The sequence below is a fragment of the Rattus rattus genome, chromosome 17, assembly GCF_011064425.1.
Source record: "Rattus rattus isolate New Zealand chromosome 17, Rrattus_CSIRO_v1, whole genome shotgun sequence".
NCBI lineage: Eukaryota > Metazoa > Chordata > Mammalia > Rodentia > Muridae > Rattus > Rattus rattus.
This window is the reverse complement of record NC_046170.1, coordinates 39,726,388-39,867,879: the sequence shown is the minus strand read 5'-3', so window position 1 is coordinate 39,867,879 and position 141,492 is coordinate 39,726,388. Positions and strand designations below refer to the sequence as shown.

The following is a 141,492-nucleotide window of genomic DNA, read 5'->3' as shown; positions in this document are numbered from 1 at the left end:
TCATTCCAGGGAGCACCTACCACGGTTCCAAAATTCCAGGAGTTTCTGGAATATGACCTGTCCCCACCAAGTGTCTCCCCTTGGCCCTTGCAAGGCCCTTCTGCTTCCCAGCTAAGCCCTCAGACAGCCAGCACACAGGAAGAAAGGGAAACTCAGGGGCTAAGGGGAGGGGGCGGGGTGGGGAGCCAGCCTGGGGACAAGGCAGAGGCTGTGCCTATGTCGCTCACTCCTGACAACCCAGGAGCCTGGCCCTCTGCACAGCTCCCACTTGTCTCTGCACTGCACCCAGCCTGGCTGCTGGCCTCACGGCTCTCAGCGCTGCGGGAAACGGCCTTTTGGACCTTCTGTGCCTGTCCCTCCCCAGGGATGCCGCAGGCTGTGCCTGCCACCGGATCCCAGCATCTGGAACAGTGCCTGCCTCAAAGCAGGCTCTCTATAAATATTTGTGGGATAAATGGGAAGAACAGGAGCGCAGAGGAAGGGCAGAGGGCAGAGGGCTCCGTTCCGGCATCCTTGGACCCTGGGAGCTGAGTGACCCCTCCTTCCCGACATGGCCGTAGTGGAGTCTGAGACATGCCTGCCACCACCCGACTGCAGCACAGGCCTGGCCTGGTCTTATCACCTCAGAGGGCTGCAGACAATATCCCTTTCCCTTCCCATGCCTTCATTCAAGCTGCCCTTCAGTACAGAAACCAAGATCTTCCTCTCTGCAATGACTATCAGATCTGGTACTTTCTGTCTGCTCATCCCAGGGCTGCAGGGTTCTTCCGGTCTCTGCACTTTTCTTGTTATTTTACCCGGTTCGGATGAGACTCAGGCAAATGGCTGGAGCTGAGCCCAAGGGCTCGAGGAGGCCCTGAACTCCAGACTGGAACCCTCAGCCACCTGCTGGCTGTGAGGAAGTCAGAAGCCTAGGGGTTTACCTGGGTCTCAGTGTGGGAGTAAGAAGGTCCACAGGACAAGGTGAGGGCCAAGGACAGGGCAGAAGATGGTTGAATGCTCAGCTAAGCCCCATGGGTGGACACAGGAGTAGGGGGGAGGGCCGGCAGACAGTGCTGGCCTGGGACCCAAGCTTCTTTTGATTACCGAGGTCAAATTGGCACAAGGTAGGCTCTCTGTAGAGAAAACTCCACGCCCCCAGGGAGCATCAACCACCCACACAGCGTTGTAGCAAACCTCCAGCATGCATCTGGCCTGGGGCTGTAGCCTTAACCGCTGAAAACTGCCCTGTGCCTTCTGCCCAGACGGAGGGACATCAGGAGCGGCTTCAACACAGGGAGCTTGGCTGGGGACATTCAAATGTCCCCTGATTCATTTAATTATCAGAATGTCCCTACAAACCATGTGGCCTGTATTCCTACTTCTCAGCCAAGAGAACTGAGCCCAGCCAGGATAAGAACTTGTTGGCAGACAGCTCGGCTGCTAAGACAGCGGCAGGCAGGGACCAGGCCTGTCTTGCCCCAGAGCCAAGCTCTTCTCTCGCACTTCAGGCCTTGTGAAGCTGTCCCTTCCAAGACCCAGCAACAGCTTCATCGGCTGCCGCACACCTGTGGCTGAGGAACGGCTTGGTGTCCCATGCCAGAAGCAGGTGATTCTTTGCTGAGTGAAAAAAACTAGATGGATGCTGTCAAAGCTTTAAAGATACCTCCAGTCCAAACTGGGGAGGAAGGATAAGGGCAGTGTGTGAGGCAGGGGGATTGTAAGCCAGGAAAAGAGCACCCAGGCATCACATCAGAGGCTGCTTTATAAGTTAGCTTTCGTGTGCCCAGACATCACCTACGTGTGTGTGTGCGCGCACACACACACACACACACACACACACACACACACACACACACACGTTGCAGGACCTAGACACTTGAAACACAAACAACCATTCCTGAGCGGGTCCCACCTATCCACCTTTGTGTCTGTCTGCAAGGCCCTGGCCTGTCACTACCACATAGGCCTCTCTGTCCAGAACAGGATAGGACAGTCTGGGAGGAATTAGGATCCCAGCCCAAGGGCAGAACAGTGAGTGCCACCAGATACCTCCCTGCCACCCCCTTCCCCAAGGGCCACCTGGCCAGCTCCTACAAAGCCGGGTTCCAATGTCCCAGGGTCCAGACTGTCCCAGGGAGACAGCTGCATCCTGAGAACAGGCCCCAGGCCTCTGCCCAGCTCCACGCAGCTGACTCCCAAAGAAGAGACTCTATCCACGGCGAAGGTTGTCTAGGCCACTGTCCCGAGTCCCATGCGCCTGTGTCCCACGCCTACACGTCTGAAATCTGTTGCCATCTGCTTCATAAAACCATCAGGAAGACTCAGACGAAAGGCACTTGGGTGAGAATCTTGGGAAGGAGAAGGCGGCCAGGAGCTAGCGAGAGGAACTCGCGACCGGGACCTCCGGGTGACCTGCGTGGCAGCACTAATTACCAATGTTATCAGGCGGTCGACAGCCTTGCCCTGAACTTCCTCCATTTGATAGATGGGTAGCAAACACGCCCAGCTCCAGCCCTGTGCCTGCTGATTCCAACAGCAGCTATTCAACCACTCCTGCCCCCAGATCCTCTAACCTCCTGCCCCATGCCTCCAAGGTCAGTCAAACTAGCAAACCAAAGAGAACGCCTCCTGCTGGGGACACGCCACGCTGAACCAGTGATACCACCAAGGAACAGACGACTTCTCTCTTTTGACAGCACAGATGCTCCAGATGAAAGCCACTGCTTACCTTTGTTACTCCTGCTGCTGGGGAGCTCCAGCCCATGGGTCCGGGGCTGGTAAGCCCTTGGCCTGCACAAACTAGGGTCCCGCATTCCACGCAGGCACCAATGATCAGCTGCCGGCCATCATCCACCAACAGGCTCTGGCTGGCTCTCAGGGTATACAGGAACAAGGGTAGTCTGGCCACTCGCACGGACTTCAGCCCCAGACACCGTTTCTTCTCTTGCTGACAGAAGAAGCACACGAACGTGTCCACTTGGTACTGCCTTGACCAGGCGCTGACAGGCTGGTGAGAGGATCTGGCTTCGTGCTGTAGCCACTGACCCAGCAGGTCATGATAGCAGAGCACACAGGTTGCCACCAGGCCTGTGGAGTCTGCAGGCCTGGCCCGTGGGGCGGGTGGATAGACGGTGAGGAAAGGAAAGAAGGGTTCCTTCTCGCCCAGGTGGCTGGCGGGGTTCATGCTGAGCTGGAACTCCTTGCCCGGCCCCAGCTCAGCCCCGCAGATGTAGCAGACGGCAGGCGGACCTCCCTGCGCAGAAGTGGGCAGTTCGCTCAGGGTAGGGTCCGAGGCGGAGAAGGCTTGGTGGTACCTGCCCAAGAAGCCTTGCACCGAGTTAATGAGCTCACGGTTGTGCGATGCTCGGTACAGGGCCCAGACGTCCTCCAGGACGCTGAAGCACTTGGGGCAGCTGCGAACCTCGCAGCGCTTGTTGGGGGGCCGAGCATTAGGTGGGCAGGGCAGGAGGCTAAGGAAGGGGAAGTGCATGGAGCCCCCAGAGTTGCCGTTGACAAGGCGGGAGGGCACAGCCCGGGCATCCCGCGTACAGTCCTCCCCGCAGAGGTAGCAGGCTTCCCTCAGTAGCCCTGCGGTGGGGGCGGGCCCCTCTTCTCTAGGGAGTCTCCGGGCCTTGGAGGCCATGCCGGGGGCGTGGCTGTTCAGGGGCACCACGTAGAGCCGCTGCAGGACAGGCACGTTGGCCAGCTCGAAGCTCTGCCACTGGTGCGTGAGGGACGAGAAGCAGCAGGGACACACGAGGGTGCTGCCCGCCTCGGTGATGGGCTGGGCACCGGGCGGGGGGCTGTGCAGCCACAAGAAGGGGAAGAAGGGCGCCTGGGCGGGAGTCTCCTGCTTCTGCACGTGGATCTGCTGCTGCGAGGCCGGTGACAGCGCCGAGCCACAGACGTAGCAACAGCGGGCCTGGCTGTCCGCAGGCGTCCGGGGAGGCCGCTCCAGACCTTCGTCCCCGAGGCTCCCCGCGACGTCGCTGTCTTCAGGGGTGTTGCTGCGCTCTGGGGGCGCCGCGGGACGGCTGGAGGCGGCGCCGTCCGTGCCGTCGGATGCAGCGGGGCCGGGCCAGGGCTCCTGGATGCCCCTTAGCACGCTGGCCCGCGGTTCGGGAGCCCAGTGCGCCCCTGACCCCGTGCGCCGGCGCCGGGCTCCAGACTTGGTGGAGTCGTGCGCATCCTCGGGCTCGGGCTCGGGCTCGGGTTCCGGCTCGGGCTCTGGCTCGGGCAGCGCGTCGGCGTCCGACAGCTCCGACAGCTCCGAGTCGCGCGCGTCCTCGGTGTTCCACTCGCGGGCCCCGCGCCGGCCGCCCGCGCTCGCGTCGCACTGGTGCGGCCTCTTGAGCCAGTACACGCGCTTGTCCACGGGCGTGCGCGCGCGCTCGAAGGCGGCCCACTGCTCGGCCAGGAAGCAGCGGCACACGGCGCACACCAGCACGCAGCCATCGGCCGCGCTCAGCCCGCGCGCGCCGGGCGCCGGCTCCTGCTGCTGCAGGAACGGGAAGAAGGGCTGCGCGGGGCCTGCCGGCCTCACCGGCAGCTTCAGCTCCTTGCCGCGAGCGATGCCGCCGCCGCAGATGAAGCACGACAGGGCCGCGCCCGCCGCTGCCATGAGCCGCTACTTACGGGAGAGCGGCGCCGCCCGGCCGCTCATGGCCCGGCCGCCGCGCCCGCCTCCGCGCGCCCCGCGGCTGCCGCTGCTCTGGCCGCGCGCCCCGAGGCCCCGCGCCCAACTCGCAAAGTTTGGCGCGCGGTGGCGCGCACGCGGCCCGGGGCGCACCAGAGGGTCTCCCGGCGGTGCCCAGGGGTTGCTGAGTCCCTGGCGGGTGGCGGCGCGGGCCCAGGCGGCGCCGGAGAGCGCGCCCGGAACGCGGCGGTGGCGGCAGTGGCGGCGGTGGCGACGGGCCCCGGGCGGCTGCGGCGGCCACGCATGTGAGCTCCGGCGCCGGCCCGAGCGTCGGGTCATTTAATTGGGGAGGAGGGAGGCGGGGCGGCGCGGGGCGGAGGGCGCGGGAGGGAGGCGGAGGCGGGGAAGTCCTCCCTCGCACCGCCCTGCTGCCCGCCTCTTCCCCGGCTCCTCCTCCCCTGACTCCGACTCCTCCTTCTCCTAATCCTCCTCTCCCTCCTCTCCTCCCCTACCTCCTCCTCCTCCTTCTCCTCCTCCTCCTCTTCTTACCTTCCCTCCGCCCCCTCCTCCCCTGACTCATCCTCTCCTCCCGCTCCTTCCTCCTCCTCCCCTGACCTCTTGTCTCCCCCAACTCCCCCCTCCACCCCTCCTCCTCCCTCCTTACCCTTTCCCACCCCCTGTGTCCCAAACTATGGCACAATAGGCCTCAGCTCCTCTGTCTCTTCTGTGTCCAGCAGGAGCCCGCGGTGATTCATTGCGCCAATTAGGGGCTCTGCAGCCCGTAGCTCGGGCTGTGTGAAGGGTCTCCTTTGGGACCCACGAAACCCATCAGCCGCTGCCGCTGATCTTTAAGGAAAGGTCAAGCAGGACGCGCTAGTGCCAGGTGAGGACGATGGGTGCCTAGGGAGGCTTGGGAAGGATACCCACCCCCCCACCCCCAAGATCTGGGGAGATCCTGGCCCTTCAGCAGCCCGGGGTTGGAGTCACCTTTCTAAGCCCAGTGCCCTAGTTTTGAAGACAGAGGGAAAAGGAGTTGTCTCCTGCATCACCCTGGAGACAGTCCTCCCAGCCTATCCCTCCCTCTGACTAGACAGGGCCCACCAGATCACCCTAGGGGTAGAAGTAAGAAGGGTACTGTGTGTTCTGGGACTAAGAACTCAACCTCTCTGTGCCCTTTTCCTTCTTGTTAAAGTGTTCCTGCGGGAGACCAGATATCCAGGACTTAACGTATTGTATACAGATACATTTGTAGTTATTTAACACAGAGACAAACCTTCTGCACCCCAAGTTCAGAGCGGTTACATGCTTCCTAGTTACTTCCCCCAAGGAGCAACTGTGGGATGTCCCTCATTTTATGACTCAAAAGAAGAGGCCAGGCAGGATTCAGACCCAGGCAGCAGGGTTCTGCTAGGAGTATGTGGCCTCCCCCAGGCAGACATCTGGCCCCTGTCACCCAGAAGCTGCTAGAGACAGTCCTTGGCGCCTCCCAGGCACACAGTCACACACATGTACGCCACACATGTGTACACACACACACACACACACACACACACACACACACACACACACACACACACACACGGTGCCCCTTGGCTCAGGCTGGGCTGCCGAGCAATTCTAAACCTCTCCCAAGTCTCCCATCTGTAAAAGGACCCTCGGAGCTTCAGAACTGTGACCATCTACTTTCCAGTAGCTTCCAGCTGTCTACCCTGCCAGCCGGAGGTGGTGCCTGAACCCCAAAGGCAGGAGCCCCCCTCCCCCACTTGGTGAGCTGACATGTAAACAAAGCTCCTTTCCCCTTCGAATGAGCAGCAGAAAGGACCCCTTGGGAGTCCCTGACATTCCAGGGCTCCAGAATCAACTGGGGTGGGGTGTCGACATGACAGAGGATGGGACACTGTCCCTTCCCGGCCCAGAAAAATGCTGGCTCAGCAACCTGTCTCACAGACCGGGGCGGGGAGGCATCCCCTGGCTGCCAGCCGAGTTCATACCTTGTTAGAGGAGAGGCTGACGAAAGGGGCTCCCTCATGAAAGGACCTTGTCTGTTCTTACCCAGGAAGGGCCTGGGTATGTCACCCCTTAGGAAGAAGCCTGAGGAAGCTGTGCCTAAATTTTAAGCTTGCCCAGGTCTCCCGTGGGCGAAGGCCCCTGAGCCTGGCCCAGCTGCCCATCATCAGAGCCCTCAAGGCTCATCTTTAGCATCTTAGCTGGGGCTGCTGTTTTCCCTCCACATCTGTTCATCATCCATTTTCTTTCTTATTTCCTTTGCCATCTTCTGCCTCCTGCATGCACCCTTTCATCTCTTGAGAGCCAAGATCCATCCACCCTGCACACAGCATAGCTAAGACTGGCTTCATACCTAAGTCCAAAGCCCTAAACCCCATTCTGCCAGCCATGTGTACCTCAGGCAGAGGCAGACCTCTTAACTCTACAAACCTCAGTCTCCTGTTCTGTGCAATGGGCACAAGCTTCCTCCATGGTGGTTCAAGTGAGAGCAAGAGAGATGCCTGGCACAGAAGGCTGACATGATGGGAGACTATGTGTTCATGTTAGCATGTGCATGTGTGTTAATACATGTGCTGTGTCCATACACATATGTGTATATTCTTGTTTTCGTGAACAAGTACAGGCATACATGTCTGTTTTACATATGTTTGTGTGTACTCGTGCAGGGTCCTATACACGTGCATATGTATTCGCATACACAAGTCCAGACATACATGTCTGGACTGTGCATGCATGTGTGTTTATGTGTGTTGATGCCTGGTGTTATACAGACATGTATTTGTATTTACATGCAAGCATGTGTATACTGTGCAGGCCCGTGAGTGTATGTGCATGGGTACACATATTTATGTGTATGCTTCTGTGTGTGAAGGGGGTGGGGGAGTGGGTTCAGTTTCTCTCAGTGGCTGAATGACTCAGGAAATCCCCTGGCACAGATCAGAGGAGGAAGAAGACAGGTGACACTGCTGAGTCATATGGGGGTGGGTGACATGGTGGCAGAGCCACAGCACAGCCAGACACACCAGACTGACATCACAGCAACACTGACTAGCTAGCTATGCGACTTGAGGGGCGGGGGAGGGCGGGGGAGGGCAGGAGGGGGGGTACTCCTGAGCTCTCTCAGCCTCTGTCTCAGGAAAGCAGAGCTAACAAAAGGACACATTCTTTAGGGCTGAGAGAAGCAGAACCTAGGCTATTCTGACAGGGTAGGCTCTCCAGAGACTGAGGCAAGAAGAGCTCAAGTTCAAGGCTAGCCTGGGCTACACAGTGAGACCCTGTCTAAAAGGAAAAGAGCTCAGGGATCCAGACCCAAAACAAAAAAACAAAAACAAAAACAAAAATCCCTACAGGCTGGGTAAGTGCTGAATGCAGTTCCGGTCCTTCAGAGAGCCAATGCCTGCTCCCTACAAAGCACATAGGCTGTGGCATTGTGCCCCAGCTTCCATGAGGGGACTGAGGTTCAGAATGAGGAGAAATCAGCCCATAGGAGCAGGGTGAGTGAGGGAACCCACCCCCAGGCTCCTTAGTAAGCTGGGGGGAGGTTCATGCTAAGTCCAGTGGGAAGTAGAGACTGCCTGAGTCTCATCTGTCATTGTGTGTTCCCGAGTAAGGACCTTAGGAAACTGAAAGTCTCACAGCCTCTGGTCTGGACACAGGGCCAACTGTGTGGTACCAGATGTCCAACACACCAAGGCTCCTTAGTTTCTACTTCATGTTCCCAAGCTGTTCCAGCACCAAGCACGGCTGTTCAGACGTACAAAGCTCCAACTGGACAGAGCCATCCACCTGTGCCGGTCAAGAGTCATAGCATCTGGACTCAGGGTACCCAGCAGAGCCATCCCCTGACTGCAGCTGTGGAAGGGTCATGTTCCTTCCGTGCCTGTCGCTCTCCAAAGCCTGGATAACCTTGCGTCTCCCAGCACCCCTGGCTCAGAGCAGAGAAAGCACAGCCTACAGGTTCTGTGGAGACATACCGCAGAGGTACAGAGAATCTAGACATAGCCCACATTTGCAGCTGCCTGTGGGAACCTCTCCCAACCTCCCACTGGCTGTCTCCAGGTCCCAGCACCACACAGAACTGTGTCTGTTTCGGCTGCTTCTCCCAAGGGGCTGAGCCCCAGCTGGCCTGCCTTGCACTGTCCTAGTTTTACAGGGCCCAATCAATGTTGGGACCAGGGGCGCGGGACTCCAAACCTCATGGTGCCTTCTGTTCTAGAATCATCAGGCCATCTGGCAGGATGGCACTTCCTGTGATCCTAACATCCTGGAGATGGAGAGTTCAAGACCAGCCTGGGCTGCAGAATGAATAAATAAATTAAATAAATAAATAAATAAATAAATAAATAAATAAATACCCAGCATGGCCAGGTGAGAGCAAAAGACAAGCATGGAATTTTCAAAGAATAAAGATATTCAAAACAAAACAGTCCGCAGGCATCACCCTCCCCCTCTGCGTCTTTGGCTGTTCTATCCTTCATTCTTCCCTAGAGCCTGAAGTCAAACTGAAACTCCTCCAAGGGCCCCAGCTACCCCCCCTCCAGTTTTGACATCTTCCTCCCTGGGCCTTTTGCACTTCCTTCCTGCGTGTGCACCCCTGCACCATCCATCCCAGAACCCAGTTACCTTCTGTCCATCTGCAGCTACAGAAGCATCCAGCCCCCCTTCCCACCCGGTGTCTGCCCTCCAGCTAGCTGGGGGCTCAAAGGGAAGACAATCTTTGGCTGCCCTTCTTTTTCTCGAACTTCCCTCTCCCCTCTGCTCCCTTCTTCCTCTCCCCTACTCCTCTCCCCCTCCTTTTGTCCCTTTTCCTTCCATCTGAATAGAACAAGCACTTTACGAATTTCCACTAAAAGAGCTTCAAACATAGGAGGACACTGGCAAAAAAAATATGCATCCTCCTCAGAGGGAAACAATGTTACTATGAACAATTAAAAGCAAAACAAACAAACCAACAGGAGCCAATCCCTGGGTGGCTGGCCTGGGGCTTCTGAGCCAGTCACACCCATTAGCATTTGACAGCTATGCTCCCAGGCTGTGGAAGTGTTGCCTTAGAACTGTCCCCAGAAGGAGGGACTTGTTCAGAGGCATAATACTGGTACAAGGATGAGACTGGCAAAAACTTTGATGCATTTTAAAGATTATATATATATGTGTGTATATACATATGTATATATGCATGTACATGTGTGTATATAAGTATATATGTGTATACATATTATAAACATATAATCATATATTATCTGTGTACATATATGTGTACATGTATGTGTATATGTATATATAATATACACGTATAATATATATATGTGTATCATGTATATGTGTGTACATATACATGTATAGATATTATATATGCATATATAATCATATGTGTGTATATGTGTACATATATGTATACATATTATATACATGCGTATATATATACATATGTATATTGTATATGTGTATGTGTATACATATACATGTATACATATTATACATACATATATAGTCATATATATGTTCATACACACATATATACACAATGTGTAGGTATGTGCGCAGGGTAAGAGAGAACATTCTAATTTGTCTTCTATTGCTATGATACATAACCCTAACCAAAGCGACTGTGGAGGAAAGGTTTATTTAGTTTACCGGGTCCTGATGGCAGTCCGTCATTGAGGGAAGTCAGGGCTGGAACTCAAGCAGGAGCAGGGGAGGCGCCATGGAGGTCCGATGCCTCCCACATTGGTCTGGACCCCTTTACATCAATAAACCATCAAGAAAATGCCCCCCACAGACTTGTACACAGGCCAATCTGATGGAGGCCGTTACTCAGCTGAGGTTCTCTCTGCCACAAAACAATGGTTTGTGTTGAGTTGACAAAACTAAGCCAGCATAGAGAATACAGGTATCTGACACATCATGGTTGTGGAGGTCAGAGACAATCTGTGGGACTCGGTCTTCTCTCTCCTCCATGAGGAGGCTCCAGGGCTTAAACTCACCATGCTGTGCTTGGACTGATTCTTCTAACCCGCTAAACAGGCAGCTTCCACAAATGCAGTCTCAGTCAGCAACCACTACTCTTTGAGACATACAACCTCAGAGCAAGGAGGTGGCAGGTGACAGCTCACTGTCCCTCTCTGGGACAGAGACAGGATAGGCAGGAGCATTCTGTAAGTTGCAAAGCCCCTTCTGTGAAAATTCCTGCTTGTGCTCACAGTGTAGGGTCGGGGCGTGAGATGCAGGAGACAATGGTCCATGGCCCATCCTGGCTATCCTGCCCGGGAACTCGAGGATGCTACAGTTAACTTCAGAGCCTTGTGAAAACCCTCTGATAAGAGAGCACAGAGCTGACCTGTGTGGGGCTAACAGGACGGAGTCTCCACATAAATCTTGTGTGTGCTCAAAAACTCCCTCACCACTGGCATCTCCAAGGTTCTGGTTTGTAGCAGAAAACCCTTGATGTGGTTGGTTCCCAAGCGTCCAAGCCCCAGGGGTTCTGGAAAGGGCAGAGCATGAGGGGTCGGGGGAGGGGAGCAAAGTTAGAAGAGGAGCATGACCTCCAACCACCGAACATACCTGGCCCGCAGTCAGTGGATGTGTAGTATGAGCTTTAATCCTCCAGGTGACAAAGACAGTAATAATTACCAAGTGTACACTAAGTGCTGGATGCTTAGGTGCTGGGAGCTATGTTCACTTTTAAGATGTGAGCCCTACTGCTAGTTTTACAGATGGGCCTCTGAGGCTCTGAACAGTGGTCCCATGTCCCCAAGGTCACAAAGCTGGGAGCTGTCAGGGTCGATTTTGAACCCAGAGTAGCTGGTCTGAGTGCATTGCTCTAACAACCCCACCCCACATCCCCTGCCCATATGTACAACTCCTGAAGGCCTGCCGGTCCGAATCATTCCCTGGAAAAGCATTCCTGTCTCTCTTGGTGTCCTGCCCCGGAAGCTGGTGGTCCTGCTCATTATCCCACTGCTGGTGGCTATGCCTTCAACTAGGTCTCCAAGCCTTTAGACCCAGAGTTTCTCAGTGGCCTTTCCCAGGCTCTGTCCACAGCCTTGGAGTCCCTCAGAGTAGTCAGAATCTGCCCCGGTCCCAGCCCCAGCTATCTTCCTGGCATTCCCTCTGGAGTGGCGGGGCTATCCTCGACTTGTTCACAGTGGGCTTAAAGCACGTCTAACGCTAAACTGGAGAATGGCATCTCGTCTTCTCCTGAGAGGATGTCCCACTGTCACCCCAGCTGTCCTCACTCTCTCAGACTGCTGGAGTGAGCTGCCACGCCTAGCTAGGTTTTGTGCTTTTGAAAACCTCTTCCTAAAGCACCAAGAAAAGCGTGTGACCATGTGGGTACACCTCCCTTCATTTTCACAGACCAAATTGGGGTTTGACCAGCTTGCTCTGCCTCCTGGGGCACCTCACCCTCCCCACCCCCTCAGCAGGCATCCCATATCCAATTCAAACCTATCTACAGAGATGACATTCCCAGACTACACAGTCCACCGTGCAGGTGACAGTTCTGTGGCTGAGTGGTCACCGAGCCACATAGCTAGCTCTATGGTCAACTTCAAACATCCATCACCCCGCAGAAGAAACCTCTACCCAAAGCACCATCACCGGTCATCCCTCCAGCTGCCCTCCCCCCACCTCTCTGAGTACCTTTTACCTTTACAGATGGTTGCGAGCCACCATGTGGTTGCTGGGAATTGAACTCAGGACCTCTGGAAGAGCAGTCGGGTGCTCTTAACCACTGAGCCATCTCTCCAGCTCCACTCTGGGTCTTTCTTATGGCTCCATGTTATGCCTGACTTTTCCCGCGTGGGGTTTTCCATGTGTATGCGTTCATGTGTATCACTAGGGATGCAACCCAGTGCTCTGTGTGTGCGGAGTGGAATGCCCTACCAGTGAGCCACTCTCCAGCCCTGCCTGTCCCTGCTGCTGCCAAAGCAGTACCGTATCTTCTGTATTGCTGTGCAGGCCACAGAGGGACAGCTGTGAAGGTTGATCTTGACTGGATCTGGAATCAACTAAGAGACATGCCCCTGGGCAGCTCTGTTAAGGCATTCCCAGCAAGGGTGAACTTCTGGATAAAACTGAGAAGTGGCAGCTCCTTCCTGTAACAGCACAGAGGCCTTAAGAAAAGGCACCGGCACCATTGCTGGCTTGCAATGTTACTGGCTTGCAACAGGGTTGGCTTACAATGTTGCTGCTTGCAATGCTGTTGGCTTGCAGTGTTGCTGCTTGCAATGTTACTGGCTTGCAACGCAGTTGGCTTACAAGGTTGCTGCTTGCAATGTTGTTGGCTTACAATGTTGCTGCTTGCAATGCTGCTGCTTGCAATGCCCCTGCTTGCAATGTTGCTGCTTGCAATGCTGTTGGCTTGCTTGCCCCTGTTCCTTGCTAGGCTGTGCCTCTGACCCCATTGCTGCTGTCACTGCCATCACACTGTCACCATCCTTCCCTGACATCAACTCTGACTTCATCAGCCTCCAGCATGGACTGAAGATCAGGGACATCCCATAATCCTCCAGGCCTTCGGCTCCCATACCTCTTGGCTTCTCAGCCTCTCCAGCAGGTAGCCATCACAACCCCCCCCCCGTGCCCCAGTCCTTCCTGTGAATCTCCTTTTATAATGAGCACCACATCGGTTCTGTTCCATCATAGAACCTCCAGCACAGTGGCTGGCTGAACTTGACCCTTGGCAGGTTGAGGAGTTTCCATCTGAGGCAAAAGCTGCTGGTGTTTTCCTGCATATCCAGTCCACGTCTTCTGTTGACAGCGCGTGATACGCTTGTGGAATGGACAGCCGTGAATGGAAGGGACTCTAAGCCCAGGGAGGTATGTACACTAGACAAGGTGCCTCAAATCCTACCTGTGGTCATTATCAGTCCTGCAGTTCACCAACTCCCCACTCAGCCCTTCCTGATGCCTCCCTCAATGTCTGACAGCCAGGCTGGCCCTGCAGGCCATCTTGCTGCAAGGCAGGCACGCCTAGCCCACCTGAGCAGCCTGATGCTGCCCGTGTGAGTTCAGAGGTCGAGACTTGGTATTTGTTGGGCTGTGCAAGCACAAGTGTGTCCCCACATGGCTCTGAACATGCGTTCCTTTCACAGGTCAGCAATCCTCAGAAACGGTTCCCGCTGAAGGAGAAACACATTTAAAAGTGCGGCCTGCCTACACCCCAGCCCAGTGGTTCTCAGCCTTTCTTATGCTGCGACCCTCTAATATAAGTTCCTCATGTTGTGGTGACCCCCAACCATGCAATTGTTTTGTTTTGCTTTACAACTGTTAATTCTGCAATTAATTATGAACTGTATTGAAAATATCTGATTTACAGGATATACGAGATAAGAAACCCCCAAGGGATCTCGACGCACAGGTTGAGAACCATTGTTCTAGCGCCATTTAGCTCCTTCCTGCCTTCTGCAGGGTCCCACAGGCAGGAACGGGAGCTTACAGTCCTTGCTCCCACCTGCTCTTCAGGCTGGGTTAGCGACTCCCCCCAACCCCCAGGTCCAGGATCACAGAGTTAGCAGGGTGGTTCTTTGACTAAGGTCCCTTTGTCATCGTGACCTGGTGCCTCTGCTGTCCCTCGGCTCTGTGTGAGTCACCCTATCCCTCTCTATATCCGAACGCACGTGTATGATTTCCGGTTACAGGGAGGGAGGTTGACACAGAGAGGGCAAACATCTTGCCCGAGATCACAGGGCTTGTTACTGATGGCCAAGCTTGAGTGGACAACAGCAACAGAGTGGGCATAGGAGAGTCAAGGCCAGCACAGACCTTGTCCAAGGTCACACAAGGTCAAAACTATGATGTAGCTTTCTTTTTTTTTTTTTTTTTCTTTCCGGAGCTGGGGACGGAACCCAGGGCCTTGCGCTTCCTAGGCAAGCGCTCTACCACTGAGCTAAATCCCCAACCCCGTAGCTTTCCTAAATCCCAGCCATAGCTCTTGCCCCTTGGGAAGGGCTGACACCACCAATGTGCTCTTGTTTCTTTCCTTGGGTGAGCAAGATGGCTCCAGTGGTGAAGGAGCTTGCTGCGCAGCCTAACGACCTGTGTTCAATCCCTGGAACTCATAGGGTAGAGGGAGAGAATAGATTCCTGAAGGTTGTCTTCTGATTTCTTCAGGAGTGCTGTCCTAGTTTGGGTTTTACTGACCAAGACAACTACTATGAAGGCAGGCATTTAATTGGCTTATGGGTTCAGAGGTTCGGTCAATTATTATCATGGTGAGAAGTATGGCAGCATCCAGGCAGACATGGGGCAGCACAAAAGGAGCTGAGAGTTCTACTTCTTGTTCTGAAGGTATCCCGGAAAAGACTGGAATCCTCAGGCAGCCAGGAGGAAGCTCTCTTCCTCGATGGGTGGAGCCTGAGCATAGGAGGAGAACGCCAAAGCCCGCCCCTACAGTGACGTACTTCCTCCAACAAGGCCACACCCCCTAAAAGTACCACTCCCTGTGGGCCAAACATATTCAAACCACCACAAGTGCTGTGGCATATGCATGCAATCGTGTGTACTCGAATATGTGTGCACGTGCGCGCGCACACGTGAACACACACACACACAAACAAAATGTAATATGGTTGAAAAAGAAAAAGCAAGCATATTTCTGCGAGATGGAGGCTAGCTTATTTAAAAAAGAAAAGGCAAAAAAGAATTTTTCTTTGACATAACACCTTCCTGGGGACCTGGGGGTTTAGTTCAAGCAAGGTCAACCATGGCCCCCTGAGAGAAGCAGAGAAAGCAGGTTGCATCCCAGAGCACCCCCCAGCCCCCACAGCTCTAGCTGGGTACCCAGATGTACCCTCCCCTCTGAAAAGCCATTAATATTGATTAGACTGAAAAGGGGAGCTGAGGGCTAAAAGAAGTGGCTATGGACCGTATAGTGGCCCCTGCAATGGGGCTGGGGGCAGGAGGGGCCTGGGCCGGGAGAAGGTGGTCAGGGCCCTGACCACAGGGGCACAGCGGGTCATTTGGCAAACAGTCACCACAGTAGTTGGACCCTCTCTATACTACTGTGTCTTCATTCTGCTGCTAGTGTTTGTGGGGTGGAAACAGATTGAAAGAACCCGTGCCTAGGGTATAGAGGTTGGGCAGGGCAGCAAGCACCTGCCCGCTTTCTCCTCCCCTGGGCCGGATGCCTGCTCACCCATCAGGCGAGCATACTCTTTTCAAGGCACAGCTCTGGTGCTGGGCTCTGTCTTGCTCCACATGCGTTCTTAGACTTCATCAGGCATCACCGTTTTGCCTACTGCCCCCTCCTCCAGGAGAGGGGGAGACTCAGGTTCCTTTCACCCTGTCTAAGAGGCACCATGCATATCACACCTCTGTCTTTGCACCTCCCTCACTGTGCCTAAGTCATCCCTCACTCCCCCTCTGCAGTAAACTCTATTTCCCAGACTCCCTGGTTGCCTCTGACTCCGCCCCTTCCCCCCAACCACCCTTGGGACAGTCAATGGTATGGACTGAGGGACACCCTGGTCTATTGCTTGAATTATCCCCTCACCACTGCCTGCTCCATGGGCAAAGTCCCTGTCCTGGCTTCTCCAGCTCCCACCAGCAACTCTGTCACTGGGCTTGTGTCACTGGGCTCATCTTGCTTCTTCAGCCGAGCCACCCGCTTCCTGGCCTCTTCTCTTTTGAACGCCCCAACTTTCAGCATCCCTACAGAAGGGTCATAAAGCACCCTGCTCTCGCATATCCTTTCCTGTTAGGTGCTCTTGTAGACCTTTGGTTTCTGGGGAGTGTCCCCACCTCCCAGGAGCCTCCTGGCTGAGGCCTGGCTGGGCTGTTTGTGATTAAGGTCTCAAGAGTGTGGTTACTTGATTCACATCTGTCTCCTCCAAACTGACAAATTCCACGGAGTGAGCGGCCAGCATCTGTTTTTGCTCAACACTGTCCGTCTAGCACACAGGAGAGAGCCTGCTGCTGGGTTTGGAGTGAGCAGGGCTAGCATGTATGCAAATAAGAAAACTTACATGCAAATGAGGAATGGGAGGAGCTTATAGCCCAGCTCCTGCACACGGAAACTTCCCTCCTCTCACCAGCTCGCTGAAGGGGCTGCTTAGAAAAACTTGAGAGTTTCCAGGAGCCGTTGGGATCCAGAAGGAGGGAGGGCATGGATGGACCAGTGGATGAGTGGGAGCGAGGATGGATGGATTGGCAGGTGGGTAGGTGGGTGGGCAGACAAGTGGGTGGAGAAATGGAAGAAAATACCTAACACTTGAAAAAGGTGTGGCGGTAGCGGTAGCGGATTACGGTGGCCCGCGCCTGTGATCCCAGCATTAGAAAGTGGAGGCCAAAGAAACAGCTATGTAGCAAATTTAAGGCCAACCTGGGCTACCGGAAACCCTATCTTAAAAAAATATAAATCGGGGCTGGGGATTTAGCTCAGTGGTAGAGCGCTTACCTAGGAAGCGCAAGGCCCTGGGTTCGGTCCCCAGCTCCGAAAAAAAGAACCAAAAAAAAAAAAAAAAATATATATATATATATATATATATCACAAATGGAAAAGTCTAGTAGGAAAGATAGGCAGGCTAAGACAAAAGCTAAATGCTCTCTGGAGTAGAGGCTCCTGAGAATGCCTGCTGTGTGCTGTGGAGTGTGCCAGAAGGTGTGGCTTCAGGTCTGAGCGGAGCTCACTGTGTTGACCAAGATTAATGATTTGGTTGGGAGCCATTCTGAGACCACCACAGAGAAGCTGACAGCCCTGAACCTGCCGAGGGGCACAAGCTGCTCTTGAGGCAGTCAGGGCCAGCTAGGACATTGTCCTCGGTCTTCTTTACCCTGATTCCTGGCTGGGTAGAGGGTCTAGAGCTTTACAGGCCCCAGAACGGGTCTGAGTCAGTCCAACATGAACGAAGGAGGCGCGTGCTGAGGAGGCCAGCGCTGAGTAGCCAGGGCCTTGGAGATGCGTCTGAAAGAATTGTGGGGTCTGGGGAAATGACTCAGTCCATAAAAAGCTTGGCAAGCAAGCCCAGCAGTTCAGATCCAAAGGGCCCACATAAAAAGCTGGCAGATGTAGTGGCCACTTGTAATCCCAGGGTTTAGGAGGTTGAGACCAGACCCGGGGACAAGATGGCTGACTGAACTAGTGGGGCAGCAGGCTCTGAGTTCAGTTTGAGAGCCTGTTTCCCTGAACCAAGTGGGGACTGAGCCAGAAAGACACCTCACTTCAATCTCTGGCCTCCAAATAAAGAAGCACACAGACCCCCCACGTATTTGCGCACCCCAACACGTGCAAACAGACAGCCGAACACAAGCGCTGAATTTAGTGATCCCAGTGAGCTTCTGGGGCTGAGGGAAGAGGACCATTGTGAACTGGAGGTCAGCATAAGGCAAGAAGAGGAGGAGCCACACCCAGCCTTCAGTGTCGCTTCTCCACAGAGGCTCTGAGAGCCTCAGCTTCCCCATGGTCTCTTGCAGATGGCACCGGCTTACAAAGAGAATCCAGCAGGCAAGCCCTGCCTGTGGCCAGCCAAGCAGGGAGCCTCGGAGTAGCTATAATTGTGTCAGAGTGGCGTAGAGTTCAGATTTGTGGATTTGAGCACCACAGGGAAAAAACAAAAACAAAAACAAAACAAACAAAAAAACCACTACCTGAGGCCAACCCTTACTGCTGTAGCTGAGATGTGAATCTCAGTGCTGAGTGGGAGAAAACGGACATTATAAATAGCCTTGTGTCAGCTTAGGGCAGATTTTTGTGGCCAAAAAGTTACACACACACACACACACACACACACACACACACACACACACACACACACGGACAGAGCCCTGCATAAAGATGTCCTCCAAAAGATGCCTGAGGAGAAAAAATGTATCCAACTTCTGACAGGAAGGCAGTTAACATTTCCCCCACACACACACACACACACACACACACACACACACACACACACACACACACACACACACACACACACACACACACACACACACACACACACACACACCACTGTGCAGTAAAAGGTTTAAAAATTCTATGAATCCACAAAATCTTGGAGCTGGCCTCAGGCCCATTCCCTGGAGACCAGCTGGGTGTGCTTTTCTACATATGGGGCGGTTTTCTTCTGTTGGTTTTTATGAGACAAGAAAATCTCACCATGCAGCCCGGGCTGGATTTGAACTCCCAACCACTCCCCTGCCTCATATCCAGAGTGCTGGGATTATAGGCACATGCCATCATGTACAGTTCATTCCTGAATGATCAAATACTTCAGCCTGAACAAGGGGTACGTGTGGCCCCTCTGGCAGTTTTGTTTTAAAAGAATAGTTTAGGCAGGTGTGGTGGTACACGTTTTTAATCCCAATATCTGGGAGACAGAGGCAGATGAATCTCTGTGAGTTTGAGGCCAGAGTGCTCTATATAGTGAGTTCCAGGACAGTCAGGGCTACGTAGACAGACCCTGTCTCAAAAACACCAAACAACAATAGAGAAATACATAAATAAAGGATTATAGTTTAATAACCCTTAAACCAGATGAGACACCCCACACCAGTAACCCCAGTGCCTAGGGGTTGAGGTAGGAGGCTCTGGTGCTTTAGACCAGGGTGAGCTACACATTTCAACCTTATTTTGAAACAAACCAAACCTTGGAATCCCAAAACCTCTAGGAGGGGACCTCTGTGTGGGCAACAGAGCAGCAGGTATGAGAGGCTCAGGGGCTGCTCCCATCCTCAGGTGACAAAGCCTCCATTTTCTGAATCTCCTCCTCTCTGTCACCCCAGGGGCTTGGGGCAAAGAGAATGGCCAGGCTTGCTGGGCAGCCAGAAAGACAGGCGGGGGGACACGGGGGGACTGCAGGCGGTAGTGGTGCCACAGCACGGTTGCTGGTTCTCAGCCACCCCTGCAACAGGTGGCCTGCCATCTGCTTGGGCTCCCGGCCCAAGCCACGTGTCCAACCCTCTTGAGTTTAGCCTTGGCTGAGGGCTCGGCCTGAGTTCATAGAGACAGAAAAAGAACTTGGTTTGAGCTGTGGGGCCAGAGGACAGAGTGCAGGTCACTTGCCCCAGGGAGGGAAGCTAAAAATGACCAGGGACCTTGGAAAGTCCCTATGTTTGGCCCTGACCTTCCTCTCTCCCTCTCTGTCTCTCACACTCTATGTGTCTCTCTGTCTCTGTCTCTGTTTCTGTGTGCCTCTCTCTCTGACTCTGTCTCTGTCTCTCACACTGTCTCTCTGTCTCTCACACTGTTTCTCTCTGTGTCTCTCATACTCTGTCATTGTGTCTCTCTGCCTCTGTTTCTTCCTCTGTGTCTCTGTCTGTCTTTCAGCTCAGGCTAGCATGACTTTCCTATGTATTTAAGGATGACCTTGAACTTCTGTTTCTCCTGCCTTTCACCTTCCTAATGCTGGGATTAGAGATGTGCACTGCAACTGCCACTCCTGGCTAATTCAGAGCTGGGGCTCAAACCCAGGGCCTTGTGTACACTATACAAGCACTTTACTGAGTTACATCCTCAGCCCCTGACTGCTCTCTCTTTTTCCTCACTGGGACCCTGTAGTTTGACTGGATAGGCTATACACAGACGCGCCCATCTTTTACACAGTACTGGACAGAGCGCTGAGAGGTGAAGGAACCTGCCTGGGGCCACACAGTTTAGCCACTCATTGACTTTCAGGGTCCTGCCAGGGGCCAGAGTAAACCCTGGGGCCTCTAAATCAGAGAGCTGTGTAACTGCTCAGCCCTGCCACCAACCTGGGAGGTGTTTTTCCCCAAGATTTCTGGTGTGTGAGGGGGGAGTAGTGGCAGTGAACCCCCAAAAACCTGCTTCAGAGAAAGAGACCACTGTACCCAACGCTTCTTTGTGTTCAAATTCAGCGCACTCATTTCTGCTTTTGCCTTAGTGACCCTTACTGTCAGCGTTACTAGCCTGCATGACTGAGTCGCTTACAGCATACCCAGGACAAGCCTAGGCTAGGACCTGGTCAGTAGGATCTGCAGTTGGCCACCCACTCCCTAAGGGACAGGCTAGAGCCTGTCCCCTGAGGCAGGGCACAGCTGTCACCCTTGCCAACAGCCAGGACCCTGGCATGTGGCACCTAGTGGCAGGATGAAGCTGGGGAGACTTCACACACACACACACACACACACACACACACACACACACACACACACTCGAGGCAGAGAGGCCCTGGAAGCCAGGGGATCCAGAGTGACAGCTGGACCCCTTGGACCAGCTTCCAACCCTCCTGTGCCCTCTCTTCTAGCTACCATGTCCTTTTCCCATCCCCTGTGGACGTTCACAGGAGCACTCAGGATGAGAGTCGCTCGCCCGTGGTTGGATGCACAGCGGCTCGTGTGTACGTGTTTTCTGATGACCACTTGCAAGAACATTTTGCGAACCAACTGAAAACTGTGAGGGTGTCGTTGTTTTGTTTTGTTTTTTGTTTTGTCCAAGACAGAGTTTCTCTGTATAACAGAGCCCTGGTTGTCCTGGACTCACTTATGTAGACCACGCTAGCCTTAAACATACAGAGATCCACCTGCCTCTGCCTTCCAAGTGCTGGAATTAAAAGTATGTGTCCCCACAGCCAGCAGGTTCTCCATTTTCTTTTCTTTCTTTCTTTTTCTTTTCTTTTTTTTTAAAAAAGATTTATTTATTTATTATATATGAGTACACTGCAGCTGTCTTCAGACACACCAGAAGAAGGCATCAGATCCCATTACAGATGGTTGTGAGCCACCATGTGGTTGCTGGGAATTGAACTCAGGACCTCTGGAAGAGCAGTCAGTGCTCTCAACCGCTGAGCCAACTCTCCAGCCCAGGTTCTCCATTTTCTAAGGAGCAGAGGTCACTAGGAGGGTCCACCTTCCTGGGATGATGACTTGGGTATTACTGTGACTCCTATAGGAGTTGATGCTCTGGCTTCTACATGGCAGTGATAACCTTGAACTCTGAAGCATGGGGAGCTAGGCCATAGCCCTATGGCTGACCCTGAAACCTTACTTGGACCCACTGGGACATAAGGGGTTTTGGCAAATACAGCGATTCTGAGCTGGTGGCTTGCTAGGCCAGTGTGGTCCTGGGGTTGAATCTTCCTGAGCCCGCCCAGTAAGCTCTACCCTTAAGCTGCTGGGGGTTCCTTATCTCCAAACAGAGGTCAAGAATTGCAGCAGGGAGAAGGTCAGAAAATCCCAGGCAGCCTTGGAGCCCAAGAGGAGGGTGTGGGTTCCTACAGTCCTCCAGGTTCCTGAGAAGTAACTGGTGAAAGAGAAAAGATGCTGAGATCCACCCAGACAGTCCGTTTGGACATCCAGCTCTGCCTGGCAAATGTTCAGAACTCAGTGTCCCTACCCTAGGAAGAGCCTGCCCCTCCCAGGCCTCGGAGCTGACAGTCTCCTGCCACCCGAGGCGCCAGAGCGCCTGAGAAAAGCTTGGGGTGGGGGTAGGGGGAGGCGCCTTCTGGAGCAAGGCCCAAGAGGGGGGCCTTACTTTCTCAAACTGGTCAGGAGCCCAGAGGCAGGAGGAGTCTCTCAGGCTGTGTGCAGACCAGCAAAGACAGACACACACCCTGCAGCACACCCAGGGGCCAGGGTGACTCATCCAGGGGGGACACACGCAGACCCGAGGGGACAGGGATTCTCAGTGACAGAATGGAGAGATGACGAAAGACAGAGCAGAGAAACTCAGACATAGTACAGTACCATCTGTATGCAGTCACAGTGGGCCCACCGGCTCCCATACACCTGCACTCAGGCCAGTACCAGCCTGTTTGTCACATCCTACCTGGGCAGCCCCAGAGGATTTGAAATGACTGTGACACCCAGAGACACACTTTGGTCAGAGTCCTTTGTGTCCTCTATACCTCTGGATCTTCCTTCCCTGTACCACTCCCTGGCCACAGCAGGACCGACTGCACCAGACTTCTCTCTCTCTAGAAAGCCCTTCACACCCAGAGTATCGGTAGCCGGGTCTGGCTTCTGTCACTCTGTCATTTCTGAAACTCTCCCAAGTTGCTGTGTCCTGTCTTTCTTTTTCGTGCTTGACAAGTGGTATTCCGATCTGGGGCGACCCTGGTCTGTTGAAGGACGGGTGGGAGGCACCCGGGAATCCCAAGTGTGGGACTGTTGTAACAAGTCTACTGGGGTCATTCATGCCCTGGGGCCTGTTCTTGCTTCTACAGGGTGAATATTAATACATAAAAGTGGAGTTACTGTGTTGAGAGTCAGGAGAGACCTTAACTAATACCTGTGCTCTGTACACCGGAGATAAAAGAACCCAGAATGAAACTCAGCGGTGACGTCCTTACCTAGCATGTGAGAAGCCCTGGCTTCCACCCAGAACTGCAGGAACTGGGTGTGGTGGCCCAGGTCTGTAATCCTAGCACTCAGGAGGTGAAGTCAGGAGGATCAGACATTAAGGTCACTCTTAGCTACCTGGGGAGTTCCAGGACAGCCTGGCCCTATTTAGAACAGTACTACGCGGATATAAAATGGGGGGAGAAAACCTGGGCAGAGTGGGACATGCCTTTGTGAGTTCGAAGCCAGCTTGCTCTACAGAGGGAGTTCCAGGACAGCCAGGGATGCAGTGTGACCCTGCCTTGGAAAAACCAAAGCAAACCCAAACAAAAAGGGTGCACAATCGCAATGCCCATTAACACTTGTCTAACAAGACACACTGGGAACAGTCAGCCATGGAAAGGAACAAGGTCTCGAGGCAGGATGCCAGGGGGCCCTGCTCTGTCTGATCCTATTTAAATAAAATGTCCAGGAGAGGTGGTAAGTCTACAGACAGGGAAGACCCACTGCTGATGAGGACAGACTTCTCTTAGGGGGCTGAAAGTACCAGTCTGTAGCCGCCCAGCCCTGTGAATTTACTAACAGCCTTGGGAGCGCATGCTTACGGTGGTGCCAGTAAGGGGACTTCATTTATTACTGACTTTATTATTTACTGTATGTTTCTGAATCAGGGTCTCAAGTAGCCCAGGCTAGCCTCAAACTCCCAATGTAACTGAGGGCGACCCTGACTTCTGACCTGCTTTCCCCACACCTGGCTAGAAGTGGCCAGTTTCATATTAAGTTTGCTATAAATATTAAAGGTAGGGATGGGGCTGGCAAGGCGGCTCAGCAGATAAATGTGCTTACCACCAAACTTGATAGCCTGGGCTCAGTTCCCCCAGGACTCACGTGGTCAGAGAGAATTGAAGAAGCAAGCTGTCCTCTGACCTCCACATGAATATCCCTTTCCAAATAAATAAATGCATTTCTTAAAGATTTATGTATTTATTATATATAAGTACATTCTCACTGTCTTCAGACACACCAGAAGAGGGCATCTGATCCCATTACAGATGGTTGTGAGCCACCATGTGGTTGCTGGGATTTGAACTCAGGACCTCTGGAAGAGCAGTCAGTACTCTTAACCACTGAGCCATCTCTCCAGTCCTACACATTTTTTTTTTTTTTTTTTTTTTGAGTCAGGGTTTTACAGTATAGTCTTGGCTGACCCGGAATCCGCTCTTTAGACCAGGCTGGCCTCAAACTCAAGAGATCTGCCTGCCTCCGCCTCTTGAGTACTGGGAATAAAGGTGCGCACCACTGTGCCTGGCATAAATTTAACTTTTTAAAAAGGGACAGTACGGGGCTGGAGAGATGACTCAGCAGTTTAGAGCTCTTCCAGAGGTCCTGAGTTCAAATCCAGCACCCACATGGTGGCTCCCAACCATCTGCCATGGGATCTGATGCCCTCTTCTGAATACAGCTACGGTGGACTCAGAACATAAAAGAATAAATAAATTAAAAAGGAAAGAAAATAACCTTTAAATAAAATTACTATAGAACACAAACTGAGGATAGCCCAGAGTGCAGAGGCCTCTTGATGGGAATGCTGGCAGTTGGCAGTGAGGCAGATGGCAGGAAGCTGGGTATGGAGTCCCTGGGGAGAAAGTCTTAGGTTTGGGGAGTCAAGTGTGTTCCCCACTTTCCCTTGACCCCCTGACCTCCTGGCAATGTAGCCTCTCAGCAGATGTCGGTTAATCAGGCGCAATTAACTTTATGATTATGGTTTCCTGAGTCCCCGTGAAAAATCCTGCCAGCAAAACATACTGTGGTGTGCGGGCGGCAACGCTGGCCTTCCTGCCTTTATCTTCACGACATCTTCCAAACAGTCCCATCCGATGGGACTCTCTGACAATTCCTTACCATTAATCTAGCCGTGTTTACAGAGCAGGAAGCCAGTAGGGGCTCAGGGGCCCGCCCAGGGTCAGCCAAGAGGCCAGGTGAGTGGGCTCCAGTGTCCTTAGGTGAAGACCCACCCACAGGCTGGCTACAGAGCCAGGGCCCCAGTGCCAAACCCCGGTTAGGTCTGGGGAGTGTGGGACCGTGGCCGGCTGGGGCTGTGTGAGCATGCCATGTCCCCTGTGAGCAGAAGGAAGGCCCGTGTGGATCTAGGCTGCTGGCTGCAGAACTTGTGGCCCAGTGCCTTCCCTGACCCGGGACTCTCATCCTCCCGCAGTGACTTAGCTGTGACATAAACACCTGACAAAAGCAGCTTCTGGGATGAAGGGCTGATGGTAGGAAGTTCTGGCAACCTGGCCGGCGGGAGAGTGTGCCCCCACATTCAGGGTGCATCTTCTCTCTTCAGGCCATCCTGTCTGGAAATGCCCCCCTGACACATACACCCAGAGGTGTATCTCTATGTCAATGCCGAATTTGGTCAGGTTGACAAGAATCATCCCAGGGTTGAATGTGCCCTGATTCTTTTTTTTTTTTTTTTAATTTATTTATTGATGTATGTGAATACAATGTGGCTCTCTTCAGACACACCAGAAGAGGGCATCAGATCCCATTACAGATGGTTGTGAGCCACACTGTGGTTGCTGGGAATTGAACTCAGGACCTCTGGAAGAGCAGTCAGTGCTCTTAACCACTGAGCCATCTCTCCAGCCCCTGTCCTGATTCTTAAAACTCTCCCTTCCCACATGCCCAGCCCCCTCTTGTCTGCATCTCAGCCTTGCTGATCCCAACCCCCCTGGGCCACTTGGCCACTTCCTATCTACACTGGGGAACGGGTTTCTCAGGACCACCAAACCCATCTCTAAATCCACTATTCCCCAAATAGGAAGGTGGGAACGTCAGATCCAGATCCTGCAGGCACTCACGCTATGAAGGCAGGCACTACGCCCAAGGATGCCACTAGGTCAGAAGCTGGGAACAGTAAGGCGCCGGTTGCTTCCCAGAATTCCAGCGGGATCCAGCCCAACACCAGAATGTGACCCTGTATCAGCCCATGTTTAACTTCTCCCTCCTCTTGTCTCTTCTCTCTTCCCCCCTCTTCCCCATTCATTTCTTCTTCCTCCTCTTCCTTCTCCTGCTTGTGCTGGGCATCAAACCTAAGCCCCATGCAAACCAGGCGAGTGCCTTACCACCAACCCATGCGTCTGTTTTGCACACCAGACTTCTGCTCCCCACACCTGATAAGAATAAACGTGGGACGCTTGAAGCGTCTCACTTTTCTCTGTTGCCGTCTTCCGAGACAGGGTCTCTCCTTAGGCAGTCCAGGGACTGGCCTGGAACTCACTGTGCAGCCCAGGCTGGCCTCGAACTCACGACAGTCCTCTTCCTTCAGCTTCCTGACTCAACAGGTATAAGCCGCCACATCTAGCACAGACTCGATTGTTACCATGACACCGGAGAAATTCATTTGATGCCTTTCCTGGACTGTCCTACTGCTGTACAGAGTCCCAGCTATCCCAACCCCCAGGCTGGCTTAGCATAGCACTACCCAGCCCCAGCACTGAGTCCTGAAGGAGGCCTTGACCGCCCACAGCCCAGTGAGTCAGCCTCTGGGTAGTCACCATTACTGCAGAGCCTCACCACGCTTGCATGCTTCGCCTCCAGTCTGACTGCAGTTTCCTCAAAGGCAGGAAGCCTCATTCAGGCGTCTGTGTTGCACCCAGCCCCTGGCATGGAGGAGGAGCCCAAGGCTGGCTAAAGCACCGGGCAGTACAGCTCACCCCAGCTTGTCCTCTCTCCCATCCCTGCAGAGCTCTGTCCCAGCCATGCCCTCAGCCCTGTGCTTCATCATAGCCTGACATAGCCACCTGATGTTGGTAGCTATGTCTCTTCTCTGAGAGGCACTCTGATCCCCCACCAGAGTCCCACCTTATACCCAGAAGCCATGCCATCTTGTGGCTCAACGTTCTTCCCCAGAATCTTTGCGAGTACAGCTCTCCCATGCTACTTCCCAGGAATGGCTACCAGTTGGGCAGGCAAAGACTGCTGTGCAAAGGCACTCTGGCATCTAGCTCTGTCCCACCTGGGCAGCTGAGGGAACTTGTCTAGCCATGTCCCCTCCCTTGGCCTTTCACCTTTCCACTGCAGAACCTGCCTCAAAGAACAGTAAGTCCAATTAAGACATCCTATCCGTGGCCTGCTACAGGCTTACCCAATAGATGTTCATCTCAGGTCCCTTGGTCATCTCACAGCCACCAAAGTGTGCCCTGGATCCACAGGCCTGGAGGAAGGTAGCCATGTTTTACCAGCTTCTCCTCAGACAGTAGCAGGCTGGACTCAAAATACCCTGTCTACCTTCACCAAGGTGGGGCTAGCTCTGTACCAATGGCTTTTGGGAGGTACAGCCACCTGTTAGCCGGGTAACCGATCTGTAGGACCTCTCCTCTGTTCAGGGTCATGTCACTGTCTCAGACCGGCTTGTGCTGCTTGGGTCCAACAGCAGGGGATGAGGACCATGAACATCTCACAAGTGACAGAGACCTTAAACCCATCAGCCATTGTCACAGTGTTCCCAGGGCTGTGTCATGGGCCCCAGGATGGCAGGGCTGTGGTGCATGTGGAGAAAATGTGTTCCCAGTGCTGGACACACAGAAGAACCCAAAGGCCCTCTGTACCCTTAGAACGGACCTCAGGCCTGACTCCTGCCCCTGGCCAAGTCCCCGCCCCCACCCCTGGGGCCCTCTGAGGCTTTCCCATGGAATCTCTGGGTGGGTTTGGATTCTGGCCACAAAGAGCATGTATCGGAAGCTCGGTGACAGGAAATTCTGTGTGGCCTTGGCTGGCTTTCCAAGCTGTGGCCTTCAGCCGGCTGTGCTCTGGGTATTGCAGCCATTGAAGCCTTCAATGAGATGGGAGCGGGAAGGGCTTTGGTCCCCAGGGCTGGCAGTGACTCTTTCTCCCTCCTTGGCTGGCTGCCCCTAACACCCTGCGCAGAGCCCATTTAGCTACAGGCTCTGGGTGGACACGGCATCGTCAAATCCTGTTTGGGGCTGTGAATGTCCAGGCTTCAGGTAACGGCTGAGAGGGCAAGATTTGGCCATCCCGGGAGAGGTGGGGCGGGGAGTAGAGGAACCCGTTTACAGCTCTCTCCTCTTGTACACATCCTTAGTACAAGGGGGTGGTGGCCCAGAGCCATGGGGAGGGTATAAAAGGATCCTCAGGCGAAGGGTCCCAGCTGGATCGGGTTGTGGCTGTGCTCATGGTTTCTGTGGTGGCTCCACGTGCAGAGAGGAACGTGGCAGAGGAGACAGCTACCCATTTCAGAGAGGAAAAGCCAGCTAGCACCTGCTACCACACAGCACTCTGAGAGGAGCCTGAGTCAGGAACACACTTTGAGGTGGCCGAGTGCCAGATCATGGGGGACAGACTGGAGGAAGTGGCTCCCAAGGGTCCTCTGACTCCTTCCCTAAAATACAGAGAGTATCCTGTCCTGAGCACCCCTCTCCCAGGCCTTAGTTGCTGAACTAATAGCTTCCTCACCTCTGACCCCTGCCCTGGCCTTGACCCAAAGGCTTGAGGCTCTCTGGGGGTAGGTTCAACAATGATCCATCCAGCCTCTAGACTGCAGCCGGAAATCCTGAGACCATTACTTCTGGCTATGCAGGGGTCCCCAGGCACAGGACTAACCCAGAAGACCCCCAACCCCTGACCCAGTTCTATGGCCTTGACCATCCAAGATCTGTCAAGGAGGACAGTGGGTCAGGACAACCAGCTGTCCACATGCAGAAGGATGAAGTTGGGTCACACGCTTAGCTGCTGTGAATGCTTGCATGTGCTTGTATGGGCGCTAAGCGAGGGCAGGGTAGGGATCTGCATGAGAAGGTGTGCTTAGAACCCACCAGGAGGGCATTGTGGTCATGGGAAAGGTGACGAGAGTAAGTAACTGAGCTTCCGTCAAGGTTTAAAAAGGATGGGCACCTAAAGAATCCTCCACCAAGGAAGAAGAGGCACCAGAGAGATGACTTGATGGTTAAGAGCGCTTGCCGCTTTTGCAGAGGCCTGGGTTCAGTTCCCAGCACTCACAAGGCAGCTCCCAGCCAGCCATCTGCATAACTCCCGTTTCAGGGCATCTGATACACTCTTCTGGTCTCCAAGGACACCAGGCATGGAAGACGTGCATACATCCATGCATGTAAAACACACACGCATGCACACACACATGCACACACATGCACGCACATGCACACATGTGCACATACATGCACATGCATGTGCACACACATGCACACATACACATACATACACATACACACATGTGTACACATACATGTGCGCACGCATACATACATGTGTACACACATGCACACATACATACATGTGTACACACATGCACACACATACACATACATGCATGTGCACACACATGCACACACACATGTACACACACATGTGTGCGCGCGCACACACACACACACACAATAAACCCCAATAGAGAGAGAGCAAGAGAGAGCGAGACAGCTGGCAACTGTGGTGGCACAGGCTTGTCATCTCAGCTGCGCAGGAGACAGAGGCAGGAGGATTTACAAGTTCAACACCTGCATGGGCTACAGCGTGAGAACCTGCCTTTAAAGATGTGAAAAGAGAGGGGCTATAGAGATTGCTCTGTGGTTAGGAGCACTGACTGTTCTCCCAGAGGTTCTGAGTTCAATTCCCAGCACCCACGTGGTGACTCACAATTGTCTGTAATCCACCCAGCTCTGAGTGATCTGACGCCCTCACACAGACATACATACTGGCAACACACCAATGCATGTAAAATAAATAAACTGTTTAAAAGGGGGGTGGGAAGTGAAAGAGAGCATCGGATACATCTGTAAGGAGGTCCTGAATTTCATCCCATAAGCGAGGGAGGTGTTGAGTCAATAGACAGACTACAGAATGAAGAAATCTAGAGTGCACATTTACAGCTTCATAGCAAACCCGATTAAACCCGATTAAAAAGACAAGCAAAATAATTAAATACTTTTTAAGGTAACTGACCAGAAAGGACATTGGTCACTAGGGTAAAGACAGCAACTGAAGTGAAAGGGATTGTGAGGGATGAGTCTAGGGGTTCCTCACAAGGTTGACACGACGGCTAGAACCGGTCGTTTCTCTACTGAGTGTGGGAAGCGCACACACACACACACACACACACACACACACACACACAAATCCACAGCAGCATCAGTCACACTGTCAGAAGTGGAAACAACCAAGAAGCCACCAACAGTCCGTGAACGAATATTATGGGATCTCTCTGTGCTTGGGAATATTACTCAGCCATCAAAAGGAGTGAGGGGTCTGGGGCAGGGGCTATTATAGGGAGAACCCCAGGGCTATGTGAGAGAAGCCATTCGCAGGTGGCACCATTCAAAGGACCCATCTGTAGGAATTGTTTAGAGTCTAAATGTCCATGGTCCAGGAGTAAGTGAAGCTAGGGGCAGGGAGGTGGAGGGAGAGGGAGACAGCTTGGGGTTCACAGTGTGGGACTATGAACACACTTTAGGATTCAATAGTGACCAGGCTGCCAGCTTCCACAGCTACACTGGGAAGTGCTTAACTGTATACTTAGAGGCATGGAGGTGGGGTATACAGATTAAATCTCACAGCCTAGACTTAAGCTTCTGAGAGATACTGTGTTCCAGCTGGCTCAGTCCCCTGCTGACCAAGTCCCTCTCTGTCCATATACCTCCCTATAGACTGAGCTCTCTACACCCCCAATCCAAACATGCACTTTGGAACACCCCATCTCTGCTGGCAGGCGAGTTCACTAGAGTGACAGAGAGGCAGGCCAGACCCTTCTATGAGGACACACTGTGAGCAGACAACACTCAGCTGTCACCCACCAGAGCCAGTTCACCCAAGGTCAAAACAGTATCCAGGAAGCCTGGGCTCCAGTACTTGCCAAGACAGGCTCATAGAAGCCACCCATCTTGGTATAGCCAAGGATGACCCCGAGGGATAACCTAGCTACCTCCAGGACTGTTGGAGCGGGGTGTCACCCAAGGCGGCATTGCTGCTCTTTCAAGGGCACTCCCCTGACAAGTGGACACGTGTCACTTACATCTCAGTGTCTTCCACGTATAGACAGGACCCACCCACTCCAAGTGCTGGGAACCCCACAACGGTAGAAGACCTCAGGGGTTCCAGGTCCAGCAGGGAGGCCTCTGCAGCCCTGAGGGTGCAGGTTGGGATTCCCGTTCTCAAATGAGGGCTGTTCATGTGTCACTGTCCCTCCAAGGACCATGCCTGGTACTGCTCCATCTCACTTGTGTTTGTCTTCCCTGGCCATCCTGGGACCAGGCCGGCATGACTGAGGGTCAAGGAAATGCAAGTACCCCTCCTCCCATGCTGTGACCCCTAAACCCTTTCCAGCACTTCTCTCTCAGACAGATTTGCCCTTAGGGGGCAGTTAACAAGACTAGGAGGTGATCTATCTGTTTTCATGCTCCTGGGGAGGGAGGATGGTGATGGTGGTGTTACAGGCAAGGCCAGGGACCCGGCTCTGGGGGACCACATATACTCATAGCCTGAAGAATCTATCATGGTGGCCACAATGCTTAGCCCCAAAGCTGGCTTCACCTCAAAGGCATGTCAGGACAGTGGGGACCTTGCCAAGCAGAGAGAGGCAGAAAGAGGTGACACTGTACATGAAGGAGTCTACATAACTAGTTAACCCTTCATAGGCTGGACTTAATGGGAACATGGATCCAAGCAAACCCTTTTTTGGTTTTTTGGGTTTTTTTGTTTTGTTTTTTAAATTATTTATCAAATATAAGTACACTATAGTTGTGTTCAGATACACACTCACCAGAAGAGGGCATCTGATTTCATTACAGATGGTCGCGAGCCACCATGTGGTTGCTGGGATTTGAACTCAGGACCTCTGGAAGAGCAGTCAGCGCACTTAACCACTGAGCCATCTCTCCAGCCCTCAAACCCTGTTCTATCCAGAGCGGAAAGAGTACACAGCTTTGTGCCTTGCCCAGGTGTAGCCAACCAGGGGCCGTGAGCCCACGAGCCACCTAGGTAGTTATGAATGCCACCCAACACAGAAGGAAACTTACTTAAAGCCACCAGGCACTGTTTTTACCCTTCAGAGATTAACTTAGAGGCATTTGTGTGCAGGTGCAGCTGACCAGCACAGAGAGGCCAGAAGATGGGACATGCCTGGTACGGCCTGCTTCCTCTGACAAGCCTGAGGTCCTGAGGTCAGCAGACTCAAATCACAGCAGTGGGTGACAACAGGAGTCTCTTCCCATTCGGCCTGTGTCTCTCCTACTTTATTCTCCACACACCGTCCTGTCTGCTTTGTTTTGGGAGGTGCTGAGGATTGAACTCAGGGCTACCACGGTAGACAGCACCCTACTGACTGAGCCACACTCCCAGCCCTGACACTGCTTTGTCAGTGAACAGGCTAAGCCATCAGTGGCCTCGGTGCTGGATCCCCCCACCCCCATGCCCAAGACGTGACTGCGACTGTTTTAAACCTGTTAGAAAGCCAGGATCTAGCCTGCAACTTTGGCACCCGAGGGACTGAGCTGGGAGGATGGAGGGTTCAAGGCCAACCCGGGCTATGTAGTGACACTCTTTCCAGAAGACACAGGAAAAAGATGACTTCAAGGTATGTCATCTGTGTCATAGTGCTGTGTGTTCCAGGTTTGACTCCACCTCCTCATTGCTACAACCCCCAATGTTGGCAGAAAGTGAGGGAAAAGTGCTTGCCCAGAAAGCCTGATGACCCAAGTTTGATTTCGAGACTCTATGTAAAGGTGAAACAAGACAACAGATGACTGCCCAGAGTTATCCATTGACCTCCAGATGCATGCTGTAACACACACACACACACACACACACACACACACACACTGCAAATTAAAATGCTTCTAAAACGTAAGGTTCTATTCTTGGGATTGTCCTTCTGAAGGCTGAGGTAGGACAGGTGCCTTATGCAAGGCAGGACCTGGGTCACCCTGAACATCAAGAGACAGCTCAGCTCCATAATCAATGCTCCCTCTGCTCACCTAGGGCTCCATCTCTGAGCCCTGCCCTATGTCCTCAGGCCATCTACCTGTCTCCATGTGATCACAAGGCCCTGACCAGAACCCAGGTTCTCTTCAGGACTAGTGTGGAAATGGGTCCTTGAAACCACCTCTTCGACCAATGCTGTGTTGATGATCTGGGGATGGAGGGCAGCCAATGGGCTCCTATGATATTCCAGCCTGTCACTGACAACCCCACTAAACCTTCCTAGAAGTCAAGTAGAGGGCTGAAGAAACTGAGGCCCAGAGTCCCACAGCTCTCCTGAGGTCATGTGGTCAGAAAGGAGCTTGGCTGGCTGGTAGCATGAAGCTAGGCTAACACTTGATCCAGGGATGCCCACTGACTTCACAGGGCCTGGTTTTATCTCTGCTGCTGTGAGAAAATATCCTGAGCACAGCACGGAGGTGGAAAGGGTTAATTATGCTACACTTCTGGACACAGCACATCCAGGAGAAAAATCAAGGCAGGAATTTAAGCAGCTAGGCACATCACAACCTCAGGCAAGAGCAGAGAAAAGTGATGACCCCCATGCTGTCTGCTTGCTGGCTTCATCTCAGCCAGCTTTCTTTACTCAGATACAGTTCAGGGCCCAGCCTAGGGAATGGCACCACCCACAGTGGATTGTGTCAATTACCAGTCTAGACAGTCTTCCGATGGACATGCTCACAGGCAAACCTGATGCAGATAACTCTTCAAGGGATTCTAAATTTGGTAAGTTGACAGTTAAAGCCACTGGCACAGAGCCAGTCAGGACAGAGCCTCCTTCCAGACTGTCCCCTACCTTTCTTGGCACCAGCAGCCAGAGCTCACACCTTCCAAACTTCAGAGACCCCAAAATTCACCACTTCTCTGACTCCAGGCACACCACAGCCCTGCCGTGCATTTCCTCACCTGAGCCAAGGGAACACAGTCTCTGAGGTCCCTGAGGGTGTTACCTCTCTGCACATGGCCCTGAAGGGAGTACCCTCTCTCCCCTCTTTCTCATCTCTCCTCCCAGAATCCCATCCACAGCATCATCCCTTCCTGCCTCAATGACCACAGTCCTTCTTTGCCCTGCCTGTCCTTGTGTCTTCTCCATGTGACAAAGAAGCCACTTTTAGCATGCTCCTGCTTCAGCCCACAGAGTGCCTCCCCCATTGCCATGCCCAGATGCCATTCCCCCAGGTCCTTTGGGCCCCCTCACTGAGGCCAGAAGGGTTTCTTTTTAGATCCAGGAGTCCACCAAGCTTCTCTGTGCCCTGGGGCCTTTGCACATGCCCTTGTTGCCTGGTTCTGCTCCTTACAGAACCGAGTGGATGGAGGAGTTCGGAACCACAGGCAGATGAGTAAACAGAGGTCTCCAGTTCCAGATCTCTGTTTGGAGAGCAAGAGGATCTGAGGAAGAAGCTGAAGGGGCTGCTATAACCCACAGCCCGAGGCTGAGGAAACCCCTTCCATCCCATAGCACTCTGGTAGCAAACACCCATGATCCCTATCCCAAAGCTGGATGCCTGCCACCGAGCTGGTCTTGTCCTTAAAAGGCCAGTGAGAGTGTGTGACATGGTGTGGGGTTGCCGGGGGTGAGGGGTGGGGGATGAGTTGGGTTGGTCACAGCTACTCCCCAGCCCTTGTCCTCCGAAGTAGACACAGGGGTCTGTGGCGAGCCCTGTAATATATTCAGGCCCTCACCTCTAAGCGGATCCTAGGAATGGGCTCCTGGAGTTGGAGAAAGTCAGGAGAATGAGGGAGAGGAAGAGAAAGAAGAGAAAAGCGGCGGGAAAGGAGAGAGATGAGGCCAGAGAAGAAAGAGTATGAGAGAAAAGCAGAGACCCGGAGGGCTAAGAAAAGCATAGAAAGGAGGGGGCAGTGCCCTTGCCACGGGTGTCCCCAGGCACCCCAGGCCTGCTGGGGACCTGGCAGCAGCCCCAGCTGGAGCCCTGCCCCGTAGCCTCGCCTCTCTCCTGGACAAGGCTGGTTACACAACAGTGGTGGCGGGCGTCCAGCGGGCTGTCACGTGGGTGCCGGGGTGGGGGCTGCTCCCCGGCGTGGCTGGGACTCGTCTCCAGCCTGGAGGCCAGAGCGTTCCCAGATGCGCTGGCGGCTGTAAAAGGCGCTGGTTCCTGTCAGCAGCAGGGCTCCGGGAGGGGACCCCCAGCAGCAGGCTGGCCAGATGGCTGCAACATGCGCTCCAGTGACAGGGCCAGGGTACACAGGGTGTCTCTGCGCCCTCTCCTGGACACAGTGCAGGACCCCTTGGCCTGGCCTCTCTCCAACCCTGCAAGGCTATGCGTTGAACTTGGGGAGTCAGAAGCACCCTAAATCCTATTCCTTACGTGGAGGTGGTGTTCCTGACCAGGTACTGCTCCCTAGCTGCCCTCAGCTTCTGGGCAATTGCCCAGCTCAGTAGTCTGCCCCTATGCCTTAGCAACAAGGGGAAACATGGCCCATCTCCAGCCAATGGCAGGTCCCCAGTCTCTCACCAACTATGATTGGTACAGAGGTGGACATGTGACCCAAACAGGACCAATCAGTGTCCTTCCCTGAGATTTTTCTAGGTGAACCCAGGTGGATCAGACCTGGGAACAGCAATCCTAGACTACTTCTCTTCGCACCCTTCTCTGTCTGTCTGGTCCCCTAAAGAGACTAGGACTAGCTGGGTTTATACCGCTGGCCAGGGCAGGTGGCTCAGATGGCCCAGCCACTGGAATGGAAGGGGGGATACACAGGGCAACCCAGTGGCTATGAGCACCCGAGCCGTGAAATCATAGCAGCTGCGAGAAGCCACAACAGGAGCCCACGAGGGGCCCTTCCCACTGGGCCCTGCTGCCTGAAGTCTATTCCCTGGGTAGGAGGTCCTGGAAGGGATCACAGGAGAGCAGGCCCGCTGGCAAGTTCAAATAGGAAGCAGGGCCAAGCCAAGGTTGAGCCTTGGAGGAGGTGTGGAGGTGCTGTCCCTCTGCCCTCGGCAGACCTTTTTGGGTCTTCACTTTCTTTCTCCGCAGTGTGAAGCACTGAGATGAAATTCTTCCTGATGTCTGCTCCTCATGATAGCCCTGTGGGTCGATGTGAGGTCTCAAACCCAGACGAATGGCTAACTTGAGGTGTCTGTTTAACACATCAGAGAGGACCTGGAGACTAGGTTCTCCCAGCATCCCTCAGTCCCTACCTGTTACAGGGTATGGCTGTCATACTCTGCCCCCTACCCTGGACTCCCCAGCCCAGGAGCTCGACCGCCCTTCCCCCAGTGACTCTATATAGCCAGCTATTTTTGTTACCAGACCCTTTTACCCTGTTGTCCACGCGGCTACTGCACCTGTTTCTCCCCTCACTTTCCTGGCTCTCCCCCCACCCTCTTCTCTCAGGGTCGGGTCCACTCTAGACTCTCCCAGATGTCCCTGCCTCTGGCTGTGCTCTCCCTTTTATCTACCATAAGCCTTGTCCTCCACCACACCTAGGGCTGATCATGCCCCCTTTTTTCTGTTGCCCCCTTTCTTTTCCATTATTCATTCCCGCAGAAGCTCTTTGGTTCACAGAGGAGGTCTGGAGACCTAGGGTCCCAGTGACTCCCTTCTGAGGCTGACAGAGCAGAGTCTGGGATTTGACTGGGCCCAGACCAGTTCTTTCCACCTGACCCAGTGACTCCTCCTGACGCCAGGGCAGCACCCACATCCCCAGTGTTGCCCCTTACACTCCTTGCCCAGCAGCGGTCTCCCAGCCTCTCCTTACCCTCTCTCCTCTTGGCTTCCATCTTCTAACTGTGCTAAATTCACAGACATCTCTCCTAGGTTGTGGGTAGTGACACCCATGCCTCTTCCCTCCCACCCCAGGCATCCCGGAGAAGCCTCTTCCCTCCAAGGACAGTGTTAGGACCTCTGATCTAGCTGTAGCTAGTCACAACCACCCCTAGAGGAACAAGAACCATGAGTTAGGGACTCAGTATGCTCACACTAGGCAGGCCAAAGAGGCTCAGAGGTAGTGGGACTTGCTGGATGCAGGGTTCTGAACTCCCACATTTATTCATTTATTCATTCATTCATTCATTCATTCATTCATTCTCTCTCGCTCGCTCTCTCTCTTTCTCTCGCTCTCTTTGTGTGTGCATATGTGTATCCCTCTCCCTCTCTTTCTCCTTTCTTTCTTCCTTTCCTCTCTTCCTCTCTCTCTCTCTCTCTCTCTCTCTCTCTCTCTCTCTCTCTCTGTCTTTTGATTTTTTTTTCAAGAGGGCTGACCTCTCTCAGAGATCCACCTGCGTCTGCCACCCAAGTGCTAGGATTAAAGCTGTGCGCCACCACCTCCCAGCACCATTCTCTCTTTACTGTGGATTTAGTGGTGTGAACTTCTCAAGCCACCTCTCAGAGCCTCAGTTTCCCCATCCTCAAAGCGGCAACAGCAACTCTCTCTGTGTCAGGTTGGTGGGTGGAGCCTAGCGACTGCCGTGGAAAAGCAGGGTCACCTGCTCTAACAGTGAGTGGCAGGCATCACTGCCCAGCACTCCCTTATGTTGTGCAGGAGCAAGCCTGTGTCTGGGTGGAGGCTCAGGGTGGGAACCTGGCCCTGGAGGGGTGTCAGAGGAAAGGTGTGGCCGGAACCCCTGGAGCCAGGACTACAGCTGGAAGGAAGGAGTCTCCAGGTGGCCGCCCTGGGCAGGCTGCCTGCAGGCACGGGGCCAGGTGACTGGGCAGGGTCACAGGCCTCCAGAGACCCAGGGGTGTCCTTCGGGACAATGGGCCAAGCATTGTCCCTGATTACAAGAGCCTCTGGCCAGTGGTGTTCACACAGTCCGTTGTGTGGGGAGCTGTGGGAACGGCTCTTGAGCTCCTAACTCAGTAGCAAGTGGGCCTCACTGGCAGCCACCAGCCCTGAGCTGGCACTGTGTAGTGGAGTGTAGGGGTGGACACACTTCCTCCTCACACCTCCCCCTGCCATTCCTGATGGGGTTCCACAAGTGCCAAGCCCCAGGCCTTGGGGAGACAGCAACAGGTGAGGTCAGGGCAGCCACAGGAGTTAGCTTCTTGAGAAATCCCTAGACTAGCGCAAGTCCAGGGCAGACCGATGATGGGAGGGGAAACTGAGGCATAACAACCAAGAGTCTACCAGGCTAGGGCGGCAGGGAGAAAAGTTATCCCATCCACAGAACAGCACATGCAAAGACATGTGCTGTGAACATGACTATGACCTGTGCTCCTTCTAACTGAAATCTCGGTCCTGAGAAGGGACTCCAGGAAGGAGATAAAAGAGGGGCTAGGCTGTGGAACGTCCCCAGCTGTGGTCACAGTGCTGAGTATGAACTTACCATACTACCAAAATTTACCTAGGTCCCTCAGCCAGCAAGGGAGAGGACGGGGACCCTCCTCTGGCTAAGGGGGTCTGTCCTTAGGACCAGTAGTCTAGCCAGATACCAGGTAGAAAACAGAGTGAAGGCTTAGAACAGAGATGACAGGGGTCCAGGACGGCATCTGGGCTGTGGACCTCAGTCTGGTGGGATTTAGGATCCTGTGGGGGATGGGCTGTCCATGAGGCTGCAACCTGTGGGAACATTCCCAGGACTGGTTCTGGAACACAGTTACATCTCAGAGTTTATGAATGTCCCTAAAGATAAAGGCCAGCGTTGACGAGAGGGCTCAATGGGTAAAGAGCCTGCAGTGCAAGCCCGGCGACCTGAGTTCAGTTCCTGAAACCCACCTGAAGGTAAAGGAGAGAACCAACCCTACAAAACGGTCTACTGATCTCCATACTCCCACTGTGTCACCCATGCCCAGCGTGTAAATGCTCCATGTATGCTTGCCTATGCACACTCACGTGCAACAACAAAAATACCAAGAATGTCTGGCCTGAATTGGTCTGCTCTTCAGAGGACCCAAGTGTGGTTCCTTCTCATGCAGTTCACAACTACGTGTAACTGCAGCACTAAGGGATATGACTCCCTCCTCTGGCCTCTGTGTACACCTGCACACACACACACACACACACACACACACACACACACACACACACACACATATGCAGCCTGGTTTCTACTGTACACAGCCCTTCAGGTGAGCTGAGCTGGTGTGGGATGACTTATGAATCAGAGAATAACTTATAAATGTTGCCTGCCTGAGCCTGTCCCATGTCTGTCTGTCTGTCTGTCTTGTGGGCCTTCGGTGTGCTAAGGCTACTACTGGGTGCTGCATCTGAAGCTGGGACATTCAGTTGTGCTGCAAGCTTACTCTGTAAATCCAGAAGTAGAAAGGGCATCTTGGTGCCTCAGTTTACCCACTCTAGAAGGAAACTCTAGCTGTCTCTGCGAGATCTCCCACAAGGGAAGACAGTGGACCTGAGACACTTGGCCCGAGTTATCTCCCAATTTGGAGATGCCTGAGCTGAGACCCCATTTCCTGTGTCTGCACCCGCCCACCTGATCTGGCTGCCAGAGGGGCCCTCACCAATCAAGCCCTGAGACCTCAGAGGTCACTCAGAGAGGAAGTCCCCTTCCGCCTCTCCCAGGGTGGACACTGCGATGGGTGTTTCTTCTGGAATTTCTTGGCTCGCATGGGGCAGAATGTTCTAGCCGGCAGCCACAGGCCTTCCTTCTTGGCCAGGGGAATTGACCTGCCACCACCCACCAACACTGCTGCCCAAGTCTCTTGTAAAGAAAACACGGTGTGCCTGGGAGCCGAGACCTGACCCAAGCTCACCAGCACCCCAAGACATCAGGGTACAGGCCCGATGGCTCAGGGCCTCTCAGTGATGAAAGGCAGGAGGGGCAGAGTTGGCTGCCCAGCAGCACCCTGAATGACCTGTCCAGGAGAGAAAGCCAGCTCTACACTCAGGGCTCCACTGGGCCTCTTAGCAGTGGGGTAATTAAATATTCATGCTCCACTCTCTCCCCAAGAAAGTGATAAGTCAGATTTCTACACCAGAGAGAGAGAGAGAGAGAGTGCCCAGGGCAAGGTGTCTGTGCCAAGAGCCATGAAGACAAAGCCTTCACTTCAAGTCATGGGTGCAAACAACCCTTGCCTTCCACCGCCAGCCACTGAGGGTTCAGCACACTGGACAGCCAGAGAGCTCAACAGACCGGACAGCCAGAGACTCCAGAGGCTCCAGGACCAATTAGCTGGGTGCTGACGTCAAGTCTGGGGCAGGGTTTCTCTCTGCCTTGATATTCCTGACACCAACAGATGAGGCAGGGAAACGTCCCAGTGCAGGCCAAGGCCCAGGGTCACTGTGGGAGTAGGAAGGAGTGGGGAACTGAGCTCTAAAGCGTCTGTGCCTCACGCCACAGGACGTGAAGACAGGGAAGTGGACATACCGAGTGCCTAATGTGTGTTCTGTGCCTCCATCTGCCACAGCAACAAGAAGACAGAAGAGAGCACTTATTGAGCACCTATTGTTTAACCTGCGAATCTTCAGGAAGATGCACCTGAATGCCTACTGTGTGCAAACATGTCCCTGAATGACCCGGCAGGATGGGTCACCCATTCCTCAGCTGGGGAAACTAAGGCTGTAGCAGCAGAATCCCTGACTGAATGGGTGAGGTCAGGATAGGGTCTTGGACCGTTCTGTTCCTCTAGCTCAGAGCACAGCCGCCCTCTGCAGTCTTTGCCTACATCTCCTCCAATACTCGATACTCGGTAGGTGTCGAGCTTCCAGACAATGTAGAGGCTCCACCTGAGGGCTCCACCTAGGAACATGGCTCTCCTGGACTGGGGCAAAGTCTTGGGGACCCAGAAGGGAGGTGAGGTGACTACAGGAGAGATGCTCCCAGGCATCTGCTGGATAAAACCACCCAAAGAGGGACATTTAAACTACACCCACACATGCGTGCTCCAGTACCTTTGGTGTGCACCGGGATGGTGTACAGACACAGCCACCTCCTCAGCGCTGGCCTGGCACTGGAGCTAGCAGGGGATCCCTCTGGACCCAGTGAGGAGCCGTAGCACTCACAATTCATTATGTAGCACAGCTGTGTCCCAGGCTTCTCAGGAGCTAAAGCGTGGGGGAGGGGGAGTGTGTGCACAGGCCCTTAGCACAGTCCCCCCACCAACTGTGCTCAAGACAGGGTGCTGCTTCTGTTCTTGGAGCCGTGGAGAGCCTCAGAGTAGCAAGGCTACAGGAGCCAGGTAGCTAGCCTGCACAGTGTCTTTGTATGTTTGTGAGGGAAAGATACCGCCCTCCCCCCGAGGATAGACAGAAGCCCAGGGCAGGCAGTATAGCTTGTATAGTGGATCCAGGTTCCCTTGTAGCGTTAACCACCTCCCCAGCAGCACCTAGCCACCCTGGGTGAGGAGAAATTACAGAAAACTGAGGGCCTCCACTGCTGTCTTTTGTCTCTGACTCAGTGTCCCGCCCCTGGCCCCCTGCCTGGAGCAGGGAGCCCAGCCTGGCAGCTGCTGTAGGTGGGAAGCCTCCTCACCTGGTCGGGGTGAGCCCGTGGGTGGGGAGAGTGGCATTCGACATCCTGAGTCCTGTCCCAGCTAGCCCACCTTCCCTCACCACACCCCAACACACACACACACACACACACACACACACACACACACACACACACACACACTTCCCACCCCCCCTTTCCCTCCTGCAGTCCAGATTGTGAGTGGAATGTAACCAGAGAGGTGGGGCAGGGAGGGGGTGCCAAAGGGCTGCCAAGGAGGGAGTCCCTTGTCTGAAAGGTGAGCCGCTACTTAGAGCTCCCTGGTGGCTGGGGAGCCTGAGACCACGATGGACGGGACCAGCTGGGGAAAGCCTAGGCGCCAAGGCGGCCGAGTGGGAGGGGCCATCCCCACCCTGAGGCCCCTTCTGGGCTGTTTGCCACCCAACCTCAGGACAGGCCTCCCAGGGAGATGCTGACCCTACATAGCTAATACCGAGCTGCCACCTGGCACTAAGGCTCAACCACTCATTCGTTCAGGTCTGCAAAGGCACTTCCAGGTCCTGGGGACTGCAGGGACAGGGAGGCAGGTGGCAACAGGTCCCTGGTCTCTGGGCAGGTGGAGAAATAACTGATCTCCACGTGGACCAGCAATGGAGACTGAGCCTTCGCTACAACCAGGACTGGTGGGCAAAGCGCTCAGCATGCGTGCTGGCGCACAGTAGGTGTTCAGTCACTACCACTCGCACAGTGAGCAATTTGCACAGCAGCACCTGCAGGAACTGCCCAGTTCCCTTTTAGTAAAAGCCTTCGTGGTTGAGACGGATTAGACGTACAGTTTGGGCTTGGGATGGCACTCATGGCCTGGCCAGCATGAAGCCCTGGATTGGGCATAGTGGCAAATGCCTGTCAGCCCAGCACTCAGGTGGTGGATACGGGAGGACCAGAGGTCAAGGTTATCCTTGGCTACACCGAGGATTTAAGAACAACTTCAGCTCATAAGAACCTGTTCTCCCCCTGTTTTTGTTTTTGTTTTTTTAATTTGTGGTTGGTTGAATCCACAGTGGCCAAGTGCAGAAAACAGAAGTTTGGTCTTTCTTCCTCCCAGCCCATGCTCCCAGAAATAAAACTCAGACCCAAAATATATTTACAAATACCTTGGCCATAAAGCTAGGCCCTTCTCTGACTGGATCATAACTCAACCCAATTATTCTGATCTACAGTCTGCCTCGCGGTTGGTTACCTGTGCTAGGATACCACGCGACAATCTCGTCACATCTTCCTAGGCAAATCTCCCACCTGGCACTCTCCCAGAATCCTTGCAGTCTTTTGGATGTCCCACCTTCTACTTCCTGCCTAAGCCATAGGCTATCGAGTTTATTATTGACAGGTGCTACACCCATCCATACACAAGATATTCTCTCTACAGAAACAGAGTGAAGGGGGTACAAGACAGATGGACAGATGAGGGCCCTTACTACTAAAGCATGAGGACCTGAGTTCGAATCTCCAGCATCCTGTGAAAGGCAGATGTGGCCCTGCATGCTTATAACCACAGTGGTAAGTGTATGTGTGTGTGTGTGTGTGTGTGTGTAGACAGCCAGCTTAGCCAAAAAGTGATGAAGCCCAGGTTCAGTGAGAAACTCTGTCTCAAGGATCAAGGTGATAGATGATAGATAGATAGATAGATAGATAGATAGATAGATAGATAGATACATGCATACATAGATACATACATAGATATATAGATACATAGATACATAAATACATAGAGATACACACATACATAGATACATAGATAAATACATAGATACATAGATAGATACATACATACATGCATGCATGCATAGATATATAGATAGATACATAGATATATAGATACATAGATAAATACATAAATACATAGATACACACATATGTAGATAAATACATAGATATATAGATACATTCATACATACATACATGCATGCATATAGATACATAGATACATACATAGGTACATAGATAAATACATGGATACATAGATAGATAGATAGATACATACATACATACATACATACATACATACATACATACATAAAAGAAATAGAGCTGGACAGTCAGTGCCTTCCTCTGGCCTCTTTTTGCACATGCACACAGATACATAACACATAAATATACAAACAAAGTACCAGTTGCAGCTACAAATGTCACAGGATGGTGAGCACAGAGATCCTTGGAGGCTTGAGGGCAGCTGGCCTGGGAGCCCAGCACTTTGGAAGCCACGGCGAGAGGATTGTGAGTTCTAGGCTAGTCCGGGATACAGAGTATTTGAGACCTGTCCTACACAGTGACCGAGGAAAGGCGGACACACAGCTGCCCTGCCTGTTGCTGCTCCAGGGCCGTGTGCAGAGCTCTGGTCAACAGCAACACATTGAAGGATGTGTCCCAACACATGAAGGTGGAAACTTCCCCGTGTGTCTGTCATCCTGTTAGTCACAGCTGCCCTTCACTGCTTTAAGAGCTAAAGACCCTTTGTTACCACACCAAGCCCCCTGTCCTGGGGCATGTGTAAGCTCTGACAATCAGTTATTAGCCTGTTGTCCGGGCTTCATCCTCTGAGATAAGTAACACTTGGCCCTGGGACAAGCAAAGTAGGGTCAGGCTGTTGGCCTGGCTGTGGCCCTGGTCTCAGGTCCTAGGTGTCATTGAACCCAGCATGGTGAATTGTTCCCCTAGTGGACAAGCCAGCCTGGCCGGTGAGGAAGAGACCTAGCCATGGGGCATTTGCAGTTCAAAGGACAAACTTGTGTAAAGCCTCAGGATGGGAGATGTCCCTGTGCAGCCAGGCCTGAGGGAGGTCACCCTGTGTTCCCTCTGATACAGGTGGCTTGGACAGTAGCCTCTGCAGCAGCCACCTGAGTCAGCAGACCTTGTCTCTGGCACTGTCCCATGTTTCCTGACCAAGCTGACTGCACTCTGGTTCCAGCTTAGGGACACAGGGAGAGGAATCAAAGATGTCACCATACAGTGTCTTGGATAGAGCAGGAGCTGTACCCAGGATTCTCTGAGCGCGGTGTGCCGTCCACTTCTCTGAGGCATCTGATCAGTCCCATATCACAGATGGACAAACTGAGGCCCACAGACAGTGCTAGCCACAGTCTCCAAGTTGTGAGGCAATAGAGCTGGAATTTAATTTTTTTTATTACATTTATTCATTGTGTGTGGGTGGGTGGGTGCATACATACCACGGAGGCTAACTTGTGGGAGTCGGTTCTCTCCTTCCAACATGGCTAGGGCTACAGAACAGAGCTCAGGTTGCTGTGCTTGTCCGTGAGTTCCTTTGTTCATCTCATTAGCTCCAGAGCTGGGATTAGAACCAATGGGTTTGACTGTGGGGTCCTCAAGTCGGCAGGTGGGAACCGGGCTCCAGGATAGACTCTGAGGTTGCCATGCATCCTGTGGGCTGCAGCCTTGACCTGGGGATGCTCTGTTGTCCCAGAGCTATGGTGACTTGCCCTACAGTCATTGCCAGCTTTCGGACACCCTGAGTAGGAGGCTTTCCCCTGCCTAGTTCTGGGACTCACAGAAGGGTACCAAGTGGGGCACCTGTTTTGCCACTGGACGGTGACAGAACCCCAGGCATCAGGTGAGAGAGAGAGAGAGAGAGAGAGAGAGAGAGAGAGAGAGAGAGAGAGATCTACCTCTGAGCCACACCCCAGCCCCAGGTCATACTCCACACAGCCTGCCATCTTTTTTTTTTTTTTTTTGGTTCTTTTTTTTGAGCTGGGGACTGAACCCATGGCCTTGCGCTTGCTAGGCAAGTGCTCTACCACTGAGCTAAATCCCCAACCCCACAGCCTGCCATCTTATATTTAAATATTGTAAGAGGATCAGGGGTTCAAGGTCATCCTCACCTATGTAGTGGGTTCGAGATCAGCCTGGTATACCTGAGATCCTGTCTCAAACATAAACCAAAAGACTCCAAGGTCACCACCACCTACCAGCAGGGAAGAGCCACGGGGCCAACCTGAACTAAGCAAGAGCTGGCACACTTACATCCAGCACTTGGAAACTGAGGCAAGAGGGTCTCGGGTAACAGGGTCAGCCTAGGCTACAGAGGAAGACTCCGTCTAACACAAACCAACACTAAGGGAGACACTATGAGCTCACACAGTAGGGCCTCCTATAGATTCCACCTCTTTCCTGCCTGGCCCCTGGCCGTGGAGGAATGCCCCCAACACTTGGCAGTATATAAGGTTGTAGCTCTGGTCCTTTGTCGGCTGGGGACAGCCCTCTGACCTCATTCTGGGGAAGTGGTCCCAGCAGATTATCAGGGAGTTGCCATGGAGACCTGCCCCCTTTATGGTGCCTCTGGAGCAAAATTGAGGCTTATGTGACTGTTTGAAGCATTTTGTCTGCTGCCGGCTTCTCCTGCTTTCCCAGACAGAATGTTCTCCGAGTAAACACCGGGCCATGCGCCTGTCCTCTCACAGACAAGACCCAAGTGCCTGGTGATGGCTGTGCACATAGTAGGCACTTAGTTTATATCCCTCCAGCGATAGATCACATCCGAGCATTTAGCCTAGGATGGACCAGTATTCCGCCCTCAAACAATGCCCAGGAGGATCCAGTTGGCGGGCGTATCCGTCACACAGCCTGGTTTCTCTTCACCTGTCTATTTAAAACCCTTCTTAATGGTCGGGAGACAGAGGACAGGAGGTCACACAGCAGGCATGATATGCAGAAATTTGTAACCTGTGGATCACCAAAAGGATGGGGGTGGGTGAGGTAACCCACCTCACAGCCCACACCTCCCAGACCATGGCTCCTACTCCACAACCTCAGGGAGCTCAAGGCCAAAGCCTCACTGAGAGGCGCCTGAGCCCTCAGGTTCCATTCACTGAGGCTTTCTGGATTTTCTGTTCGTGGATCATGGCTGGAAGTTTCCACTGGGTTTTCAGAATGGACACAACTTGAGTTTCTCCCTCTTTTTTTTCCTAGTTGTTCAAGAACATGTAGCTGCCAGAGACTGTCTCACAGATACCACAGGGGCCCAGGAGCAAGAGGGGACACCTGGACTGCCATGTGACATGCCCCTGGGAGTAGAAGGAACTTGCTACAGCTACGACAGGATTTCACATAGCATACATGGCTGTGAACATGGCTACTGCCAGACGGTAGGGCTCCTTTCTTGGGGGGGGGGGAGTGACCAGGATGTGTGTCCTTGTCCTCCTGAGGTACAAGCTGGGCTTCAAGCCGTGCGTACCTGACCCACATGGCTGAGCAAGAAGTTCATCTGTAGTGGGAGGGGAGATAGAGAGGCAGAGGGATAGAGAGAGAGGCAGAGACAGACACAGAGAGAAACAGAGAGAGACAGACAGACAAACAAGGAGACACAGGGAGAGACAGAGACAGACTGCAGAGAACCAGAAAAGGACAGAGAACATGCGCCCTCCAGTGGCCACCAAGGACTATGCAGGTTGGCGACTGGAGAGCCAACCTCCCGCTCTCTCCCCTGCCTCCCCAACCCTCCAGGGCCACCAGATGTCTTAGTTCCGTACAGCCCAAGACAGTTTTCCTTTTTTCAAAATTCATAAGGTTTTCAGGGATTTCAAGAGAGCCAATGATGAGACCTCACTCACACACTCTGTTCTCCACACCGATGCCATAAATGTGTCTCCAGTCTCCTGTGTCCCCTCTGCAGTCCCTCCACCCTCAGCAGGAGGACCCGAGTGTGGTCTCTGTCGCCCTCTGGTGGTCACATGCAATATTACAGGGCAGATGGGGAGGACACTGATTTACTGGAGGAGCTGGGGTTGGGAGAAAACCGATCCCCTAAGACAGAGAAGACCCCAGACTGACATAGGGATGTACTAGTCCACTGACTATCAGAGGCAGGATTCAGTCACTTCTGAGTTCCAGGATCTGGCCATATTCTTGGGGGACTGACACCCTTCAGACAGAAAAGCCACAGTCTGTCACAGGAGGTGGATATGTCCTCTGTGGATTGAACAGTAGCCTCAGGATGAGCTTCATCTCCCATGGCAGAGTGACTCATCTGCTCAATCTGCAGAGACCCCGTTTCTAGTAAGGCCATGTTCTGAGGCCTAGAGTGGACATATACTTTGGGGAGATACTTTTCAACTCAGCAAGTACCTCAGAAGTGAGGGATTGTGGGCCAAGAGACAGAGCAAACCACTTGACATCATTCGAGAGAAAACCACAGGACTGGCACAGCTCCTGTGGGAGTTAGGGCCGAGGCTGCCCCCCCAACAGAGGGCGAGTACTGTAAAAAACACACAGCGATTTTCTGGTTGTCTGGTGAAATCTGTCCCCGTCCCCCAAAAGGGGAGCATAACATAGGTGCCATGGAGACCCAGCACTCAGTCCTGTGTGCTCTGAGGGCTCGCGGTACAAGGGGAGCGGGCTCCCAGCGCCCAGCCCACCTACGTCTTCATCCCTGCGGCAGGGGCACCAGCTCCTATTAGGCAGTTGTCTAGATCAATCTAGAAAGATCAGCACTGGGGTTGGGGATTTAGCTCAGTGGTAGAGCGCTTGCCTAGGAAGCGCAGGCCCTGGGTTCTTCAGTCCCCAGCTCCGGAAAAAAAAAAAGAACCAAAAAAAAAAAAAGATCAGCACTCTGCTTCAGGCCACACAGCAGAGCTGAGGCGTGGGATTTGAATCTGGAGCAGCTGACCTTAACGTCTCTGCCTTACTAAGTGTTTACAACAAACCCCAGCATGACGGAGCAGGGATGCACCCAAAAAAAACCGATCCTGTGTGACTGTGACTGGCGTCCCGGAGAGCTATCAACATTCTGCCCTGGGTTCTCTGCCTCCACCACCAGGCCTGGGTATGGATCTGCTTTGTACCTAAAGTGAAATGGGAGGCTGTGACCCGCAGACCTCTCACCGTAAAATACAGCCGGGTCAGTGGGGGTTTTAGTGCTCTGACGCTGGGGTCACCTTCCCCAACTCTAACAATGGGAGTCGCATACTCAGGAGGCCCAGGACTGCCGGAGCCACTAAGCTGCTCCTTGCTTGCCCCTTACTCCTTAGGTTCACATCCTCCCCTGCCGGAGCCACTAAGCTGCTCCTTGCTTGCCCCTCCCTTCACATCCTCCGCTTCCCCTCCCCCTCTCCTTTTACCGTCTACCCTCAGCCCCTCGGTGACACTGGCTCCCAGGCCCTGCCCACCTGGCCTTCTACCCGGGGTGGGGGGTGGGGGGTGGGGATGCTCGCCTACACAACGGGGCCCAGGGTGAAGTTCCAGGCAAGCTGCCTTCAGGGATCTCCCTGTCCCCTTCTGGTGGACACAAGCACTTTAAACCCCAAGAACACCATATTCAAAGGCCTGTGGAGGCTCTGTGTCCTGCTTCCAATTCATTTCAGAGAGCTGTTAAGCCCCAAGGCAAGGCTGGCCCTCCTCACCCCGCTGGGGAGGCCCTGGTTGCCCAGCAACCATCTGGGCTCCTCCCAGGGCTTGCCTGGGGATGGCCCGTTGCCTGGCAACCAGGCAGCAGAGTCCCTTGAGTCTAGCCAGACCACACAGCTGGGCCCGGTACTAGCTTGCTTTTCTCTGACTAGGGGACCCCTGGGGCCCTGTCCTTATTCCCCAAGATCCAGGCAGCAGGTGCCACTGTCCACAATGAACGTCGTCCTCTCCAGGTGAGCAGCCCGCGCTGCTGGGAGGGGTATGCAAGTGGGATTCTCACGTTCGGCCACGTCGGGGAGGAGGGCAGGTGAGCTCCCTGCCACCCCTTCTCCAAATGGAGGGAGGGTTTGCACCATAGAGGTTACCGAAATCCAATCTGTCTGCCTCACCTTCGCTCCCTGAAGACTAGGTGTAGCCACTCGCTGGTCTGTTCCCTGCTTTCACGTGCCTCCTGGAAACTCCTTCAAACCCTCAGGCCCCAGACCTTGTCACTGCTGTGCTCTGCCTAATGGCCCCAGACTTACTGTCACCTGCCCTTCCTGATTGACTTCGAGTCTCCCTGTGACTCAGACTTCGGGTGCCCCGGATGCACCCAGAGTGTTCCTTAAAAACTGGTTTCCAGCTAACCCCATGGAGCCTGATTCGCAGAGCCTGAGACCTGAAGGTCTGTGTATGCGTGACACTGTCCTGGGGTCTGGCCTGCTGTGTGCCCTTGGGTAGGATGCTTTGCCTCTCTGGGCTTCTTTTTTTTTTTTTTTTTTCTTTTTTTTCGGGGCAAGCGCTCTACCGCTGAGCTAAATCCCCAACCCCTCTGGGCTTCTTTTTAATTGACTTAAAAAATGTGGACAGCAACCTCTTCTAGGCAAGAGCGAGCAGAGCGTTTGCAAACTACAAAGTTGACGCTCCTTAGCAGACGGGTCTGCTGCTGGGCACCACTAGAGGGCACACGAGTGGCCTGACTTCTACAGAGGGAGGGCTGCAAGGGATGAGAACAATTTGGGGCTGAGGGGAGGGGACCATGGCAGGAGGCCTAAGGAGGCAGACAGCCTCCTGTACTCTTTTGAAGACTGAGCACACGGGTTGTCACTGAACGCTGGCTGTGGGCAGGTTGCAGGGTTGGGGAGGCGGCATGAGCCCTGGAGGTGTGTCAGAGAGGGCAAGAGTGTGGAGTGCAGTGGTCGGTGGTCTGCAAGGTGCTCTGTGAAGCCCAGGTCGGGTGGGAGGGAAGAGAGAGCAGTCAGAGGAGATAGAGGGCCCAGATACCTGCACGGAGCTTGGCTGGGTCCTACGGCACCAGATAGCACCCAGTGGGAGCCTTCTCAGGTGTCCACAGCAACACCTCCCAATTGGAGCATCCCTGGTACCAAATAGACTGCAAGACAAAAGATACTGGGAAGGGGAGAGGGTGCGGAAAAAGTCCTCTTAAAAAATTAAGTATAAAGTTAATTATAAGTCTCAATTAATTATGTATGTGTGTGTCTATAACCCGCTGTGCCCACTGTGCGGAGGACAGAGGAGGACACTGGGTGTCCCTTCTTGTTCTTTGCTTTGTTTATTGAGACAGGATCTCTCACTGAATCAGGAGCTGGGCTGGCAGAGAGCAAGTTAGGCATCCTCCTGTCTCCATGCCCCACAATGCTGGAGTTAGATACAGGTGCATGTGGGGGCCACTCCTGATCTTTTTTTTTTTTTTTTTTGGTTCTTTTTTTTTTTTTCGGAGCTGGGGATCGAACCCAGGGCCTTGCGCTTCCTAGGCAAGCGCTCTACCACTGAGCTAAATCCCCAACCTTTTTTTTTGGGGGGGGGCAGAGTTTCTCTATGTAGTCCTGGCTGTCCTGGAACTCTGTGTAGACCTGGCTGGCCTCAAACTCACAGAGGTCTGCCTGTCTCTGCCTCACCAGTGCTGGGATTAAAGGCGTGCCTGACCACGCCCAGTTCATGTCTTTAAATTTTCAGTGATGTATATACGTATATGCAGGGGTAGGTTTGTGCACAGGAGTACAGGTGTCCGCTGAGGTCTCATGGAAGGCATCAGATTCCTTGAGCTGCATTTACAGGTGGTTGCGAGCCTGAAAACTGAATTTGGGCGTTTCTCGAGAACGATAGATGTGCTTAACCACCGAGCCATCTCTTTAGCTCCTCCCCCCTATTTAACACAGGTGCTAGGGGTCTGAACTCAGGTCTCCATGCTTGTGTGGTATCCCCTTCCCCTCACCAAGCCGTTTCTCTGGACCCTTAAACCATCCGTCAGCCTCAAATAGATTCCCAAAGGGTCATTCATTTAACCCAAAAGCTTCTGAGAAGGGAGAAAGAGGAGAAGCCTGGGAAGGACCCATGGGCGTGGAGGGGGCTGGAGGAGAAGCCTCTGCAGCTGGTACGAGGTGTACAGGAGAGCATGGGGTGCTACAACCTTCACAAGCCCCAGGGACAGAGGCCAGGTCTGAACGAAGGCCCCACCTGATTCATCTATTCTTGCTCAGTCATGGGGCACAGGCTGGTCGCCTGCCTCACTGGGCTCAAGATATCACTGAGAACTTCCCAGGGACCAGGCACTGGAAATGGTGCTTGCACACTGGAGAGGTGGCTATGGCGGTTCCAGTGACCATGGCCTTTCTGCACTTAAGCGCTCTCACTCCCACCCAGGGACAGCCAAGTGAGGGCCATGGAGAACACAGTGACGAACGCTGAGAGGTATTTCGGTCAGTTCTGCTCACTGCTGGCCTCCTACACCCGCAAGACGGCGCGGCTGCGTGACAAGGCTGACCAGCTGGTGAAGCAGCTGATAGACTTCGCCAACACGGAGACCCCTGAGCTGCGGGCCACCATTCGAGACTTTGCCGAGGACCTGGCCAAGGTGCAGGATTATCGGCAGGCGGAGGTGAGCCATGGCAGCCCTGGGCAGGAGTGGGAGCTGGAACACTCCATTCCCTCATGGTCATGCTGGTGACAGGGCAGAGAGCTAGAAGGCTTCATGGTGTTGGGTGAGGGCCACTTGAGTCAAGGGGACCTGGAAGCCTTTTGGGAGGCCCATGAGGGCCATAGTTTCCTGGGCGCAGTCTAGAGGGTAAAGGAGATGTCGTTGGAGCGACCGATGTCTTTTCAGAAACACCCTGGATGACTGACAGAGGTGAATGCTCAGGGTGGGTGCACACGGCACAGGTTGTGTGACGGACAGCTCCTGCTACACCCACACACAGCCAGGCAGGTGCTAGCTCTTGGGACAGAGGGCGACTGTCCCTGAAAGAGGCTGTTGTGCCTGGAGATGTCACATGATCACCTGGGTTGCTGCCTATGCCCACTGTCTTTTCAGTGGGGACAAGATCAGTCTGTAGCACAGTCTGGCCTGGATCTCAAGGTCAGCCTCCTGCTTCAGCCTCCTAGGTACCAGGAATTTAGGTATGAGGCACCCTTCCTTGGTCTAACCAGTAAGGAAATTAAAGCTTCTAGCTCCATGCTGGGCAGTTGAGTACCACTAAGTTTCCCAACCTCAGCATCCCCACCCAGCATCCCTACCTCATCATCCCCACCCCAGTATCCTCACCCAGCATCCCAACCCAGCACCCCCACCCCAGCATCCCCACCCAGCACCCCACCCCAGCATCCCCACCCAGCACCCCCACCCCAGCATCCCCACCCAGCACCCCCACTCCAGCATCCCCACCCCAGTATCCTCACCCACCATCCCCACCCAGCATTCCTACCCACCATCCCTACCCAGCATCCCCACCCAGCATCCCTACCCAGCACCTCCCACTCAGCATCCCTACCCAGCACCCTATCCAGCATCCCCATCCAGCATCCCCATCCAGCATCTCTACTCAGCACCCCCTACCTAGCATCCCCACCCCAGTATCCTCACTCAGCACCCCCCTGACCCAGCATCCCCACTCCAGCATCCCCACCCAGCATCTCTACCCAGCATCCCCACCCAGCTTCAGGGCCTGGCTTCTGCCCCACCTTCCATGCCGAGAGCTGGCCTTGAGCCTGAGAAAGAGCTCACGCAGCCACCAAGAAGGACATTCTGTTCTTAAATCTTTAGGACATCAAAGGGCAGAGAAAGGAATTGCAAGTGAGTTTACTGAATGTGAGGAAAGGGTGGGCTGTCCCTCCCACGATCCTGTAGCATGACATCATCCCTTTCAAGGGTCAGGGGGCTGGAAAGGAGTGGCCTAGTGGGGGCTCTGGCCACTCCTGCTCCTTTGGCAAGCCCAACCCCCAAGATGCCTGGAGCCATGACAGGAGGACAGAGCTCTCTAGCTGCCTTGCCCAGACAGTGGCACCCAGGCCTTCTCTATTAAACTCAGAATTCCTTCGCCGCTGGCGTAACCCCAAGACCCAGAACATCTCCTTATGACCCTATAGGGTACTGCGGGTGTGTTAGCTCAGATCTCAGGCACCTCAAACCTGAGGAAGGAGGATTGTCCGGGCTCACATGGTGGGAAAGTCAAGTCATAGTGGCTAAGGTGAGGCAGCTGGTCACATGGCTTCTGCAGTCGGGAAGCAGAGTGGCGAGGCTGTTTCTCACCTTACCTTCTCCTCTTCCTTCAGTGCCAGACTCCAGCCTGGGAAATGGGGCCTCCCACCGTTAGGGTGGGTCTTCCTATCTCAATTTAATCCAACCTAGAAACTGCCCCCACAGAGGTGGCCAGAGTTTGTCTTCTAGGTAATTCTAGGTCCTGTCAAATTGATAATCAGTGTAAACCACTGTGGGCCAGAGGGGGACCTTGTCCTTTCTCTCTCTCTCCTTCCTGAGCTGTCAGCTGCTAAGGGATCCTGGGATCTGAAGCCTGGGAGGGTGCTGGAGGCCTCTGAGAGGAGGGGAAGAGTAACCAGCTTGAAGGTTCTACTCCAGTCTTTACTTTGGAAACCTCCATCTATGTTTCCTTGAGGCACCCTGGGACCAGAACTGCATTGGGCTCAGGAAAGAGAAGTGTCTGATATCTCTCTGCCATGCTGGGACTCTTCATGCAAACTGTTCCAGAACATGCCACGCACCCCTACATTCTGGGCCTGGTGTTCTCCTCCTAGACTTTGCACATGTCCCACTGACCTGCTGAGACACCCTGGGGCACAGTCACTGTCCAAGCGCACAGATGGGGACACCAGCTTAGAGAGACTAAGCACATGGCCAGAGCCCTGGAGGGCAGAGCCAGGCCCGGTGCTCCGTATTCTATGTGTGGGCCCTGTGCGTGTCCCCCTGGAGTGCAGGCACTGCTCATGAAAACTGTCTTCTCTGTTTCTCTCACGCTGCCATACATGCCTTGAAGGTTGAGAGGCTGGAGGCCAAGGTCATCAGCTCCTTGAAGCTCTACGGTGCCCAAATAAAGCAGACCCGGGTGAGCTGGGTGGTACCTCAGGGCGTGCAGGGGTGGGGCCTGACCCCCTTGGCATCCCCAGCAACCGGGTCTCTTTCTGTGTAGGCAGATATCAAGAAATGCAAACGTGTCCAAAATAATGAAATTAAACAACTGGAGAAGTTGGAGAAATTGAGGCAGAAGTCACCCTCAGATCGACAAATGATCATATCCTTCCTACGGCAGGGTGGCCATCCCATGCACTGAAGGGCTTGGGGATCTGAACCCACTGGGCAGGGGCTGCCGAGGGGTTACCATCTGCAGGCCACCTGGCTTCACCTGAATCCTTAACAGTACTCCTCAGTCCCAGGTGAGTGTCATGTGTCACATTGTGTCTCCGGCAGGCCGCCTTTTGGCAGTTAGACAGGTAAAGAAAAGCCTTACAGAAGAGCAGGCAAGATTTACCAGGTGAGGCCGGTGCACACAGCCATGGCACAGCAGGGCGAGGCAAAGGGAGAGTGCTTGCTTAGGCCAGGAGATCTGGGCTCTGTCCAGCAAGCCACCCAGTCATGAGGTCGTCTGCATCCCGATGCCAGGGTAGCTACTGCCATCCCCAGCCCTGCTGCCCAGGCAAGCTCAGAGAAGCCTGGGTAGGAATGCCAGTTCCAGTCAGATGACGGGCACTACCATCTCTCCATGGCTCTAAGCTTGCCTATGAACTGGATGCAGGACTATGAGGGCTTGTCACCTCTGCCCTGCTTGTCGCTAGAAGAGTAGGCCTCCTTCAGAGTGGCCCTTCATGGACCCCTAAGTCATTGTTTTGCTTTCATGCCTGGCACCATTTTGTATTGTCATGTGGGAGGGTGTCACCATGAGAGACAGTCACAGTCTAGCTGACTTGTACACACATACATGTACACACATGCACACATATACCACACACACCACACAGAGACACACACACCACACACAGACACACACAGACACAGACTACATACACATATACACAGACCATACATATATATACACACACACATACACAGACACACATACTACAAACAGACACATACACACCACATACACACACACACATACCACACACACAGACACACACCACACATACATAGACACACATACCACACACACACACCACATACACAGACACACATACCACACACACACACACACACACACCACACACACAGACACACACCACACACACAGACACACACCACACATACATACACAGACACAGACTACACACACACACACACACACCACACACACACACATAGAACAGAGACATACACCACACATGCAGACACACAGACACACACCCACATTATACCCACACACATACACATACATTCACAAACACAAACCACACACACACACACACCACACATACCATACACACCACATACACAGACATATCACACACACACACCACACACAGACACACACATGAGCTACACATATACACAAACATCACACACAGAGACATATACCACACATGCAGACACACAGACACACACCCACACCATACCCACACACATAAACATATACACACAACACAAACCATACCCCCCTCCACACATATCACACACATGGACACACACACACCACACCCATACCCCCCCACACCACACCCCTACCACCCCCCACCCCCACACCACACACACACTCCTTATAGATTGGGGTCACAATCCACTGTGGGGCCCCTGGCCTCATCATGGCTACTCCTCTGGGAGTCTAGGGGATTGGCCCTAGCCTTCCCAGTGTCTAGGCCATACCCCATCTGGGCTCCTCTGTCCTTGTCCCCACCCCCTACCTTTCCTCTGCTGTCCCACCTTTCTCTAGCTCTCTTCCAGCTCACTCCTGTCAGTTTATCAGAGAACTCAGGATTACTATGCACCTCGGGTCAGGTGACTCAGCTATCCATCAGCCGATGCAGCCTGCAGTGTGCTTTACCATGTCTGGTGACCCGTGGACAGGGCACAGGGCTTAGGAGGCAGACATCTTTGGACATCATTTAGATGTCACCATCCTGGTGTCCATTCTGTAACATGAGGAATACCACGTCAGAAGCAAGAGGGTCACGCATGGCTTTCAGCCTGGAGTGAGCACCTCTGAATTTTATCTTAGGCCCTACCAGGGCCCCTATCTCCTGTCACCCATCTGTTTAGAGCCCAGATCTCCACCCCTACTGGGGACCTTCTGGGTGCCAGCCCCTAGCTCCCCTGTCCCACCATTTCACAACCATTCATTGGTGTTAGGGCCATATTTTAAAGAAGAGGAAAACGGGGGTCATACAATGCCTTAAATGCCAAACTCAGAACTCAGTTCCAGTGATTGCTGCCCAGGTACTGGGCTTGGCGTGCAGGTGGCTTTACTCTGCGAGGAGGAAACAAGCCATTCACCCACAACTGTCCATGGGCAGAATCAGTTACCAAGAATATGGAGGCCCATAGAATAAAGCTCTGACCCTTGAGTGCCCACCTTGGAAGGGTAATTGTTAGCACTGCTGGGGATGGGTTTGGGGCCCTCAAGGCTTCTCACATGCAAAGCATGGGTTACACTGAAGTGGTTCCGCGCACCTCTTAAGTCTGATACTCGCAACTTTGCAAACAGGTCTCATGACCATCTCCCAGTTCTAGGCAAGGAAATTGAAGTTCAGAGATGTTAAGTGACATCTGAGGTCACACAGCTATGAGGCAGGTCTGTCTGACTCGTGACCACCCTTTTACCACGATCCTGCCTGATCATTCCTTCAATGACCAGATTACCAAGAGACCCCATGGGGCAGGAGAAACTGCCCCCAAAGAAGACTGAGACCAACCCAGAATAGTAAGTATCTAGGGGCCAGGGCTGCCCTGTAACACCTTCTACCTCTTGTGACCCGGAGGCCAGGCGGAGACCAGTGCACAGAGGGCCTCGGTGGACACTAACCGTTCCACCCACCACCTGGCAGAGACCGTGGATGCCTTCCAGGAGCAAAAGCTGAAAGATCTCCAGGTAGGCAGTGGCGGCTTTGTGTGAGTGTGTGCATGTGTGTGGGTGGGGTGTGAATGCCTGCGTTTGACAGCATGTACGCGTTGTGACCACACAGCCTTCAGTGGCCAGGGCTGTGGGCAGAGTTGATCCAGCTGCCACTGAGAGGTTATCTGCTTGGGGCAAGGCCATCCTTCCCCACCCAGCTGTCCAGTGCTCTGGACACAGCTCCCAACCAGGAGAACGCTGAGGTACAGTTCTGCCCCGTCACCCCCTCCCTGCACCTGCTCTTCTTTCTCACCTGTGTCCATAAGAAGCCCTAGCTACCCCTGAGATTCTAGACACTCCTTAGAAAGCAGCCATGCTGACGTGCTGTGAGGCAAGTAGTGTCCTTTACCTCCACCAGACTGCCTGCCCCCCAACACCATGGAAGACTAGGTCAAGTTTTGTAAGAGGTCTCAAGGAATCGCCTCTTGCAGGACCCTCTGTGCACTGGTCTCCGCCTGGCCTCAGGGCTACAAGAGGTAGAAGGTGTTACAGGGCAGCCCTGGCCCCTAGATACTTACTATTCTGGGTTGATCTCAGTCTTCTTTGGGGGCAGTTTCTCCTGCCTCATGGGGTCTCTTGGTAATCTGGTCATTGAAGGAATGATCAGGCAGGATCGTGGTAAAAGGGTGGGCACGAGTCAGACAGACCTGCCTCATAGCTGTGTGACCTCATAACTGTGCCTGTCCCATTCTCCAGTTCGCTCTTGTCCCCTCTTTGATCTCATGAACCTCCTGACCAACAGCTCAGATGGGTCACCCTTGTGATTCCCACCCTTTGGTGGCTCACCTTGTCCTAAGATGAAGTAGCCACTCCTCCCAGGGGAGTCTGGACCCCAGACCTCTAGATCCAGGGCTTGGGATCTGTGGTGGGTATTTGGGAATTATTTGGGGGAACGATTGGATGAGTGTATCAATGAATGAAGCTAGGAACGGGTGCAGGCTTAGATGGGAGGCCTTTCAAAAGGCCACTGTGTGTGCAGTGGGAAAGGGATTTGGCACCTGTGGGGTCTTCTTGCCCCTAGGTACAGGAGGACTGTGCCCCCAGACTTTAAAAGGTGTGGGGACCATAGTGTGACCCTGTATGCTGCTGCTACACCGACATGGGCTTCTCTCCCACAGAGAATCTTCTCTGACTTCGTGATCATCGAGATGGTTTTCCACGCGAAGGCGGTGGAGGTATACTCCAGTGCTTTCCAGACTCTGGAGAACTACAACCTGGAGAGAGACCTGCAGGTGGGTCTCGCCTCCGTAGGCTGCCTGTGCATTTGTGGGCTTCTATCTAGCTTGCTCTGTTGAGCTATTTCAATCACCTCGTCCGGGTGCCACCCCTTCCTCTGGTTACTGGGGATGTCATCTGCTCAGCACCACAGGACTGTTTAGTACAGAAGAGGAGCAGCAGGGATAAAAGCCTCGGTAGCTGGCACTCGGCTTTCAGCACAAAGCACTGACTGTGCCCCCAGCCACACGGATTAGATTCGCGACAAGCTTCCTCTGCAGAGCTCCTGTCCAACCCGCTGCTGTGAGCCAGTCATCTGTGGCTTTATCTTGTGGCTTTGGGTCACAGTCTGGAGCAGGGCTATTTCAAAGGCCTCTTCCTGGGTGTGCAAATAAGTGGCGGGAGGCAGCTGTCCTCCAGATGCAGGCTCTGTGCAAGGGGAAAGGTTGCCCTGGGAGACAGCCTTGGGTTTCACGGGTGTAGAGCTTGGTGACTGGAGCCCACAAAGCCCACAGCCTAGCACGTGCCCCAGGTTCCCTGTGGTGATTGTTCACACCAGCCAGCAGCTGGGGAGCATTAAAGCCTCGGGGGAGGGGAGCAAGAGGAAGTTACTCAGTAGGCTTCTTCCAGGAGGCTACAGGTGACCCACTAAGTCTGGCACTCAAGAACAGAACGGAATATGAAAGATCCATCGAAGGGTTTTTACATAAGCTAGAAAACCACACAGAAGGTTCTAGAAAAACCGCATATTCTCCCACATTTCATGCACCTCTAGGATCCATGATAGCCTTAATCACGATCCTCCAGGCCTTAACCTCCTCAGAGCCAGGGTTACAGGCATGTGGCCCAAGTCTCAGGCTACAATATTCTTTCAGGGATGGAGAGTGATTTCTAACCAGTTTTCCTGTGTCACTGTTACCTAATGTCTATGGGCCTCAGTTTCCCCATCTCTTTGAGGGGATTAGGATTAGAACCTCCCCTCAGGGGGCTGCTGTGGGAGTCCGTGAAACAGCAAACAGGAAGTGCTCAGAGATGCCTCATAGCTTCGCCTCCTACCTCATTCCTGTGCTTGTAGCTGGATGCAGGCTCCCTGATCTTTCCTTGGCAGGACTTCAGAGCCAAGATGCGTGGAATTTATGGGCACAGCGAAGTTCGGCCGCTCACAGACACCAACCCCTCTCCATCTGTCCCCTGGCCTCTGACCAGTCAGGTGAGCATTTACATATCCCCGGAGTTAATCCAGGGACAAAGGGAAGAAACCAGGGAAGTGGATAGATGGCTGACAACTGCAGCAGCAGAGGGGTGAGGGTGGGGGGAACCTGTCCACCGTGAGTGCTAACCACCTCAGAGGCATGCCGAGGGAGTGCGCTGGGGTGGGAGTGGGGGAGGAGCTCTGGCACCACTGACAGCTCTGACTTTATTTCACCTGGGTCCCAGGCAGATTCAGAACTTCTCAGATGTTAGGAATAAGGCAGCTCACCAAATGTCTTCTGTTGGAAAAGGCTTGGTCTCCTCAGCCTTAGGCTAACAACCTCAGGGAAACTGGCAGTTCCTGCAAGTAAGATGTGGCTAGGGCAGGCATGGCTCCAGAGTCACAGTGAGGGGAGGTAATGACTGTGAAGAGAGGTGGCCACTGTGAGGGGAGGTGACCAGTGCAAGGGTCTGTCACTGAGCTTCATGACAGCTTTTCTAAGCAGGGCAAGGATCTGGGCTCTCTCCAAACTCCCTTTCCCTGCTTGTTTAATCTCACTCTCTCTTGGCCTCACTTGAGTCACTCCTGATAGTGGTGTGGGAGAGCCACGGTCACTCCTGGTTTGGATGTTGCTGTCCTGACTTTTCTTTCTGCCGTTTAGAGTGCTCAGAGTACCATGGCCCGCCAGGGGAAGGAGGCTGGAGATGAGGAGGACAGCGAGGCTGACTCTGTGGAGGAGATCCCCCTGGAGGACCTCAGGGGACAGCAGCAAGGACACCGAGGCTAGGAAGAAGGCCTAGGCTGGCCTGGACCTGGGTGCATTCTGCTTGTGTTCTCCGGTCAGGGATCCCCGGGGGTTCATTCACTTTATCGGCACAGTAGGCTGCTCTGCAGACCCACATTCCCAGTGTCAGTAAAATATACGTGAATCTCAACTGTATCCATGCTTTGCCTGTTTTCTGATTTCATCTGGGGTACAGGAGTAGACATACCTGTGCTAATGCTGAAAGCATGGTGGATTAGTTTCTGAGGCCTTCCCGGTCAAGTACCGCCAACGGGTAGGCTAGAGCTGCAGAAGCATGGACCTTCCAGCCCGAAAGCCACAAGTCACATCAGGTGTCAGAGGGCAAGCCACAGCTGTCGGGTGTCCTAAGGCTGGGGAGGGGCTGTGCAGACCTCTGGCCAGCCTCTGGCAGGTGCAGTCACACTTAGCTTCTGTTCCTGTGGCCATGATGCCCGGTATCTGCTTTTGATTCTACATGATGTTCTTCCCGTGTGCACGAAGGTCTGTGCCCAAATGCCCCCTAAGATCAGGGTCCCTAGAGTGGCTGCCCTCCAAACCCCCCTCGCAAAGACCACCTGCAGGCTCTTCACCTCGGGGCTTAACTCTCGGGTACATGAAGTTGGCAGATGGGTACCAAACTCAGCCATGACATAGACACATCATGATATCTATGATGGCCATGGGGCTAAGGACACACAGATCTGAAATGGGGGTAGACAGAGGGTAGGTGATGGCCACCAGGAGCATGTGTGAAGTGAGCCTTTGGAAGGGTATCTGGAGGATCGGCTCCCTAGGAAGTATGAGGGCCTCACGAGCATGCCCAGGGCTGTAGACCTGAGGAAATGTCTCTGATCTTTGCAACTTTGTTCCACAGACAACTTGGGTGAGCGATCAGGTTTGGTCACCACCTAGGCATCAAGGTGCCTCCTGACCCTGCCCTCTCTCTGAGCCAAAACACTCCCCTCTCTACCTGGGGAGAGACAGGTATCAGACACTAATTCTGGCCCCACATGACAGATGGTAATCAGGTCCAGGGTGGCCCATGTGTCCATGTAGCAGGCCACACTCTGTCCTCAAGCAAACCCTGACCTAGCCTCTGGTCTAGTCAGGCAAGTTAGAGTGGGGGTGGGGGCATCTATTTCTGCAAGGCAGGTGACGTGACCATGCATTCCGTGAAGCCCTCACAGATCTGTGAAAATAAGTTAATCTGACTTCTTTTTAAAAGATAATTTATTTCAGTTTTCACCTCCTGACAAGACAAGGTACTATATCTATGGATATATACACATTTTTTTTTCTTCGCAGGAAACGGCACTGTCTGAGATCTTCGACCTCACACCTTTCTCAGCCTTAATTTTAGAACCTGACCTGACAGGACACAAAGTTGTGTAACTAACATACAAAATGCAGCATCACTGGGAGCTGCTGGCAAGAAATGGATGTGGAACCCCGAGAAAGAACAGACTGCAGGTTTAATCTCTATAGAAAGCTACATGAAAACTGGGTACAGCCTAGGCAGCCGACAGTCCAGGTCCTCACATATTCCCTATGGGGATACATGCCTGCTGTCTGAGCCTCTAGCATCCTAGCAGTTAAATGTCCAACTCATCCCTCCCAAGGGATATTTATCCTGAATGAAGTGACGATCCAAGGCCTAACCAGGGCTCTTCTCCCTGGCTGACCCTAACCCTTCTTGCAAGGGTGGCTGTGAGCCAACCTTCTTCCCCAGGCAGGGTCTCTTTCCTTCCTCATGAACACATGCATCATCTAGGAGTGAGGATGGGACGGGCCAGCCTTAGCTCAGGGTCAAAGCTGAGGCAATCCATGGGGAGGGGTCCTTTCTAGATAAAGTGCAAAGTCACTGGAGTTATATCTATGGAGCATGGCTTGCAGCTGGGCCCATGCCACTGCCTGTCAGAGCCTGGAGTCTGCAGTGAGGCTGGGCCCCCAAACCACCAACTTCCTGGGGAGGTCCATGAACATGGGTGTCCCCTTGCAGCTTCTCAAGCTAAACAGACCCAAGACTGTGGCTGTGAGGCTGGATCTGCACAAGAGATGGGTGAGGCAAGCTCAGCCCTTAGTGAAGGCCCTGCAGCTGGCTTGGAAGGTGGGAGGAGTGGGGGCAGGAGCTTGGAACCAAGGAATCTCTGCTGAGAAGGGTCCTGTCATTTCCCTGAGGTGTGGGGCCAGCGCCACCTCCTAGAGTCCTTGCCTACTGCCTTCCTCTAGCTCTCAAGTCTCCTGGCTGTCTGATGTGTTCTGGGAGCCGGAATAAAGCTGCTCTAGCTGAGCAGGCCCAGACCTTTCCTCCCTAGCGGAAAAACCCACAGGTCATCGTGACCCAGGAAGGTCAAGGTTGGGTGTGAGCTTGTGGCCTGGGACTGCTAATGTCACCAGAATTAGACCTCAGCTTTCCACGTAGACACTAGGTCCCTCACAGTAGCAACCTAGAGTGGCAAGTGTTTCTAGGGCACTGTCCCTGAGGCCTCCGTGTCCTTGGACTGCAGAAACAGGGACAGAACACCCACTGCTTCCTCTCAGGTGAGGTTGGACAAGGCAGGCTGTGAATCCCACTTCTTCATCAGGCTAAGTCTCAAGCTGGGGCACTGGCTCCAAGCCCACCCTGCATTCTTAAGACCACATTTGATTGGTTGGGCCCAGGTTGGGCCCTATATAGCTGAGGATGACCTTGAGCTCCTGATCCTCCTGCCTCCGCCTCTTGAGTGAGGGACTACAGAAGTACAGTAGGCTCAACTAGGAAGACCTCCTTCCTGTGCAGACGAAGCGTGGAGACAGTCTTGACCCCGGTCCTCCTGAGATGCTGAGCTTCTCAGTCTCCCCGTGTCTTGGACAAGAAGAAAATAAGTCTGGCAGGTTGAAAAATGCAGATCTCTCAATATACCACGATGTGGCTCTGCCTGTGGCCACTCAGCAGAGGTGGCCTGGAGGCTGCCATGCTCAGCCTCCAACACCCACGATCTCCTAACACAGCTAAGGACAGCAGAGTGGTGGCCCGCCCCTGGCCTGTTCTCAGAACAAGACTATTTTTTTTCCTGTGAGGGAAAACATTTTACTGTGCTTGACACTGATTCGCATAGCCTTGAAGGTCACAGCCCATGGAGGTTTGAGCCTGTGCTAATGGGCCTGCACAGATCTGGGCACTACCAGCCAAGACTGGAGATGCTGCTTGGATTATCCAGGTAATCTGAACTGTCTGTGGTTCATGAGCTCTGCAGGGCGGCTGAGGAGTGCTTGCCAGCGAACCCGGTTCATGCTTGCTTGGTGGGCCCTAGGAGAGGGCCATGACAGGAAGACAGGGCACCTCAGGTGGATTAGTGACCTCCCAGAGACCAGCCAGAGGCTCGCAGACATGAAATGCTCACTGAACCTAGCAGTGAACAGAGGACATCTGCAGGCGACAGTGGGACCACCTCCAGGCACCTGCAAGCTTTGCTCCCATCAAGGGCTGCCCTGTCCCCAGAGGGTTACCATGTCCTTAGCAGTGCGTGTGGGTCTAAGTGGGTCAGAATTTCTGACTGTGGAGCTGGATCTGCAACAACAAGGAGCAAGGGACAGACAGAATAGAGCCATCCTTCCCTCTTCCTTAAGTGACTGTCTCAAAAGGTCGGTAGGGTCAGTCTCAAAGTCACTTCTGAAGTCCATGTTGGAACCATTGGCACTCTTCCCCATAAGGCGGTACAAGACTGCACGAGGGCAGGGCAGAAGTCAGACCACATGGGTGCTGCCGTACAAGAACTCACAGCACCTTGGAGTCATCTTACTGTACCTGAACTCATACCAATGCAGGCTGGGAGGAGCAAGGACAAGATACCATGCTTGCACAGCAGAGGAAGGCTCTAGAAAGGACAGCAGGACTTAGCAAGGGCGATCTCCCTTTATATCACTTCTCTAAAACACAGAGTGGAGACAGACATGGTTCTAGGGTCTTGATGCTGGGTTAGGTGTACTAGTTGGCCCCAGTGACACTACTCTGCCACCAGGGGCTGATTTTCCTGTCAGCGTTCGCTTGAATAGCTCCGTGATTGATGCACCGCCTCTGTCACCTCAGCACCCAGGAAACGTGCCTTCCACAGCTGGGCCGGCCTCGCCTGTTCTTCTTTGGACATCCTAGGGAGGCTCTCCCACAGGCAAGGCCCCCGCACCAGCTGAGTTCATGCTCTCAGGGGAGAACCGCTGCGCTCACAGGCAGACTATGACTAAATGTGACCGAAGGCTGGGGGACAGAGAAGGATGAGGTGATACAGGGTGACAGGAGAGCCTGCAGGCCTAGTTCAAGGTCAGTGACCAGAAGAGCTGGCACAGAAGGGACCAAGGCCATTGGGGTGGATGGGAACAAGCAGCTCTGGAGCCGGCACGCTGGATGCTGAGGGTCAGACATGTACAAGGATGGAGAGGAGGCAGGTCACTGTGGGCCTTTCAGAAGGAGAGGACTGTAGGCTGGAGCGACCAGGCAGCCTTGCTCCCTTGTGGTCTCCTCCCTCAGTCAGATCCATTCTGCGTGCTCCGGCTGAACCATTGCTTTCAGCAAGGGCGCCACCCCAGAGCCCCCGAAGAAAACTTTCCCCCATGCTTCTTGCGTCCCGCATCATATATTGCTGCTGCCTGGGAGCGGAAGGACGGACTTCCGCTGCTGCTGAGGGAGACTGTGTTGAGTGGACAGTTTACAGGTTCTATTGACAGACAGAGCTCCTGAGTCTGAGACATGGTTGTGGCTGGCAGAACGTTCACACCCCCTAGGAAAGTGACAGCCCTTGGGTTTTCTTTCAGTTCCTGTCACATGAGAAGGTGGAGAAGCGCAGATAGGCAAGACCTTTCAGGAAGGCTCCATGGTCCTTCTATACAGCTTACGTCCACAGGACGTCCTCTGGCAGGGAGTGGCAGCTGTCGCCCACAGTACTGATTCTGTCCGCACATTACAGCTGTATGGATCCCCTCCTGGACCTCAGTGTCCACATATCCCTGGCTCTCAGCAGGAACTGTGGTGACCGTACCTCACGGCCTCTTCCTCCACCCTCAGTCTCATCATGTCATAAGCCTGGTGCTCAAGGATGGGTGTAGGGGGTAGATGGTCCCTCATTTTTAGCTGTGTAACCCGAGGGACACCTTATACACAGAGGGGAGAGCAGACACAGGCAGGGGAGACAGGCTTCTGGAGTCTTTGCTAGTTCTAGGGCAGCAAGGAGCGGCTCTGGGTGCTGCTGGTGTCATGCAGGGTCATCACTGGGGTGACAGCTCCTGGGAGAGGAGCATGTGCCGATCTCCTACTCTGTGGCCATTTGCTCAATGTGGTCACTTAGCAGCTTGTATTGCTCTGGAAGAGAGAACAGGGTTATTCCAGAGGAGATGGCGTTCAGGAGTGGCTTGGCTCGGTCTGTGCACAGGTCAGACAGGAGGCTGCTGGCTGTCACCAGCACACTGTATGTCTCCAGGAACAAACACACGAAAGTGGACATTTGTTCCCAGGGACATGGGTTTTACAGGGATGGTGTCATGTGTGGAGTGTGGCCCCAAGTAGCCAAAAGCATGCTGAGCTCTGGCGACCACCCGGAGAGGGTTATGACACTGAGGAGCCCAAAGGCTGCAAATGCCCTTATGCTCACAGCTTCTGCTCCTGGCTGGGGACGAGGGCAGGACCGAGTTGTGTGTCATCAGAACACAGGTCTAAGTATAAGGCCCAGGAGAAGCAAACAGTGATGTGCAAATCGGCTGAAGTGTCAGCACTGAGGCCCGAAGGCTCTCGGATGAGACACAGGAAGACTCTGGGAAAGCTCAGAATTTCCCCATGCTGCCGTGCTGCCCTGACAGTGTGGTGCAAAACAAGTGGCACTCCAGAAGGAACCAACTCGTGGCCAGGGTTTTGCTCTGCACAAGTGACACCGAGTGCCAGAGCCATGCTCCTCTCTGACCTGGCTGTGCTACATGCAACCCACCATCTCTCAGCAGAAACCACTCCAGTTGCACGGCCAGAGTATACGCTCCATGGGTTCAGGAAAGAAGGCAAGCCAGGGGGACAGGTTTCTGTGACAGATGCCCTCCTTCTGACAGGGTGGGCGCCCCAGTAGAGGGCTTGCTCTGGCTCCCCCTCCCCCCCTCCCCCATAGTTTCCCTAGCACAGCTCACCCTCATCCAGATTGCCGATCACAGCCTGCTTCTTCAGGAAGTCGCTGCATAGCTTCTTGTTCAAGCCAAAGGCCAGCATGTTGTGGGTGAACGTGCTGGAGGAAAAACACCCGTGGCCATTATCTTGCCAGCCCAGAAGAGGAAGCCAAGACACTGGACCCTAACACTGGGGCATGGCTGGGACCTACAACAGTGTCAGTACCATACTTCTTAACTGGACTTTGCCCGCCAGGATCGAGGAGGACTCAGCACCCAGCCCTGTGCTCCTAAGAAGTTAGAGCGACTACCGCCCCTGTCCCGGTAGGTGGCCCAGGCTGGCTTCATAGCTTGGCTCTCACCCCAGCTGCCCGAAGGTGATGTTCTCATTGAACCGCAGGCTGTCATCCCGTTCCTCCTGGGTCATGTGGCACCATTTCTCCCTGTGGGCACAGGAAGGACAGGATGGGCTTCAGAAAGACCTGAGACCCTCCCTCCCTGCTCTGTGGAGCTGGCAGTCTGCACGGCCTCTCGGCCATCTGCCTTAGCAGGTAATTTCCACCAGAGCCTGCCACTTGCCTGGGGAGCCCCACACATCTTTAGGCTTTTATTCTCTGTCAAAAACACCACTAACAACATTCTATTGTCATGGAGACCGCTCACAGCCTTCCCAAGGACTTGGTCTACCCAATAGGCCAGGAGACTTAGAGGGGCTAGGACCTTGCCTGGTGTCCTGGGACCAGATGCACAAGGTAGCATCTAGAGGACATAAGAATGGGGAACCTTAGAATATATGAAAGCCACAATTTCCCTCCCACACAGACTGCTTGCCTCCCACCATGGCTGTTACCTGCCCCATATACCATGGAGGAGATACTCCACACTTTTCCTATCAGCCTCCTACACTGGCCTGTGGCCACGTGGCCATTATGAAGCAGGCCCAAACTCTAGAGCCCAATCGGGTAGTGGAGTGGTGGACAGTCTCTAAGAACTCTTTCTGTTCTCCACACTGAGCAGGTGGCATGGGGTGGGCACTTGGGTAGTGATGGGGTGCTCTCTGGGGCATCTGCCTGCCCTGTGTAGAAGGAAGGCCCAGAGTAGGACAGGAAGGTGTCTATGCTAACACCTCTGCCACTACCTCAGAAAGACCATCGCATGTCACACATCACCCTGGCTCTCCCCCTTCCTCGTGAGGCTCCTGGAGCAGCCAACTCCTCAGAGGGCCCAGGAGCCCCCTGTGTCTGTGCTCATTGCCCATGTGAAGTCAGACCCTGGTCCTCAGAGATAGATGCACAGCCTCAGAGAGGAGGGGAGCTCATTCTGGCCCACTTCCTCCTAAGAAAAGCCTCGGGATGGATGCCTCTAATTACAGTAAGGTCGAGAGAAGATTAGAGCACAGGGAGAGAAGAGGTAGCATGGAGAAAGGAGAGGTCAGTTGTGGAGAAGCGGAAGGAAGGAAGGGAGAGAACAAAGCAAAGGGACAAGAGCCCAGACCCGGCTCCTCCTGGCCCAGGTCACTGACTGCCACAGCTCAGCAGGATGGCGTTCACCTGTGGCCTCTGCAAGCTCGGGCAGGTGGCACGTCTGTAAAGATCCCAACATGTACTGGAGGGACAGTGCAGCCTTCCAACGCCTGCTGCGAGGCTGTGAGGTACAAACAACCATGTACCACCCAGCAACCGCCATGCACACACGTGCACAGGACAGTACTCTCTGAGTGTGGCATCCTGGCCCTGATCCTGCACGCCTGACCCCTGAGGAAGAGACTCTCCTGCTTTGGAAAGGACTAAGTAAGGTGTCCCCTGACTTCTGACCAAAGAGTAGAAGGTGAGGAGCACTTGGTCTGGCTGGTGCCTCTGATCTATTTGCTTCCTGGGAGCTGGGTTCGGGCCCCTTCAATGTCCTACACATGGAACATTGATCACAGATCTACACTTGTGTGTGTGTGTGTGTGTGTGTGTGTGTGTGTGTGTGTGTGTGTCCAGCACTTGATGGAAACCTCTGGGACTGGGTGATGGAAGGGAATCTGCAGCTAGCTGAGGTCACTGAAAAGGAGGGCTGCTGGAGGCTGGGGGACCCGAGCTGCTCTCCAGTAGGTCTGTGCTGGCCAGTTCCCTGCTTGGGCTCCTGTGAGGAGGCTTGTGAGGCCCAGACAGCTGCAGATTCTTCGGCTGGATTCGGAAGAGGTCACTGGACCAAGCAGCGCAAGCCAGCTGGGGCGGCTTTAACAGGCCCAAGCCTCAGGAAGATGGTTTGTCTGAGGGTTCTCTGAGAGATGGTGGGGCCTGCTACTGTGAGGGGAGGTCAGGACTGAAAGCTCCTCACAGCCACTGCAAAGCCACAGTGGCAAGGTCCGTCAGCAGCACAGCTGTGAACCATGAAACATGGCACACATTCAGGCTCCAAGGACACCTACCTGGGTCACAACTCTTTATGAGTGACTTTTACTCTAGATATATGTCGCAGGTGCTTCTGGGAAACATGAACCAGACCCCTGTAGGTTCAAGGGGAGCTGCCTTTGCCTCAAAGGACCCACCACCCGGCTCTTCTGGTTACCCCGTGGCTGAGGAAGAGGGGGTAGCTGACCTTCCATGTGACCCTAGATCAGGTGACACTCCCTTTCCAGTGAGAGTGGGAGGAACCACAAACAGGAAGCTTCTCCACTCCAATGCTCACTTCCACGCAAGTGGAATGACTTCCTGTGTCTGACCCAGGTGCAGAGGGGCCCACAGACAGTGCCATGTTGCCTCTTGAATAGCTCACAGTGTCCCATTTCCTGACGATCTTAGGTCCTGGTAGCTCTGTCTGTCTTAGGCCGTACCCTGTCAGCAGCCTACCTAACACAGGCCATGCCTCCCAAGGGTACCCTCCCCTCCTGGCAGAGGCCCTGGAAGACACCCAGAGCTGTAAATGGAGCAAAGTCACATGGACACACACCTCTTCTCCTCCTGCTCTCCAGCATCCCCTCTGGAGCGGCAGCAGAAACAGGTAAACAAAGGCACATGTCAACGTCATGCAAGATTTGTGGATGGAAAAGAACAAGCAGAGAGGATTATTCTAGGTGGGAGCAGAGAGGACAGAGAGAGACAGGGAACCCAGAACAGATGGATCCTAGGAGCTGGGAGAGCTCAGCAAGAAGCCAGTGGCTTGCCTGGAGGACTCCAGGACAAAGTGGAATTCTCCCCAGGTCTTCCGGACGGCTGGGGCCTTACCCACCCCATGCTCCCTGTTCTTCCCAGGAAACAGTCCCACCAGATGGTCGTGGGACTTGAGGCAAGCCCCCTCATCCCCACTGGCCTCAGCTGCTCCCTGATGAAGGGCTCTACCTCAAATAATCACTTGTCAGCAGAGGAACCTTGGCCAGATGACCCTCTGCTCATCTGCTCCCTCCCGAACACAGCAAAAGGCCCAGGGCCGCCCTCGTGATAGTCAACTCAAGCTCTGAAATGCTGGCTACCAAGTCCCACTCTTGGTGGTCCAGTAGGGCCCGCCTGACTTCCACGGGGACTGCTGCTGCCTTGTAGCTGACTGGGTGGGTAGCAACCTATGCCCATTCCACACAAGGAGGGCTCTGTGTCATCGGGGACAAGTCCACTGCTTCCATGCTTTCTGAACGCGTCCCACAGGGTGTGAGTGCAGGACTATCTTGGGCACAGCTAGGAGGGTCTGCTGAGGCTTCAGCCATGGGCCCAGGGGGCAGCTGCACTGCCAGGCCTGATTCTAAAAGAGCGAAGGGGTGGAGTGGAGGCCAGTGGTCTCCCTTGGACAGAGGTAGCATTTTAAGGAGGATCAGGCCATATCATGCCAGAGCCCCAGATCAGGAAGCACCATGCAAGCTGAGCACCCCACCCCCAAAGCTGTGAGCACTGACCCCTCAGGCAGCTTGCAGGGCTCTAGGACACAGGGGTGGAAGAATCCATCAACAGCAGCTCAGCCATTTTGCTGGCTCCCAAGGACTACTTGGGAGACTGAGCCAAGACTTGGTCCTTTCCCCCGAGGTTGGAGGGGACACTCTTGGCTCCTACCTGGTGGTGGGGGATCGCTTCCGCCTCTCACAGTGGACAGCATCGAAAAAGGCCGCATTCCAGAACCTCAGTGTGTGCCTGCAGGATGAGACACGGTAAAGTTTTCTACCCAGGTCCTCTCTTCCCTCCACACCAAAGCCAACAGCTTCTCATACTGGGAGCGTCTGGAAGCCTGAGGCATAAATAAAGTGCTGCCCTGGGGACCTGGCAGGGATGGAGGAGCTGAAAAGGCCTGTGGGCAGGTGGAGTGGGCAGGTGGAGTGGGCAGGTGGTGTGGGCAGGTGGTGTGGGCAGGTGGAGTGGGCAGGTGGAGTGAGCAGGTGGTGTGGGCAGGTGGAGTCGGCCACAGGAGCAGTTGCTCAGAAGGTAGCAATGCGGCTTCCGAGAGAAAGTGGACAACTGTAGACCCCTGTCTGCTGAGCAGGATCTCCGCAGCAGCAGAGTAACCCAGCAGCCACACCCATGGCAGTCACAGGAACATGGAACTTCCTGTGGAAGATCATGGGTCTCCTATGGTCTACATCTGCACATGAAGGTTCTACATGGCAGCTTTGGCTCCACCACATAGCATGTAGGAAAACAGACCATGTGGCCCAGTGTCCACAGAGTGGCTTCTGGCCCTTTGTTACATACACCAGCTCCAGGAACCTGAGGGCCAGCATTGTCACTGAGGTAACGGGGACCCAGTGAACTCCTCTCTTCTCTGCTGCACAGCATCTCCAGTTGACTCGGGTTCAGTCCCTGGTTCTCGCTTCAGCCTTCAGAATGTGTGTGCATGTGCACGTGTGTACATGCACAAAAACATTAGGCTATAATTTATATCCCATGGAGTAACCCAATAACATGGGACAGCAGACAGCCCAGGCACAACAGAATTAAATAAGGTGTGGAGAACACTACAGAGAAGTCTCAGTAGCTAAGAGCACTTGCTGCTCTTGCAGAGGACCTGACTGCTGATTCCCAGCATCCACATGGCAACAGGCAATCATCTGTATGTAACTGTAGTTCTAGGGATCCAGTGCTCATGTCTAGTCTCCAAGGGCACCAGGCCCACGTAGGTACACAGACATGCAAGCAAAACACTCATGTGCTCATAATAGTTTAGAAAGTTGAATAAAGAAGTAACAGATTGTAATTCCTGATTTTTAAGTATATTGGGCTGTGCAGCTCTCCCCACTGTCTAAGCCCTGAGCACCTCCGCAGCCCCATGAGGAGTCAGTCAGCCACTGCTGCTTATCAACCGCAGCTCTGTGTTCCCTGCACTGCATAAACAGAATCCGAGGACTCTGTCCTCCTTCTCTTACCAGTACAACGTCTGTGGGTCGCTGTGTAGTGATCTGTGTGCAGGCTTACTCCACACTTCATAATGTGGAGAGGCCACACCGTGCTTCTGTTAGCGCCCGCTGGCCTTGTCCACTGGGGCTGTTCTGACCAGTGTGCTACATGCCCCGTACTGATTCCCGTGTGGGCACATGGACCCGCAACGGGATGGCTGCTCACAGGGCCACCTGGTTAGCTCCTGGGGAGCTGCCAGGCATTTCCACAATGGTCCCCATGGAGAGCCAGATGTCTTCACATCCCTACTAACACTTGCTTGCACCCATCATCTCGCTGTGACTGCCCTGGGGGTGAGGATGGCCACCGTCCTTGCTGGGGACACAGACAGCTGAGGGGCTGGGGAGCTGCTGTGCCAGGTTAGGTGGGCAGAGTGTCGATGGCCTTACCAGATGGGCTGCTGCCTCAGGTGCGTGTACAGGTAAACCTTCTCCCCCTTCTGTTCGTCTTCGGGGCTGATCACGGTCACTGCAGAGGAAGGAGATCTGAGGGCAGCCTGGGCTGGGCGCCGTCCCCGTGGGTGGATCCTATGCACCTTCAGTGTGTTCTCTGCTTCCCCCACATTATACTGTCCAACGTCCATGGAGCTTTCTGCCAGCCTTAGTTTAGGGCTTCTTTCCTGTGTGGTCCATGAGGGCCCCCTCCCTCTAACATCTGCCTTGACTCCCCTGGGGTTAAGGATTTAGTATTTGCATAGTCTGCTTAGAGGGACAGCAAAGCCCTTTCGTCTGCAACTTGCTTGTTCCTGTTGCTGGTTAATGTCGAGCCAGTTTAAGAGTCCTGGATGGTGTGTCTTGGTTACCAGAGAGGTAGGCTCTGCCTTCCTTCTCAGGACCCCCTCATCGCAGGCATCACCCCCAGCTTCAACCTTGCCGCAGGCCCCATCTCCCTAAAGCCCCACCCCTGGGCAGCCCAGAGAACTGCGTTCTTACCAGTCTTCGTCTGTCTGTCCTTAGGTTTGTTCTCATCCTCCCTGGAGGGAGAGAGCACAGCAGTGAGGAGGAGCCAATGCCACACACGTGCAGCCGATGCTGCCCCATTCTCTGTGCAACTCTGAAGACAGGCTGGGGGTCAGTGACATGGTGGCAATTGGCAGATCTAGGGACTGAGGCCTGTGGTGTTGAGACTGCATGGCACCATTTTCTGTGGGCCTACTGTGTGGACCTGGAGGGGCCCTGGCTATAACCAAGCCTCGAGCGGTATAGGCCCTGAATGGTCGCCCTTGTACTGTTGTCCCTCTCTTCAAGGTGTCTCAGCTTCAGCACCCCTGTGACCAACACACCCATCTCAAGAGCTCTCTGGGGCCATGTCTGATGGCTCATGACTTTAATCCCAGCAGAGGGGAAGGCAGAAGCAGAGGCAGAGAGGCAGGTGGATCTCTGTGAGCTCAAGGCCAGGCTGGTCTACAGAAAAAACTCTAGAACAGCCTGAGCCACATAGAGACCTTGTCTCAGACAAAACAACAACAACAACAGATCCTCTGTCTGCCAGAGCAGCCTCTCCTGGGGACGTTGGCACCCAAGGCCTTCGTGGTCTTGCTCACATTAACTTGCCTGGCAGTGACAGGAGGAAGGAGGGACACAGTGTTCAACCTCCTACTGCCAACTACAAAGCCATATGCTCCTGTCATCCCAAGGAACATGGTTCCTGGACCCCGAGTGTCAGTGAGCAGACAGCATGTGGAGTGCAGTCGTGCTGGGCTGTCAGCTGTGCATTAAGAACAGCTGCAGGGCCGGGACTGGGAAGGCCACCTGCTTCTCCCAGCTCCAGCTCCAGCAGGCTCAGGCCTGTGCGCACACTCACTCGTTTTTCCTGACCAGTGGTCCTTTGAGCTTGGTCTCCAGCCCCCCGAAGAAGCCTTTCATGTTCTCCGTGTTCTTCAGCAGCCGCTCAGCAATGTCCTTCTTCTCTGCCAGCCAACTGTTCGCTGACTTCAGGTAGGAGTCAATGCTGCCAGCGGGCTTCTCCCTGGGCTCTGTAGGGGGCAGGTGCGGCTTGCCTTGAAAGGGGGGAGAGATGGAGTAAGCAGCAGTTTGCAGCTCCGGCAGGAGAGGGAGAGTGCCTCAGGGAGCTTCCCAGGGACTGCAGGGCATGAGGTGCTGCCCTCAGTCTCCTCAACAGGGTGGTCAGAGGCAGCGGTGGCTTAGCAACCTCCCCAGACAGGGCCTCCTTGGGGCGTTCAATAAGAACAGACTACACAGAAAAGCGGGCAAGAGCCATGAGGAAGGCAGAGGTGGCCTGAAGGCGCTGGCATCTGGGAAGAAGATAAATCTACACTGAGAGCCACACAGCAGGTCTGAGAGACTGGCAACAGGAGGGAAGGGGCTGTCCTGGGTGTGGTACAGGGCAGAGACTCAGACCTGTCTCAAAGGCATCTGGAATGGGCCTTTCTAAGGTAAATGTGGGAGAGAAGGGATGGGGAGAGGTGGGTGGGCATTCCAGAATTCCTTCCTTAGGCGGGTGTGGAATAACCCCACAAAGGTAACCCCGATGGGTGCAGACTGGGTGAATAGGATGAACCCTTTTTGACAGGATGTAGCCGTCAAGCAAACAGCCTACCGTGATCTATAGTAATCGGGCCATTTGGGGATGCTGGGAGCAGGAGACCTGGAGCACATGCAGAGGGAGGGGCTGCTCCACGAGAGTGGAGCAATAGTGACAATGTGTGCTATAAGGGACACCTCAATTACCCATGCCCAGGCCTATGGAGACAGGGAGGGCCCAGCACCCTCCTTGGAGAGTTGAACCGGTCTCTTCTGGCTGGCTGTCAGGTCAGCACAGACACCCTGGAGCTCCTGCCTACAGACCCTTTCAACACCACAAGCCAAAAGAGACTTCCGGGCTCTGTATCATTGCTTGGTCACCCCCAGCTACCCTGGACTCTTCCCAGGGTGTGATCCTAGGCTGCTCCCTGGGATAGCCTGCTCTGAATTCTCCTTTGCAGGAGCGGAAGCTGAGACTCCACAGACAGCCTCCTGTCATTGCCTTTGCAGCATGGACAGCCAGGCCCTGACCCCACACGCCTCCCATGGCTCCTCCCACACTGGAGTCTCATGCCTGCTGTCCTCCCAACATCAGCTCCTTCTCTCTGGAGGCCACACGGCACCTGCTGTTAATAAAGGAAGCTTCCCTTCACGCTGTGTTCCAGCACAGAGCTCCCATTCCAGGGTGGCTGCTCTGCTCAGCCGTACTCACCCAGGTAGTAGTAGGTGAAGCACATGGTCATGAGGTTCTTGGCAGGCCCGAAGTCGTCCATCTGGTGGCATCTGGGGTGGGAGCAAGATTGGCTGGCTAGAGCCCCATTGCCCAACTCCCAATGATTCACCTGCCTCTGCTTCCTGAGTGCTGGGATTAAAGAATTGTGCCTCCACAGCCCCAGCACCCCTGCAAGTTAGTGAAGCAGGACCAAGATGCTGCCACACCACAGTGATGACTGGAACAGTGGTCAGGAGAGCCGCTGCAAGTGCATGGCCTGGCTCTAGGTGCGGGAAGATGTTTGTGGCCTTCAGTCTGCTCTCTTTCACATTAAGGTCAAATCAAGGCCTAGGAAGCTCAGCCTAATGTATCCTAGCAGGGGCAGGACTAGAAGTCACCTCAAGTGTTGGTCACACCACTGAGACAGACTATCTCGCTGCTGCTCCTGTTTCTCAGGCCGCATCAGGATGTTAGTGCCATCCCTCACAGGAGCCTCAGGTCTCCTGGAGGGCTGTAAGGACATGAACACTGGATAACCCCAGGCTCGACTCAGTGGTTGGGTGGAGTAAGAATATGTATGACTCCTAAGACCCCGGCCACTGCTGTCCCTACTGCTCCAGGGACAGCACTTGTGAGCCACAAGTGGAGAAAGACTCATGTCTTTCATATCGCTTGTTGAAAATCAAAACAAACTACTGTGTACAAGAAAGCGGCATACTGAGTACCGTTCTTACTCTGAAAAGGGACCGTCTTACTGTACTGGACTGTGCTAAAGGTTATAGCCAAATAGTAATGGGACAGTCACACAGCCATTGGACTCAGCAAACAAAATGAGAAAGGAACTTCAAAAGGAGGAGATTCTACTTGTCCAGTTACAGATGTTGTGCTGTGAATAAGAAGGGCAAACAGAATGACCTCATCTCCCATGGGGGATGCTGGTCACAGATTCTAGCCCAGAGTGGGTGACAGCTGTTGTGCGTTACTCAAGAGCTGGCTCGTGGGGGTGGGAGAGGGGGAAAGGACAGCTGCAGGAGGCTGTGGAGAGGACATTACTCACTCAAACAGCACCACCGCGAAGGACTGCACCAGGCGGTAGAAGGTTGGCTCGGACACACACTTGGACTTGCAGCGCTGTGCAGAAAGAACGAGGCGTGTTAGTGGGACTTGTCACTCTGCCTGTCTCCATGCACTTGGAAGGGCCTCGATGGCCACTCTCCCTCCACCAGCACTCTGGGAGGACACAGGCGCTCCTCAGGACCCTCTGTGCTGGAAACCTCACATCCAGCTCCCCTGTGGGAGAAGCATGGAGAGACAAAACCCCAAATGACAACATTGGCTATTCCTGGGTTTGTTAATTACTTTTTCCCTGCATTTTCTAATTTCTCTATGAAGAATGCATCCCTGCAGTAGAAACATGCAAGATGTGATTCTTTCCTGAGCTCTGGTTTTGCCTGGTTTCCACAATCTTGACTATGTTATTTTTTGCAAAATTTGAATGCTAGAGGTTATTTAATAGAAACATGTATGGACACAGCCCACATGCTTGTCTCTGGAAAAGAAACTGGGGTGGGGGTGGGGGTTCCCAAGCCTGCCACAGTCCCTACTCCTTTCAAAGTTGAGCTTGCAGTCAGGGAAAGACCTTCATATCCTGCCCCAGCTGACTTTGACCTCGGTGTGCTGGCTTCTGCCCTCCACTCTCTTGATCACAGTGGCCCTGAGCAGGCTCCTGGTCCCCTCACCCCCTTTGCCTGCATTCACCTGTGCGCTCACAAAGCGTGCGAACCACTCCCGGCCTTTCCCATCTTCTCCGCTGCAGTATTCCCCAAACTTGGCTTTTTCCTCCTGGTCCAGGTCCTCCCTGGGGAAGGGCAGAACAAAAACAGGGCTCCAATTCCTAGAATGAAACTCCAGGAGGGGAGGGGGTGAGGAGGGAGAAGGACTGTGGGGTGCTGTTCCCAAGGCTCAGCACCTTCCAGGGAACAATCCAGGGGACAGTCTCTTCTAGTTATTTCTGAAGCCGGGAGCCTGACTTCAAGGTCCAGATATGGCTGGAGCATCAGATGGGGCCCGCCCAGTGGGAATTCCATCCACATGTCTGCTGCAGGCCTCTTGCTCAGTGATGAGGGCACAGGCCCTAAGAGCCCTTACTTCTCTAGGAATAGTCAGCATTTTCCTCAAATTTAGAGAGGACAATGAGGCAGAAAGCTTGAGATTGGCCAGCCTCCATGATTTGTACTTATGGGTTTGTCACCAGGCAATAGTAATATTATTAGTTATATGTAAAATATTATATACAAACATTAGGGGTTGGGGATTTAGCTCAGTGGTAGAGCGCTTGCCTAGCAAACACAAGGCCCTGGGTTCGGTCCTCAGCTCCGAGAAAAAAAAAAAACCCAAACATTAACATATTACAATGTTAATTGACATATATATTCGTATATAACATGTTATATGTATTATAAAACATAATGCCTAAATATTAAAAATATGCAAAATATAATAATATATATATTTAGATATATATTTCTTTGTCTCAAATTTGCTATATGGCCAATGGTGACCTTGACCTCTTCAACCTCCTGCCTCCACCTCCCGAGCGATGGGATTACGACCATATGCCACCACTCTTGGTTTCTGTAGTACTCAGGACTAAGTGCACATTGGGCTCATGCACACTGGGCAAACACTTTGCCGGAAGGGCCACCACCATAGCCCAACAGGTCAACACATGTATTGCTTTTAATGAAAGTGGACAACCGCACCGTAAGCCAGGCTCCGCGAGACTATAGCTGTGGGCAGATTGTCCCCCTGAGAAGAGGCCTGACAGGATCCAGGCGCACACCCAGAGAAGCTCCGGTGCCTGAAGCTCTGCATCCCCACCAGCTCGGGAGGTGCTGATGTGGCTGCTCCATCAGAATCTGAGTTCTGGTGAGCTGCGGCAGCTGCTAAGGGATCAGTGACTGGACCCCAGTACATGTTCTGCCTCATGCGTTGCCTTGATTATGCTGTCTCTCCACGGCTGAGGCAATCCTCAATACTCAGGAAAGAAAAGAATGCACCGAGGAAATCCCGGACTGAGTATGGCAGCTCCTCACAGAGTTTATCACTGGTCTCTTCACAGCATCTTCTGCCTGAGTGGCAACAGGGGCACAGCCATACCTTACAGGCTACTGAAGACATCATGGTGGGCAGTCTCTTATCTGGTCCTGTGGTCCCCATGAGGCCCACTCATGAAATGGAGTCATGTGAGGAAACTAAGAGGACGTGGATGAACTGGCTACTCTGAGCCTATGTTCCAGAGCCAACCAGGATAAGCAGGGAGTCAACCGTGCTGAGGACCATTCCCTGTGGCCACCTTGGTGCTGGCCTCCCACCTATGAGTTGTCAGTATGCTGCCCCCCAGACAGTCCTGGACAGCCTGTAGGGACATGGTCTGCTGCTGAGGACCAGGAAACAGGCATTAGTTGGTCCAGGGTGGAGCCCAGGACTGGAGAGTCTTTATCTTTTGTTGTTGTTGTTGTTGTTGTTGTTGTTTTTCAGAGCTAAGAACCTGGGGCCTTGAGCGTATAAAGCAAGCATTCTACTACTTTGATAGGTTGAATAAAAATGGCCTCTGGAGGGTCTCCCATAGGGAGTGGCAATTATTAAGAGGTGTGGCCTTGTTGGATTGGGTGTGGCCTTGTAGGAGTTGAAGTGTGTGACTGTTGGGGTGGGCTTTGAGGTCTCAAGCTATGCCCAGTGTGTTTCACTGCTGCCTGCAGATCAAGATGGAGAACTCTCATCTCCTTCTTCAGCGCCACGCCTGCCTGCAGGCCGCCATGTTTTCACCATGATGATAATGGACCAAACCTCTGAACTGTAAGCCAGCCCCAATTAGATGTTTTTCTTTATAAGAGTTGCTGTAGTCATGGTGTCTCTTCTCAGCAACAGAAACCTTAACTAAGACAATCCCTGAGCTAAACCCTCTACCCTCCAGGAGTAGGAGTTCTTTAAAACCTCCCAATGTTACTTTAGAAGCAGCCTAGGATGGCGAAGAGCCACTGTAGCCTGTAGTAGGTAGCAGGTCCCTGGGACCTGACAGCAGGCTAGTGTCCTTAAAAGACCCACACTGCATCCCAAAGAAGGCTTAACCCCCATCCTAAAGAGGGTCCACCCTTCTCCTCACAAAGAGTCTACCCTCCATCCCACAGAGGGCCTACCCTCCATCCCACAGAGGGCCTAACCCTCCATCCCAGAGAGGGCCTAACCTCCATCCCACAGAGGGCCTAACCCTCCACCCCAGAGAGGGCCTACCCTCCATCCCACAGAGGGCCTACCCTCCATCCCACAGAGGGCCTACCCTCCATCCCACAGAGGGCCTACCCTCCATCCCACAGAGGGCCTACCCTCCATCCCACAGAGGGCCTACCCTCCATCCCACAGAGGGCCTACCCTCCATCCCACAGAGGGCCTACCCTCCATCCCACAGAGGGCCTACCCTCCATCCCACAGAGGGCCTACCCTCCATCCCACAGAGGGCCTACCCTCCATCCCACAGAGGGCCTACCCTCCATCCCACAGAGGGCCTACCCTCCAGAGAAGATCTTTTCTACGTAGCTGCGCATGAACTCTCGAAGTGCCAAGGTCTCCTCGTCGGGGGCCGAATCAGCACTCTGATTGGAGGAGAAGGATTCATTGGAGGAAGAGCGTCGGTCCTGGTCCCAGGACGGGTGCGATGGTGACTCGCCCATGTCATTCTCACTGTCTGCGGACTCGGTGGTCTCACTCTCAGATGCACCATCACCCAGGGAGCCATCCGGGTCCTGGAGTGTTGAAGGCGCTGCTTCCAAAGGAGGGGAGGTAGGTGGTTCAGTCCCAAAGTCAATCAGGGAGCCCACAGGGACTTCTGGGGCCTCCATGGTAGCTGGGCTGCCGCACAGGATGTGCACAGCCCGGGAGCTGCTTCCTGAAGCTGCACGCACTGTGGTGTTGGGAGTCACTGGCCACCAAGGCTGGAGTCTCTAGCAGCTCAGCGGCCCCGTGGCGTCTGGAATGGAAACAGACACAAACACTGTCACCATGAGAAGGACAGTTCCCCAAGGAAAGTCGCTGAGCACAAACAGACTTGAGGAAAGCGTGAGTCACACTTTTCCTACACAGATGATAATCTCTGTACCTACAGAGTCCCGGATGCCAACAGCCAGCGTCTGTTTCTCATGTCCACTTTGCTCTATGCGGAAGCACGGCACGGGCACTTGCTAACCGAAAGACACCAGCATCAGGATCCCTCCCAGCCAAGCAGCACACCACACCTCTATGTGCTCCAGCCAAGCAAAGCAGAGCTAAGGACCGCCCACTTGCACTGGCAGCAGAGATGGACCAGGCACAGTGCTCCTGCTGGCTCATTGGAAGTGGCTCCCGGCTAAGCCATCATCCCTGAGCTCCTTTCTCCTCAGTCTTCCCTCCAGACCCGGAGCCTGCACCTCTTCTTGCTGCTTCTCAGAGTCTGAGTGGTTCCCTGTGCTTCGACCACCAGGACACCAATGGGACGTCACCACCTGTGCTTTGATTATGAAGCCGGCAGTTCCTCCTCTTCTCCCTCCTCTGTTCCTCTCTTCCTTCCCCCTTTCCCTCCCTCCCTTTCCCCACTGCTGAATCCTGTTCACCCTGAAGGCCAAGCTCACGTGTCCGTCTTTTGAGAGGCTTCTCTCCTCAGCAATTCAAAATCACTTATGGTCCCTGCTGACCTGGCACTAGCATTTCTTCTAGATTGGTAGTGCGGACTCTTACTGAGCATCTGGCGCATGAATGAGCACACTTCAGTGGGAACATGTTTATGCCGCAGAGAGAGAGAAAGCACGGGATGCAGGTCACACAGACCAGAGCTGTGATGGACAGTTCAAATTTCAAACCCAGTTTCTAGTACTGGTTCAGAAGTCATTCTTATCAGTACTAAGGGGCAGCAGCCAAGTGGCGCAAATACCTGGGACAGCCTTGCTTGAGGGTAGAGGCCTATCAGACAAGACACCCAGGAGGTGGCTGCAGGGAGCAGGACCGCCATCTGCACTGCTGAGATTACTACATCTTCTGGGGGAAGTGCAGCTCAAACCCACACATGCTGACTCCTAAGAGCTTAACACTTACAGGTTGATCATAGATTCCCTCTAAACACTCAGCCCAAGATATTTTTAGATTCTGAGTCAGAAAGATAGAACAGCTGGCTCTGGTCACCATCCTCATGCACACATGCGCAGGGGCAGTGGTACACGTGCAGTGGACACAGAGGTAGTAGTACACGTGCAGTAGAGGCCATAAAGCCTTCCTCAGTGCAGAAGAAGCTCACCAGCCTTGCCTCTGATGTCTTGTCTAGGCCAGGACAGTAGCAAGAGCCCAGAAGGTCAGAAGGTAGTTAAGTGGCAGCTCAGAAAGAATGGATAAAGAGGGGGCACTAGGATCCCCTCTCCCAGTAACATCTGCTCCCTATGGCCCTGCTTTCTAGGAAGGTCTCCCATGTGACACAGCAAGACTGGATTGGATGTAGAAGGGCCATGTGGTGCCACATTATGACTCTCCAAAGTACAGGAAGCCACACACATGGTGACATGCTTGTGGCTACCCATGAAGAACATACAAGGAAAGCATCTGCAGTGACTCTGGTGGGAACACTGTTAATCCTACCACATTGTAGATTCATTCTGCTCTCAGTAAATCCTTGAGTCTCACTAAAGTGCAAACCACTCAGATGAGCACACAAGAGGCAGCCCAGCCACTAAATGCTTAGACAAGTCTTGGGCCACTCGAATCAGCACAGAGAAACATGTAAAATTTCCGGCTGTGGTGGCTCATGCCTGTAATCCCAGGCAGAGACACGAAGATCCAGTGTTCAAGGCCATGCTCAGCTAAAAAGTGAGTTTGAGGCTACTACATTTGACCCTGTTTCAAAAAAAAAAAATTAAAACACACGAATCAGAACATTTATGCACCAAGGTACAAAAACTCAACAATGGCAATCCAACATGCCTTTAATCCCAGCACTCAGGAGGCAGAGGCAGGGGGATCTCTGTGAGTTCTAGGCCAGCCTGATCTGCAGAGCTAGTTCTAGACCAGCCAGGGATACACAGGAAAACCCTGTCCAAACCAACCAAACGAACAAAAACCACCACAATGCAAACACCACCAAAGCTCTAGTAAATCTGACATTCTCCAGCTCACTGGATTTGAGTGCAGATACGACTTCAGAAATTTCATGTCTGTCAAGAATGTGAATGCTTGAAATTTATTCTAAGAAAAGAACTCAAACCATCAAAATCAGTTGCACAGGAAAAAAAATGTTATTACAGTAGTATCCGTGAACGTGACAGACAGGCTTCTACACATAGCGAGTGAAGAAGTTATAACATGGACATCACAGCAGTCGGTGTCTGAGGTGGTGAGGACAGCATTGATAGTTACAGAAAATGTCCTACTGTGCACCATCTCTACTGGGACACTGGGAACACTGGAATATAACAGTGGACTGGAGACACACTCAGCACTCATAACAGGATGGCACTGAGTTCAGATCCCTCCCTCAGCCCATTATCAGACCAGTGACCCATGAGTCAAAGAAGAAGCCAGTTAGGGAACAAGAACCACATGGGTCTGTCATCACAGGACGCACAGAAGACTGACTTACTAAGGCTGTTTCTGACCCAGCTGTGGGCTCATGGGGCTGGCAAGGTGGATAAGTCACCTCCAAGAAGCCCAGAGCTAGCTCTGCTGCTATGTCTTAGTCATTGTTCTATTGCTGTGAAGATACACAATGACTACAGCAACTCTTAAAAAGGAAAGCATTTAATTGGGCCTTAAGGTTCAGTCCATTATCATCGTGGCAGGAAGCATGGCAGTGTGCAGGCAGACACAGTGCTGGGGAGGACCTGTGAGTTCTACAGCTTGATCCACAGGCAGAGAGACACAACAGCCTAGCTTGAACATTTGAAATCTCAAAGCTCACCATCTCCAGTGACATCCAACAAAGCCACACGTCCTAATCCTTTCAAATAGTACTACTCCACATGATTTATGGTGGCCATTTTCACTCAGACCAGCACGGATGGTGACAAGAACACAGGCCAGGGACAGGAGAGGAGGCAAAGGGGTCAGACGCTGGCTTGGCCTTGAGCATGGCAGCGCGTTTAGGTCCTCACCCTGACAATGCTTACATCATGGCCTCATCTCTCTCAGAGGAACAGGCCAGCTAGCCCGGCCTGCACTCAGAGCCGGGATGCCCTGGTGAGGTGTAGCCGAGAGCAAGGGCTGGGATGTCTGCTTCTGTGTGCTCACAAAGTGCGAGAGCTGGTAAAGTGCTTGCCACACAAGCACAAGGGCTGTGTTTGATCCTTGAACCTGTGTTAACACAAACAAGCAGCCGTGTGCAATAGTGAGCACCTGCAGTCTCACTAAGGTGGTGAACAGGAGGAACCCCGCAGCTCCCAGGCCAGCCGGCTTACTCTGATCTGCAAGTCCCAGCAGGCTCAGAGAGAGAGCCTATTTCAAAAGTAAGGCATGGGGTGTATAAACTGAGGACATGGACACGACTGCTCCATGGTTAAGGGGAAGGTTTTTATTGTAGATATGAGAGAGAACAGCCAGAGGAAGAGTCGAGAACAGAGAGATAAAGTGGTCGACTGATCATAGCCAGCAGACTGGACCTGGATATGAGAGAAGAATGGGGGGAGGGGTGGAAATGAGCGATGAAGACAGAGAGAGGGAGGCCCAGCCAAAATAGCAGAGTCATAAGGAGAATAAGTAGCTGGGACGTTTAAGGGAGGAGAGGAGGGGAGGTGAACTCTGAAACATGTAATGGACATTTCTTGGTGATAGTGAGAGATCCTGGAAGCCAGCTGTGGTTTGGTATGCTTATAGGCACCACAGCTATCCATGTGTCCCTTCTACCAGTGGTAAGGAAACTATCTCCTTCTGGTAGAGAGGAACAGACTTTACCAGCTCCTGAGAAATACTGGCTTTTGTGTAACCACCAGAATTTGGGGAAACAGAGCTTCCTTTGGACCTTTGGATGGAGAAAGACATCTGACATTGACTTCTGACTACACACACACACGCCACACACACACACACACACACACACACACACACACACACACAGACACACACACAGACACACACACACACACACACACACACACACAAACAGGTATACACACATATAGTACTACTGAGATGTTCTCAGATAATGCCCCAAACAGTGCTGCTGGGTCTGGTCTGGTGCCTAGAAGGCAATACCACACACAAGAGCTAAGGTGAGCATTGCCTAGGAGCTCCTTGCAGATGCTGGGCAGACAGGGGAGCCTTTCCATCTACATAAAGCCTGGACGGGCCGTAGGAAGTTTGGGGAAAGGTAATGCAGGTCAGGGTTGCAGGGCCATATAGGTAAGCCCTGGTAGGCAGCTGTGGCATCAGCATTGTGAGGGTAAGGAGGGCACCCTAACTTCCTCCTTGGGTTCCTCCCGGCCCCACCTTTGCCTCGGCCCTTCCCAGCCAGGCTTCAGGAGGAACTATGACAAGATTGCCTGCTATTGCATTTGGCCACATCCCTGAGCTTTGCTCAAACTCTGATTTTCCCAACACTACCAGGGTGAGAGCTAGGACTTCCCTAAAAGGTAACTGAGCAAAAAAGGCATATGTGTGTACATGCATGTTCTAGTCTCCCTGTAGCCTAGCCTTTGCATGAACAGGACACACAGTGCAACACTTGCTTTGTCTCTTGTCCTAAAACTGCCAAGAGTGGAGGTAGAAGGGGGCTGGCAAGGTTGCAGCATAGTCCTGGGTTATGAAGGTAGCCTGATGTCATCGCCAGGGCCTTAGAAATAATGGAGGTCAGAGTCAGAAAGGGAGCTGATGACACTAGAAAAATTGAAAGCCAAGGAGCACGGGCAGATGCCACGGGAAGCAGGAAAACATATTTTCCCTGCAGCCCTGAGAGGAATCTTTCAAGCACCTTGACTATCCCAACAAAGTGTCTGAGAACATCTGAATTTCACAGTAGTAAAGCAGTAAACGTGAGCTGTTTAAAGCCACTAAGTACACAGTCCTTTCTTCCGGTAGCAATAAGGAAGGAAGGAAGACAAATGTTAGTATGTAAATACCTGTCAGGTGCAGACATCTGGGTATTTCTTGTACCCTCAGGGTACCAGAGACAAAGTTACTGAGACCTGAAGGCACTGCGGGGCCCTATTGGCCCACATCCACCACAGATCCTTTCCAACTCGGGCTGGGGTCTAACAGGCTTCTAAGATGGCCTATGAAAGCCACTCCCTCCTATTGGCCACACAAGCTCTGGAGACTCTGAAGATTCCAGTCCTTTCCTTAAACATGCTACCATGGCTGGGAGGCAGGAAGGCATTTGCCCTCTCCCTCTGCTTGTTCCTTCTGGCCTGCACCCATCATCGGTCCTTCTTCAACACTAGAAGACAACTGAATCTTCTGCCTCCAGCTAGTGGCTGTTTCTCTCATGACAGCTGCAAACACCCCGTGGCCCTGTCTGAACAGTGCTCTCTGGTGCCCTGCATGGTGCTTGGTTGGGAACTGACTATGCTGATCTCGATGCAAATGTGGGAGTGGGCAGAGCAGCCTCCTGGGACAGAAAACAACATGGGATGGAGTCCAACATCTCACTCCTTCACAGGTGCTTAACCTACTTACCCTGAGTGACGATGACCTTGTGCAATGGTTCACATTGTTACCCTCACAGGACTTAGACTCACCCATGAGATAGGTCTCTGGTACACCTGTGACAGATTATCTAGACGAGGTTCATTGCTTTTGTCTGCTATTGTATCACAGCAGAGAGCAGTTGAGATACCCTGTACAGCAGTCCAGCACTGCAGGCACAGTGGAGGAAAGGGGAAATTGTCACAAGGCTCACAGGACCTCAGTCCACCCCCACACATACCCGGCCTGCTGCTTCCTGTGACTCCATCTGTTTTCTGGACATAAACCCCTACAGCCTCCCCTTACACCCGTCCTGACCTAACAAGAACCCCAGATGGCTGTGACATGGTGCCCTGACACAGTCCCTGACAAAGCCCAGGGGGGCCAGTACCCCAACCAGGTGGCAGCCACTGGGAGTTCAAACACAAGCCACCTATCCTAAGACAAAAGAAGACCCTCAACTCTGCCAAGGTGGTGAGTTCAACCTAGATTTTAAAAAAAGAAAAAGGGGGCTGGAGAGATGGCTCAGCAGTTAAGAGCACCTGACTGCTCTTCCAGAGGTCATGAGTTCAATTCCCAGCAACCACATGGTGGCTCACAACCATCTGTAAAGAGATCCGATGCCCTCTTCTGGTGTATCTGAAGACAGCTACAGTGTACTTATATATAATAAATGAGTAAATCTTTAAAAAAAAAAAAAAGGAAAAGGAAAAGGACATGACTGCTGCTCCTAGGTGGGGTGGAGGAGAACCTTTATTGTAGATAAAAGGGAGAGCACAGCCAGAGGCAGGAAGATCTGGGAGAGTCCAGAGTGGACATGACCCTGAGCCACGTGAGGAGAGGGGGGAGGGAAAGGAAGAGGAGAGGGAAGGGAAGCAGGTGCAGCAGTCAGGAGGCCCAAAGAGAGCAGAGTAACCGAAGTGGTTGGCTTATATAGAGAAAAGCAGATGGGGGAAAGGCGGATCTTCTCAGCCTCTGGGCTGGAGGAGTTTAGGGTAGGAGATGGTATGCCGGCCAGGAGGGCCAGGTAACAGGTAGGCACTGAGAGAAGATGCAGAGAGAACCTGGCAGCAGGTATTCCCTTGCTTTGTCATGCTAAATAGTGCGGCACCCCAGCTGCCTTGGTCCTCCTGGGAGGCCTAACAACAACCCCAAAGATCTTGACCCAACAATCTGCTCCTCACTGAGGATCAGAGACCTAAGACTAGTTAAGGTAGGAAGTGGTAGCTGGCTGTTCGTGGAAACAGAAGTTGTTCCCATGAAGGTAAGCATGTCAAGCCGTGGAGAATATTATCACTGTCCTTTTAGACACAGGACTACACAGGTAACTGCTTCTAGAGCTATACCCAGTCAATATGGCTCCAGTGCAATTTACAGACTTGTAGAATCACATAAACCCATTACTGACTGCCCTTAGGTGACAAATGAGTTGAGTTTCTTGGTGGCCAAACCAAAGGTGACACGTGCTGTGCTATGAGACTCTTGTCCTGCTAGAGGCACCCACAGTCACTTTCTCCGAGTACCTGCTGAGCCCCCTGCTTCCCTCCCTCCCTGTGCAAAGATACTGGTTGTCTCAATCACAAAATCTCTAACAAGGCAGAGACAGACGTGTACCTTTAAATGAGCCTAGAAAGCAGCAGGCACCCAATCCTGTGCCTTGGAATGGGGATCTGCCTGGCTGGAGACTGCTGCTAGGCGAAGACATGCATGGCATTTTGTGAGCCTCCCGTCAGGTGCCAGATGTCTCATGCTGGCATTCTCAGAGTGCTTCCAGTGCCAGCTCAGTAAGGTGGCAGCCAAAACAGGAGTGGTGCTACAGTTGCTAGGAATGGAGCCACCATGAGGCTGTGAAAGTGGGAATTTGGCCATGTCCCCAGACATCAACAATACCTTACACATCTGTAGATTACACTCCTACGAGGAGGAGGATAGGAGAAGATACTCCTAGCATTTCTACCTCAGCCCCAGCGTCCAAAGGCACACTGCTGGTAATGGGGACAGTCCAATAATCTACATAATGGGGCAGCAGGACAAAGAAGCTGTCATCATGAATAGGCTTGGGGAAAGAAAGCTGAGGAGAGGCCAGGAGCACAAGAAAAGATCTCAGGGGAGACCATGAATAGCATCAACAGGCTGGGTCACTCTGTGGTAAGGGAAGACAGAGAGGAAATAACATCTAGGCTGTGACACTGTCCAAAGGTGGGCCTGAAACAGCGTTACCAAGTGCAGCCACTGCCGTGTAACTGTGATCAACTGTGTCAAGGTCTTGGGCTACACTGAAAACTAGAGACTGTTTTGGGGGTGGGGGCTAAAAAAAGGCTTGTTAAAAGAGAACTGCAACGTGACCTGTGAGGAGTTAGCCGGTTTGGGGTCTTCATTCAGGGTCCTGGACCTGAACCTGACCTGAAGACTGATGGGACACCCAGAAGAGCACAGCCATGGTCCTGAGTACAAGACTGGAGGCGAAACACCGATACTATAGCTCAGGGAGGATCTAGAAGTGGGTGAGGGTCATGAACCGGAAGCCTGTCCAGGACCACCTAGAGTGTGGTGCCAACACAAGAGCGGGACACATTGAGGAGATGGGGGAGCAGGCAGGTCTAGGGTGCAGAGCAGTAGGAACTGTTCTCAGAGGCCAGTTGAGGTTGGCATGGACCTGTGAGCACAGCTAGTCCCAGCCAGAGCTAACCAGTGGTGTGTCACGCCGGTGCCTCTGCATCTCAGGCAAGGGGAGGAGAAGTACAGGTAGGAGAGGACCTGCATGGGGTTCAGGTAGAATCTCAGACAAAGTCACATCAAGGACAGACAGTGAGTACATAGGAGGAGGAGTGGCAAGATATGGGAAAGGTAGCCGACGGTGAGTGTGCTGTCCACACATAGACCTGGGCCTACTACCTCTGAAACAGCACATCAGGCTAAGGATATAGGTAGCAAACCCATGACAGGACAGCAGCAGCAACAAATAGTACTGTGATTAAGTGATTCATGGATGCCACAACTCATTCTCATAAAAAGGACCTCTGAAACAGATACGTCCTTTACTTTAATGTGGAATTACATCACCACAGGCCCATCATGAAGTGCCTGTCACAGTGTGATGACAAGAATGGCAAGAATTGAGGCTGGAGAGATGGCTCAGTGGGTAAGAATACTGACTGCTCTTCCAGAGGTCCTGAGTTCAATTCCCAGCAACCACATGGTGGCTCACAACCATCTGTAATAGAATCCAATACCCTCTTCTGGTGTGCCTGGAGACAGCAACAGTGTACTCATATACATAAAATAAATAAATCTTTAAAAAAAAAAGAATGGCAAGAATTTGCTTATTTCTTAAGCAAAAATAAAGCATTCAAACCCTAACCACACTGCTGAGAGAGTCCTACAGGGCCTGCGCCTTCCCATGAAGAAATTCCTCCTTGAAAGGTACTCCGAGTGTGAGGCCGTAATTACTGTAAACACATGTGTGGGGCAACAGTCACACAAGCTGAAGTGATCTTGAGAGGCACTGACAAGCCTCTGATGGAAAGCCAGACCACAATGTTGCTTGTGCTGCTGAGGATGCTGAGAACGCCTTGGAAGGGGCCATCAGCTTTCTTTCTACAGCAATCCTGTGAGTAGCCATCCCTGGCTATGGGCTACTTGCACACATTGTGATCCTCAACCCAGAGTCCAGAGCCATCGGAGCCACCCATTTATACAGAGCAGTGGATTTAATTTGATACATTTGCAAAACTTTAAGAAAGGTGGAAGGATGAAGGAGAGAGCTGCTGGCATTCAAAGGCATTGAAATTACATCCTGCTGAGCTGCCACCAGGCTGGATCGTGTTACAGGAACATCACAGACCACAATGATGGCAGAGAGGAAGTGGGTGTTATGGTTGGGGCAGCTATTTGGAGATGGGGCCATGGCCTTCCATCTGTGAGGGATTGGACAGGAGAGACTGGACTGCTCTTCATGGCTTATAGGGTTCAAACAGGGTAAGGCCCATTAAACAGTATGGCCCTGAACATTGGGTCTTACCAGGAAAGCCAACAGGAAGGTTTCAACAGGGAGGGGCTCTGTTATTTCCCTCTGAGATGTTTCTCTGTGAAACTCAACCTAACTTTTCTCTTTTGTAACCCTCATTGTTTTACATGCAAAGGGATGCGGAGTTTAACAACTTTGGGAAGAAGGAGATGGCTAGCATATTTCCAAGGTCATGGGAAAGAGAGGACTGGCTGTTGGTCCCTCCCAGGGGGAGAAAACGATAGGTGATATTCTCCATGAAGAGCAGCTGGTCCAAAACTAGATGAGTCAGGATTTGTGCCACAGGCTAGGAGAGTGGCATGACCAAGACAGGCTCCTTCCTCCTTGATTTTGCTATCATGGAAAGTTCTAGAACAAACACCACCCCACAGCCAATATCCATAATGATCTAGCAGTAGTCTTTAGTCATAGCCAAAGTGGCCATGAAGCAGGGGATGGGAAGACTGTGATTATAAGCAACAGCTCCTCTGAGTTTGAGCCCTGGGCTTCTGTGTGGCATTCAAAACTCACAGGGTGATGGTTTTGTTATCTCAGGCAAGTCTGCTGTTCTCTGACTGTCACCATTCCTCAACTCCAGTGTTTCCACAATAGCCACATGCTCCAGCTCAATCTGTCACTGGTCAGTCCTTCCTCTGTAAACAGCTACAGGGTTTGCTTGTTCACTTGCTCGTTTATTTGACACAGGGTCTTTTGCTGTGTATCCTCCATGGCCTGGAGTTTGCTATGTAGACCAGGCTGGCCTTGAACTCAGATCTGCCGTCCCTGCCTTCTGAGTGCAGGGATTAGAGGTGTGTGCTACCATGCCTGGCCAGCTGCAGCTTTTTTAACAGGACAAAAACTGGGACAGCTGGATGCAATTCAGGCTGACTGGCTTGACTTTCCATCCTTTTGGATAATTTGGCAAAATAGATGAACAACATCTGCATCTTGGTATGGAGAAAAGAGCTGGCCATGACCAGATGAAGACACACTCCCTCCCATGGGATATAAAAGTGTGCCTTCCCTAAAAGCCCACTGGAGGGCATGATGGGATTGAGGGATGGTTCATTCTCTTCAGGTTCAGTACTGTCTTCTGGTCCGGGGGGGGGGTCAAGCTCAAAGCTGTGCACGTGTAGAGGACATCTGTGTCCCGTGGGAGGAGAGATCAAGCTACTGTCCTGGAAGCAAGAAGCCCTGGCAAGCTGCCCGAAGTCCTCTGTGGAAAGGCCACTAGTGTCCCCTCCGCCTACTCAGGACACCTGTCATCCCTGTCAAAGCTGCCCACACAGCTCTCCAGGCAGAAAGGCAGAGATGCTGTCACTATTCAGAAACATCCTCAGGCAGGTACTTGAGCAACCCTGACCCTTCACCACTTCAGTACTGTGCACCCTGACCTTCAGGTCTGTCCTCCTCGCCTAGTTTGCCTCTCCCTCTGGCTAAACTCCTAGCTATGTGGAAGGCTGCTCCACTGCATGCAGAAATCTCAAGCTGACAGTGTTCTACACGGGGGCCTTCTGCAGGTCACTGGCATTCTCCGACCCCCTCATGTCATCAACCCTGCCTGCTCAGTCTATCTTAGGGCAATAACATAAACACACAGGGAAGATGGGAAAATAACCAAAATGGGCAACAGAAACACTGTGTAAACATTATTACATTAATTCCTCCGGCACTTCACTGAAATATGGGGGCAACACTGACAGCAGGGCATTGGGAAAATGTTAATGTTAAATGAAAAGAAGACTGAAACACAAAGGGCTCAAAGGGGGACCACAGCCGCTGGGCAGCCTGGCTGCCTTCGCAGGTTGCTGTAGGGATCGAATGGGTGATGGAAGAGGCCTGCCCAAGAGCTGGTTCTCAGCCTCACGCTGATGCTAGGTGTCGGGAGGGGGCTCTGCATGAGAATCCAGTGAGGAGAACCCTACAGCTCTGGGAAACACGTGCAGGTGACTATTCACCAATGGGGACTGAACACAGTCCTTCAGGGCGTTTTATGATCCAGTGAGAATCATTCTTGCAATATAAGCCCCAGTGTCCCCACTTTTAAGATAGGGTTTCATGTAGCTCAGGCTAGACGTAAGCTCACTATGTAGCCCAGGATGACCTTGAACTTTTGATCGCACTGTCTCCAGCTCTGGAGTGCTGGGACTATAGATGGGTTCCACCATACTCAGTTTTTGTGGTGCTGGGAGCTGAAGCCAGGGCTTTGAACATGCCACGAGAGCATTCTACCGACTGAGCTACACTCTCAGCCCTTGGTTTTTGGCTGTTTCTTGGTCGTCTGTTGGTTTTTGTTTTACGGTGAGATTTCACTCTGTAGTCAAGGTGTGCCTAGTTACCCAGTAAGTAGCTCAGGCCAACCTCAAACGGACTCATCCTCTTACCTCACAGAGAACATAAACGTGTCTCATCACACCCAACTTTAGCTTGATGAGAGAGCACAGGCATGCACAAGCACACTGAGAACTTGTGGTGTTGTTGTGACAGGATCTCACTCTGCAGCCTAGGTTGGCCTGGAAATAACCTGCCTCACCTTCTCCAGTGCTGGTGACATACTGGTGACATACTGGTTCCTTTATAGAGCTAGATTGGCCGCTGCACAGGAGGAGGCCACATGCACAGTGACCTCTGGAAGCAAACGCCCAACACCTTGGGTTCAAGACTCTGTTCTCAGAAGTCTTTCCTGACATCTCCACCCAAAACTGTCTACTACAGGCTGCCTGTGGCTGATCTGAGAAACGTCGTGCCTTGGAATACGTGTGTTTTCCACATGTGCCTTGCATACACAGCCTAAAGGTAATTGCATGCAGTATTTCTGTGTGCCCGCGTTTGACTCGAACCCTCACATGAGGTCTGTTATAGTGTCTCATTGGTGCTGAGGGCTTTAGGGTTTTAAGGACTGGGAATTTTAGATTTCCCAATTATGCAGGAGGCTCATTTGCTGTCACTCACTAGCTTAGCCCCAAAGGCTGTTCACTCAGTGAAGACAAAAGCCCCCTGTCTCACAAAGGAGCTGCAGAGACCCCTGAGCAGCAGCACAGCACTTAGCTTTGTCCAATCATCCACCCTGCTCTTCTTCCCCACAAACGCCACGCTGCTGCTGGCCCGACATGCAGTGACATTCCTTCTCTTCATTCAATCCAGGTTCTCTGTTCCAGGCTGTGCAGGCTGGGGCTTCTAGGCTCCCTGTAATTCTGGGCAAGTGCCTGGTCACTTGCCTCAGCACAAATGTGCCTTTGATACCTGCAGAGAATGCAGACTGGTGCCCCTGAAAATCTAATTCTGCCCGATAGGTGAAAGAGGCGATCAATATGTGACTACCACTGGAGTGACAGGAGGCTGTCATTTCTGCCCCTGCTGTCCTCAGCCTGGACTAAATATAGCCCAATACCTGGAAGAAGTATGGGGGAAGGAAGGGTCTGGCCATCCAGTCCTGGCTTAGGGGAAGAAGTAAGGTGGCTTGCTTTCCAGACTGGGAGCCAAATCCCCAAGGTTTTTCCTGTTGACTTGTCTCTATTTTCTTCTCTCCAGTGGCCCAGTCCCTAGGCCATTCCTTGGCAGCAGGTAGCCTGTGTCCAGGTCCCTCAGTCCCGAGGGAGGGAAACCCCTTTTCAGCTAGAAAAGTGCAAATGGGTGGAAACCCCACTCTTTTTCCTCTAGGTCTACTGGGACAAGGAAGTAAGCACAAAGACAGGAAAAGCACAAGGAAGCCTGGTAAGGCCCTGGCTGAGGGCTGAAGGACCGCAGAGGAGAGGACAGCACAGAGGCCTCTCTTTATCTGTGCTGTCCATGTTGCCCTCAGACAACTGCTGCCTGAAGACATCAACTAGAAATGTTCAGAAATCAGGTTCCTGTTTTAAACTGTGTCATTCTGGATAGTGTGATGGACCTCCTGACATGCTGCTCCATCTGCTTAAGAGAGCCGCATATCTACACTGTCTCCACTACTCACTTGATGTCACTTGACAGCCATGCTGCTTATCAGATCCACTGTGTTAGGACCCAGTCCTGAGTCTCGATAGCCTTTATTATATTCAATAATGGCCTCCAAGTGAAAGGCTATATGCTGGCCATTCACTATAGGACTGTGGAACTGCTCACCGTATCGCTGCTGTTAATCTCTTGGTGTGCCTAACTTATAAATTAAGCTTTAGGTTTGATAGCATTAGGGGATTGGGCATCTATGGGAACAAATGTATGGAAATATTGGCTAGGGAAGATCAGAACAGCTGGGCAAAGTCATGGGAGAAACAGTCCAGTGCAAAACCTGCAGAGGCTAATGCCTGCTGAAGCCAAGATACCAACCCTCCCTGAGAGACTTAAAGACAACGCGGAGTCTTATAACTTGACATGGGGAACACCCAGGGTTAATCCAAAATCACCCAGCACAGAAAGAACTGGGAAAGTCATCAGGAGAACCCTCAGATCACCTGAAAGGGCGCCATGACTGGAATCAGCTGACAGAGGTTTCTGAATGGCTATTATTAAAAACTATTCCAAGAAGCAAAGCAGGGTGGTCCTGAAGGAATAATTTAAAAGTCTCAGGGGAGAAGAAGATAAAGGGAAATCAAACAGAACTCATAGAATGGGGAATTAAAAACACTGGAGAGACTCAGCAGCCAAACAGGACGACACAGCAGAGTCAGTGAACACCAAAAGGTCAGCAAGCGCCTGATCCCAGCAAGGAGAAAAGACGAGGAAGTGAGAGAGCCCGCAGCCAAGGGCCAGCATCAAGGATCCAATATGTGTGTGCGGGAAGGAAGACAGCACGGAACAGAGGGAAAAACCCCAAAGCTATGGCTGGCAGAGGACAAAGCCCATAGAGCCAAAAAGCTGACTAATCCGAGAGAATCCACTTCATACCCTCACACCCACATCCAAACCCACATCATACATGCATCACACACACACAATCCAGCAGTAGAGAGGACATCTCAAGGAGCATGGAAGCACAGGTCACTGGATGGACGGATCACACAGTGGCACGTGCCTATAGTTATCTTAGCACTTGGGTGGACAGGCAGGGAGGGCAAAAGCTCAAGGGCACCCTCAGCCACATGCTGGGTCTGAGGCTGTGAGGGCCCTGTTTCCAAAAATCCAAAGTCAGGAAAAGAAATAGCCTCGGATGCGGTGAGCAGCCTTTAGAGGAAGTCACTTCCCTCTCACTATGCCTGTCCTGAGCATCAAGTCACTCACGGCTCTAGATGGATGGTGGCCTTGGGCATCAGGATGCTGTGTCCTGTGCTAGGCTTCTCCTGTGCAGAATTACATTCATTCATTCATTCGGTCTCTGTTTCTACCTCTCTGTGTGTGTCTCTGTCTCTCTGTCTCTCTCTGTTTCTCTGTCTCTCTGTTTCTCTGTCTCTCTGTCTCTCTCTCTCTCTTTCTCTGTGTGTGTGTGTGTGTGTGTGTGTGTGTGTGTGTGTGTGTGTGTCAGGGGAGGTCTACTTGTGTACTATGTGTGTACAGATGCCTGTGGAGACCAGAGGAGAATGTCACATCCATTGGCACTGGAGTTACAGATGGGTGTGAACCACCCAGCATGGGTGCTGAGAACTGAACCGCAGGCCTCTGTAAAGCAACAGGTGCTCTTAACCACTGAGTTATCTCTACAGCCACAGGAATTAATGATTGACGTGCTACTTCCACAGACCAGATCATCCGTGTACGTCTCCGGGGATCTGCATGGGAAGCCTGGTTATCTTGCAGAGCTAACACAGTGATGGCAGAGCCTAGAAAGCTCACTCCAGTGAGGTCAGAGGTATGCACTGTTCTGAGGGGAAGAGCACATTCACAGATCTGCTCGGCAGTGTTCATGCTAAGAGCTAGAAACAAAATGTTCCCCCGCCCAGTGGCCAGGTGGACACTTGGGCATGCCCTCACTCCAGACTACAGGCACGAACACCTCAGTGAGCCTCAGCAGGGTGAAGGGAGTCTCCTTGACAGTTTACCTGATTCTATCTGAGAGACATTTCCTAAAAGACAGAGAGATGCTGGGTAGAGATGGGGAGGGGCATTGTCAATGGGAGTTTAGGGTGATAGAAATGGCTTCCTCCTTGAACTTGATAGTGACTACATGAATCTATGTGTTCTAAAATATACTCCAAAATATGTCTACTTTACTGCATGATAAGTATAAGGAAGAGAATCGGCAAAGGCAGCTGAGTGCCCAAGACACAGCCTAGGTTGAGCAGTTCCCCTTTCTTAGGAAAATGGTTGGAGTCAGGAGCAGTAGTAAAGCAATTACCCGGCATCACAAAATAAATTTAGAAGAAAAATGGGCAAAGAGGAAGAGGAGGCTCTGAGACACCGGACTCAGCAGCTAGCTGCACCCTTCCACCACATGCCCACCCACATGGGCCTGGACTTGGTACTCAGACGCAGCTTCCCCCAGCTTTCCACTGTCCTGAGCTACCTCAGCTACAGCCCTCCCTGACAGGCAGTTCTGAGCCTGGTCCTTTGAGAGCATGTGTCACCTCAGGCTCAGTCATCAGCAGACCCACAAAGAACAAAGATGTTCCCGCCTACGGCCTCACTTGCTCCTGACAACAGTGAAGCTCAGGGAGGGTCTGGGAGCAGGAGAGGGGCTGGAAATGAGGAAGGTCAATTACAGGTTCCCTGCCAGGTGGGCTGGAGGTTGGATTAGGAGGGAGGGGGAGAACCGGGGCTTCCCACGCCAGACTTCTCATCCTCTGCCACTGGGGAGGAAGGTATTCATGCTCAAAAGCACACTAGGTTTGAACAGAACAGGGCAGGCAACTTCAGAGAGGGTGGCTGCGTGTGAAAGGTAGCACTTCGTAGTAAGAAAGACACCGAGTGAGAGGATGGGGGGCAAAACTCACAGGGACACAGGACAAGTCCCACCAGGCTTCTTTGGGAAGCGCCAGTGACCCAGCGCTAACAAGAAAACCCCTCCCTGGGGTTGGGGATTTAGCTCAGTGGTAGAGCGTTTGCCTACAAAGCGCAAGGCCCTGGGTTCGGTCCCCAGCTCCGAAAAATAGAAAAGAAAAAAAAAAAGAAAACCCCTCCCTCGCTTGACAGGCTAGATGTACCACTGCCAGGACCATGACTAGCTTGATTCTGAGATGCCACGCTGCACACTGACACTGTGACACCCCTGCTGGATACTCCACAGGCTATACCCCTGCTGGCTGTCTTTTCCTTCAGCATCAGTGGTTCAGCCACAAGTCCAGGGCAGCACAGAAAGTCGACACCAAATGTGGGGGTCGGGGCAGTAAGCTGTACCAGGAGCCTCCAGGGCTCCTGTGTCACAGAAAACCAGATGAGTCCCAGCACCACAGACTGTTGACAGGATGCACAGGGGAACTGCCCCAAGGATGAGTGTTATTCTCTCAGGGTGGGAGAACAGATGCTTCTAGAGCTGCTGGGACAACAGGAGCTTCAGTCCTTACCGGGAGCAACAAGGCATGCTGGGGGTTCCTGGGAGGAGCTCCATTTCCAGTCAGCTCCCTGAATACCATGGCCCACCCCCGTTGACAAGAGGTCACCGTGATTTCCCGCATTGTGCCAAGCGTCTACCCATCCCCTTCCTTCCCTATAAACCAACACCACTAACCCAGAGCCTTCACCACTGATTGCCCAAGAGTCAGAGCCACAGACATCAATAAGCAACACTGAACAGCTCGCCTCAGTGGATGCACTGAGGAGACAGTGAGAGAAGGTGCCTGCCTACTGCATTGCATCTGTTCAAATTCCTCCACAGGAGTGGGGCAGACAACTCAGAGAAAAGAGCAAGAATGGCCAGGCAAAGTCACCAGAGCCACACCCTAACCCTTTTGGGGGAGCATCTGTGTTTTGGAGGAGCTGCACTGACACTGACCGCTCCACATGGGGGGGTGGCTGGGTCCCAAGTGGTAACAGTGGGCAGGGTTCAGCAAGGCTCAGGAGCGAGGCCTGAGTCTGACAGTCCACACCTGCCTTCCTGCCCCAATGATTTTATTGTCTATAAGCATTTCCTGGAGTGAGTCACCCCAGTTTGATGCCTCTTGCTGGAGAAAACTGAATTTAGACAGCGTGAAGGGCCTCTAGCAGATCTGAGCATGGAAGACATTACAGACAGGTTTTGCCCTTTCACCCCCTTTCTTTCTTGCTAAAAACCATTACATTCCGAAAGCAGCCGCCAAGGTCTATTCCGTTACTTGGCCGGTGACTCATCCCTGAGACCAAACACCAAGGCCCAACTATCAAAATTCATGATTTGGCTAGTAGGGCCAATCAGGATTTACCGACTCACCCTAGCACGGACTCTCCCTTTTCCTCTTAAAAACCCTAGCAGTGGTTTTTTATTTGTTTGTTTGAGGTGGGGCTTTTTTGTTTGTTTGTTTTTTGTTTTGCTCTTGCTTGCTTGGCCTTTGCAGTTGAGCCCCCTGACCCCCTTGGGGGTAATAAATCTCCTTGGCACTAATAATTTGGTGTCTGCTTCTGCCCTGTACCCATTCTGGGGGGCAGACCTCCTTTTCACAACTTCCTAAAATGCCATACCAGGTCCTTTAGACGGCTTGATACGAGATTAAATAAGTGTCATGGGTCAGAATCCCCGAAACAGTGGGGAGTAGTGGAGCAGTGCCATTTCTCTGCATGCCGCTGATCAGACCAGACTTCTCGATCATACTAGTAGCTAGAAAGGACATGCACCCATGCACGCACGCACGCACGCACGCACGCATACACACACAAGGTTGGTTGGGGGGGAGCACACCTGAGTCACACAACACAGAGGGAAAGACACAATATAAATAAGACATGAATGGAGAAGCTGATATTGAGACAGAGAAACACACACACACACACACACACACACACTCACGAGAGAGAGAGAGAGAGAGAGAGAGAGAGAGAGAGAGAGAGAGAGAGAGAGCAGGTCCCTTACTGCATACCAGTACTTGGTATGGGAGATACTGTTGGATTCTGGATCTTTGGAGGAGACAAGGTCTCACTGTGTCTTGAACTCATGCACTTTAGTGTTTCTAATACCTCAGCCTCCTCAGTAACTGAGACTACAGCTAAATTTCCCGGCACTCTAAATTTCCCTTATCAAACATTTCAAAGATTTCATGTCACTCAGTGTAGTAGTCCTGCACAGTTAGAGTTCTTTAGATTTCTGATACACTGCATTAGAATGGAGGAGTGGGTTGAAGGGGACCCTGCTGCACCCCCTTCAGGACTGTGTGACACGGGCACTCCTCTGCACGCTGTGTAAACTGATCCAGTTACCCAGAGTCAAAGCCAGCTGCAGCCAGTGCTGCTTGCAGTCCTGTCAGGGCGGCTCAGCTGGGCTTTTCAACAGTGGCAAGGGTTTCTCAGTTATAAAGGGATTCTTGGTTATTAAAAGTAATGTCAACTAACACCGTGCTGTCAAACCCTCCAGGCGCCGAGTCACACAGGCCAGATCCACTGCTATGTCAGTCTGTGAATGTGGAATCCTTGAGGTTTAGAAAGCTACGCAGCTGCCTGGGGCCAAAGAGCTACTGCAGAAGTCCAGATAGAGCAGGCAGAGCCTGATTCCACAGCCTTGCTATGCCGGACTGTGGATGTCACTACAGCTAGGTGGACTCTGTATTCCTCTAAGGAATACATCTTGTTGCAAGCTTGGTCCACACGTGGACAATATGGAAGGGTCTGGGAATGGACCAGAGGTAGACATAATGAGAGGTACTTAGGTCATCAGGACTCTGTCCTGCTTAGGCTAAAAAGGAGACCACTCTCTTTCCATAGGCTCTGCCGTGGCCAACAGTGTGGCCCAGCCTTAAACCTGTGAGCTAAACAAACCTTCCTCCCTATCCAGTTGCCTTTGGTAATGAGCTTCAGTAATAAAAGTCAATGAGCACAGCCAAGGACCCTCCAATCAGCCACGGCACTAGGGTGGGCTGGTGGCCCCAGTCTGTGGAACACTAACAGGAGAGGCTGCTCCTGCTCTGGACTGGCAGTCAACTCTGGTTGATACAGAGGAGTCCTATTCTACAGTTGCTGCCTTAATGTCACTTCCCTTTCTTTCCACAGATGAGAGAATGCAGGATGTAACTCCAGAGATCAGGCAATTTGTTTGATGACAATTGATTAGGTCCTTGCTGGCCCCAGGGATGGGAAGATAAATGGGGAATGGTCTCAGAGACATTCCAGAAGTATCTTAGCTCCTGACAAACACCACAATTCTAGATGCAGATGCTAATGGCAACACAGAAGTGGAAGCTTGATTTTGCCTGGGGAACCTTAAAAGTCTTGTTTCTTGATGCTGGGGAGATGGCTCAGTGGGTAAGGCATTTGCCTCACCAACAGAGAGACTCAGTTCAAAGCAAGAGGACCTCAGAACCTATGGAAAGTCATGAGACGTACTGTGCAATTCAAATCCCAGTGTTTCCATGGCAAGATGAGAGGTGGAGATGGAAGATTCCCTGGAAGCTTGTGGGCCAGCTAACCTGGCATGTATACTGTCTAACAACAACCCTGTCTCAAACAGAGTGGACGGTGAAGATTGACACCCAAGGCTGTCCTCTGACCTCCACATGAGAACCATGGCACTCCACTCACACATCAACATGGAGATGGGGACACACACACACACACACACACACACACACACACAGAGAGAGAGAGAGAGAGAGAGAGACAGAGACAGAGACAGAGACAGAGATAGAGAGAATATTACATTTCTGAGTCAAATCTGGTAGGAGCCCAAGCATGCCAGACACAAGAAGATATTTAAGACCACAAAAGCAGATGGCATACAGCAGCAAGAAGATCGAGGTGGACTGATGTCCCCCATTTAGCTAATGCAGACTTACTCAGACTTAGCTGGGAGGGATTAGGAGAATTGGAGGCCTAGCACAGCTTCAGTTTACATTTGGAAGTATCCCCAAACTGTACAACTCAATGTACATATAACTGACAACTGATTTAACCATCATAAAATCAGCTTGGAACTCCCTTGCAGGCAATCGTATACAACAAGAACTAAACACCCCCAGTCCCCAGCCTTCTCTTACTTGGGACATAAACACATGTTCTTCAGAAACAGAGGTGCAGAATTGGCAGGTGCCACTGGCTGGTGAATGAGGGAGAAGAGTCCCGCCACCCCAACACTCAGGACACCTAAATAGTGCAAGGACCCCTCTGTGTGCACAGTTGCAGCCACTCTACCGCCTGTGGGAGAACCCTAGTTCAGTCTACAGGGGTTGTCCCTTCTCTTAGCTCAGCCTCTTTCAGCAGAGGCCGCTCCATTTGCTTTGTCCTCTGAGAGACAGAAACATTAGTTTGGGAGACCCCAACCTGGGACAAAGGAAGTGAGAATGTGGGTCTGCATGGAGTTGCCAAGCTCCTAGATAAGGACTTCACTAATGTCACCAGAGGTGACAGAACAGGCACTATGTATTACAGCAGAGAAGGGCATCTCGCCACAGCATATTGGATCTTCAGGCTGTCTGTCCCTCTCCTTTGATCACAGCTAGGTCTCTCACTATAGCACGGTGTGTCTTCAGCAGTCTGCTCTGTATAGCAGTATGTAGTGTTGGGTGCTTAGAGCCACTGTGACATTACGCATAGCTCAAAGCACTGCCCTAGGCAGGTTTTCCTGATCTACAGTAGCCCTAAGCAACAGAAACTCCACAGAACCCCGACCCTTTGGGTTGTTCCAGGTTGAACTCTTCTCTAGTTTTGCGTTCCCCAAAACCTCCTGAGCAGAGTCATCAGGATGGCCCTTGACACAGCTGTTACGGTATATTTGGAAGTATTCTCCCAAACCGTACAACTCAACGTATATATCACTGATTTGACCATGATAAAATCAGCTTGGAACTCCCTTGTAGGCAATCGTATACAACAAGAGCTAAACTCCCCCAGCCCCTGGTCTTCTCTTACTTTGGAACATAAACACATGTTCTTCAGAAACATGGAGTAGTTTTTTGGTGACAAGGAAGGTGGACATTAAGCTGCCCTGTTAGAAAAGTCATCAGAGGGGTTGGGGATTTAGCTCAGTGGTAGAGCGCTTGCCTAGGAAGTCTGAAGGCCCTGGGTTGGGTCCCCAGCTCCGAAAAAAAGAACCAAAAAAAAAAAAAAAAAGAAAAAAAAAAAAAATCATCAGAGGCACTGACTACTGAGCCGCCTCTACCTGCTTAGTGGAGACTTTGTGCTTGGCCACATGCCCACTGTGCTACTGAGCAGAATTCACTGTGCACTTACAGTGGGGACATGCTTTGTCTGGAAGGGACGAGACGAACGGAGCTTCTGCTTCGGTTAGAGGCACCAAAGAATAAGCAGACATCATAGCACCATTGTTAGTGCTGTGAATGAGACACAAGTGTGGACAGATCCCATCTGAACCTCCCAGTGACAACCCGCATGTGGCTGTCCAAGCTGAGATGTCCTGGCCATCAGATTTCTCGCTTCATACAAGAAATCAAAAGGAGTTTAAAGTCTTTCAGTAATTATTATCATAAGGTGGTTGTGGTGGTGTCACCTGGAATCCCAGTAATAAGATCTTAGCTCAAAAGAAAAAAAAATAAAACAACAAAAACTCCCAGAAGAGGGGTTGGGGATTTAGCTCAGTGGTAGAGCGCTTGCCTAGCAAGTGTAAGGCCCTGGGTTGGGTCCCCAGCTCCGAAGAAGAAGAAGGAGGAGGAGGAGGAGGAGGAGGAGGAGGAGGAGGAGGAGGAGGAGGAGGAGGAGGAGGAGGAGGAGGAGGAGGAGGAGGAGGAAGAAGAAGAAGAAGAAGAAGAAGAAGAAGAAGAAGAAGAAGAAGAAGAAGAAGAAGAAGAAGAAGCAGCAGCAGCAGCAGAAGAAGAAGAGCAACAACAACAACAACTCCCAGAAGCCTACATTCTGGGACTGGAGAGGTGGCTTACAGCAGCAATTAAGAGCACTGGCTGCACGTCCAGAGGAGCAGGGTTTGATTCTCAGCATCTGGATATATGGTGGTTCACAACAGCCTGTAAATCCGGTCTGAAGGGATCTGATATCCTCTTCTGGCCTCCATGGGCACAAGGCCACATGTGGTGCACAGACATACATATAGGCAAACAAATGCCCATATACATGAAAATAAATAACCCTTTAAAAAAGCTATATCATGTGGAAATCATGTTGGTTATACTGGCTACATAGATATCTTAAATTCATTTCACTGTTTCTTTTATTCGAGGATGTTTACTGTGGCTTGCCTTAAATTTCTGCTGAATGGTGTGAGTGAGAAGGACTGGCTGGGCAGGAACCTGCCTGTGTAGCCGACAGTGAGGCAAAGGCCTAAGGTAGGAACCGGGGCTGCCAGGGTTCTAGGCTAGTCATGGAGGCTAGGCTAAGGACCCAGGCTCACGGAGCAGACTGCATGTGAGCAGAACAAAATGAGGACTAGCAAGAAGAGGTACTGAGTCCAGCCCTGCAGCCCTGGGCTACAGCTCTGGGAGTGCCAGGGCTATAGGCGTGCTCCACCATGCCCAGCTTTAAGTAGAAGCAGCACTAGGCTTGGTTATTAACTGGTTTTCCATCTCCTTTGGCTCACCCCGAACTAAATTACCAGCAGAGGACATCTCAGATTTGGTGCTGCTTGGATTTCATTTAAGTCTTTTCTATTAACTATAAACTTAATATGCGTAGTTAACCAGAATGGGCTCCTGTTCCTCCAGAGCCTTCACCCCTTGCTCAGGAAGCCCAGCTCTGCACCCCAGTTTTAGCTCACACCTCCCAACTCAAGCATGTTGGCTCAAACCCGCCACTGGTGCCTTTCTACTTTGGTATTTTCCATCTGCGTTGGATCTGCTCTTTCTAGTGCCCCATTCCCCGCAAGCTCAGTGGCCACTCTGCAGCCGTGACTCATCTGCTGTGAATCATTGCCTGCCTAAGATGCAAAGGCAGGGAATGCTCTCCAGCACACCTGGCTGGGTGCGAGCCCCTGAGCCCCTGCCTGTGGTCTGCACACAGCACAATAGCCTGGGTGGGGGCAGTTACTAAGAGCAAAACAACCCCTGCCCTGTAATGAGTCTTGGCCACCCAATTCTGGCTTTAGAGGCTGGCAGGGGCTTCTGGTGGGAGCCTGCAAGGCCAAGATCACGGCAGCATTGACTCCTGCCAGTGCTTCCTTCACAGAGCAGCAGGCAACTTCAAGCGCACTCTTAGCAGCCCTTTCTGTTTCCAGAGCTGGGTGTCTGTCTCTGTCTCTGTCTCTGTCTCTCTCTCTCTGTGTGTGTGTGTGTGTGTGTGTGTGTGTGTGTGTGTGTGTGTGTGTGTGTGTGTGTGTGTGTGTGTGTGTAGTCCAGAGAGGGGTTCCAGCATAGGGGACTATGACAGAAATGCAACAGAGAGCCTGACTAGGATCCTGGGACAGAAAGAAGACTTTCATGGACAAACTCATGCAATTCAAGCAGGGCCCGAGCCAGGCTAATGCCACCTGCCTGTAATTCCAGCACTGGGGAGGCTGAGGCGATAGGACCGTGGGTTCAAACCAGCCAGAGATACCTAGAAGTTAGACTCATCCCCAAATCAAAGTCCCCAGCTGAGTCAGCGAGAACATTAAGGGCACCTTCATTCACCTGCCCCTCCCTCCCCTGCAGAGGCATATCTTTGAGACAGCAGATGATGCTGGAAGACAGAGGAACAGAAAGCACCACACTTTCTCAGGACAAAATAATGGCTGAATGGGAGCAAAGACTGGTCCATGCTTCATCATGCTCCAAGCTAGAAAATGACACTTGTCACTAAGGACCACCTACTGCCCAGTGCCCAGAATAGGCAGAACCATGGCGAGGATGCAAAATGGTGGCTCCTGGGTGGGGGACAGGACAAAGAGGAACTGCTATCGTTAGTGACTTGCTTTTTGGGGGCGATGGAAATGGTCTAAAATTAGACTATGACGATGGTCTTACCACTCAGTAGCGTTACTAAAAATAACTGACTCGTGAAATGGGTAGATTCTATAATGTGTAAAATGCACTTCTACAAGCTCCTAAAGAAAGAAGGAAACAGAGAAGAAAGAGGGGAGGGAGGCAGCTATTTAAAGTCTATGCAAAGAGAGGGTGAGGAGTGAGTGAACTCTTAGGACTGAAGCCGAGAGCTAAGCATCTTCACAGAAGGAATCGATGGCAGCCAGGCTCTGAGAGGCCAGGGCTTTCAAGCCATCTGCAGCCTTCCACTCTCAGCACTTCTGCACCCCCAAAGTGCTAGGAAGTGCTGAGGGCAGGCAAAAGAGTGAGTAGGGTGAGTGAAGACCGGTCTGAGCAGGCACATGGCTGTTGAGACAGTGCTCTTGATGGGGAGGGGTCAATCAGGCCTTGAGACTAAATCCCAGGGCTGGCAGGGCACCAGGAACGCCCAGGCACAGAGGGCAGAGGACCAGTGTAGTCTTCAGTACCTGTCAGAAGCACTAACAGGGGGTCTCACAGGTGACCTTGGCTTTGCCCAGGGCAGCAGCAGATCAGACAAGCTGAGGAGACAGATTCAGAGCCAGGGAACATGGATTTGCAAATTTCTTGACTCCTCTATACCCGGAGTCTCAGCTGTAAATTGGGATATTACCAGGGGCTATTCAGACTGTTTTTGTGGGGACTGACATGATAACCCTATAACTGGTCATGATACTTGTCACGGCAGATACACCCCATAATAATCACCAGCTATAATAAGGTTCAGAACAACTTCACACCCTTGGAACCTAAGATCAGCTGTCCCTGTTCCCAGGGCCATTCCTCACCCCTGTCAGCACCAGCCCAGATAATGAGGTTGAAGCAACAGGACACTGGAAGCCACCCCTCCAGAGAAGCACTTCCTCCCATTTGTCTCAAATGCGGCACCACTGAATCATTTCTTCTAGCACGCTCCTTCCCAATATAGACCTCCTGGCAGGGATCTTGTCATCCTTTCTGAACACATAGGAACAAGCCAGTCCACTGGGCACAGAAGAGGCAGGAGGGAAGAAGACTGGAAGGAGAGACAACAACAGCCCTGTGGTGACTGGGAATGAAAGCATAAAAAGAGCATCAGGTCTCTGGAAGGAGCCCCAAGATGCTGACGGTAATGGTCCCCGTGGAGATGGGGAGGACAGTGGAAAGATCACAGCAACTTGTCACTAGCATCTTGGTATGTCATTTGAATTTGATACCAGCCATGGGTTATCCAATCAAAAACAAAACCGGAAAACCCCAGCAACCTGGACATTGTGGCATGGATTTGTAATCCCAGCACTTAGAAGATTGAGGGAGGACTGTGAGCAATAGGCTAGCCTGGGCTACACAGCAAGATCCCATCTGAAAGCTAAACAAGATAAGGATTTAGAGAGCTAGTGAGAGAAGGGCAAGGTTCTTTTACCACAAACCACAAATCAGCCTGGCAGGAGCTCCTGAAGAGTTCATACGTAGTCAAGGGTGAAGGTCAGAGCCTGCATGTCCCAACAGGCTCAGTAGCTGTCTTTGGCAATGATATAGGGAGGGCAGCTTCCCTGATGTCAGCACCTCCTCCACACAGAGGTGTGAAGTCCATGGTGAAGAGGACAGGGATGCTAGACACTGACAAGCTATTTCTACTCCATTGGATGGAATCCAGCAAAAAGTCAAGGAAGGAAATCCTGTCCCAGGGCTCACCATGAAGCACAGTGTGCATCCATCCCCTGAAGATGGGAGGATCATGGATGCATTCCAAGAATGCATCTAAACCACTGTAATTGTTCCTAAACATTGCCAAGCAACCTCTACCAATTTGTCCTGTTAAAATGTCACTATATGGGCTGGAGAGATGGCTCAGTGGTTAAGAGCACTGACTGCTCTTCCAGAGGTCCTGAGTTCAAATCCCAGCAACCACATGGTGGCTCACAACCATCTGTAATGAGATCTGATATCTTCTGGTGTGTCTGACAGCTACAGTGTACTTATATATAATAAATAAATAAATCTTTAAAAAAATGTCACTATATTTTGTGGGCTTTTTTTTTTAAATTTTAGTTTATTTGCTTGTTAGAGTTTTAGAATAGGGTCTTACTCTACAGCCATTCCTGACCTCAAACTTACTATGATACTGATCACAAACTTGCTGTAATCCTCCTTCCTCAGCCTCCCAAGCGTTAGATGAGTACCACTGCATTCAACTAAAGGTCACTGAATCTTTTAGTTGGAAGACATTAAGCTGAATTATGCCCACAAAAATGTCGATTGAAGCTCTATCCCCAGATATGTGTTAATATGTTTGGAAAAGGATGGTTATGGATGTGACTTGTTGAGACCACGATAGACTATAATAGACCCCAAATGCAGAAGCTAGAGTGCTTCAGTTATAAAGGAAGGATCCCTGGGCTGACCAGCAACCAGTAGTAGCAGCTGAAAGACACATGGAACCTGAGTCATGAAAAGGAAACGGTCCTTCTGGTCTGTGAACCTCTGAGAGAATCCATTTTTATTGTTTTGAAATACCCAGTTTATAGAACGTTGTTATAGCTCGCTCCTCCAGGAGATTGACACAGACCGTCACTTGGCTTCTCTTCCCATCCACCATGCCTGAACTCTTCTGCCCATTGGTCAGCTGCTAGCCTGCTATCTCCCATAAGAGAAGCCAATCGAGTGTCCACCTCAGTAGCACCTCCTCCCATCCTGTAAGGCTCTGATATAAACAGTCCTACAGTAAGCATGCACTGAGCACTTCTACAAGCCAGCCACTGTTCTGGGCGTGTTGATACAGCAGCAAACAGTGGACAGATAATAAAAAAATGTTCTCAAAGAAACAAGGTTATTTCTAATGCAGATAAAGAATACTGCAATATGCTGAAGGGAGTGGGCTGGGGACCAGAGGAAACAGGAAGATCATTTTGACTAACAGGGAAGGTCTCCCTTAACATGTGACATAGGAGTGGTTACCTGAATGATAGGCGGGTGCCTACAAGGAAATCTGGAAGGAGGAACAACCAGTGAACAGGCCCTGTGGCACAGAAAACTAGGTATGCGTAAGGAGGGACTCTGGGAATCACTGGGGTAGCTGCTGACACTGGAGATACAGGCGAGATCAGTCAGTACCTGTGTCACTAACTGGCAGCCTAAGATAAGTCTGAGCTGCATCCTGAGAGACTATGGCATTCTTCAAACAAGCCTTTTCTTTTCTTTCTTTTTTTTTTTCCCGGAGCTGGGGACCGAACCCAGGGACTTGCGCTTCCTAGGCAAGCGCTCTACCACTGAGCTAAATCCCCAACCCCCAAACAAGCCTTTCTAACTGTACTGCGTGTCCTTTGCTTCTTGGGATCTTACCAGTAACAGCCCTGAATGTTCTGTAATTCTGGTCATCAAGATGTTCCTGGCTTACCGGCTCAAATTCCTGCACCTCTGTAGCAACTTACAACGTGTACTCTGAATGGCTTTCTGTGACCTTCATCAAATGTGCTATCGAGAAAAGAACACAGTCCCCGAGACATGCAGTAAATGAAACCTTTCAGGTCAGACCTTGGCTTTGATACATGTACCCAGGACTGTTTTGGCTTTCAGTCTGGCCAGAACCACTGAACTGACCTGCAGAAACAGCCATACGGTAACCCCCTGCAGTCCTGTGGTGCTGCCCGGATTTGGAGGATGGGATAAAAAGCTTGTTCTTCCCTAACAAGAACAGCTGTGTGTGCTAAAAATAGGGGGGAAAAAAAAAGGCCACAAAACCTCAAACAATGCCACGTACAAAATCTAGGTGAACGCAGCAGAGCCGGCAGCAGCTCCATGGATTCTACCACACTTCTCTTCCAGTCGGGAGATTAAAAAAAAGTCACTGGGGCGCGTCTCCCTAGAACTGCCATGCTGTCTTGCATCATAGCTGAGGACACCCGACTTGTTTGGAAACTAAGCACTTGAGCAAAAATGCTCTGCAATGCACTTCCTACTGGCTTTCTCAAAGCCTGGAGACAAATCTGAGTTGCCACAGAGGGTGTAGGGAGAGGTAACAGTATGGTGATGCTGGCTGGCCAGCCAGGCTGACTGTCAGTGAGGCGGGGAGAGCAGAGAAGGATGCTCCACTCAGCCCTCCAGCCCAGCAGGAGGCGTAATCTGCTCACACCCATCTCACATCCTCTTGGGTGATGATCTATTATACCCAGCACTTTTAGCAACCAAATTATTGTGGCGCTTTCTTTGCCTCCAATAGTTAAGTGGCCCTAGACAAGTGAGTCTTGGTTTCTTCATCTGTGTCACAGGAGGAATGTCACCTGCCACTCCCAAATTAATGGTGAAGATGAACAAGGAGATCCTGTTGAAAGTACTCTGTAAGCTACCAAAGCAGGAGAACACCATAACAGTGGAAGTCATCCTCCTGTTGCTGTTCCTTACTGCAGTGGGCTGTCATTCAGCTTTTGATTCCTCTCTTTAGACTTGGTCTTGTTATACAGCCCAGGGTGGCCTTGAACCCATGATGCTCCTGCCTCAGCTTCTGGAGTACTAATAGTGCAAGCCTATGCCATTTCATCTGACGTTTGAAATTACATTTTTAGTTGTTTTAATTTTTAACTTTTTTTTGTATGCATGTGAGTAGGTGCTTGAGGAGGCAAGAAGAGAGCGTCAGATTCTGTGAAGCTAGGGTTACAGGTGGTTGGGAGTCCCCCAAGGTGGGTGATGGGAACTGAACTCTGGTCTTCTCAAAGATCAGTGCTCTTAACTGCTGAACCTTCACTCCAGACCCTTGATGTTCCTTTTAACCCAATGATTTTCCTTTTGTGAAAGGGAGAAAAAGAAAGGAAGCCAGGTATTCACATGACTTGACCACTCTATAGCTCCCTAGGGGATCAGGGGGTTGGGAGCTGTCCTAAAAGAAGCTCCCTTAGCACCATCTGGGGTTATTATAAAACCACTTACCTTTGAAGTAACAAATATTGTCAGGAAGATAGAGCTGCATTTAGCATCCGTGGAGATGCTAAATTTCTTTAAGGCGTGTGATATGGCTATATTTGTGACATTCTCAAGAACTGACACAGACCATCCAAAAGACAACCATCCCAAGAAATTTCTGTATTGCAACAGGGACTGAGATAGCCCATCATCGCCAACTAGAAATCACCAGTGTTTGAGGGGAAAAGAAAATCTCGGGTGTCAACTTTTTCCACGGAAGCCCGTCGAAACAGCTTATCTGCCATCTTGGTCCTCCAAGGCCTAAAGATCCTTACTTCTGACCACAGTGTGGGAAAGAGGGAAGGGATGTGGCTCACTCAACTCCTGTCCTGGGGTTCATGCTATGTCGCTGTCCTGCTTTCAGGATTAGGGAGGAGGCAGATCGAAGGGAATGAATCAGAACCTCAGCATCGGGTTACAGGCTGGATCCCCAGCCGGGCCGAGGGTAGCCCGGCCTGACAGCTGACAGCTCACCTCTACCTCTGACTCACCACCGGGACAGCTCCACATCGGGGGCCCAGCCCGTGCCAGCGCACCTGCGCCCGCAGAGCCGCGCTCCCGCTCACTCCGTAGGTCGCACCCGTGTGCGGTACTGGACCGCCAAGCCTGCTTCCTCCTCCCCTTGTCACCTTCCCACGTCTCATCAACCCGCAACTCGGGAGAGCGCAGACCAGTGCAAGACTGGTCTTCCCAAATCCTAGAAGCGGCCTCGGTGTCCCAGCCTTCCCCGGTGGCCCCGGCGCGGGTCGTGGCCTCTGACCGGTTCGAGGCCCTCCACTGTGGCCGGCGGAGTGACAGTCCTGCCCGCTGCACCGGCCGTCCAGCTGACCCGCCCACGCCGCCCGCGACCCCTCCTCACCGGTCCCCGCGCAGCCACGCCGCACAGCCCCTCGCGAGTGCAGCACCGCAGCCCGAGGCCCTCTCGCCGCGGCAGCCCGCGGGACCGGGCAGGGGGCGGACGCCGTCGGGTCCGCAGCTGCCGCGGATGTGCCGGGCGCGGTGAGCCGTGCCGGGTCCTTCTGAGGCGCGGCGGAGCGAGCTGTCAGTCAGAGGGGCTCGCCCCGCCCCTTTAGCGGCACGTGATGTGCGAGCAGCCGGGTCTTTCTGTAGTGTGGCGGAGAGAGCTGTCAGTCAGCAGGAAGCGCCCCGCCCAGTCCCACCCTCCTCTCCCGCGTGACGTGCGAGTTCTCCGGAGCCCTGGAGCAAGCCGGGAGCCCCGCCTCCAGAGCACCACGTGACTCACGAGCTGTCACTTTTGCTGGGAACGCCCCTCTTCGCTCGGCTCCTGTACGCAGGCGCAGGAGCGCCCCTTCGTCCCTGGGTCTCCCCACAGCCGCGCGGGTTCCCTCCAGAACAGTTCCAGCAGAGGATGACCAGGGCGCGGCCTTTTTGCGTGCAAGAGTGGTTTGGGAGAGGAAAATGTCCCTCAAAGTTGGTCTTGCCTAAGGTAGCAGAGTCCCAGCGAAGATCCCGTGGACCGACCCGCCTTTGAAGGCGCGAGTGGCAGGCTAAGTCCCGTTTGTCTTCTGAAAGGCGTGTCTTTAAGAAGCCAGTAGATTTGGCTCTTTTCATAAATAGGAGTAGGCACAACGTCCAGCCATTCAGCTTCTCCCACATCTCTTCAATAAAGAAACACAAAGAGGCTGGGGGTGGAGCTCAGGTCCTGCCTCCCATGCCCAGAGCCAGAGAGGCAAAGAAAAATTAAAGAAAACTAAGGTTGAGCTTCTGGGATTTTCTGAAGTCGTGAGGGTTAGCCAGGGGGAATGGAGTTCTGCCAATCAGGAAGATGATCCTGTTGGTGGTAACCAGGCACCTTCCCTTTGCTGACGACAGATGGAAAGATCTGTCCCACTGAGACTTCTTGGGAAAGTTTAAGAGATCCTGAGAAAAACGCTGGGAGCTGCAGTTCTTGGGGAGTTTAGAACCTTCCAGGTATACGTGACCACCCCAGGAGACGGTCTCACACCTAGACCTCTGGGTGTGAGAGCTTGGTGCCAGCTCTAGAGGGGAAGGCTGGGTGATAGTCTGCATCCTTGTGTGGACACCACAGACAGGTGCTCTACACAGAGTCTAGCAGACTATAAAGGAGGCTCAGAAAACTCGTAGAATGTAAGAGGACAGTGCCCGGGTTGAAGGAACCCTCCTCTGCTTCAGTGACGGGAGATGGCACTAGGCATCTACTGTAACCCTGACCTCACCTGGACAACTGTTGGGGAGCACTGAAAACAAATGAACTCACCAAAGGGTCATGTTCCATGTTGAGAAACCTCATTTCTCCTTAAGAGATTCAGGGGCATCTGCCCTGCCTTCTAACAGGCCCCTGACCCCCTCAGGAAGTTGGAGAGAGGCAGATGACATGACATTTAAAAACGAGGAAGAACCTTCTGCAAGTCACAGTCTAGTGAACTTGGTATCAGTCTAGGAAGTATTCAGGGTGGATGACCAGAACATATATCCGTGACCCCTCTGAAAAGGGAAGGGCTTGAGACACGAGACACAAGGAACTAAATATGAAGAACTGAAGAGGCCGGGGCTGCGTCTTGGTAGCTCTGGTCCCCGGTGGTCAAGATGCTCCTCTGCAGGTAAACACCCTTGAATGTGCAGATAGGTTGTCCATTTTGACAGAGGCTAAGGTGCCACAGGTCTTTCCCAGTTGCCACACGTGGTCTGCATCTTCAGAACCCCCCCACACTTTTATCATTCTTTTTATTTATTCTGTATTTATTTATTTATTTATTTATTTATTTATTTTTTTTGGTTCTTTTTTTGGAGCTGGGGACCGAACCTAGGGCCTTGCGCCCCTAGGCAAGCGCTCTACCACTGAGCTAAATCCCCAACCCCCATTCTGTAATTTATATTGTGGTGTTGTGCCTCTCTGTGTGCTCTTCAAGAGGATCATGGGAATATCCTAAAAGGGAGAACTGGCCAATCATAATTTGGGAATGTAGAAGAGACATCATACCTTGTAATCATAAAATTGGCAGGGCAGAGGTGGCACACACCTTTAATCCCAGCTCTTGGGAGGTAGAGGCAGGTGGATCTCTGTGAGTTTGAGTCCAGTTCTAGGACAGCCAGGACTAAACAAAGAAACCTTGTCTCGAGAAACCTAAATAAATAAATAAATAAATAAATAAATAAATAAATAATGAATAAAAAGCATAAGATCTTTCTTTAAATCCATGATGCAGACCCACTGGGACAGCTTATTCCGATCTTTCTCTGATGTATAGATAGCTTTGCTTTGCTGAATAGATTTTTACTTAAACTGTCCATGTCTCTCTCGACTGAATTCTTTCCTTTGAGAAGACAAGAGGCTCTCTCTAGAGCCTTGTAACAGCAACAATGTCAAAGTAAAGCCTCATGGTTTGTTTGCTTTATTTGTTTGGCGGCTAGTTTGCTTTATTTCCTGTTGTGAATATACAGATAAGGGCCTCTGGTGGAATGCCATCTCCAAACAAAGGCAGGGTGGTTAGCCTTGGCTGCCAGCTTGCTGGGACCTGGGATGAACTAAGAGACAAACTTCTGGTCAGGTATAAGGGTATTTCCAGAAAGGATTAATTTAGGAAGAAAGCCCTTCTCCCAGGGTGGGTGGCATCTTCTGTGGGGGGACCCAGAAAAGACGTAGAGAGGGAAATGGTGCTGCTTTTGCCTCTGCCCCTTGCTGGCGAGCACATTTATGCTATTTCTGCCACCAGCCTTTGCTGACATCAGAACCCGCCTTCTTCAGCCTTCAAACATGGACTGAAGACCAGCAGCCTTCAATGTCAGATTGGGATTGGTAAAACACCCAGCCTCAAGCACCAATCAGTCACTAAGTTCTCAGACTCTCTAGCATGCAGATGGCCACTGTTGGGCTGTGCAGGCCCTGTCATGTAAGGCAACCTAATAAACCTTTGTAGCCCATATTCTGTTCCGCTCCTCTGGAGAACTCTTGACTGACAGATGGGGCCTGCCAGAGTGCTTTCCCTTGAAGGACAGTTATTAGGGTCTTTTGTGCCCTATAAGCAGGACTTAGGGATTTATTGCTGGGAAGAGACAGCATGACCAAGGTAACTCTAATAAAGGACAATGTTTAATTGAGGCTTTGTTTCAGAGGTTCAGTCCATCATCATCATGGTGGGAAGCATAACTGGGTGCAGGCAGCTTTGGTGCTGGAGTTGCCAAGAGTTCTACATCTTGATCTGAAGTCAGCCGAGAAGAGACTGGAATTCCACACTGGGCAGAGCTTAAGCACAAGAGACCTCAAACCAGGCCCCCACAGTGGTACACTTTCTCCAACAAGGCCATACCCACTCCAACAAGGCCACGCCTCCTAATAGTCCCACTTCCTGTGGGCCAAGCATTCAAACGGTGAGTCTATGGGATGGGCACTCTGTTCAAATTGTCCCTTTGAAGAGGTATCTGTGGGGGTCCTATAATTAAAAAGCCCAGCAGGATCTAGCTGCACAAAAGATATTACTAGAATGAGTCTCTTTCTGTCTTACCAGTGCTGGCCAGTTTTCTGTCAACCTGACACAAGCTAGTCATTTGGGATCTCAGTAAGAATCACAGTAGAAAAAACACCCGCACCAGATTGGCCTGTGAGGCAGTTTTGGATTGATGTGCAAGGACCTAGGTCATTGTGGGAGGTGACACCCCTGGGCAGGTGATCCCGGGAGCTACAGAGCAGTAGGCTGGGTAAGCCAGGAGCAGGCAGGCCAGTAATCAGCACTCCCCCAGGGTTCTGGCCCTCACTCTCTTCAGTAATGTGCTAAGGCAGTTCTTTTTGATCATGGTGTTTATCCGGGCAATAGAAACCATAACCATGACACTGCCTAGATCGACTTCCCTTCCCAGATTAGGTCCTTGGATGGCCAGGATCATACTGTCTCACCTTGGCAATGGACAGAAAGGGGTTTTCTCTTTAGATTCTTCCAGCAGAATCCCATGATTTGATGGAAATGAGCCATCCTTAGAGCCTGTCCCTGAGGCCAGCCCCACCAGGCTGACTGCTACAAGGGAAAGGTAATCAGGGGTGCTTCTGGAGGAAGACGGGCAGGCAACGGGTCTAGGACAGGGTACGGACTAAGGTTCCAACGTATCTCCCAATCCTCTGTGAGGCTTGCGTAGTGGGGAAGAAAGGAATAAAGTAAAAAGTGAAAGATGGGAGGCTTGGGGGAACCAGAGATGACAGGCTCAAAGGCAGGGGATTATGGGATTGAAAATGTTTCAGGAGAAGGGGGAAGGGGGATTCCACAGGTGGCCAGGCAGGATAGCACTTCGATCCACTCTTCAGGGACATGCCAGTGAGTGGCATGAAGGAGGAATGACAAGGACAGGCTCAGCTTTCAGCGAGCAGCCATTCCTAGCCCCAAGCGTGCATGGTTCAACGAAACACCTGTCCTCCTAAGTACCTAACCTCCTGAGCACTCATCCCACTAAGGACACATCTCTCTCGACCAGCACCTAAGCCACCAAGCTGGCCGCTCCTAGCAGCCTCTGCCCACAGGTGAGGTGAAGCACCCAGAACAAAAGATTTGAGGAACACATTGCCTCACTTCGGGTTTTGGCTTCCGGGGCCTTGCTCAACACTGTGGGGTGTGGAGTTTCAGTCACCAGGCCTTCCTAATCTGGCTGTTGACAAGTTTACCCCCAGCAGAAAATGTCGAACACCCTGGGAACCTTTCCAGAGCACATTTCTGCTTCTCCCTGGGTGCTGTCTTTAGCACTGTCTCCCTAGCATTTGCTTATGGGAGCTACAAACCCCAATGGCCAATGGGTTCTCATCAAGAGAACACTGTTCCCAGCACCCAGGCCATACGGCAGAGCACTGTTTTCTGCACCGGCCCCTTCAATAGAGCCACAACAGCCTTGGTTTTGCTGAGGCCATTTTTGTGTGTTTATGACAGGAATGCTGTGGGCATTCTTGGCGAACTTTGCTTCTTCTATGTAACATCTCATCTTGATTCATGCTGTCACCTTCTCATTACTGTAGACCATTTCTACGTTTTCATGACTACCCACTATGTCTACTGTACAACAGTTTATTTATCTGCCCTGCACTTCGGGACTTTAGGTTATGTCAAGTGTGGGGCACATAGAGGCAGTGTTGTGTCCCCAGCAGCAGAAAGCAGAAGCTCTGACCGCTGCTGCCCCTGTGGTTTTCATTGAGGTCTTTCTGGAGCAATGTGACCAAAGGTTCACCACGCTGGGAGTTTGACTGAAGATAGCAAGTGCCAGGCAGTGCGTGCGGAATGCCTGAGAGCACCTGTTCAAGTGTTTGGCCAATAGCTCTAACCGGTTTCTTTCTTTCTTTTTCTTATTTTAAAGATGCATTTATTTATTTATTTATTTATTTATTTATTTCTTTATTTATTTAAAGTACACTGTCGCTGCCTTCAGATACACCAGAAGAGGGCATCGGATCTCATTACAGATGGTTGTGAGCCACCATGTGGTTGCTGGGTTTGAACTCAGGACCTCTGGAAGAGCAGTCAGTGCTCTTAACCACTGAGCCATCTCTCCAGCCTGTCCGGTTTCTTATTTTTTTTCTTCCCACTCCCCCCGGTTTCTTATTTATATCAAATGATACATTTTTAAAATAGGCTCTGGACCGGTGAGATGGCTTGAAGGTAAAGGTGCTCCCCACCAAGCCAGACCATGGGAGTTCGATCTCTGGGTTCCATATGGTGGAAGGAGAGATCCGACTCTCAAAAGCTGTTCTCTGATCTACACAAACACATGCGTATAAAGAGTTCTATTAAAAAAAAAAAGGGGGGGTGTGGTGTAGCTCAGTGGTGGAGCTCAGGCTGAGCATGGGCAAAGCCCTTGGTTCCATCTCCCCATCCCCTCCCTACATGGTTCAAGAATCACTTAAAAGCTGGCCAATGAGCACAAGAAGAAAATGTCCCGCCTCACTATCCATCTGAGGAACTCAAACCCTAAGTCAGTGGAAGCCCACCTTGCCCCAGCCAGAATGGCAGTCGTTAAGAAAACCAGAAACACTGGTGAGGATGCAGACAGTAGGAAACCCTTATGTACTGCCAGCAACCCGTGTGGCAGTCCGCTGCTACACTACTCATTACTCAAATGACTCCGTGTCAATGTGTCACATGCACACAAGATTATTGAAGAGCCGTCATGGACCACCTGGGTGTGCAAGAACTGAGGTTGGCTAAGGATAATGTGGGTTCGCACAGTGGAATTGTGTTCAGCCCTAAAGAACAAAGCCATGTCATTTTCAGAAAAATGGATACAATGGGGACGGTCACACAAAAAATGAGTCACACCGGTCACAGAACAATGGGGACAATCACACCAGTCGCAGGAAGATAAACATTGTACGTTTTCTCTCATTTGTGGATCCTGGATTGAAAAGAATACTTAAACATTTATGTTTATGAGTGTTTGTCTGAATGGTTTATGAGTGTATGTACCAAGGGTGTGCCTGGTACTCAAGGTCAGGAGAGAGTGTTGGATCTTCTGGAGCGGGTGTAAGGGGGATGGTGAACCATTATGTGGGTGTTAGGAATCAAACCGTAGTCCTCTGCAAGAGCAGCGAATGCTCTTAACCACTGAACCATCTCTCCAGCTGCTAGATGATATAGAGACATCAAATCACACACACACACACACACACACACACACACACACACACTCTCTCTCTCTCTCTCTCACACTCTCATAGCATACACATATATTTTGACATGACAGGCCTATTCCCTTTTCAAAAGTGTGTGTGTGTGTGTGTGTGTGCGCGCGCGCGCGCGCGCGTGCACGCATGTGTATGCCACAGCAAGTGTAGAAAGAGGTCAGAGGACATCCCAAGGCAATCAGTTCTATTACCCCATGTGGGTGCTGAGGACGGGAATTCAGGCTGTTGGGCTTGGCCTCCTATGCCTTTACCCACTGAGCCATCTCTCCAGCCTCAGGTTTGTCCTTACATCTGTTCCACAGGCATTCTATGACTATATAAGCATGCATATACCTCATCTGGGGTGAGCGTAACACACTAATATGCTGACAGGCACATGGGATGCGGCTGAGTGTATGTCAGCACTCTGGTGCACACATTCAAGTGAGCAGAAGTGTTTATACACGTAAACTCCCAGGAGCTGGATCGAAGGGGGCGCACACCCACATTCTGGGGAGTCCTCCTGCTAGCAGGCTCTTGGAGAGATGAACAAATCTTAACAGTCTGTCTTGCCGGCACAGGGTACCATGAACCTTTCTGTCTATGCTAATCAATAGTACACACAGCCTGGCCTCCCTCTACTGTGGAATGGAACCGTCAAGGGCTGTTTGGGGCAGGGGAGGGGAAGGGGAAGGAGGAGGGGGGAGGGGAGTGCTCTGCCGGGAGACCAGTTCTTGTTTGTCTAATGAATGAACAAGAGTCACCTATCAGAAGGAAACCCTGCTTGTCACTTCTGCCAGCGCCAACATTACGGGGTCCTGGGCTGGACAGCCCTTCAGAGCACTTGTTGCTCTTGCAGAAGACCTAAGTTTGGTTCCGGCACTCATATCAGGCAAGACACAGCTGCCTGTAACTCCAGCTTCAGGGGATCCTGGGTGCGCTGTACTTGTGTGGATAACAACGCTGACGCATACACGTTAAAAAGAGGGCCTCAGCCTCGAGGCTGTGGAGCTTGGGCCCTTTAAAATGCTCTGGCTAGGAGCAGGGAATGACTGGCAGGTCAAACCCTGCTGCTGAGAATGACCTAGAGGTGGCGACTGAGAGTCGGGTTTCATTGGTAAAGTGGCTGCTGTACAGGGTGAGGTTGCGGGCCTCATCCCTAGAAACTGCAGCCTGGGGTGGGCATGCCTGTTGTCCCAGTACTGGGGGAGGGAGACAAAGATAGGAGGATCCCTGGGTTTCGATGGCCAGCTACTCTAGCCGAGTCACTGAGTTCCATATATCTGGGAGAGACACCATCTCCGGAGACAAGATGGATGGCTCCTGGGGAATGGCATCCAAGTTTATCCTTCTGGCCTACACACACACACACGTGCACACAGGTCAGGTCGTTAGTTCTGCAAAGCAAGTTCAGTCCAGCCAAGGCTAGCAAGTAAGACCCTATCTTAGTAAAACAGCAGAGCAATGGTGGCTGAGATTATGTTAGTGAGCCTTAAATCCCAGCACTTGGGAGTTATAGGCAGGCGGATCTCTGAGTTTGAGCCTACCCTGGTCTACAGTGTGAGTTCTAGGATAGTCAGGGCTACAGAGAGAAACCATGTCCCTTCTCAAAAAAACAAAATAAATATTCAGGTCCAGGGAACATCTGCTGACCAAGACCAGATGTTGGGGAGAACCTGCCCCACAAACTGCATCTTTTTCCGGCTGGCATTTCTGAGAGGGCACCACACTTTTTACTTTAGAGGTTCCTGGCTCTCAAAGAGTGTGATTCACAAGGCCAAGAGGAGGATCCTTCTACTCTCCATATCCTTGTGAAAACGCTGGGATGGGTCCAAAGGGTGGGGACACAGGAGAGGAGGAAAGCCCTTCCCTTCCTCCTCCTCAGGTCTGGGCTGGAGCCCTGAAACAAAGACCGCCAAGAGAAAAACAGGCAGGCATTCATCTTCATGTACCTCACTTGACACTTGCAGGAAACCCAAGAAGGACTTCAAATCCGGCCTCTCTACCACCATCAATGAAGAATACATACGCAGAAGGCAGGGACAAAGGAAAGCTGTTTTGGGGTTCAAGGCAGCAGGCCAGACAGGTCAGTTGTGCTCTCAGAAATGTATGGGAGGCTCCTCTGTACTCTCCTGGTGAAGGAGTTGGAAGTCCGGTCATACTTCATTGTCATTAGGCAGGGAGTGAGGGAGGCAGAGGAAGCTTTTCAGTGACCTTTGGCTCCAGGTAAACTTGATGTTAGGTGTATTTTGGGGTGACATGTTCTGATCTCTTTGAGGTGTCTTGAGAAAGCAATAGGCCTGTCTGCAGCGCCTTTCTGGGTCCCTGGCTCTGTGAAGTTCTCTCTCAGATTGCCAGTGCCAAGATTCTCATCACATTTGTTACACGTTGCGTAGCTTTTTCGAGATAAGGTTTCATTCTGTAGCACAGGCTAGACTCAAACTAACAGCGATCTTCCTGCCTTATCCTAAGTGCTGGGATTCCAGTAGTGAGTCGCATTACCAGTTACAGATGATTCTTGTCCCCGGACATCAGGCATACTGATGAATCCATCACATACAAGTTTAGCCAACCTCTCCCTCCCCTGAAAGTCAGTCTTGTGTTCACTAAAATCAAACCATCTCAGCATTCTGGACTAAGGACTCATGTGTCTGTCTTCCAGATTCATCTCTGAGCGCACTGAACACTGACATGTGCATACAAAACAACACTGCCTTCGTAGGATGGAAAGCTTCTCGCCTTGCTCTTTGAAATATACACTCTGCTTCCAGTGGCCACTCGGCCTTGGGGTTAGAGGAACAAAACCTTCCTTCCTGACTACATACAAAAAATCCTGGCCACAAACTAGTGGTCATGGAGTCAAAACTAGCAGGATAGCAGGCTGCTGGCATGACACTTCCTAGAGAGACATGGGCAAGTATCTGCTCACCCTAATAGCACACCAATGGCAGACCAAAGAAATCATTTTGTGAGCGGTTGTGGGAGACACAGCCCAACAGCTGGCAGCAGCCTAAGTTGTTCCCCTCAGCTCGGGGCTCTCAACACAAGGATCTTAGACTTGGCTGTAGGGAAGAATTCAGGATGAGGAGACAGAAGCAAAGTCAGTCAGTTTATTAAGTATGGAGTTAGTCACGGAGGAGAAGGATAATACACAATCTCAAGACAGGTGTGTGGGTTTTTCCAGAAGGTCATACTTACCTGTCTTCACAATGGCCACACATAGGAACCTACAGTCTTTTAAGCCACATTCTCCAAAAGATGTAGTTTACAAGCTTTAAAGATTCGTCAAAGCTTAAAATCTAGTAAAGGGTTGAGGATGGCCTTGAACTTCTGATCTTCCCAACTTCACTTTCCAAGTGTTGTAAGTTACGAGCATAAGTTATCATGACCACAACCATACCCTTGTATATACAGTACAGGGATGGAGCCCAAGGTTTCATGATAAGTTTGAGGCTAACCCGGGCTATATGAGATCCTTCCTCAAAATAACTAATTAAATAAGTAAATGTTAAGTAAAATATATGAGCTGGTAACTTAAAAATGTTTTACTTTATGTATATGAGTGTTTTGCATACGTGTATGTACACCATATCCCCTGGAACTGTAGCATATAGTTGTTAGCTGTTGTATGAGTGTTGGGAACCAAACTTGGATCTTTTGCAAAAGCAGCAAGTGCTATTAATTACTGAGCTATCTCTCCTGCCAGCTCCAAGTCCAACTTACATTTTATTTGTGTGTGTGTGTGTGTGTGTGTGTGTGTGTGTGTGTGTACGTGCGCACATGCATTTGCATGTCTGCCTGGGTACTTAAAGGCCAGAGGTCCTCAAAAGATCGGAGCATTTTTAAGGCAGGGTCTCTTGCAGAATAGGGTGCTTTTGCTATTCAGCTAACTTAGATGCACACAAACACTCTGGCCGTGAGTGTGCACAATTTATTTCCTGTTTTTAACATCCTGTTTGTGTTGTCTTGAGGAAAGCACATTATCTCTGGAGGCAATGTTGGGTTTATCAATCTTGCTGGTTTCTTGACTCTTAGCCAATAAGAAAGGTCAGCGAGATCCCAGTGTGAGGGCCTTATTTCTGTTCCCACTCACCTTGATGTTCCTGTCTTTCTGTTCTGCTTCAGTTCCATTCAGGTCCACCTCAGTGAACTGCTGAGTTCATCTGGGTTACCTACAAGTACGTGGCTCTTTAGAGGTGTACAGGTAATCATGGCATCGCCAACACTGAAAAGTCCACCCTAGCACGGGAAAACAGGTGCACTGGAGTTGGTGGCTGCCTCACTGGAGTTCATGACACAGCCTGCAAGGCTCCAGAAAGTCTCCTCTAACAGGCAACTGTGTACCCCTTACGTGATCCAGAAGGCCTCCTAGGTCTTGTGAGCGTCCTGAACCTCCCTTTTCCTCTAAGAGCAAATGTTTCCATCCTGAGGAAATAGCTACACTGGGCAGGCCAAACAAGAGGTGACTGAAAGGTTGGTACCATAAGGAACATATAGACGTACAAGATATAACCACAAAGTGGGCCGGAGAACCTGCTAGTCTGTTAAGAGGACTGGTGGCCCTTCCAGAATACCTAGATTTGATTCCCCAGCACCCACAAGGTAACTCAAAACTGCTAATGCCAGTTCCAGGGTTTCTAAGTGCCCTCCTCTGGCCTCCTCAAGCACTGCATGCATGTGGGTACAAGGGCAAAACACCCACAGATATAAACATAAAATTAAAAAGATGTAACCATACATTTTTAAACCAACCGGTGCATTTTTTTTTTTTCAAGATGGCATTACTCTGTAGTCTAGAGTGGTCTCGAACTCAGAATCCTCCTGCCTCAGCCTCCGGAGTGCTGGGACTTAGACGCGCGCCTCCATGCCTAGCCTTAAAAGCTGTAATTTTGGAAAAATTAACTTAATGCACCCTTACTTCCAAAAGTCTGGCTCGAATAGCAGTTTCTGGACGCGGGGACAGGAAACCCAGCGAGGATGGCGTGTAGACCCCAATGGGCTAGATCCCAGAGCTGTCATTTTGTCTTTTGAATCTTACAGCACATCCTGCCTTTCCCAGTTTAACTACCAAACGCTTTACTCTGCCCTGGACAAATTGTGCAACAAATTGTGCCAAGTCTGTCCGGGGACCCAAAGCCCAGGGGCCGGGATGAGGGTGTGGTTATAGAACACTCGTTTCTACCAGTGCAAAACTCAGGCCCGTCATGAGGAAGGGGTCGCAGCGACACTCTAGCGACATGGGCATGGAGCATTCCCAGTCCAGGGTGCGTCCTCAGGCTCCCAAACGCCCTCGGCTCACTTGCTTCCACCCCCGCGCCTCCCTCCTCCACCTGGCACAGACTATCATTGAGAGAGAATGAGTCGCCACTAACTTCATCTACTGTGCGGCGGGAAGCATTGTCGGGTGAGTGCCCACGAACGGCGACGCAGTATGGCCCTCGCGGCGCCCCGTAGGTACTGAGTTTCCCTTCCGGGCCACTCTTCTCGGGCAACTCCGTTTAGAAGTCTTGCCGTAAAGACTGATGCCTCTTCTCCAAGAACTGCCGAGTTGTGGGGAGCTCGGTCTTGGACGAAATCACCGTAACCTCCTCACGAGCCTCCTCCCGGAAGGCCCGGGCGTCGCGGCCGGAAGGACGCAGGCGCAGCGTCTTGACCCCTCCGGGTCCAGTTCCGGGGTCGTTCCGCTTTGCTGTTCCAGCTCCGCGTCGGGCTCCCGCTTCTGCTGGTCCGCTGCCTCCCGCACACCTGCCGGGCCGGACCGAGCCGAACGGAACCGAGCGGATCCGGGTCCACCCGGCCCGGCCATGAGCGCTGCCGCATGATGCGTCGCCGCCCGCGCCGCTGCAGCCGCCGGCCGCGAGGAGCCTCAGCACTGGGCGACCCCGCCCGGGCCTCGGGTGAGTGCAATGAGAGCGGTGGCCGCGACCTCAGGCGGCTCTCTGGGGCTTCCTCGCTCCTGTCCCCCCAGGGGTCTCCTGCCTTCTCTGCGGACCCTGCAGAATCCGGCCCCATTTGCACCTGCAGCCTTTTGCCTGACCTTGGGCGCGACTGCCCGCTCCATAGCCAAGCGTTCTCTGTGGCTACTGTCAGAGTGGCTGTCATAAAGTGCTGTCATCCATCTGTGAGCTGTGAAGTTTTTGTAGTCTGGCTTTGTCGCACGCCTGTCTTCTCCAATCCCGTTGTCTCTCTTTAATGGGACTCTTCTATTCTTTGCCAGTCTTCCTTCTCTTCTTCACTCCTGCCCCCTGGCCATGGTGTTATGAGGGTAGTTACCCGGAAGGGCATCTGGGATAAAGCAGGTCATCTTTCAGGGCAATCAGGTTCCAGGTTCAACTCTTTTGAGCTGTCATCATTTCTAGAGCTAAGTTCCTTCTAGCTATTAAATAGGCACATTTTATTAGCTCGTGAACAGCCAGTTTACTGTGGCAATTAAATTGGAGTAATCAGAGTTGCAGTTGTCTACTCTGTAGCGGTTTTTACTGGTGTGTGTGGCGCTGTCCAAATCCAAGCTGCAGTCTGTTTTGGGATCCCCTTAGTGAGTGAGTGCCCTTGTGTTTATTTTACTGGCTTGGGTGAGAGGTCATTTATATTTCTTCCTAAATCTGCCCATCACACGACTCTGGTCTTTCCAAAGTTGTTTATAACTTTCACTTACCTAAAGCTTCTTTTAAGAGAGAGAGAGAGAGAGAGAGAGAGAGAGAGAGAGAGAGAGAGAGAGACTGACTGACCATATGATACTTGCCTCTGCAGAATTGGTTAAAGAGAAAGGTTCTTGGAGATATTTTACAAAATGGGCTAATGGGAGTGTTAGCTAAATTCGATTTTTTTTAACGTTGTACAAAATAGACAGGTTGGTGTTGAAACTGCATTGTGTGCTTTGTGGAGTTACTGGTAAGGCACACTGGTTTCTGGGTTGAGAGTGGAAAAAAGTGAAGAGGTAATTTCACTCAGAATTTGTTCATCAACACTTGACTCTTGAGTATCTCAGCTTGCTTGGTTGGTTGATATATTTAAAACAAACAAACAAACAAACAAACAAACTCTAAGCTGGACGTAGTGAGTGCACAGCTGTAATCCCAGCACTTGAGAGGCAGAGGCAGGTGGATCTCTGTGAGTTCAAGGCCAGTCTAGTCTATGTAGTGAGTTCCAGGACAGCCAGGGTTACACAGAGAAACCCTGTCTCTACAACAACAAACAAATTAGACCGCCGTGACTTTGCTAATCAGCCTTAAAACCAAGCCCTTTTCAAGAATAGAAGAGTAAGCAGGTAAAGCCTGAGCATCCAAGAGTTAGAGGTAGAGATGAGAAGATTGAAAGTTTGGATCTACCTCAAGCAAAACAAGGCAAGATGGAAAAGTTAATGCTAAAGGGACAACCCTCAGTTCAAAAGTATATGTGAAGTGAATGTTTGGACTAGTCAAAAGTACAGACAGGATTTTATACTCTTATTGGAATCATTGCTTTCTCCCTTGAATGTCAGTGATGTAAGACAGTGTGATAGCTATTCACCTGCAGGAAGGAGACTGGCAATCAGGCCCTAGAAAAGTGACGTCTGGGTGCATTAGACATGGGTCTGCATCACTCCAGGACTTCCTGGCTTTAGGACCTGCTGAGCAGTGATATGAAATGATTGACTAAAAGCAACTTTTGAGGGATATTTTTTTAAAGTAATGTTTTGATTATAAAAGTAACATATGTGCTGGGCAGTGGTGGCCCACACCTTTAATTCCAGCACTTAGGAGACAGAAGCAGGAGACAGATCTCTGAGTTCGAGGCCAGCCTGGTCTACAGAATGAGTTCCAGCATGGCCAGAGCTACATAGAAGAAAAATCCTGTCTTGGAAAACAAAGAAAAAAACAAAACAAAAAAACCCCAGTAACGTGCTTTAAGAAAAGAATTTGTTCGTTTGTTTATAAATTTGTGTGTTCGTGTATGTTACCTGCTCCATGCTGTCTGGAAGAGAGCACTGAATAGCATGGAACGGAGCTACAGGTGGTTGTGAGCTGGGAACTGAACTCAGGTCCTCTGGAAAAATAGCATGTGTTCCTAACCAGTGAGCCATCTCTCCAGCCTGTATACACTTTTTAAAGGATGCTTTAAGCACAAGAACAAAACAGAGTGTATAAAATCAAGGCTATTGATCAAGTTCTTATTCCCTAAACTAAGCTCCAGGGCAGGGGAGCCCTGGCACCTTGCTATGGGGCGCTTCAGTTGTACCAGCTGAGAGTTTAAGTCCTCCTTGAGCATTGCTGAGGGACAGTGTTTAGGAGGAACAACCTCACTGTCCACACTGCAGGTTGGGGTGGGGTTTTTCAAAGCCAGCAGCTTGGTCATAGTTTACAGGAAGGACTCAGAGCTCATGAAAGGGATGACAGTTGGTTTATTGAAGAAAGAGGCTTCGACTTCAAGTTGGCCAGGGGAGAAGAACAGAAGCTGGGAAGTCTCAAATATCAGCTTCTGCCAGCCTCCACTGGGGCCCCAGCTCCCTGACATTGCTGTGTGACAGTAAATGGAGTATTGCCAACTCACGCCTCCTCTAATGCAGAGGCGTGATTGGTTAATGGCGCAATGGGCGGCCTTCCTTCCAGGCGGATGGATACTGTGACACAGAGTCTCAGGGCTCACGTATTGTTAATCTTTTCAACTCTTCCTACTTGAAAGTGGAAGTCTTTGCTTTGCCATGGGAATACAAAGATCAGTGAGTGTGGTGCTTTGAATATGCTTGGCTCAGGGAGTGGCGCTACTAGGAGGTGTGGCCATGTTGGAGTAGGTGTGGCTTCTTTGAAGGAAGGGTGTCACTGTGGGGTAGGCTTTGAGACTGTCCTCCTAGCTTTGTGGGAGCCAGTCTCCTGTTTGTCTCAGCTCCTCCTGCACCATGCCTGCCTGGATGCTGCCATGCTCCCGCCTTGATTATAATGGACTCAACCTCTGAACCTGTAAGCCAGCCCCAATTAAATGTTGTGCTTCTAAGAGTTGTCTTGGTCGTGGTGTCTTCACAGCAGTAAGCCTTAACCAAGACAGTGAGAGAGCCGTGTCCATTCCAGCCCCCTTCTATCTAAAAGCCTCTGATGTAGGCTGTGTTAGTTTATGTCTGTAGTCCTGGCTCCTGAGGCTGAGGCAGAGGATCGCTTGGGCCCAGGAGTTTGAGGCTAGTCTGAGCAGCACAGTAGGTCTTCATCTGGCTTCTTCAGTCTTCATGCAGCATTTTTGCTGCTGCCTGCAAACATTTCCTCTCTTGCTGCTCTGAGCCTGCATACTGCTGAGTCCCATTCCAGTACACATTTTGGAGAATTCTGTTACTTCTTGAATGAAATCCAGGCTGTCTTACTGGGACAGCACCTGATCATTTAAAAAATACTGTTTCCAGTCAGTCTTGAAGATAGTGGGTGCTTGAAAATTTATGAATGAATACTTGTGCTAGGCAGAGAGAATGAACGTGAATTTTAATTGGAAGAAGCAGGAACCAGGAGGAGCTTACTAAATGAGAACCTTGTGGGGAGAGGGGGAAGGACTGAGCTTCGACCAGCCTGGAGGAGAGGTGAGTACAGCAGCATGGAGGGACTTGGGGAACTGAGCTGTGGTTTTGCACAATAACTCTTGATCTGGAATCTTGCTCTGGTCTCCTTGTTATCCCTGGGGAAGAATTCAGATGAGACAGCACATAATGTGGGACACTCTTGAAGGTGAGAATGGACATGACCAGAGAGCCTGTCATGCTGACCCACAGGTTTAGGCAGGCTTCATGCTACACTTTGAAGTGTCTGAAGCAGACAGCTTCTCTGAGCAGTGCCTTCCTATGCAGGTGATTGACAGGCCCACTGGATTAATCTGTAAGGATTGTAAGGATTGTACTGCATGCGAGTGGGGCAGGCTGCTTAGGTAGATAGAGGCACTGAGCCTATAGGAGGCTGGAAGGCAAACTGAGTGCACAGTCCCAGGATTTGTGTGGGCAGGGCAGGCGGAGATGAGGTCAGATTTAGAGTGGTTCTGGAGGTCAAGAGTCCAGAACTTACTCACGACTTAGACGTGGGGGCTGGAGGAAGAGGCCACCGAAGTTGAGTTCTTAGCATTTGACCTTGGTGACTATGTGGTGGTGTGGTGCTTATTGAAATGGAGAGGGGTGAGATTTAACAGAGGGGTTCTGCTCCCACCTTCCAGGCATGGAATTTGCTAGTTGACTAGACAATGATGTCACCAGTGTGGGTATCTGCTAGGTTGAATTCTCCTTCCCAATGTCCCCAAGAGGTAGGTCACTTAAGAGAACACAGAGGGAGAGAAGTCAGGCCCCATCCTGGGTGCTCCTGGGCTGAAGACCTGTGGGCAAGTGTGGCTGCTGAGTGGAAAGCCCAGTGGTACACCCCACCCCCGAGGTGACTCTCCTCCCAGTGGTGCGTCCCATCCCGGAGATGACTCTCTTCCTAGCCTCCTGCTTCTGTGCCTGTGTTCGCCACCTTTGACCTTTGGGACCTGGTGTTCCAATTGCTGTTTCATTGTGACTAAGTATTTAAATGACGCTTTCTAGAAAGCTTAAATACTTACTGCTTGCAGTGTGTAGCCCTTGCAAATATGTTGACATGGCTTTGGTTGGGTGTGTCTATTTTCTTCAAGGTTAATAGTTTTTAGACTTAGTAATCAGAGGAGAAAATAATATATTGGTGTGCAGAGGTGATCAGCATGCGTGGGAGGCCAGCCCCACACCAGTGACTGCACACTGGAGTGAAGGATATTTTGGAAGCGCTTTCCACGAGCACTGTTCTAGGTCGCACGTTGAGGATTGTCTCCTTTTAAAGTTGTCCCCACCCTGACTCAGGTGCCCTTCTCACCTGGCTGGTGACATGCCCGGGAAGTTTGTCAGAAGCATAGGTTTACTTGACCACAGGGAGGAGTCTGTTGCACTGATGACGCCCCTCTGACTGCCCAGGATTCCCACCGCCACCTCGTCTTAAGGAGTCCTACTTTCCTTCGCTCTGATCTGCTGCTGGGTCCCCTTGGGACCTGAGCAACTTCAAGTTCTCAGCAACCCAGGTTTTAAGCCTTTGCCTCTCCCTCCTGGACTCTGTTTTGCAGTTCCAGGCTAAGCCTTACCTTCAACCCCTACTTCTCTGTCTCTAGCTCTTTGCTAGCCTGCCACCTCCTTAGAACTCCATGTGCCATGGCAGGGCCTTGGGACAGAGAGGCCAGTCCCTCACAGTGCTTTCCCAACACTGTAGGCTCCCTTTATTCTCCTCTTTCTCTTCCTGGGCTGCGTTAGTCCCCACTCACCCTACATCTCTCCAGAACCTTCTTCCTGTGTCCAAAAGCTGTCGTATTGGGTTTGTTTATTTGAGAAAGGGTCTCTCTGCAGCCAGTTCTATGTGACCTGAAACTTGCAATGTAGACTGGATTGTTTTGAACTTGGAGTGATCCTCTCTCTGTTCCTGGGTTCTGGGATGAGAGCCTGCAATGCTACCTCTGACTACATTTTAGCAAGTTCCCAGCACCCTGCGGCTACATGCCACCATCCCAGTCCGAGGGAGGACAGTCACACTACCCACCCTCCAGCCTGTGCAGCAGTGACCTGTTCAGCTAGCTGGGCTTTCTGCTTTGCTCAGTCTGTGACAGTGGCCAGCATGGAGCCTTTTCACTCTGCACACTTACACGGTGTTCTCAGCAGTCTCCATGAGTGCATCATTTCCAGACTGCAACATGGGGACAGAGACAGGCTTTCACTCACCTCTTGCATGGTGACTTCTGCCCTTCGGCATTAGGGACCCACACTGTGCACGCTCCATGCAGGGATCTGTGGGAATGTGGCCTTGGGTCACTTAGGAGTTGTGGATGTGAGGTTTCCTCAGGGCAAGGCAAGCCTTATATCCTCTAATAGTAGCTGTTTTCCTTGTCCTCTCTCTCCTTTGTGGCTTCATTCCCTGAGCCTGCACACGTGGGCTCCCTTCCTTCAAAGTTAGAATCTTGTGAGCCTGCACCACTTTGATGGCCATAGGAGAAATTCAAAGCAAGGACAAGAGAAAAGGCCTCTGGGATGAGCTGTGTCTCATGCTCAGTGCAGTGCTTAGCCGCTTACTTGGCATCTGTTCTTTTGGGTGAAATGTGGCGTGGTCAGAGCAAGGTGCTGTGGGTGTGGAGAAGCTCTTCTGTGAGGTAGGGAGATCAAGAGTGTCTCCTGTGCTTCTGCTAGGACGGAAGGACGGGACCCTGGGAGATTAAAGGTCAAAGCTTCCTCTTCTCCCTCTAGCTTTAGATGCCTCTCTTGACTGCAGGGAAAGTTTGCTTTTTTCTTGGCCAGCATGTATGAGGCCCTTGAAAAAAGTTATAATTTTCTTAGCAGTAAGTGGCCAGGCTCTTAGCAGTTTACTGAAAGTGCCAGGATAGGTCCCTGGTGGCCCCGTTGTCTGTGGTGGCTGACTGCTCCAACTGCCCCAGCGCTCCTGGGTCCTTCCCCACCTCCTCCCTGGGATGCTCCCATTCCTAGTGCTCCAGGGTCTGTGGTCCGCTCACCTGTCCCCTCTCCCCACGCTGCTGTGCTGGGACCTTTCACTCTGAGTCAGCAGTGTTTGGCTGCTGGGTAGAGTTTTGGGCGTGCCCTACAGTCACCCCATGGCCAGTGAGCCCACATCATCTCCCCAGCAGCCAGCAGTTCCCATGTCCCAGAGGTCACAGTGAGTCTGCCCTTCCTCACTGCCTTGCTCCTCTTCCTGTGTCTGCATGGTGGTTCCTCAGGCCGCACTCTTCCTGCCCTCTGCTCATTTTTGCTTGGGTGAGAGGGGCCAATAAAATAGGCTTCTAGCTGACAGCCTTCCCTTGCCAGCCTCACCCTGCCTTGAGGTCAAGTACTGCTTGTTTGCTGCCTCTTCAGAGCGCTTGTCCTCTTACCCGAGTTTGGGCACCTGAGCAGGGCACTTGAGGACTGATTAGGACCCAGGCCTGTCCTCACTCACAGCTCCCTCACAGCTCCCTCTCCTGTGTTCTGTCCTTCCCACTTCATGTCAATCAGGCTGCCACGTGGCCAGTCATCTTTCCTGATCACTCTGGTTCCCAGCCAGAGGAAGTGATACTATCTCTCTCTGATCCCTGTGCTCTCGGTGTGGAGTCAGTCAATCAGCACACTGTCTGGGAACCCTGCAGGTACAGCTCTGGTCTTGAGTCTTACATCTCTGGGGTTTTGTAAAGAGGCTGGCACTTGGATGCCTAGCCCCAGGTGATGAGGTGATCTCCGTCCGCTGCAGAGGTCTGCTTTGTTCTGTATGTAGGGCACTGGTTTGATGTGACTACAACAGACAGAACTTCCCTGCAATCAGCTCAGTATGAGGCCAGGGTCCCAGGCACCAGGACATTACAGGGTTAGATGTCACATCCCTGGTCCTTAGTAGAACCCATCATCAACAGATACCAGTTCTTGAGTTCCATCTGCTTGTGTGCCCGTGACCACAGAGGCAGAAGTCACAGCAAGTAAATGCTCTTGGCGCGAGAGTGCACTGATCAGGATGTGTGTCTACTGAAGCTTTTCCCTCCAGCTCTGCCCCAGTCCCTACACGGGCATGCTAGCCTTCTTCTTTCCTCATGGACGGCTCACAGAGGACAGGAAACATATATTAAAACAACTTAATGAATGCCTTGTTAGGCATAGTCTCACTGTGTAGCCCAGGCTGACCTCAAATGAGGCAATCCTCCTGTCTTGGCCTCCTGAGTGCTGGGTGTACAGCCAGGTGTCACCTCAGTAGGCTACTACGTGAACTTTGCTCTGATAAGTTCATGTCCCCATGCCACTTGGCCATGGTTAGCTGTAGTAGTGTGTGCCCTGCTCCTAGATTTTAGGGTTTGATAGTTTGAGCCCATGAGTTGGAGGCCGCCCTGGGCAACCTATCAAACCTTATCTCAAAATCATAAATAATAAAATCAATTTTGTTTCCAGGGTTGTTAATTTGTCAGTGACTTTGTGTTGTGGACAGTCCCAAGTGCAGAGCCACAGTGCTGCTGTAGGCTATGTGTGTGGCATCTAGGGATCTCCAGCCTCCACGCCATATGCTGCTCTCTCACACAGCAAGTGACCTGTCATCGGCTTTCGTATCTTGCAGGCCACATCACACAGGACAGCATGCGGCTTACGGTCCTGAAAAAAAGGCACAAGTGCTCCCATGATGCTTAGAAGCAACTCGTAAGGTGAGTGCATAGCCGGTGTGTATGACAGGGTCTCACTCTATCTCAGACTGACTTCCACCTGACCATCCTCTTGTCGAAGCCTCCTGAGTGCTGGGCTTGTGGACCCAAACCACCAGTCTAGCTCACTGTGATGCAGCTGCGGGGTGCGGGGCAGGTAAGGTGTGTGTAGTCAGGCCCAGAGGCAGCTGCAGGCGAGCTCCCTGCCCAGCTATCTGCTTGCCTTTGCCCCAGGGAGGAGTCCTCTGACTGACTCCTTAGCCTTTGGCCAGTCCCACAAGCCACATTGCAAGAGAAGAGACGAGGAAGGGCTGTCACCAGGACAGATGGAGAATGTTAACTGTAGTGTCTCAGGAGTCTGTCCTTTACTCTGTGTGGAGTACAGGCTCAGGAGCAGGTAAACCCCACTCACTTGATGGACGTGGAATATGGTGTGGTTTCTGTCACCTCACAGACACCAGGTGTGAGGGCTATTCCCAGTTGTCACTTGACTGTATCTGGAATGATCTACAGTCCAGAACTGGGGGTCACCTGTGATCAAACGTTGAGGCTGGAAGACACAGGCTTCTGATCTGGATCTTGAAGCACAGTAGCCGTGAAGAGCTTAGGCCCAGGCAGGTGGCACACGCTTTTAATCCAGGACACAGACAAGCAGATCTGCCTTTAAGCAGACAGCAGGTTTCTCAGAGGGAACACATCTCCAGTGTTTGGATGTCAGGCACGGGGCAGGTGTGGTAGGAGGTGGATGGAGGCTGGCTGGTGGGCAGACAGGGCTCAGATGTAGCAGAACCACCCAGACTCTTGTTGGCCTCTCAGAACCAGGCTCAGCCAATGGTACCTGAGGTCCTGAGATCTCAGTCACAGTGTCCAGGAGAGAGGAGCTATGCAGGGTGCTTGCAGACAAGAGAAGCAAGGGCCTGTGTGGCTTCCGGGGGCCAGCCTGGGAAAGCTGCACGTGGGGCATGTGAGCCAGGCTGTGCAAACGTCCGCCCCTCTTTTCCGTCCTCCACTGCACTCAGCATCATAAAAAGGTCTTTTGCTCCGATTCCTCTCTGGCTCTGGAAACAGTGGTGTCCTGGTCTGTGCTGCTGGAAGCTCCGCACCCTGCAAGTGGGGACTCCCAGCAGAGAGAGCTCCTCCTGCATGACGAATGCTGTGTCTGGACTGTAAAAGCCCTGCCGCTGCCTACTGCACCCTCAGGAACACCCTCCCCCCCTGCCCACCTCAATGCTGCTCTGGAGGGCCAGTGCACCCTAGTGCCTGTCAGTGTTTCCTCTCCATGTAACAAGGCCAAGACACAGCCGGACTCTCCCTCCCTCCCTCCCTGCCTGTTCCCACCCTTAGCAAACAGATAAGAGGACCAGCCCAGCAAGCCAGGTGCGGCAGGCAGAGCAGTTCCTACTGAAGAGCCTTGTTCTTTAGTTTCTCTGACCTATGTCTTCTTGGCAGTGAGAGACCACAGGAAGAATGAGAAAAGTCCGGAAATAAAAATGGATTCTTAAGCAGAGGCGACTTTACAGTGGTTAAAATGATATGCTAGAACTGGCTTATGATTTGGGATCTAGCAGCTAAAGGGAGCCCTCCACAGAAGCAGTCACAAACCTGTATTAACCTGGGGTATAGGGGCAGGAGGAAGCTGAAGTAATGGGGAGAAACCAGGGGGGTGCTCAGCCTGGTGAGCCCCTAAGATTGGAAGGACAGAATGTTCTTCAACCAAGCTTTCTTCCCTATGCCTTGGTGACGTCTGTATTGAGGGGGTGAAGAGCCCTGTCTAGAGCACAGACAAGTCAGGCCCTAGGGACAGCGGTGAGCAGCAAGGTCCTCTATGCTGTGCTGGGGTGCAGGGCTGTGATTCTGTTCAGCTCATGCCTTTCCTTAGCTCTCTGTCTTTGCATGCACAGTATGGGGACCCACTGGGTCTCACGCAGCCGGACAGTGGTGAAGAAAGCAGAGACCAAGCCCTTGGCCAGTTTGGTGCTTGCATTCCTTTCTGCTCAGTGTCTTTGAGTGACTTTACATGTGTGTCTCTTCATGTTAAACGTGGATGTGGATGTGTTTTGCACAGGAGCCTCACCCGCTCTCACCACCTCTGCAGGGGGTGCCAGGGAATCATGCAGCCGTCAGGACACAGGCTCCGGGACATTGAGCACCATCCTCTCCTGACTGACAATGACAATTACGACTCTGCGTCCTCCTCGTCCTCCGAGGCTGACATGGCAGACAGGGTGTGGTTCATCCGAGATGGCTGTGGCATGGTCTGTGCTGTCATGACATGGCTTCTGGTCGTCTATGCAGACTTCGTGGTGACCTTCGTCATGCTGCTGCCTTCCAAAGACTTCTGGTACTCCGTGGTGAACGGGGTCCTCTTCAACTGCTTGGCGGTGCTCGCGCTGTCCTCCCACCTAAGAACCATGCTCACTGACCCGGTGGGTACCCAGTCCCTGGCCTAGAAGGTTTGCACGTGCCGAGCTGTGACAGAGCAGCACACGGCCTTGGCACAGACGCGCACACTGTGGGCTATCTCTGGAGCAGGCCTGTACTTCCGCTCTCAGTCCCAATGCAGTGAAGGCGAATTTAGAGCTTCCAGATCAGGGATAGCTGCTTCTCAGAAATTTGAGACACCCCCCCCCACACACACACACACTTTTTTTCTTGGAGCTGAGGACTGAACCCAGGGCCTTGCGCTTGCTAGGCAAGCGCTCTACCACTGAGCTAAATCCCTAACCCCTGAGACACCCTTTTTGTAGCTACCCCAGAACCAGGGAGATGGCCAGGGCTTCCTCCTGGTAATCTGAAGGCCACAGAGCAGCCCCTATAGGTAGCAAGTGCAGGCACATGAGGCCATGTGTTGATTCTAAGAAAGTTCTACGCTTCTTACAGCACTGTGAGCCTGGCATGGATTCCTGATCTGTGCACACAGATCTGTGCTTGTGTCTGCCAGTTAAGGGTCGCAGCATTAGAAAGGTCGAAAACCACTACTGTAAGTTTCTGTTGCCTTCTAAAGTTGAGGTGAGGCAGCCTGGACTCAGGCAGCCTCCCTGCTGTATTAGAATCCACAGTGTACATAACCTTTGCTTTCTCTCCTGACTCATAGTGGCCTTGGCTAGCCTATACAAGTGTCTCAGTCAGGGTTTCTATTCCTGCACAAACCTCATGACCAGAAGCAAGTTGGGGAGGAAAGGGTTTATTCAGCTCACACTTCCACATTGCTGTTCATCACCAAAGGAAGTCAGGACAGGAACTCAAGCAGGTCAGGACGCAGGAGCTGATGCAGAGGCCATGGAGGGATGTTACTTACTGGCTTGCTTCCCCTGGCTTGCTCAGCTTGCTCTCTTATATAGAACCCAGGACCACCAGCCCAGGGATGGCACCACCCACAATGGACTGGGTCCTCCCCCCTTGATCACTAGTTGAGAAAATGCCTTACAGCTGGGTCTCATGGAGGCATTTCCTCAACTGAGGCTCCTTTCTCTGTGATGACTCTAGCTTGTGTCAAGTTGACACACAAAACCAGCCAGTACAAGGGACCAAGGCTGTGCCCTAGACCTCATCCTGTGGTGCGCTGTCTGCCCGAGAGGCCTCTGACCACACTGCCTCCCTTCCTCAGACTCAGCACAATCAGGCTTCGGGAGTCTTTTGTTTTCCTGAAACGGAGTCTCACTGAGTAGCCCAGGCTGGTCTCAAACTCAGCCATCCTCCTGCATCTGCCGGCCCAGTGCTGGCTATTATGGGCATATTTTGTAGATCTTTTGCTGTGGGTGGGAGAGTTAAGACAGGGTAGTCCAGTGTAGCCCTAGCTAGCCTGGAACTCACTATGTAGATCAGGCTGGCCTTCTGCCTCTTGAGTGCTAGAATTATGGCCTTGTTTTTCTGACTCCTTTCACCCAACCTGAATCCAATCTGTGTGCACAGGGGGCTGTCCCCAAAGGCAACGCCACGAAGGAGTACATGGAGAGCTTGCAGCTGAAGCCGGGCGAGGTGATCTACAAGTGCCCCAAGTGTTGCTGCATCAAGCCAGAGCGTGCCCACCACTGCAGGTATGACCTCTGCCCTCAGCAGGGCCAGGCTGTACATGGAAGTTTTCAGTCAGTGCAGGAGACAGCTGGACAACAGTCACAGGAAGCAACAAGGTGTCTGCCTGTTTTCCTGGCCTGACACATGAATTTTGTAGCTGGAGAATCAGCCTCTTTATGTTTGCTGCCCGTCGTGCGTGGCAGCATCAGCAGACTAAATGCAGGCTCCTGTTGGCACACTTTCTGACTGACACTGGTTAATGAGAAAGGAGCGAGCAGTTCCAGCCCACAAACAGGTGCCTTTGAATGTCCTCTCTTGGGCTCCCTCTACTGGCCTTTGCTGCAGTGTGTCATTTCCTGCTGTGCCAAGACTGGATGTTAGACAGGCTGCTGTCCCTCGGCGGGGCTGATATTAGGTGTGGTGAACCAGGGATACTTGTTCATTCCTGGAAATCTCTTGGGCTTCCCCGTCCTTGGACTGAGTCTCTGTGTGTGCACAAAGGTGGAGTGTGACCGCCCTTGTCATAGGTGTTGTGCAGAGAGATGTCCTCAGGCTGTCCTACCTTGGATGTCATTTGGTGTCACTGATGTCCCAGAACACAAGGCTAAAAAGTGTGCTCTCCTTTGCAGTATCTGCAAGAGGTGCATTCGAAAGATGGACCACCACTGCCCGTGGGTGAACAACTGTGTGGGAGAGAAGAACCAGCGCTTCTTCGTGCTCTTCACCGTGAGTGCGCGGAGCTGGAGGTTCTGAGACTCGAACCTCTGCAGTTGGGGGAGGTATTTAGCTACAGCTAATGGCAGTGTTGGCACATGCAGAGCACAGTCCAGGGGTGACCATGCCATGTGGATTACATCACCTGTTGCCTGTAGGTTTGTCTGTCCCTCTGGGTCACCATTGTCACACACAGGGCCTCCGTCATGCACAGAGCTCTTTTCCCCTCTGCTTATATTGCCGTGCGGTGTTGGGCTTCTCTGCTGTGGTCCAATCAGCTGCCACTGCCTACAATTTACTCCTCCTCCACGCCAGCTTTCCCCGTTGGGGGTGGGAGGTGTTTGAGCACGGCCAGCCTCTGCTTATAGGATGGCAGATTGTTGACAATCCCTAACCCATCTCCCTCCTTCTAGATGTACATAGCCCTGTCTTCAGTCCATGCTCTGATTCTCTGCGGGCTTCAGTTCATCTCTTGCGTCCGAGGGCAGTGGACAGGTAAGGAAGACTCCGTCATCTCGAAAGCAGTGCAATGGGGAGCCCAAGGGGAGCTGGGCTCCTGGATGGGAGGGAGGCCTTATTCTTAATAACCTGAGGTGGGCTTGTTTTTAGTGTTTTGTTTTTTTGTAACAGGGTCTCACTTTGTAGTCTAGGTTGGCCTTGAACTCAGGGGTGATGCTTCTCTCTCAGCTTCCCAAGTGTTGGGGTGACAGGTATAAGCCACCTTGGCAGTAAAGAGTTAACATTTCTTAAGATAGAATGTGGCAGCTTCACCCTGCTAGTTGGCTGATGCCTCACTCAGTGCATGGCTAACGTGTGATAATCACGTCAGCTACTTGCAAACTCTTTACACTGAGGCAGGCAGCGCTGCCACTGAGGCCATTGCCTTGTTTCCTTCTGGCCAGCTTAGTCGATCCCCGTTCACAGCACCCTTGGCGTGGCCTGATGGGGTGTCCCGGAGGATGTGCCTATCGGGGTGGCCTGATGAGGTGTCCAGGCAGATGTGCCTATCTGGATGGGCATTTGTTGGCAGCTACAGGAAGACAAGAGGGGCTGCACTCCTGTCACAGTACCTCTAGTGTAGAATGTCCCCTGTAGCCACACAGTGTAGACACAGGAGGGTCCTTTAAGAACAGTTGCATGTTAGGGGACCCATGCCCTGCTGCTCGAGTGGCAGAAGCGGGAGACTCAAGTTCAAGGCTGGCCGGGCAGCTTGGTGAGGCCCTGTCAAGGTAAAAAGAGGGCTGGGGGTATTCAGTGGGAGGAGGTGGAGTTTGCCTGGCATTCGTAAAGCCCTGGGAAGAGTCCCCAGTGCAGTCAGAAACTTGAGGGGAGGTGAGATTGTGGCTGGCGAGGATGGTGAGGCTGCGTGCCAGGCAGACAGGGCTGGGTGCCAGCTTCTTAGAGCGCTCCAGTGGGCTCACGCAGGAGGAGCGCATTCCTTCTAGGAAACTCGTGCAGCTCCCCCACCGCTCCCCTGTACACAGCACCTCACTCTCATCCGCAGAGTGCAGTGACTTCTCTCCTCCCATAACTGTAATCCTGTTGGTCTTCCTGTGCCTTGAGGGCCTCCTGTTCTTCACTTTCACCGCAGTCATGTTCGGCACCCAGATCCACTCAATATGCAATGACGAAACTGTGAGTCTTGTCCTGTGTCTGCAGGGGTGGCAGGGGGCACTGTCAGCAGCAACAGCCCACGTGTCCACGTGGCCTCTCCGACCTCGGGTCCACAGGTCTGTGTTCGCTGCTCTCTCCATTGGGGCAGCATAGCTCCTGGGCCCAGGATGGGGGTTAGGTTGGTAAGAATTCAATGGTCTCAGAAACGTGAAGGCCTCCCACTCTTGCAGGCCCGGGGAAGGTGCTGCGTAAATACAGACCGAGTGGGAACTCAAACAAAGTGTTGGTCCCATCCAGGGGCCACTGTGCCTCACGAGCCATAGCCTGGTTGACTTCGAGGCTGATCCTTGTAGCTGTCTGCAGCTTGGCTGTGCGTGTGGGATAGGGAGGACTCCACACAGGCTTTGGAGGCCTGCAGCACGCTGTGGGTGGCCTTGTGCAGCTACAGGCTGTGGCTCTCTTCTCATTGCTCCTCTGGCTTCTGCTCCCAGGAGATCGAGAGGCTGAAGAGTGAGAAGCCTACGTGGGAGCGAAGGCTGCGGTGGGAAGGGATGAAGTCCGTCTTCGGGGGCCCTCCCTCCCTCCTCTGGATGAACCCCTTTGTGGGCTTCCGATTCAGGCGGCTGCAGATGAGGACCAGGAAAGGAGGCCCCGAGTTCTCCGTATGAGCCTTCAGGGCAGGATGTCTGCAGACATCATACTCAGTGGCCGCAAGCACAGCAGCCTGTGGGCAGACGGAGCCGGCCAGCAGACGGGGCCACAGGCACTTGTCATTTCTGTGTGTACTGCCAGGAGACGCAGTCCCGGGAGGCCATCCTGACCATCCTGACCCAGGATGTCTCGTGGGCCGCGAGCACCCGAGCACAGGTGCCGTTGCTTCTCAGTCATGAAGGAAGCCAGCACAGCAGCTGCTGGGGTCCTGCTGGCCCACCCCCAGCGCACTTCTTACTGGAAGGGGTTTCCACAGAGACTCTGGCTTGGAGGGCTCTGACACCTAGCACTGAACAGTCAAAGCGGCTTCCAGAACACTCCCTGCTGCCCCAGAACGGGCATCCTTTGACCCTTCCAGCAAGTGTGTGTGTGCTCATCTGTGTGTCTGTGTGGCGTGTGTGCGTGAGCATGTGTCGGAATCAGCAGTGTTGTTCAGGCACGCGTGTGGTAGACAAGCTGTCTTTCAGACTCCAGTGTTTCAGGGAAGTGGGACGCACTGCTGGCCCTTGCTGGCCTCCTATGAATGTACCCTACAGTGTCCAGATCCAAAGAACAGGCATGCCTGCGCATGGGCCCGGCCTCCTGCTTTTACTTCACTGAAGACTTAGTGTCTGAGGGCGTGGAGCCAAACTAGCCACTGCAACCTTCTCTCAACAAGGAAAGTGGTAGCCCTGTGCTGAGACCCAGCACTGGGGGGCAGGGGCTGTGGGGAGCTCAGCATGAGAAGCCGCCTTGGGCCCCTTTGGAGAGGTGCTGCAGGGTGAGACAGCCCGGTGCCTGAGCTGTCAAGAGTGGGGACATGTGACTATTTCTCTACCCATGGCACTTCAGTCAGTGGACCCTTGGTGTGGGCTTAGAATTATGTCAGCACACACAGCTCCCCTCAGGGGACTTGCCTTAAACTCGTAGGTTGTCCTTTGCTGCTGGGTGAAAGCAGTCCGACAGAAGCTGGGGACTTCCGAGAGTGTTCTCCCATGCAGACACCAGTGTTTCCCTTCTGGGACCAGCTGCCTTTCTGTCCCCGTGACACCATGACTGTTCTTTCGGTGTCAGTCGCTTGTGCCCTGCCCTTGTCTGGGCTCCTATGCTACTGAGGTGAACCCGGGGGACCTGAGCCCTCTCATGCAGTGAGCAAACTCTGGGGCCCGAGTCCCTGCAGAGGGACATTGTGGCTTCAGATTGTCTCTGCGTTCCTTTGCACATGTGTCTGGGCATGTAGGCTCTGGCAGTCTCACCCTCCAGTGTGGAGTCCGTGGCGGTGAATCCAAGCTGAGTATACTTGACTTTTCAATTCCTCAGTGTGATTTTCTATGAAATAAAGTAACCCGTCCACAGTTCTCACCTTCCTGCAGCCCTCTTCTTCCTGGGTGGCCTGCCTTGCTTTTTCAGGACCTGCTATGGGCCTGTGAGGGGACCTGGGTATCTGGGTACAGCTCCCAGTGTCACCTGTGTAGATGTTGCCTGGCTAGGATTTTACCCTAAGATCCCTTAACTTTCTCTTAATTAACTTTGAGGAAAATTTTAAATGCACTTTAAAATAAAACTGGTTCTGAGCACAGGAGCAGATGGACATAGCCTCAGCCCCAGGGCTGGAACAGAGGGGTGCAGTGCCAGGGTCTGCAGCTAGTCTGCCTGGGAAGTGTCTGAGAGCCTTGGACTTCAGCACTGGGGAGGCAGAGGGAGTTCGCAAAGCTCGAAGCCAGTCTGGTTTGCATACTGAGTTCAAGACAGCGAGGTGCTGTCTCAAAAAACAAACAAAATCCTCCCCGAAGAGCCTCAGGCATCCGGCTTTTGAGACACAGGGTCTTCCTAAAGTGGCCTCAACCTCAGAACTCATTCCTTCCCCTCCGAAGGGCTGGGGTAGCAGGTATATGCTATGCCCAGGGCCGTACGACTCAAGTCTTACAGAAGTTCTGGGCTGGAGAGAAAGCTCAGTGGCTAAGGGTGTTTACCGCTGCTCCAGAGGACCCACATTTGGATCCCACCATTCACAGAAGGTAGCTCATGGCTGTCATATGTGGTCCCAGGAGACTGAGCACCCTCCTCTGGCCTCCACAGGTCCCTACACACACACATATGTAGAAAAAAGAAAAGGGAAAAAGAAAAAAGCCCTTATGCATGAGAAGGAATCCAAATGGCCTCTTCATCTGCACAGCCTTGGGGGTGATGTACCCATGCCACCCTGTGAGGGAATGTCATGGTCCCCTGGGGCAGCTCCAAGCCTGAGGCACTCAGCTATGACCCAGGCTGAACCCAAGGACAAAGACTCCAAAGGGAACGAGTGGTGACCCCATAGCCCTGTGGCTGCTTAGATCAGAAGCACGGAAGTCTGGGCTGGGCAAAAGTCAACAAGGGTCAGTCTCCTAACAGCTCGGGTGGATTCTAGAAAGTAGGAGACAATGGAGGAGGTTGTAGCCGCATACCCACACAGATCATGGGTGGCAGCACCCATGCTTCCTGTTGGCTTGGGGCTGGCTGCCTGTGTCCCTTTCCTAGGCACTGCTTAGACTATGAGACTGGATATTTCGTTGTTCAAGATGAAGAGCCTATGGCTGAGCAGGACCTGGCTTCCCCTGGTCGCGACACCATGTCCTCTGCCCCACCCTTTCCTGCCCCTGGTTCAACACTCCCCTCCTGGTACAGCCAGCTGTCCCCAGACTCCTGGATTCGGTCTGCTTGAGAGTCGCACCCTCTAGATCCCTGTAACTGGTGGTGGTGGTGCACGCCTTTAATTCCAGCACTCGGGAGGCAGAAGCAGGCGGATCTCTGTGAATCAGAGGCCAGCCTGGTCTACAGAGCAAGTTCCATGACAACCAGGGCTACACAGAAAAATCCTGCCTTGAAAAACCAGAAGAAGAAACTTAGCTGTAAAACAGTGGGCAGGGGTATGTTGTCCCCAAATCCTCAGCCTGAGGTCACTTGGCTGGATCAGGGTTCACCTCACCTACTATCCTAGCCCTCGCTGCGGCTACCCAGGGGCTCTATAGTGAAGTTATCCTTGCTTGTCCTGGCCTGTGCTGGCCCCTGCTGTCCTGCTCCCACACTTGGTCATGGGGAATGTCTTCAGGGCACAGCTGCCTCTGCTTTCTTTCCTCTGGCTTATGAGTCAAGTTTGGGGGTGTCTGCACCCACTATTGCCTGTCCCTCCGCAACCCTGTTTTCTTTTGTCTTCAGAAACCCCTCAGCTCTGTCTTCCAACTCTTCTCATGGGTTTTGTTGTTTGTTTTTAGACAGGGACAGAGATCCACCAGCTCTGCCTCCTAGTGCTGAAATTAAGGTGTGTCCCACCACGAGACGGAGGTGGCTTAGGATTCTGTGTGG

General features: G+C 52.4%; 3 protein-coding genes and 1 long non-coding RNA gene across 6 annotated transcripts; 3 read left to right on the top strand and 1 right to left on the bottom strand.

Moving 5' to 3' along the window:
• Positions 1–5,270: 5,270 nt before the first annotated feature.
• On the top strand, positions 5,271–13,462 carry LOC116886448. Of its 2 annotated transcripts, none has more exons than XR_004386107.1 (3): positions 5,271–5,501; positions 13,011–13,181; positions 13,271–13,462. It is a non-coding gene; the product is annotated as an uncharacterized LOC116886448 (long non-coding RNA). The 2 variants fall into 2 exon arrangements; XR_004386106.1 differs by having other exon boundaries at positions 13,093–13,181; positions 13,271–13,381.
• Positions 13,463–48,730: 35,268 nt separating this feature from the next.
• On the top strand, positions 48,731–60,300 carry Cibar2 (CBY1 interacting BAR domain containing 2). The gene is made up of 8 exons (XM_032888075.1): positions 48,731–48,853; positions 51,264–51,498; positions 53,888–53,956; positions 54,041–54,143; positions 56,820–56,929; positions 58,072–58,185; positions 59,277–59,378; positions 60,022–60,300. The coding sequence occupies exons 1-8, from the start codon at positions 48,834–48,836 to the stop codon at positions 60,145–60,147; spliced, it is 879 nt and encodes a 292-aa protein (XP_032743966.1). The 5' UTR covers positions 48,731–48,833; the 3' UTR covers positions 60,148–60,300.
• Positions 60,301–61,356: 1,056 nt separating this feature from the next.
• Kiaa0513 (KIAA0513 ortholog) lies at positions 61,357–110,392 on the bottom strand. 2 transcript variants are annotated; one of them, XM_032887411.1, is made up of 13 exons: positions 110,212–110,392; positions 79,386–79,842; positions 76,575–76,674; positions 75,874–75,947; positions 74,817–74,887; positions 73,425–73,620; positions 72,554–72,594; positions 72,011–72,089; positions 70,287–70,364; positions 69,199–69,228; positions 66,624–66,704; positions 66,286–66,380; positions 61,357–65,476 (listed from the first exon to the last, which is right to left on the bottom strand). In XM_032887411.1, the coding sequence occupies exons 2-13, from the start codon at positions 79,712–79,714 to the stop codon at positions 65,427–65,429; spliced, it is 1,224 nt and encodes a 407-aa protein (XP_032743302.1). In that variant the 5' UTR covers positions 79,715–79,842; positions 110,212–110,392; the 3' UTR covers positions 61,357–65,426. The 2 variants fall into 2 exon arrangements, with proteins under 2 accessions (XP_032743302.1, XP_032743303.1); XM_032887412.1 differs by lacking the exon at positions 69,199–69,228.
• A 22,793-nt stretch (positions 110,393–133,185) lies between these two features.
• Positions 133,186–139,508, top strand: Zdhhc7 (zinc finger DHHC-type palmitoyltransferase 7). Its single transcript, XM_032887748.1, has 6 exons — positions 133,186–133,544; positions 135,031–135,155; positions 135,762–135,858; positions 136,260–136,341; positions 137,351–137,481; positions 137,952–139,508. The coding sequence occupies exons 1-6, from the start codon at positions 133,230–133,232 to the stop codon at positions 138,126–138,128; spliced, it is 927 nt and encodes a 308-aa protein (XP_032743639.1). The 5' UTR covers positions 133,186–133,229; the 3' UTR covers positions 138,129–139,508.
• The last annotated feature ends 1,984 nt before the right edge of the window (positions 139,509–141,492 follow it).

What these genes read in the sequence shown, in the direction of transcription:
- Cibar2 (XM_032888075.1), top strand. Translation starts at nt 48,834, where the DNA reads ATGAACGTCGTCCTCTCCAG. An exon ending in CCCAAATAAAGCAGACCCGG is followed by an intron (nt 53,957 to 54,040) that starts GTGAGCTGGGTG and finishes CTTTCTGTGTAG; the next exon opens with GCAGATATCAAGAAATGCAA. An exon ending in CTCAGATCGACAAATGATCA is followed by an intron (nt 54,144 to 56,819) that starts TATCCTTCCTAC and finishes TGTGACCCGGAG; the next exon opens with GCCAGGCGGAGACCAGTGCA.
- Kiaa0513 (XM_032887411.1), bottom strand. Translation starts at nt 79,714, where the DNA reads ATGGAGGCCCCAGAAGTCCCTGTGGGCTCCCTGATTGACTTTGGGACT. An exon ending in CACGCTTTGTGAGCGCACAG is followed by an intron (nt 75,948 to 76,574) that starts GTGAATGCAGGC and finishes CTTTCTGCACAG; the next exon opens with CGCTGCAAGTCCAAGTGTGT. An exon ending in GGAGAGCAGGAGGAGAAGAG is followed by an intron (nt 66,705 to 69,198) that starts GTGTGTGTCCAT and finishes CTGTGCCCACAG; the next exon opens with GGAGAAATGGTGCCACATGA.
- Zdhhc7 (XM_032887748.1), top strand. Translation starts at nt 133,230, where the DNA reads ATGCAGCCGTCAGGACACAGGCTCCGGGACATTGAGCACCATCCTCTC. An exon ending in GAACCATGCTCACTGACCCG is followed by an intron (nt 133,545 to 135,030) that starts GTGGGTACCCAG and finishes CTGTGTGCACAG; the next exon opens with GGGGCTGTCCCCAAAGGCAA. An exon ending in CGTCCGAGGGCAGTGGACAG is followed by an intron (nt 136,342 to 137,350) that starts GTAAGGAAGACT and finishes TCTCATCCGCAG; the next exon opens with AGTGCAGTGACTTCTCTCCT.